Source organism: Somniosus microcephalus, chromosome 16 (assembly GCF_052327205.1).
Source record: "Somniosus microcephalus isolate GS21.2 chromosome 16, FLI_Smic_1.0, whole genome shotgun sequence".
NCBI lineage: Eukaryota > Metazoa > Chordata > Chondrichthyes > Squaliformes > Somniosidae > Somniosus > Somniosus microcephalus.
Genome location: NC_141002.1, coordinates 87,003,043 through 87,139,547, shown reverse-complemented (window position 1 = coordinate 87,139,547; position 136,505 = coordinate 87,003,043). Strand labels below are relative to the sequence as shown.

The 136,505-nt window shown below is 45.6% G+C and overlaps 1 long non-coding RNA gene across 1 annotated transcript; it reads left to right on the top strand.

Annotated features, from left to right (window-relative positions):
- Positions 1-14,883: 14,883 nt before the first annotated feature.
- On the top strand, positions 14,884-62,432 carry LOC147106359 (uncharacterized). The gene is made up of 4 exons (XR_015081434.1): positions 14,884-16,954; positions 21,306-21,383; positions 61,871-62,081; positions 62,329-62,432. It is a non-coding gene; the product is annotated as an uncharacterized LOC147106359 (long non-coding RNA).
- Positions 62,433-136,505: the final 74,073 nt, after the last annotated feature.

The following is a 136,505-nucleotide window of genomic DNA, read 5'->3' as shown; positions in this document are numbered from 1 at the left end:
GGCTGCCAAAGTCACCAGCGCCCCCAACTTCTTTGCCTCAGGCTCCTTCTAGGCATCTGCAGCAGATCTTTGCGGCATCTCACAGTCGGTCGCTCACAGATGCATCACACAGGTCACCAATGCCCTCTTTGACAAGTCAGCCAATTATATCAACTTTGCCACTGATGATGCCAGTGTTACTGAGCAGGCGCTGGCCTTTGTCACTCTGGCTGGCTTCCCATGGGTGCAGGGTGTCATCAACTGCACACACGTGTCCATCAGGGCACCCCATCATCACCCAGGAGTCTTTGTCAACCGCAAGGGCATCCACTCCCTCAATGTGCAGCTCGTCTGCAACCATAGTAAGATCATCATACATGTGTGTGCCAAATTCCCTGGCAGCTATCATGAGTCATCCTGCACCAGTCCACCCTCCCTCTGCTCTTCGCTCCTCCAAACAGACTTTCCGGCTGGCTGCTTGGAGACAAGGGCTATCCACTTAAGACATGGCTCATGACACCCTTGAGGAGGCCACATACTGAGAGATATATTGAAGCCACATTTCCACCAGATGAGTCATAGAGCAGACAATAGGCATGCTGAAAATACGCTTCAGATGCCTTGACAGATCTGGAGGAACCCTTCAGTACGCACCAGCCAGGGCCTCCAGAATCATCGTGGTCTGCACAACATAGCGCAGCAGTGAGGATTAGCGCTGCATGAGGAGGAAGGGTCTGAGCGTACAACCTCTTCAGAGGAGGAGGAGGAGGAGCAGGAGGAGAAGGAGCAGGAGGAGGAGAAGGAGGAGCAGGAGGAGGAGAAGGAGGAGCAGCTGGAAGACGTGGAGGAGGAGGAGCTGGAGGAACCTGCGGCCCAGATCCCACCAGCACCCGAGCACATTGTTGCCAGGGATGGGCTCATCATGGCCAGATTTACTTCACTTGATGCTGTACACCCATATGGCTGCCATATGCTGCGCCAGGTTGGCATCACCCCACAGCAACACCATAAAGCATCCCGACAATGACCAAGCCATTCCTTTCACACTGACCACCAGTGCTGTAGGTAACGTTATGACTCACTATTCACTCCAACTCACTAAGCCACTTCCAAAGTGGCGTACAAATTTGTCCATGACTGGAAACTGGTGAAAATAAATATTTTTATCTGTGACATCACAGTAACGGAAACTTTACACAAATATTTATTAGAACACCCAAGTGGCTATCCTTGTGCATCTACTTGTGTTTCATCTTTTTCTTACACATGCTTCTGCAAGGGGCTACCCCTGTGGTTTCAGCGGAGTTAGAGGCAGCCTGCTCACTTCCCTGCTGCGACTGCATAGACACTTTTGGTGGATGTCCTCTGGGTTTTGAAGCCTGTGATGGCCCTGCCAAAGTCTGCTCCTCCTGCGACTGTGCAGGGGTAAACTTGGCCATCGCGATCCCAGGAGCCATCTGGGGCTCTGACTGAGGCAACGGGGGAGAAGTGTGAATGCTTTGAGAGGAGCCCCACTTCCATGTCACCTCTCATCATCATCCGTCTCATGGGCCACTCGCACTTCCCTGCTAGCAAAGAGCTGGAGAACACGTTGCTGCACAGCAGTGGGGCCATGAGAACCCACGACTACGTTGACATCCCTCCTAGACAGGAGGTCTATGGGCCTCTGCCATCTATTCTCCATAGAGACCATGAGCTCCTGTGAGTGGCACATTAGCTGCTCCATGCAGGTGGGCATCCTATCTATAGAAGAGCCTAAAGTCACCATCGCCTGCGACACGGTGGTGCTCATGTTGGAGATGGGCTCCTCCATTCTCTGCACATTTGCAGACATCGCGGTCGCAAAACCAGTCAGAGCCTCCTGTACTTCTTCTTGTACCTCCAGGATTGCCCTCTTTCGGGATGGCCCCCGAGGCTCAGCGTTTGAATGCAGCTGAGCAGAGCTGGGGGTGTCCTGCGCCCTCCAGCAAGGACTCTCCACTGCTGTCCCTGTCTCCACCATCTGCTCTTGCTCACTTGTGACCTGTGAGACACCAGGTGACAACACTACTCTATGTCACGTGGCACCCAGTGAGGTGTGCGTATCTGCGCTGGTGCTGGGTGCACTTAGGCCTGGTGATGGTGCGCCCTCAGAGGCTGGAGGCTCCTCTGAGTTGTCATCTTCCTCTTCCTCCTGGACAGTGGCTGGGGGGTGGGGGGGCTCTTGATTGACCTGTGGGAGAATAAAGAGATGAGTCAGATATGCCATATTAAGAATAGGTACAGATACCATTATGCACATTGTGGTGTATGTGCCTTTAAGAGCAATTATGGTGTATGTGCCTTTAAGAGCCCCAGGTGTGCGTAATGCCGGTAATTGCCACTTGGGCTATATAAGCCTGTGTATTGTGTATATCCTTTAGAAACCCACCCCAGACTTGCTTAGTAAATACCTATGAACCATCTCCTGTCTTCAGTGTCTTCATCTACACACGGACACTACAGTGGCGACGAAGTGGAAACGGACTTACCTGCAATTCGGCAGCACCTCAAGGACATCGATTCCTCCAGCGTCCAGAAGACTCAAGGAAGTAAGAGAAACTGTGGTTTCACCAGCTGGCCAAGCTGGTGACAGGTACTGCGCTAATCCTTCCTGGGCGTCAGGCTGGAGCTCCAGCGGCGGGCTCTACAGCTGAGACAGGCAGCGAAATCGGAGGCAAGCAATAACGGACTGGGAGGGTGCACTCGAGAGACGGCCGGCGCGGCAAGCAGGTCAGCGTTTAGACCTCCGTCGGGAACGAGTCTCCAACAGTGAATAAACGGAAACCACAGTAAAACAGCGTTGTTATCGGTAGCAGCGGCGGGAAAGCGCGGGAAGCGCCATATCGTTGCTACAGACAGAAAAAAAAAAAGCGCGGGAAGCGCCATATCTTTTCTGAAATGCCTAAATCTGGTAATATTGAGGCTTTTGATGGTGAAATAGAAGATTGGACCACATACGTGGAAAGAGTAGAGGTTTATTGCACTGCAAATGGAATAACAGATGAAAAAAAAGCTTCAGTACTTCTGAACTTAATGGGTGCGAAGACATACGGGCTGTTACGAAATTTAATCACTCCAGCCAAACCAAAGGACAAGACTTTTAAAGAAATTGTTGATACCCTGCAGGAGCATTTAAACCCAACACCGCTGCTGATAGCGGAACGATTCAAGTTCTTCAAGAGAAATCAACACAAGAATGAAAGTAACGCTGATTACCTAACCGAATTAAGAAAGCTATCAAAGTACTGCCAATTCGGAGCAGGACTATCGGATTATCTTCGAGACAAATTTGTTTGCGGTCTCTTAAGTGAAGGAACACAAAAAAGACTGCTTTCTGAAAAAGATTTAACATTGGACAAAGCTTTCAGTATGGCTGTATCATACGAAGCAGCAGCAAAAGGAGCTGCAGAGATACAACAAGAGACACAGGACTTCAGCACCCATAAAATGACACAGGAGTTCGGAAGATGTTATCGCTGCGGCAGATCCACCCATAACCAGAGGGACTGCTGGTTCAAGGGCAAAGCATGCAGGCAATGTGGTAAGATTGGACACATTGCACGGGTATGCCAATCTGGACAAAATAAATCCACTGACAGAAAACAAAAAATCAATAAAGAAAAGTACAGGAAGGTACAAATGATGACGGACAATAGCTCCGAAGACCAGAATAGCGATAGCGACTCCGGAAACAAGAGACTAAGCTGTCTCAAATTACATAATGTACTTGCCAAAGAGGATTACCAAACCATTTGGGTTACCCTCACACTAGCAGGGTCCCCAGTTAAAATGGAGCTAGATACAGGATCAGCTCTAACCGTAATAAATCGACGCGATTACGAGAGGCTATTTTCGCATATACCTCTAAAAGACACATCCATTATCTTAAAAACATATACGGGGCAGAAAGTCTACCCCAAAGGAAAAATAAGGGTGCCTGTGGTATACAACGGCAAAGAAATACAAAAGTTGTATTTATACATTCTACAAGATGGTGGTCCACCGTTGTTGGGACGTGAATGGATAAGGAAGATACGTTTAGACTGGCACTCCATTCAGGCACTGACGGTGACCAGTAAGGAAAAAAACAGTGATGACATCATACCTGAACGATTAAAAGACATCTTGGCCAACGCCAAAGAAGTGTTTCAAGAGAAACTAGGAACCTTGAAAGGCATCACCGCCTCAATAAAAGTGGAAGATACAGCAATTCCAAAAATTTTTAAGGCAAGACCGGTGCCATACGCAATACGTCCGGCAGTCGAGGCAGAGCTGAAGAATTTGGAAAAGGCAGGCGTATTATCCAAAATAGATTGGAGCGAATGGGCAACACCCATCGTTCCAGTCATGAAAAAAACATTGAAAAATAACTCTGAGGAACAGAAAAAAATTCGCATCTGTGGGGACTTTAAGGTGACTGTAAACCCGGTCCTTCACACGGTACAGTATCCTCTTCCGAGGATAGAAGATATTTTCGCCTCACTATCCGGAGGGAAACGTTTCACAAAAATTGACTTGGCACAGGCAAATCTACAGATGGAGGTTGAGGAGACCTCTAAAAGGTATCTCACAATAAACACACACAAAGGCCTGTACCAGTACAATCGACTGGTTTTTGGAATAGCATCAGCTCCAGCTATCTGGCAAAGAGCTATGGAGCAAGTCCTGCAAGGGATTCCGGGGACTCAATGCTACCTAGACGACATCCTTATAACAGGAGAAAATGACAACGAGCAGCTTGCCAATTTGGAGCAAGTGCTCACTAGGCTGAAAGAACGGGGCCTACGAGCAAATCGCCCCAAGTGCGAATTTTTCCAAAATCAGATATCATATTGTGGCCACATAATTAATAAGGAAGGGTTGCATAAGTCACCTGAAAAAATTGAAGCAGTTATAAAAGCCCCAGCACCTGAAAATGTTTCACAATTAAGGTCATTCCTGGGATTAATAAATTACTATCATAAATTTTTACTGAACTTATCAACTATTCTACACCCTCTTAATGATCTTCTACAGACAGGAGTGATTTGGAAATGGAACGAAGACTGTAAACGTGCCTTCCATAAATGTAAAGACTTAATCACATCCGAGAAAATTTTGGCTCATTACAACCCATCACTACCAATCAGACTGGCGTGCGATGCAACCCCTTACGGCATAGGAGCGGTATTGTCCCATAGATTCCCTGATGGCTCGGAACGGCCGATAGCTTTTGCGTCACGCTCATTGAACTCAGCTGAGCGTAACTATGCCCAGATAGACAGGGAAGCACTCAGCCTGGTATGGGGAGCGAAGAAATTCAACCATTACCTACACGGACAAAAATTTACCTTGCTGACTGACCATCAACCCCTCATCTCCATATTCAACCCTAAAAAAGGTGCCCCCATTATGACGGCACAAAGACTACAGAGGTGGTCCCTTTTTCTAGGGGCACACCAATACAACATTGAATACAAAGGGTCAAAACAGCATGGGAATGCTGACGGTTTATCACGCCTACCATTGCCAACGATAGAAGAGGCACCTACAGTAGACCCAGTAGAGATATTCCACTCTACCATAGTGGAATGTCTACCGGTGACAAATTCTGCCATTGAAAGGGAGACAAGAAATGACCCTACTCTCTCACGGGTCTACGATTTAACAGTGAAGGGATGGCCAGCACATGGCGAACCACTGTTGCCAGCATTCTCGCAAAGAAGAGAACAGCTGTCAGTGTGCCGAGGAACCTTGATGTGTGGATCCAGAGTGGTGATTCCACCCAAACTCCAGGATAAAGTGCTAAAGGAGCTTCATGAGGGGCATCTGGGTGGAGTGAAAATGAAGAACCTAGCTAGGGCGTTTGTATGGTGGCCAGGTATCGATGGAGACATCGAAGACATGACCAAGAGCTGCCTAGGATGCCAGAAGGTCCAAAATGCTCCGCCACAGGCCCCTCTACATCCATGGGAGTGGCCCTCACCTCCCTGGCAAAGGGTGCACATCGACTTTGCTGGTCCATTTATGGACTCAATGTTCTTAATCGCAGTTGATGCACACTCCAAGTGGCCGGAGGTAATAAAGATGTCCTCCACCACCACGGAAAAAACCATCACAGTATTAAGGACCATATTTGCCAGGAATGGGCTGCCGGAGCAGATATGTTCTGATAATGGACCGCAATTTGTGTCCGAAGAATTCAGAAAGTTCTTAAAGAACAATGGGGTAAAGCACTACACGTCCGCCCCATACCATCCCGCCACCAATGGATTGGCTGAAAGGTTTGTCCAGACCTTCAAGAAGGCCATCAAGGCCATGGGTAATGAAGACATAAAACTTCAGCACAAGGTGGATAACTTCTTATTTGCATATAGGAATGCAATGCATATGGTTACTAACCAAACTCCCGCCATGATGTTCTACAATAGAAACCTAAGATGCCGGCTGGATTTGGTCAAGCCCAACATCCGAAGGGACGTGGAGAACCGGCAGTTTCAGGGCATGAATGAAAGGCCAACTAGGGCCTTCCAGATAGGCCAACCGGTTTTGGCTCGGGACTACCGTACCGAGAAATGGCAGTCTGGAACTATCTGCACACGATTAGGACCACTGATGTATACCGTGGACATCGGAGACAGCATAATAAGGCGCCATGCTGACCAAATCATCAAGTCATCCGAAAAGGGACAACCTACACCACCACTCTATACATCTAACGATGAAGTAGAGATACCCATATCTACCTCCGATCCAGTGATACTGGAGCCCGATGAACCCGACACTGGCCTTCAAGCCGAATCAGCCTTGCCAGAAGAACCTACTACACCACCAGAAACTACTACAGCCCCGAGGCGTTATCCGGACCGAGTCAGGAAGCCTCCTGAGAGACTAACTTATAATTAATTAATACAGCAATGTATATTATTTTGCATATAACATGTAATTAATAATTACTTAAAATATGATGTACTAGTTAGCTAGAAGGGGAGGAATTGTGGTGTATGTGCCTTTAAGAGCAATTATGGTGTATGTGCCTTTAAGAGCCCCAGGTGTGCGTAATGCCGGTAATTGCCACTGGGGCTATATAAGCCTGTGTATTGTGTATATCCTTTAGAAACCCCCCACCCCAGACTTGCTTAGTAAATACCTATGAACCAACTCCTGTCTTCAGTGTCTTTATCTACACACGGACACTACAGTGATGATTTAGATAGAGAGGGATGGGTGGAGGTGCAAGGTAAGTTGGTGTGAGTAAGGATGTGCAGGAGTAGGGTTGGGTAGGCAGAGTGATGGGGATGTGATGAGAGGCACAGCAGGATGAAGTTGAGTGTGGCTTTGCACTCACCTTTCCTGATCTACTGAGATCATTGAAACTTTCAGGCTCTTCACCCAGGTCCTTCTCACTATATTCCTACTGTTGACCTCCTCTGCTATTTGAAGCCAGGCTCCTTTGCTCCATTGGGGAGGTCATAAGAACATAAGATAAGAAATAGGAGCAGGAGTAGGCCAATCGGCCCCTCGAGCCTGCTCCGCCATTCAATAAGATCATGGCTGATCTGATCCTAACCGCCAATCCACTACCTCAGAACCATCTCCTGCATCTAACAGAATTAGACACACGAAATAGGAGCAGGATCAGGCTACACGGCCCCTGGGCCCGCTCCGCTACCCACAGGGCCATGACCGATCCGAACCTAGACTCATGTCCAAATTCCTGCCCGCTCCCCGTAACCCTTAATTCCCTTTACTTCTAGGAAACTGTCTATTTCTGTTTTAAATTTATGTAATGATGTAGCTTCTACAGTTTTTTGGGGCAGCATATTCCATGGACCTACCACCCTCTGAGTGAAGTAGTTCCTCCTCATCTCAGTTTTGAAAGAGCAGCCCCTTATTCTAAGACTATGCCCCCTAGTTCTAGTTTCACCCATCATCGGGAACATCCTCCCCGCATCCACCCGATCCAACCCCGTCACAATCTTATATGTTTCAATAAGATCGCCTCTCATTCTTCTGAACTCCAATGAGTAGAGTCCCAATCTACTCAACCTCTCCTCATACGTCCATCCCCTCATCCCCAGGATTAACCGAGTGAACCTTCTTTGTACTGACTCGAGAGCAAGTATGTCCTTTCTTTAGTATGGACACCAAAACTGTATGCAGTATTCCAGGTGCGGTCTCACCAATACCTTGTACAACTGAAGCAATACCTCCCTATTTTTATATTCTATCCCCCTAGCAATGAAAGCCAACATTCCATTGGCCTTCTTAATCACTTGCTGCACCTGCATACTAACCTTTTGAGTTTCGTGCACCAGGACCCCCAGATCCCTTTGTACTTCAGTACTTTCCAGTTTCTTGCCATTAAGATAATAACTTGCTCTACGATTTTTCCTGCCAAAGTGCATAACCTCACACTTTCCAGTATTGTATTCCATCTGCCAAATCTCTGCCCACTTACTTAGCCTGTCTATGCCCCCTTGAAGGTTTTTTATGTCCTCCTCACTCACTACTTTCCCCCCCATCTTAGTATCATCTGCAAACTTTGATATGTTACACTCGGTCCCCTCCTCCAAATCGTTAATATAGATTGTAAAGAGTTGGGGACCCAGCACTGACCCCTGCAGAACACCACTAGTTACTGATTGCCAGTCTGAGAATGAACCATTTATCCCAACTCTCTGCCTTCTGTTAGATAGCCAATCCTCTATCCATGCCAGGATATTACCCCCAATCCCGTGATTTTTTATCTTAAGCAATAATCTTTTGTGTGGCACCTTGTCAAATGCCTTTTGGAAGTCTAAATACACTACGTCCACTGGTTCCCCTTTATCCACCCTATATGTTGCTTCCTCAAAGAACTCCAGCAAATTTGTCAAACATGACTTCCCCTTCATAAAACCATGCTGACTTTGTCCTATTAAATTATGATTATCCAAATGTCCTGTTACTGTCTCCTTAATAATGGACTCCAACATTTTACCTACCATAGATGTTAGGCTAACTGGTCTATAGTTTCCAGCCTTCTGTCTACTGCCCTTTTTAAATAAGGGTGTTACATTAGCAGTTTTCCAGTCTGCCGGGACCATTGCCGAGTCCAGGGAGTTTTGGAAAATTATTACCAATGCATCCACAATCCCTACCGCCACTTCCCTCAAGACCCTAGGATGTAAGCCATCAGGTCCAGGTGATTTATCCGCCTTGAGTCCCATTATTTTACTGAGTACCACTTTCTTAGTGATTTTGATCGTGTTTAGCTCCTCCCCCCCTTTAGCCCCCTGTTTGTCCAGTGTTGGGATATTCTTAGTGTCTTCTACTGTAAAGACTGATGTAAAATATTCATTCAGTGTTTTTGCCATCTCCATATTTCCCACCATTAATTTCCCAGTCTCATCCTCTAAGGGGCCAACATTTACTTTAGCCACCCTTTTTCTTTTTATATAAGTATAAAAACTCTTACTCTCTGTTTTTATATTTTTTGCTAATTTACTTTCATAATCTATCTTCCCTTTCTTAATCAATCTTTTTGTTATTTTTTGCTGTCTTTTAAAGTTTTCCCAATCCTCTATCCTCCCACTAGATTTGGCTACCTTATATGCCCTTGTTTTTAGTTGAATACTATCCTTAATTTCTTTACTTAGCCACGGATGGCTGTCTTTTCTTTTACACCCTTTTCTTCTCAGTGGAATATATATTTTTTGGAAGTTGTAAAATAACTCCTTAAATGTACACCACTGATCATGTATCGTCTTACCCTTTAATCTATTTTCCCAATCCACTCTACTCAATTCCGCTCTCATACCTTCATAGTCTCCTTTATTCAAGCTTAGCACGCTTGTTTGAGATCCAACCTTCTCACCCTCCAATTGAATATGGAATTCAACCATGTTATGGTCACTCATTCCAAGGGGATCCTTTACTAGGACATTTTTAATTAATCCTGTCTCGTTACACAGGACCAGATCTAAGGTTGCCTGCCTCCTGGTCGGTTCAGTTATATACTGCTCAAGAAACCCATCCCTAATACACTCAATAAACTCATCCTCAAGGCAGCCCTGCCCAATTTGATTTGTCCAATTAATATGATAGTTAAAATCCCCCATAATTATAGATGTTCCCTTATTACAAGCCTCAACTATTTCCTGATTGATACTCCGTCCAACAGAGTTGCCACAGTTCAGAGGCCTATAGACTACGCCCACTAGTGTTTTTTTTCCCCTTATTATTCCTTACCTCCACCCAAACTGTTTCATTGTCCTGATCTTTTGACCCAATATCATTTCTCTGTATTACAGTGATTCCTTCCTTTATTAACATAGCCACCCCACCTCCCCTTCCTCCCTGCCTGTCCTTCCTGATCATTAAATAACCTGGTATGTTTAATTCCCAGGCATTGTCACCCTGCAGCCATGTTTCTGTAATGGCCACAAGATCATACCCATATGTAGTTATTTGTGCCATTAACTCATCTATTTTGTTACGAATGCTACATGCATTCAGATAGAGAACTTTCAAAGATGTTTTGTGACACTTAGTTCCTGCTTTTGCCCTTTTTATTACTTTACCTTTTACTCCATACCTTCTGCCCCTTCCTGACATGCTCTGGTTTTTAATTTCCCCACTGCTACCTTAGTCTATGACCTTCTCTGTTGTCATTTGTATTATTTGCTCTCTAGGAACCTCCCCCCCATTAGTTAGTTTAAAGCCCTCTCTACAGCCCTAGTTATATGATCCGCCAGGACTCTAGTCCCAGCACTGGCCAAGTGAAGCCCGTCCCAACAGAACAGCTCCCTCCTGCCCCAGTACTGGTGCCAGTGTTCCAGGTCTCTTCCACCCATGGGAAGGGAAGAGGACCTCCCTGCGTGCTCTCACTCCCTCCACAAGGATATGGAGGGAGTCATTGGAGAACCTGGGTGCAGCCCTCTGCCTCAGTGTAGTCATGTTTGCCACTCTTTGCAACACTGCAACGGTGCAGTACAGTGCCTACACTCATAGGTGAACCTTCAAATGCAATGAGGCCATGGCTCCTTTAAATATCCCGGCTGAAGATGTGTCATTGATGACATCATCAGACTCGCACCATTTAATAGGGCTGGGTAACACGCAGGGCTGCCTTAAAAGGCACCATTAATGGAAAGTTGATTTCGGGAATGAACAACGGGGTCACAACTCGCCACAGCAACCGCCTGCACCCGACCCGCCCAGGTACAGGAAATTCCAGCCGAGGTCAGTTTTGCTCACTTTTTTTTCTTGCAGATGGTTCAGAACTGTGGCGGATAAAATGTGAAAGAACCATATATCTTGAAGATGCAGCGTCCATTGTATAGTGTTTCCAAGGTCAGAAATCCTCACCACGTTTGGATTAAGCACCTTGGATCCTAGGGGGCGCATTCGAGGCGGGACTGCTGCTTGTCGGGTCGATGTCCCGCCTCCATCGACTTGTGGCCAACCCATGCTATTTTCCCCTGATTGACCTTGTTAAGCCCGCCCAGCGGGCTCAGAAGGCTAATCAAGAGCAAGCCGGTTGCAGAGCACGTCAACGTATGACATATCATCTGTCAAAGATGATTTGTCATCGTTTGACAGCTCTGTGAAGCTGTCAAACAGTGGCATTCTCTGCAGTTTCATGAGGTCTTGCATACAAGACCTCATCAACCTTCTTTCTTTTACAGAATTGAGATGGTTGTTGTATATGAGAATGCAACGGCCATCTCTCATCTGCAACACAGAGGTCCGAGACTATCCGCATACAAACCGACCGAAGCCTGCAGGAAGAAACAAAGGTGAGTACACTTTTTCTAACACTTTCCACTTACCTCAGATACTCACCTCTCCACTCTTTCACCCATCACTTACCTTCACACCACACTTCTGCACCCCTGCGATCCCCGCAGACCCAGTACTCGCCTCGCTGAGCTGGCGGGTTTTGAAGCCTTCGGGAACCCCACACTTGTGTGGGTAAAAAGGGGATAATCCCATTTCTGCCTGTTAACTGGCAGTTAATAGGCTTTTCGGGTCTGTTCAGCGCCGACAGACCCGACATCTGGGAAAGGCGCATGGCGTCGGGTTGATCCCGACCTGCTGTAAAAAAAAACACATTTTCCCACCCGACCCACCATCGAACGCACCCGCTGACCCCCGAAAAATTCCCTCCATCGTCTTTGGCCCCTGCCACAGATTCCATCCCCTACCCAGCCGTTGCCTCAGGTTGAACCAGGCTGTTTGCATTCTCGGCATTCTATTCGACCCCACGCTGAGCTTACAACCCAATATCCTCTCCATCACAAACACGGGAGGACCACAGTGCAACCTATGAAACCCAGGCAGAGGTGACCTGTGGGAAGGAGGGAGGAGGACAGTAGCAGTATGTTTGTGTGTGTGTGCTAGGCTGTTGTAGCAGAGCCTGGTCTCCAATCGTCTTGGATTCCCTTGCCATTGGACCAAGACCTTGCTCTGTCAAGCCCGTGTGGTAGCTGGTGTGCAACGGCCACCCCACGTTAAAAGAATTCACGCACAGGCATCTTCCACCCTTTAAAATGAAGTTTGGAACCTGGGACGTCGGGACCCTCATGGACAACCCCAACAGTGACAGACCGGAACGCCGTACTGCTATCGTTGCCCGGGAGCTCAGACATTTTGACATTGAGCGCACGTCAACCCAAGCACCCCACCCACCCGCCCCTTCAACCACCATCTGCCCCACTGTCAACCCAAGCACCCCACCCACCCGCCCCTTCAACCACCATCTGCCCCACCTGTGACAGAGACTGTAGGTCCCGCATTGGACTCATCAGTCATCTGAGAACTCATTTTTTAATGTGGAAGCAAGTCATCCTTGGCTCCGAGGGACTGCCTAAGAAGAAGGAGGCTTCAATCCCTTCCTGCCTCCAAGGAGACGGGACCCGGCGCGGGACGGCTACCCACCTCCTGGGAAGATGGCACGGAGGCGGGTTGGGCACCCGCCCCCAAAATCTGCCATTTTCCCGGCTGTCCCGCCTTCATACCCGCCTCCCCAGGGCTGGCAAGGCCGCCCCCCTGCCCCCAGTCTGTCTTTTTGCTCTTTTTGAGGAACTCTAAATGCCACAAGTTGAACAGCAGGTGGCACCAGAGTGTTGTAACAGCTGAAGAACTAAATTGTTACCAGCCTGACAAAGGAGTTTACAATGTGCAATAGACGATGTCGCACACGGCCGGGTGTTCTTGGAGAGGGAGCACATGGTGTCCGCCGGTACGGCTAAGACCTTCTGCGTCCGGTGGGCATCGGAGGGACTGGAGTGCATCGTCAACACCAGGAACAGCGTTATGATTTAATTTGATAAGTTTCCTTTTGCTTTACTTATAATTTGAAGTTTATTGTTTGTGCTGCTTTAGAAAGGGGGCACTTCTGTTAATTTGATTTTGACTGATGACACCTGTGTCATCCTAATCAGCATTTTATAAGAGTTAGAAGATGCTGCACCTCCTCTATTCAAATCCAGCTCTCATCTGCATAATTAACTCTTAAGGTTAAAGTAATGTAACGAGCACTGCCTTACTGGAACACTTGATGGTCAGGTATGAGACTGAAGCAGGCTAGAAAATGAGGTTGAAACTGAAGTCTATATTTCCACCACAGGGTTGAAGGGTGACTAAGAGAAAGATGTGATTTAAAAATAGGAAATGCTGGAAATACTCAGCAGGTCAGGGAGCATCTGAGGAGAGAGAAACAGAGTTAACGTTTCAGCTCAATGACCGTTCGTCAGAACTGGAAAAAATGAGAGATGTAACAGGTTTTAAACAAATGCAGAGGCAGGGAAAGTGGGGAGGGGAGGAAAGAACAAAAGGGAAGGTCTGTGATAGGGTGGAAGGCAGGAGAGATTAAATGGCAAAAGGAGATGGTAATGGGACAAGTAAAGAAACAAAAGATGGGTTTAGAAGAGGTGTAAATGGGAAAAGCAGAATCATCAACAGCTGCCATGTGAAAAATTGGGGCCGAGGTTAAGGTCTGAAATTGTTGAACTCGATGTTGAGTCCAGAAGGCTGTAAAGTGCCTAATCGAAAGATGAGGTGCTGTTCCTTGAGCTTACGTTGAGCTTTGTTGGAACAGTGTAAGAGGCCGAGGATGGAGCAGTCAGAATGGGAGTGGAGCGGAGAGTTAAAGTGACAGGCGACTGGAAGCTCGGGGAGTCCAGAATCAGGGGTCACAGTCTCCGGATAAGGGGTCGGCCATTTAGGACTGAGATGAGGAGAAATTTCTTCACTCAGAGGGTGGAGAATCTTTGGAATTCTCTACCCCAGAGGGCTGTGGAGGCTCAGTCGTTGAGTATATTCAAGGCAGAGATTGATAGATTTTTGAATATTAAGGGAATCAAGGGATATGGGGATAGTGCAGGAAAGTGGAGATGAGGTAGAAGATCAGCCATGATCTTATTGAATGGTGGAGCAGGCTCGAGGGGCCGAATGGCCGACTCCTGCTCCTATATCTTATGTTCTTATGTTCTTACAGACTGAATAGAGGTGTTCAGTAAAGCGGTCACCCAATCTGCATTTGGTCTCCCCAATGTAGAAGAGACCGCATCGTAAGCAGCAAATACAGTATACTAGATTGTAAGAAGTACAAGTAAATCACTGTTTCACCTGGAAGGGGTGTTTGGGGCCCTGGATGATGGGAAGGGAGGAGGTGAAAGGGCAGGTGTTGCATCTCCTGCGCTTGCACGGGAAGGTGCCATGGGAAGGGGACGGGGTGAGTGGAGATTGGGGATGAGTGAGGAATGGACCAGGGTGTCGTGGAGGTAATAGTCCCTTCAGAATGCTGAAAGGGGAGGTGAGGAGAAGATGTGTTTGGTGGTGGGATCACGCTGGAGGTGACGGAAATGGCGGAGGATGATCCGTTGAATGTGGAGGCTGGTGGGGTGAAAGGTGAGGACAAGGGGAACCCTATCGTGGTTCTGGGAGGGAGGGGGAGGGGTGAGAGGAGAAGTGCGGGAAATAGAACGGACTCGGTCGAGGGCCATGTCAACCATGGTAGAGGGGAATCCTCGGTTGAGTATAAAGGAAGAGATATTGGAAACACTAGCATGGAAGGTAGCATCGTCAGAGCAGATGCGACGGAGGCAGAGAAACTGGGAGAATGGAATAGAGTCCTTACAGGAAGCAGGGTGGGAGGAAGTGTAGTTCAGCTAGTTGTGGGAGTCAGTGGGCTTATATTGGATATTGGTCGATAGCCTATCCCCGGAAATGAAGACAGAGAAGTCGAGGAAGGGAAGGGAAGAGTCGGAGATGAACCATGTGAAGGTGAGGGAAGGGTGGAAATTGGAAGCAAAGTGAATGAAATTTTTCAATTCAGGGCAAGAGCAGGACACGGCACCGATACAGTCATCAATGTACCGGAAAAAGAGGTGAGGAGGGGACCTGAGTAGGACTGGAACAGAGAATGTTCCACATATCCCACGAAAAGGCAGGCATATCTAGGACCCATGCAGGTTCCCATAGCAACACCTTTTATTTGGAAGAAGTAAGTGGAGTCAAAGGAGAAGTTGTTCAATGTGAGAACAAGTTCAGCCAGGCGAAGGAGGGTGGTGGTAGATGGGGCCTGGTTGGGCCCCTGTTCAAGGAAGAAGCGGAGAGCCCTCAGGCCATCCTGGTGGGGGATGGAGGTGTAGATGGATTGGATGTCCATAGTGAAAAGGAGACGGTTAAGGTCAGGAAATTGGAAACTTTTAAAGTGGCGGAGGGCGTCGGAAGAGTCACGGATGTAGGTGGGAAGAGACTGGACAAGGGGAGAAAAAATGGATTTGAGATAGGAAGAGATAAGTTCCGTGGGGCAAGAACAGGCAGAAACGATGGGTCTACCAGGGCAGTCCTGTTTGTGGATCTTGGGAAGGAGGTAGAAGTGGGGTTGGGGTTTATGAGGTTGAAGGCTGTGGAGGGAAGATCTCCAGAGGAGATGAGGTCAGTGACAGTCGTGGAAATTATGGCTTGATGTTCGATAGTGGGGTCACGGTCTAGGGGGAGGTAGGAGGAGGTGTCAGAAAGTTTGCGTTCAGCCTCCGCAAGGTAGAGGTCGGTTCGCCAAACAACAACAGCACCACCCTTGTCAGCAGATTTAGTGACAATGTTAGGGTTGGATCGGAGAGAACGGAGCACTGCAAGTTCAGAGTTTGTGATTGAAATATGTGATTGATCTTGAAGCTTGTATTGAGCTTTTGTTAATATAGCGAATGAGATGAAGTCAGTGGGAAGGGCCCAGGTTTTCCATCTCCATCTTCTCTCACACTTTCTCATTTGCCCAGGGCTCCCACTTCCTTGGCATTTAATGCACTTTTGATTTCATTAATGCTTCTGTCCATCACTTAATGATTTTTTGGACCATTGCACTTATGATTGCTTTCTGGGTTTGACATGTTGTCCCCCCTCCCCTGTCTCCGATTGTATTAATATGCCCCATCTGCCGCTTCAGGTTTTGAGTGGGTCGGTAACCAAACAATTAACTAGTCTGTTCTCTCCACAGATGCTGACTGACCCACTGTGTGCTTCCAACATTTTCTGCATCTTTTCATAGACTTCTAGCATCTGCAGCATTTTGCTTTTGACACCATCCAGGTTGGCTTTGGTTCAGGAAATGAAGAGCAATTCATGGTAACTGGTTTTAAAATAGAATAAGCTGCAAATTGACATGACTTCTGCCAGACCCACCTGAGGAATGCATGCAGTCATGATTAGGAAATTGTGATTCACTCGGTGCCTGAGTATTGGCTGTTTAAAATGAGCCATGCATTGTCATTCCCGGCAATCCCTTTGCACGTTCCCTGGTTTTGGTTCACGTAGTAACATTGGACAAAAGAATGCAAGTGGTTTGAGCTGAAATCCCTTTGGACGTGATTTTGGTGCAACAGTTTCCTTATTAATTAAAGCAGTTTGTTCAGATTCCACCCTCCACGAAGGAGCAATTGGGAAACTGGATGTCAATGGACCTGATACAATCACTCTTGGGAAGGTGAGTGTGACTGGAGGGAGCATTGTAATACAAGTGAAACAAGCTATGTGTTTCCTGTTGGGGAGACCAAACGCAGATTGGGTGACCACTTTGCGGAACACCTCCGTTCAGTCCGTAAGGGTGACCCCGAGCTTCCGGTCGCCTGTCATTTTAATTCACCGCCCCATTCCCACTCGGACCTCACCGTCCTCGGCCTCTTGCATTGTTTCACAGAAGCTCACCGTAAACTCGAGGGACAGCACCTCATCTTGTGATTAGGCACTTTACAGCCTTCCGGACTCAATATCGAGTTCAACAATTTCAGATCATAACCTCGGCCCCGATTACATTTTTACTTATATTTTTTATCCACACCTTTGTTTTGGCCTTTCCCCCCCCCGCCTTTCTTTTTTTCTCTCTCTCCCACACGGCAGCTGTCTCCCATTCTGCCAGCGCATTTCACACCTAATCTAGAGCCATCTTTTGTCTCCACTAGTCCTATCACCATCTCGTCTCGTTTTGAATACCTCTTAATGTCTCTTCTTCTCTTTTGTTCTCCCCCAGCCTGGCCTCTTAATCTATTTCATTTCCTGTGCTTCTTTAGTCTTGACAAAGGGGTCACCCGAAACGTTGACTTTATTTTCTCTCCACGGATGTTGCCTGGCCTGCTGAGCTTTTCCAGCATTTTCTGTTGTTATTTCGGATTTCCAGCATCTGCAGTATTTTGCTATTGTATTATGTGTTTCCTAACCTGCTTTGTTGCAGTTCCTATGAAGTAATTACTCAATGCTAGAACTGTCCCATTGCAATGGCGCAGCACACCGACAAAATGAAGGTATAAGCTGCCCCAAAGGCTTCTCGGGTCATTCCACCGAGGACCTGATGCGCAGATCAAGAAGGTGGTCTGTGATGTGTTCGTTGAATGCCAGCTAGGCAGGAGTTGGGATAATGTAACTGGTTTCAGCATGGAGTTAATGAGGGTAAATCAGACTTGTTTCACATTGCTCATGGCTTTTATTGGCCCTCAGAAGTAGACATTGTCTAAAAACTGAATCAGTGTTAGCTATGATTCCCCTATGGTTGGATAAGCTGCCAACAGTGTGCCTGTAAGTTGTCACTTGGATGACTTAATGTAGGGAAATTAGAGCCTGTGTAAGTATCCTACAGCGAGGAGTAGATGACTTGAAGACAAATATATAAAAATAAATGGTAGATTTAGTAATTTGCGCAATTTGTAGTTGGAGTGGCCTTGAAATACTGAGACATGGGATTAGATCCAATGTAGTTATGTTTGGCCAGTCTTTTCCTTCATATCTGAAGGAGAGTTGAGTGTGGGCTAGTTTTGAACCAGTCCTTGTGGGTTGAGTTCCCAGCACCACTTGTGTGGTGGGGCCTGTTTGTATTAAATTGGCATTTGAATTGGAATGTCACAAGGACTGTGTTATAAATCTCATCATCAAGAAACTACTTATGAAATAACGCTTGGACGGCCAGCTGGTGGCGCTGTCCAAGGAGTATAAATACTCGGGCGTGGGCCCCAGCTTTCCAGGGACATTTTGTATGACAAGGAACTAGTGAAATACAACTAGACCTCCATGTTCTGAAACAAGTTGATTAAAGCCTTGCTTTATGCTCAAACCAAGTTCGTAGTGAGTTTTATTACGTCAGACTGGATCTTGCCAAAACCTGCTGTTTGTGATGTGTGATGAAAGGATATGTGTTGAGGTGCTGAAGGGCTGCTGGGACCACTTCAACTATGGGAGGTGGGGTGGGGAGTATTGAGTGTGGAAGGAACCAAGTTGCTTTGATCTATCGTACCATTTTGTTCCTCCTGTGTGCTGGGAGTTCCTGACTCTGAGACTGCATAGGAAGGATGTTAATGTTTGATAAGTTGAACAACAATTCACATTTTGTTCATTTTAAAGCAGGAAAATATCTACATTGTACTTCTAAATCTAACAGTGTGATCCTTTTTTGACATCTGGGTTACAATCCCTCGCTGAAACCTACAGCATGAGGCTTCAAACAATGATGGATAAAATCCAACAGCCTGTCTGTTGGAGGGAGGGTTTTAGTTGTAGCTTCCAGGTACCTGTTCTCGTGGTGAAGGAAACATTCAGGATGGACTTGCTTGTGTGCCTTGGGAGCACAGAATTGCACATCACCCTGGGGCGAGGGAGATGATGGGGCAGATGAAGTTCTGAGTCTCTTAGACTTCTCCAACAGTGTATCTTAACTCTGACTTCAGGTCAAGATCTTTCAATGCATGTGTGAAACCCTTCTATTCCCTGCACCAGTCATCATGATGTTGTCCCTGAAATAAAGGTGCTTATTTAATGTTGGAGCCAGGTTGTATTTGAGGGCACATATTTCCCTGGGAATTTGGTTAGGACATGCAATGTTAATTGACCTTCCCTGGTATCACCTCAGTATAAGTAGAACTCTGAATTATGTGAAATTACTGTACCATCATTGGCCACTTGAAGGTGGCAGCTGATAGCAATGTCTGATAAATTGAGTGATCTTTTGAAGGCAAATTAAGATAGATTAGATACTTCATTGCACCGAAATTAGAAGCAACACAAACTCGGTGCAAATCAGTTTGTAACTGTAGTTGAAATAAATACAGATGAGAGGATTCATTTGACACATCTGGCTTATCTTTCAGTTCTGAACTCTTGTATTATTTTCTGCCTCCTTTTTTTTTACTAATGTCTACCTCTGTCCCATTGTCCTGCCACTGTATTGTAACTAAATAGTACTTGGGATTAAGCTCTCCTATTCCCCTTTCTATCTTGTATCCATCATTGAAGTGCATTGACCGTGTAAGTGTAGAGTCAGTGTGAATTGTCTTGGCTTCACTAACTCTCTGATTGCAGAGGCAGACCCTTTACAGAGGGGATGCAGTCCAGCTGCAAATTCCTTTGTCAGTTCTAAAGTGAAAGTTCCACACGGAGTTTCAGGCTGTGTACATTGGCCTGCTAATGTTCTTTGGCTTCGCTGGAAGTCATCCTCGGTTCCGAGGGACTGCCTAAGAAAGAAGGACAAATTGGGCACTCATTATTAACTAGCTGGCTTGGCTCAGGAATGGAGCACGAAGGGGTGAATACGGTTCATCCATTCAGGATGCAAAAGAACTTTCTACCGCCACCTGCAGGTTGACTGCTTGCTTAAGAATGAGGCCACATTCAATATTGGTGGACAGGAGCCCCACTTAACCAATTACAAATAATTTTAAGTGTGGCTGGCTGATCCCAACACATTGGTTTCTAAACAATGGAACTAGTATGATCAGATGAAGCTTTCCTTCCCTACCTCTTCACTGCCTACACAGGAAAGGGGCGCATTCAGCTTAGGCTAGAGTTGAGGAAACATAGCCTACCCAGTCACTAGTTTCCCTCTACTACCAAGTGAGTGAGGGCAGTGAGTGGAGGAAAATCATTCTTCATTCTTGCTCAGGTCGTCTTCTGTTTTTCTGCAATTCTTCAGCACTATTAGAAAGACATTTTCAAGATATTAAGGGGAACTGATGGGGTAGATAGAGAGAAACTATTTCCGCTGGTTGGGGATTCTAGGACTAGGGGCCACAGTTTAAAAATTAGAGCCAGACCTTTCGGGAGTGAAATTAGAAAACACTTCTACACACAAAGGATGGTAGAAGTTTGGAACTCACTTCCGCAAACGGCAAGTGATGCTAGATCAATTGTTAATTTTAAATCTGAGATTGATAGCTTTTTGTTAACCAGAGGTATTAAGGGATATGGAGCAAAGACAGCTATATGGAGTTAGGTCAAAGATCAGCCACGATCTCATTGAATGGCGGAACAGGCTCAAGGGGCTGAATGGCCTATGACATGTCACAATTATAAATTTTTCGTTGCAATTTCTTCCTGGAGTCAGTTTCAAAGCACAATCTATTACCATAGTCAGCCCCCTTGAGTTTGGATGGTTGGGTAGGTGTTCCATAGCTACTTTATATTAAAATAAAAATACAGCAGTGAAAGAGAAAACCCATTCCTGTGGTAGTGCTGCTACTTACGACTCAAGATAACATTTCTCTGGGGTGCAAACTCTGGATGGCAAAGAAAGGGTTAAACGGCATTAAAGAAAAGTGCTTTGTTTCAAAGGATTGTCTTGATGTTCAGAACCATTGCCTGAGGGGCTAAGGGATGTGGGCATACAACAGGCATTGATTCTTTTTTTGGAGCAATCAAATAAGAGCACTAATCCAAAAAGATAATGGCATCAGTTTTTAAAAGCACAGTTGGATAAATCCAGTCCACATAAACGTAGGGTTGGTGAAAAATGTAATGAAGGTCAGTCAAAAGATACTTGAAATAGTGATTCTAAGACTCTTGTGTTGTTTTCAAAGGGTATTAAAAGCCACCCCAGTGAGGCAGCAGTCAACATGTTGGAGAGAAGAAACTGTGCTCCTGGAAGCTAGCTTTGGGTAAGTACATGTGATGATGGCAAGACAATACACATACGAGCAAAGTTTCACTTAGTCGAAGTTCTGATGAGAAGAATAATTTGTTTAAGAAGTGACATTTATAATGTTGCATTAACAGTACTCCAAACAGTAATATGCTTTGAGAAGCAAACTTTTCTTAGAACTGCTGTGCCATACATTAACATATTTCCAAATACAGGAAACTTTGGTTTATCCGGAGGTTGTATGTCCGGAAACCTCGATCTAACGGCAGAAATCAGCAGCCGTTTTGGTTAGGTTATTTTTCTTCTAGCATTTTTTTAACAGTCAGGCTCTGGAAAGCGTCTCTGTAGCTTAGCAACAGCTTCAGAGACGCTTCCAAGGTACGGGCTGAGTGCTTACAAGCTGTTGCTATGCAACAGTATTTGTAGTCAGATACGGAGATGAAAACCTCCGTATCCTTCAACATTAGCGCTGGTCTATCCGGAAGTTTTGATAGATCGGCAGCAGCTCGGTCCCGTCGGTGCCGGATATCGTGAAGTTTCCTGTATTTTGAATAATGACTTATTGCTGTGTCAGCTGTGGCTCAGTGAGTAGCACCCTCACCTCTGAGTCAGAAGGTTGTGGGTTCAAGTCCCACTCCAGGAGCTTGAGCACAAAAATCTAGGCTGACACTCCAGTGCAGTGCTGAGGGAGTGCTGCACTGTTGGAGGTGCTGTCTTTCGGATGAGACGTTAAACTGCTGCTCTCTCAGGTGGACGTAAAAGATCCCATGGCACTATTTCGAAGAAGAGCAGGGTAGTTATCCCCGGTGTCCTGGCCAATATTTATCCCTCAACCAACATAACAAAAACAGATTATTTGGTCATTATCACATTGCTGTTTGTGGGAGCTTGCTGTATGCAAATTGGCTGCCACGTTTCCCACGTTACAACAGTGACTACACTCCAAAAATACTTAATTGGCTGTAAAGCGCTTTGAGACATCCGGTGGTCGTGAAAGGTGCTATATAAATGCAAGTCTTTCTTTCTTTTCTTTTCTTTTGTTTTAGCTCCTGAATTGGATTTTGTTACAGATAGAAGATGGAATGGTTTACCATTCTAATGCATGCTGTAAGATATGGCTTTTTAAAAGCTTTTCATGCTACAGCATGAGCCACAGATATATTCAAAGTGTTAATAGCTTCATACTTGATATTTTATTAGTATTGCTTCAGGTGTCTGAGGTTTACTGGGGGGTCTTGTGCACTACTGAGTAAAATGATGAGTGACATTTCTGTTTAGTTATGCGGAGTTACAAAATGATAATTAGATAGTAAGTATGTTTCAGGGCTTTAAGAGCACAGTTGTCATCCGATCCATGAAGCTATTTTCAGTAAATGTGAGGCAATTACTATGTACCAACACCGCACACCTTAATTTACTGTTCGGGGGGTAGATGAAGCCATTCAGTGCAATTGTAGATGAAATCCTGCAAATGAGAGTTCAGTAACCAGAAATCAACACCTTTTTGATAATGAGTTTCATCATGCTTCCAGTGGTGATGGTGTTAATTTCTGATTATTGAACTCTCATTTGCAGCTTACGGTTATTAGAGATTTGTTTCAGTGCGGCACCCTCTACAGGGGATCTGCGGCATGTGTGAGCAGGTCAAGAAACAGCGTGTCTCTTCAACCAATCAGATTGAAGAATCCTCACTGCGACACGCATTCTAAACCAGGAAGTATAACTTAGAATGTTTAATTCAATGTAAAATCATGTACAGAAAGCGCAATAAAGAAAGGGATAGAAAGATGGGATTGAGTGAGATAAGAGACAGCAAGAAAGAGTAGTGTTTTTTATTTTAATTTAAAAAAAATCTTCAACAATAATTAAATTCTGAAGGAATGAGACTCCACACTTCTAAAATTAAAATTAAATTTTCAGGGCCAAAGAGGTTGTTTGGCAGTAATAAAGATTTATCACACCGTTAAAAAACCTGAATGCACCAGCCCTAACATCTTCTGGCGTGTTTAGTGGGTAAGTACCGCAATGTCACACCTTTCATGTATTTTAATGCCGCATCTCTCAGTGAGGTCCTGGTGTAGCGAAGCTTGTGGAGGAGCAGTGCAAATTGGACAGCATAAGGATAAGGGGGTCGACCATTTAAGACCGAGATGAGGAGGAATTTCTTCACTCAGAGGGTTGTGTGAATCATTGGCATTCTCTAACCCAAAGGGCAGTGGATGCTGAATTATTGAGTATATTCAAGGCTGAGATTGATAGATTTTTGGACTCTAGGGGAATCAAGGGATATGGAGATCGGGCGGGAAGGTGGAGTTTAGATCGAAGATCAGCCATGATCTTATTGAATGGCGGAGCAGGCTCGAGGGGCCGTATGGCCTACTCCTGCTCCTAATTCTTATGTCAAATGAGTGAGTCTTGTATCCTTAAATATTAAGTTTGAGAAATTAAAATGACTGCACATCTCTTTCAAAATTGGTTTAGATTTGGAATTCCAATTTTTAAATCAAAAGTTTGAATGTAATGAGGCTGGGTGTTAGAACTAGGAAGAGGCTGGATGTGAGAGGGGACCCACCATTGTATTTTCCAGGATTTGCACACAGCCAGCCACTGGGAGTTGCTATCTGTATAATGAAACTTTGGCTCAAGGACCTTTTAGTCTGAAAGTGTTTAATTTGTATTTCTTTGCGCTTTTCAGTTGGATAGATCAAAAGACATGGCCACAATAAAATACGCACCTAAAACTGAGCCATAAGGGGCATAGTGTTTCACCAAGCAGGAATGGCTTTGATAAAGGCATTCCCATTAGAAGTTTTTATATCAAGAAGGAAGGAATGGGCTAGGTGACTTTTCTCATCCCATGTGCACTGGGTGGACTGCCCCTCTTTGACTATGCGTAAGCAGCTCCTCTCAGTCATGGCATTATTGGATTGATTTTCTTGAGTACGAACATCTAGCGGAGAGTGATGCCCGCCAGCTGTACCTGCCCAGAACCCACGAGTTGGTTGCACTGAAGTCAGTGGGCACCAAATTGCAGCGGTGTGCCTATGGTTTCCTGATAGACACAGCTGCCAGGTAAGGCTGGTTGGGCACACCTCAGAAAATCGGCCTTGTAGTTTTTCATACCACAGAATTAATCTAATATTAAACAGTTCTAAATAGTAATTACGAAGAAGGTGGATCATTTTTAAACTATTTTGATTTAAAATATTCAATGAATAAATTATTAGGGTTATATATATATGGAGTGCTTTTTGTCATGCAGCTTCTATAGTTGGGGTGGTGATGCCACAGAGAATTTTGTAGATGTGTTGGGAGACTTCTATGAAGAGAAAAAAAGCACCCTGTGCAAAACATATAGCCCTAATAACTGTGATTAATTGTTTAATGAGCAAATATTTAAGTACAACAAAATAGCTTCCTAGAGGAGATGATTAAGTTGCGCTGCCATCGTTCTTGCATCTATATGGTGTAGCACTCTAATTTACAGTCCCGAACCAATTAAAAAAAGTACAGGAAACTTTCGATTTACCGACACCTAAATAACTGGAAATCTTGGTTAACCGGCAAAATTCAGGAGTAGGTTCAGGTAAGTTTTATTTCATATTCTACTCGCCTTCCTCGATCTGTTGCTGTGCAAGGGTGTGGCTGCAGCTGTTGCTAAGCTACAGAGACGCTTGGAACTTGTGGCCATTGTTCTGAACCTGTTGCTAAGCAACAGGGTTTGTTGCTTTTTTACGGAGCTCTCAGCTCTCCGTATCTTTTACTATAGCTTTCGGTTATCCGGAATTTTTGATGAACCGGCACCACGTCGGTCCCGTCGGTGCCGGATAAAAAAAAGTTTCCTGTGATGAGAAAAAAGATCAAATAAGTTGCATCAAATAAATTAAGCAGCTACACTATAGTTAAAATTTATTGTTGTAAGAAATCACTTGCGTGAGTACAACAGATTGGCGAAGTAATAGTTTGTTTGTAATAAATGTGCTTTAATCTGCCTGAGCTTCATTGTAAGGCTTATGTTTAGAATATAGCCTGGAAATCTAGAGTCCAGTGTGCAAGCTTCACTCTTGGAGAAAAGAGCATTGTTGCTGTAGTGTTTCCACTTGAACAATAGCTTGCCATACTCCCCTCTCTTTGCTGATTGGGAATGATTGGAGGAAAGGAACACTTTTCTTGTCAGTAATATGTTTCCACTCTGTATAACTGGTATGCTCTCCCACTATATTAATCTCCTGAGGGGGGGAAAGTACCACATTTCTCACTGCACTACAAGGTAAATGGACTAAAATTGCTTGATGCCTATCCAACTAATGCATCGTACATTGGTCATCCCTGACTAATTCTATTCCTTGGCTTGATATTTCAAAGGTTCCAGCAGTTCAGAAGCTATGTTCCGCACAGGATGCTTTTCTAAAAAAAAATCCTTCATTGTTCTAACCAAATAATGTTTAGTCTTCCTTGAAGCTTCCGAATTTGGAACTTGTTCTCTAGTACCGTGCTCACAGCTTAATTTAAATCATCTGCACCGACTGAAAAATCGGATTGCATCGTGATGATTTTCTTCCTTTCTCTAATAAAAACCAATTCAACTCTACAAGTCTTTCATCCTAACTTAGCTTCAGTTTATAACCAAATGTCTTAGGGGGGAGAAATTCGGTATCGCCCCTTTTGGGGTGCAAATATTGGCCGGGTGCAATGTTTAGCGCCTGGCGCTAATTATCGCCTCCGATTGCAAACTTGGCTTCTATCGCCCCTGGAGGTGATTGGAGCGCTAAATCAGGTGCTACACACCTCTCTTAAGGCACTAACGCTGAGGAGCGAGGCGCTATCTCAGAGCGCTGGCGAAGCTCATGTGATGTGAGTTAGCAATGGAACATAGACACACTGGCACCAGCCAGTTCTTAAAGGGGAGGGTCGATCTTGCTCTCCATCCACACCCTGCTCATTGCAGCCTTGAATCTCGGTCTGGAGAGACCTGTACATCAATTCTGCTGGAAAGAACAATGGAGAGACCCAGGGAAAGAGCTCAGAGTGCAGCCCCCATAGTCTCTTGACAATCAAAGCAAGGAAGGTCAAATCAAAATGAACCTGCAAAGTGCTGCTCAGTAGCCAAAACTCCTTCACACAGCGTTGAATCTCTCCAGAAGTCTCTCTCTCTCTCTCTCAGAATGCGTGGTGCAAAAATGTCGCTGAAAAAAAAGGCCAGGAAGTGTCCGCCTTTAAACAGCGCTCCCCCAGTCCCTTCCTGACTGCAAAACACTCCCCTCTACCTGTCATTGCTAGCAGCAGGCGGCAACGTGGGGGCGCCACTCAATATCCAGTCCGGGGCGCTACCGGGGCATTGCACACTCGACTGACGTCACGATCTGCGGGCGCAGGAGATCGTGCTGGTAGTGTTTAGTGCTGCCGCAAAATGTCTGGTCGATTTCACGAGCGGCGCAAACATCGCGCCCCGGGCACTAGTTGCTTTGCGCCCCATTAGTGCCCTCTTAGCGCCCTCTTAGGGTGCTAATGGGAGGCGCTAATCAACCAAATTTTTCCCCCTTAGAGTTGCTTCCCACTACATGATTAGCCTTGTTAACAGATTCATATTGACTGGGTACCTTGAGTGAATGGTTATTATTCACACTCAGAATTTTCCGTTGCTAATGCAAGTTTTAAAATAGGACCATTTGTTATGAATAAAGCTCCTGTTTCTTGTTTCAAAATGCATAAAGCTTAAACTTGCCTATATTTGAGATACAGTTGTGTATTTTTGGGAACACTCATGGGAGCACCTGATCAGCACTCCAGTCTATCTCCACCTCCTGCTCCAAAAAATGTAAAATTGTAGTTCACTTTTTTTTGGGGAGGTGGTCTCCAATGGCCAAGTCTTCAATAGGGTCTAAATGCCCCATAAGCTCAACTACAAACAAGGGGTGATGCTGTAAGAGCAGCCAGCAGCCCTTCATTGGATGCTGGCACCTGACATTCCTGTCGCAGGGTTCTTGGACAATGTCCTCTGTTGTGTATGTACCTTTAAGAGAATAACTGGTCTCAGACTGCAATACCGGCAGTGACCACCCCTGTATAAAAGGCGCTAGAGAGCCTCTGTTGGTTAGTTTTGTTTATGCCTTTCACCAGTAAAGACTTGTTTGTTTCTCTCCTGCTAGTCCGTGTCTCAATCATTCACGGACTTAACATCCTTGATATTATTGGCCCCTTAGTTTCAGTGGCAACTGCATCCATTTTCCATTTATTTGGATTTTGATAGTTTGGCATCAAGTCTCCTTGGGGGATTAACATTGAATATTCATACAAGTCCAGGTGCTCTTGTGAGAAGGATATGTGTCTGATGTTGAGTGGTCTAGGTGTCCATTCCATGTTAGTCTGTTGGTGGAAGGAAGCTAAGTCTCTCCTGATCCCGTACAAGTAGAGACATTAAGGGGGAGAAATTCAGTATCGCCCCGTTTGGGGTGCAATTATCGGCCAGGCGCAAACTTTAGCGCCTGGCGCTAATTGTGATGAAATATTCCATTCATCACTGCCTGTGACTGTGGTTGGTTTCAGGTTTCAGTTCCCTTACCTCAGTTCCGTCTCCTCACCATTGTATTGTATATTGTAATGTATTGTGTGTAGGGCTCCGCCCATACCTGGCCCCTATGTAAGCAAGCTCAGTCTGGCCTCATATCCAGTACTGCAGACCTCCAGATGGAAGATACCTCTCTCCACTGCGTGTTACCTTCTAAGTTAATAAAAGCCTTGTTTTGTTTCGCTAACATCGAGTCTCGGAATTATTGAGGCACATCAATTTTATTAACTTATTTTTCAACACGATGGATCAACTCCTAAAACCCGAACATTTGGATTTGGACCAGCATGCTTCGGACGCATCGGCATGCTTCGGACACTGGTTTATGTGTATGGAATTCTTCCTGGACAATTCCGCAGCCGTCAAAGACGCTACGGACGCTGCGAGTATGAAACTTGGAATTCTGCGGAATTGGGTAAGCCACCGGGTTTACCCCCTCATCCAAGACGCCGACACGTACCTGGCCGCCTGCGACATCTTAAAGGTGCATTACCAGCAGCCTACGAATGAGGTGTATGCTAGGCATCTGCTCGCTACTCGCGCACAGCGACCTGGGGAATCGGTGGAGGAGTTCCTAGGCACCCTGAAAATGCTTGGCAAAGACTGCAAGTGCCAAGATGTAAAAGCCGCAGTGTACACTGATGAGCTTGTTCGCGATGCCTTTATCACAGGCCTCAGCTCCACTTACATCCGGCAGAGACTGCTGGAAAAAACGGGATTGGACCTGAAACAGGCTGCGGACACCGCGCGATCCCTGGATGTGGCCCAGAGAAACTCGGACGCCTACTCTTCAGCCCGCGCCGTCCATGCCGCCACGTGTGCACCAAGGGTGCCGCCATCTTGGAAGGCATCTTCCCCGCCCGGCAGCCCGACACCGTCGGGGCCCCGCTCTCCCCCCAGAAGCCCTACGACAGCCGCGACGCGTCGGGGACCCAACTGCTACTTCTGCGGGCAGCCAAAGCACACCAGAAACCTGTGCCCGGCGAAAGGCACCACCTGCTTTAAGTACGGTAAGAAGGGGCACTTCGGGAAGGTGTGCAGAGGGAACCCCGCCGGAAAACCCGCCACCGCCGCGTGTGCGCCGTGGGAGCGGCCATCTTGGACGCCATCTTGCCCGACCTCGTGGGGTCCGCCATCTCATGAGCAGACAGCGTGGACGCCATCTTGTCCCGATCAGGGCCCTACAGTGGCATCGGTCACAGTGGACCAGACCAGGCCGCATCCGCTATCCAAATCAATGGTGGACATCGAGGTAAACGGGTGCCGGGTTAAATGCTTAATTGACAGTGGAAGCACGGAGAGTTTTATCCACCCTGAACTGGCACAACAACTCTCCCTAAAGGTGGTCCCTACTCAGGGTACCATCTCTATGGCTGATAAAACCCAGACATCGACCATTCTGGGTTACTGCACGGTACAATTGTCCGTTAACGGAACTGTATACGATAATTTTAAAGTATTAATCATGAAGAATCTATGTGCGAGCGTGATCTTGGGCCTGGATTTCCAGTGCAACCACCAAAGCATCACGCTCAAGTACGGTGGGTCCCAGCCGCCCCTCACAGTGTGCGGTCTGGCTACCCTGAAGGTAAAGCCGCCTTCGCTATTCGCGAACCTTACCCCTAACTGCCGGCCAATAGCGACCAAAAGCAGGAGGTACAGCTGGGAGGACAGGTGGTTTATCGCGACCGAGGTAGACAGGCTCCTGAAAGAGCGCATTATTGAACGCAGCAACAGCCCGTGGCGCGCCCAAGTGGTAGTGGTAAGGGGTAGCGAGAAGAAACGGATGGTGATCGACTATAGCCAAACGATCAACAGGTACACCCAATTAGACACCTACCCGCTACCCCGCATATCAGAAATGGTGAACCAAATCGCCCAATACCGGGTGTTCTCCACCATCGACCTCAAGTCAGCGTACCACCAGCTCCCTATCAGACCAGAGGACCGCCCGTACACCGCCTTCGAGGCGAACGGACGCCTCTACCAATTCCTCAGAGTCCCCTTTGGGGTGACGAATGGGGTCTCGGTCTTCCAGAGGGAGATGGACCGCATGGTCGATGACCACCACTTGCAGGCAACCTTCCCCTACCTCGACAACGTCACCATCTGCGGTCACAACCAGCAGGATCACGACTCGAACCTCGAGAGGTTCCTGAAAACCGCACAAAAACTCAACCTCACCTACAACGAGGACAAGTGCGTTTTCAACACCACGCGTCTCTGCATACTAGGCAGCGTGGTGGAGAATGGGGAAATCGGACCAGACCCCGACCGATTGCGCCCCCTACGGGAGCTGCCCCTGCCCAACACTCCCAAAGCCCTGAAAAGGTGCCTGGGGTTATTTTCTTATTATTCCCAATGGGTTCCCAACTACTCCGACAAAGCCCGCCCCCTCTTGAAAGCATCCTCTTTTCCGCTCTCTGCTGAGGCCCACGCCGCCTTCAAAAGCATTAAGCAGGATATTGAGCGGGCCACGCTACAGGCAGTGGACGAGAACACTCCCTTTCAAATGGAAAGTGATGCGTCTGACTTTGCCTTGGCGGCCACCCTCAACCAGGCGGGGCGGCCCTTAGCTTTCTTCTCGAGGACCCTCCAAGGGCCCGAGATCAGACACTCCTCCGTAAAAAGGAGGCCCAAGCCATCGTGGAGGCAGTGCGCCACTGGCGCCACTACCTAGCCGGCAAACGCTTCACCCTACTTACCGACCAGCGGTCGGTAGCGTTTATGTTCAATAATAAACAGAGGGGGAAGATTAAAAATGATAAGATTCTTAGGTGGCGGATCGAGCTCTCCACCTTCGAGTACGACATCATTTACCGGCCAGGGGCCCTTAACGAATCCCCTGACGCCCTCTCACGAGGGATGTGTGCCAGCGCCACCGGGGATCGGCTACAGACCCTCCACAACGACCTCTGCCACCCAGGGGTCACGCGGCTGTTCCACTTCATAAAGTCCCGTAACTTACCCTACTCGATTGAGGAAGTTCGGTCTCTGACCAGGAACTGCCGCACTTGCGCTGAGTGCAAGCCTCGGTTCTACCGCCCAGATAGAGCCCACTTAATCAAAGCTACACGGCCCTTTGAGCGGCTCAGCTTAGATTTCAAGGGCCCCCTCCCGTCAGTCGACCGCAATGTTTACTTCCTGAACATTGTGGACGAATACTCCCATTTCCCATTCACCTTCCCCTGCCCAGACATGACCAGCGCCACGGTCATTAAATGCCTCAACAGCCTGTTCAGTATGCCGAGCTACATCCATACGGATAGGGGGGCGTCCTTCATGAGTGAAGAGCTACGCCAGTACATGCTGTCCAGGGGGATCGCCACGAGCCGTACCACCAGCTACAACCCCCAGGGTAACGGTCAAGTGGAGTGAGAGAACGGGACAGTATGGAAAGCAGTCACTCTAGCTCTAAGGACCAAGGGCCTCCCTATCTCCCGCTGGCAGGAAGTCCTCTCAGATGTGCTCCATTCGATACGGTCGCTATTGTGTACTGCCACTAATGCCACGCCTCATGAACGAATGTTTGTCTTTCCCTGGAAATCCACCTCAGGCGTATCCATGCCGTCATGGCTCTCCACCCCAGGTCCGGTATTCGTGCGAAGGCATGTGAGGGGCCACAAGACGGACCCTCTCGTGGAGCCAGTGCACCTACTCCACGCCAACCCCCAATATGCGTATGTCCGGCACGCCGACGGAAGGGAGGACACCGTGTCCATAAAAGACGTCGCCCCAGCCGGTAACGACAACAACCACGGCAATAGCAACAACAACGATAACAGCAATTCTTACCCACCCACTACTCTTTCATCACACCCCGGAAGAACATCGACCAACGGCACCCCCACCAACTACCCCTTCAACAACCCTGGCGGCACCCCCGGCAGAGACCCAGGAGGCCACCAGGGACACCCAGCCGACACCCGCGACACCACAACAGCCACGTCGGTCGCAGAGGACTATCAAACCCCCGAGCAGACTAAATCTATAGAAGGGGTGAATGTGATGAAATATTCCATTCATCACTGCCTGTGACTGTGGTTGGTTTCAGGTTTCAGTTCCCTTACCTCAGTTCCGTCTCCTCACCATTGTATTGTATATTGTAATGTATTGTGTGTAGGGCTCCGCCCATACCTGGCCCCTATGTAAGCAAGCTCAGTCTGGCCTCATATCCAGTACTGCAGACCTCCAGATGGAAGATACCTCTCTCCACTGCGTGTTACCTTCTAAGTTAATAAAAGCCTTGTTTTGTTTCGCTAACATCGAGTCTCGGAATTATTGAGGCACATCACTAATTATCGCCTCCGACTGCAAACTTGGCTTTTATCGCCCCTGGAGTTGATTGGAGCACTAAATCAGGCGCTGCACACTTGTCTTAAGGCGCAAAGGCCGAGGAGCGAGGCACTGCCTCAGAGCGCTGGCAAAGCTCATGTGATATCAGTCAGCAATGGAACACAGACACACTGGCGCCGGCCAGTTCTTAAAGGGGAGGGTCGATCTTGCTCTCCATCCACACCCTGCTCATTGCAGCCTTGAATCGCGGCCTGGAGAGACCTGTACATCAAATCAGCTGGAAAGAACAATGGAGAGGCCCAGGGAAAGAGCTCAGAGTGCAGCCCCCATATTCTCTTCTAAATCGATGCAAGGAAGATCAAATCAAAATGAGCCTGCAAAGTGCTGCTCAGTACCCAAAACTCCTCAACACAGCATTGAATATCCCCAGAAGGCTCTCTCTCTCTCACTCAGAATGCGTGGTGCAAAAACGTCGGCAAAAAAAAAGGCAGGAAGCGGTGACCTTTAAATAGCGCTCCCCCAGTCCCTGCCCAACTGCAAAACGTTACCCTCAACCTGTCGTTGCTAGCGGCAGGTGGTAAGGCAGGGGGCGCCACTCAATATCCGGTCTGGGGCGCTACCGGGGCGTTGCACGCTCGACTGACGTCACAATCTGTGGGCGCAGGAGATCGTGGCGGTAGTGTTTAGCGCCACCGCAAAATGTCTGGTGAATTTCGCAAGCGGCGCAAACATCACCGCGCCCATGCACTAGTTGCTTTGCGACCCATTAGCGCCCTCTTAACTGATATCCACCAATATATTCCTGGATTTTTCCAGCTTGTTGGATTGTTGGGGAAAGAAACAATTTCTGTCCTGCAAAAAGAGAAATTCTGCCTGCTTTTGCTGGAACCAGAGATGCATGCTTGTTGGCGCTAATTATGTCATTATGCACGTTGCATGATGACATCAGCACTGAGATGAACATGCATCCTTGCACCCAATATCAGGAAATATGTGTCTGTGATCTCATTCGCAGAGTGCTCTGTTGGAAAAGTCAGACTTAATTCTGAATCACACATGACAACTTGTGGCTTCAGGATAGTTCTATTAATTGATTAGGCAAGATAAATCATTTATTGAGCTGATTTATTTTGCTATCTTTCAGTGGCGTGGTGAAGACATGTAGGGGGAGAAATTCCCAGAGAGGGCCGTGACGTAAGAAAACTACGAGGCACTTGGTCTGAGTATTAAACAAGGCTTTAATCAACCGTCTTTCAACATGGAGATCTAGTTGTGTCCTTCACTAGTTCCTGTTAAAGAATGTCCTGAGCAAGCTGGGCCCATGCCCGAGTATTTTCACTCTCCCTGGACAGCGCCACCAGCAGGCCGCCCAGTATCATTTCATAAGTCATTTTCACATGAATGACAAGATTCATATCAGGCCGTTTGGGGCGCTAAGTGAAAAATGTTTGGAAAGTTAGCGCCTAACCTTTTCAAACATTTGTTAAATTCACTCTTATTGCTGATGCAATAGTAACTGTCAAAGGGGAATTGAATAAATACTTGAAAATGAAAAAAATTACAGGGCTCTGAGAGAGAGCGAGCAGGAGGGTGCGACTAATGGGACAGTTCTTTCAACGAGCCGGCACAGGCACAATGGGCTAAATGGCCTCCTTCTGTGCTGTATCATTCTATGATTTTATGATTCAATTTATGTGATGAACGCAGAATATATTGCTGCATGAAGAACTAATTCCACTACAATTTTATGACCGCATTATAGTAGAAACAAATGCAATAAATATTCTATAACCTGGACAAATGGCATAACGTTATTTGGCTTTATTCATGATCTGGACCATACCATCCTGTCAGTAGCGGCGATGTGCTTTATGCCCCAGAGCACACCGAAGCCGCAATTTGTTCAGAGAGTGTTAGACTTAATTCTTGAACAAATTTCAAGGTTTAATTAATTTGTACAGCACAGCTGAGTTCTAAATTGGGATTTTCACAGCTAAATATGAGCATCAACTCCCAGGCAATACTGCTACATGTCTTGTTAGAAAACCAAACAACAAGAAAGTCCAAGATTGAATACCTTGGCTGTGCCAATGGCATGGGCTGTGGTGGTGGCACGATGCTTGGTGGCATTAAGAGATCAAAGATTGGCCAGGGCTCTTGCTTCTGATCCTTGCTGCAAAGCAGGTGCACCTGAATAGCATAAGAACATTAGAATTCACAGAACAAGGAAAGACGATTCAGTCCAACTGCTTTTAATCTCCAGATGGAACATATTGTATAAATGCTCCCAGATCTCAGAGGCAATTAAAAATGTCAAATATTCATTCTCATTAAATGAAGGGCATGTTTTGCTCAAAGTCTCTTCCAATGATAATGGAAAGTGAAGTCCATAACTTGACAGATTGTATATGGTTTGACAGGCTGAACTGCACTTTTATTTCAAGTTTTGTTCTCGTGTTAATACCTAATTGACTCTCTGACTGACTAATCAGTAAAGAGTACGTAAAAAGAGGGTTTTTTTTCCTCTCAGAATGCTTGAACTGTATAAAACACTAGTTAGGTCACAGCTAGAGTATTGTGTACAGTTGTGGTCACCACATTACAAGAAGGATGTGATTGCACTAGAGAGGGTGCAGAGAGGATTTACGAGGATGTTGCCAAGACTGGAGAATTTTAGCTACGAGGAAAGATTGGATAGGCTGGGCTTGTTTTCTTTGGAACAGAGGAGGCTGAGGGGAGCTTTAATTAGTAGAAGGATTAGAGGGGAGTTGTGGATATCTTTTTTTATGTGGGGGTCTGTGTAGGTGGTTTGCTTTGGTGGTTCGAATCACCCCTCCTACTTAGTTCTATACGACAGGAATTACGGTGAACAGGATTGGAACACAGACAAGCTTTTCAGGCTCAACCGTACGGTGTTTAATAAGGTTAACACACACACCCGCCTCCGGTATGTAAAATGCCTGGTGGTGTAAAACAAACAGTACAACAATACAACTTGGCCCGTCGAACAGGCTCCTGTCTCGTATTAAGATGCCTAAAATCACACTGCGTTGCAATACAGAGTATAACATAGACTTGTCCCACAAACCCCGGAACATACACTATATAATACACACGGAATCTCCCCACTAAACCCCTCTGGATTGGTTGGGACACACAACACCCCCTCACACAGTACTGGTGGTTTTAAGGATGCGTGAGCTTGGACAATGCTCACCTCGATTGTCCGTTTTCTTGCTCGCTGCTTCCCCATGGAGAACGTGTCTCCTGGTTCCGTATCGCCGATGCAGTGTCCAAGTCCCAGTTTCGAGGTTCGTTCCTACAGTTGAAGAGCAAGGCGAGGCTCTTGTCGCTTGTGGTGGTTTAGAGCAAGCGAGAGAGAGAGAAAATGGCCAAGCTGCCTTCTCTATATCCCAAAAGTTCACTCTCCTCTGTGTAGTTTCAGTGATGTCTTTTTAATCACCCTTCTTTGTCTGGTTTTCCGCCTTTCGGGGCTATCCCATCTAGGTGCTGGTGTTAATGGCAGATGATGGGCCGCACTTCTCACCTGATCCTGGGTTAAGTGGCTTTCCATTAATTTACAATGGCCCTCTTTTGTCCGGTTCCCACCTTTCAGGGCTATCTCATCTAGGTGCTCGTTGCTGTATGAGTCATCTCCCCGGACCCATTGTCTTCCCAGAGAATTCTGTCTGCCCAGAAATTCTCCCATAATTAGTTTGTAGGCCTGGCTGGAATCTCCTGTCCACGAACACCTGGGCCCCTCCCATCTTCTCCAAACAGGCAGTAACAGTCATTCAAAAAGCCTGATACCAAAATTCTTTGGGGCCTGCGTTCGATGCTTACATCTGGAACTCTCTGCCTGAAAGGGTGGTAGAGGCAGAAATCCTCATCGCATTTAAAAAGTGCTTGGATATGCACTTGAAGTGCCGTAACCCACAGGGCTACAGACCAAGAGCTGGTAAGTGGGATTAGGCTGGTTAGCTCTTTTTTGGCACGTCCGACACGATGGGCTGAATGGCAGCCTCCTGTGCCATATATTTCTATGATTCTCTGAATGGGATTCTGGAATCAAGTAAATCATTGTGCAGCCAATCCCTCAATATGTTTATTCTTTTGGTAGATTGTATGCTTTGTTTGGTAAATTACAACTTATGCTGGTAAAACATATGTCAAAGTCTTGTCACCTGACTATGTATTGGACAGCTTTTACAGTGAAGTTGATATCAGACTATTTTGAAATAACTCCAGTAAAAAGTGTAAAAAATCGCTATGATCTACAAACCTGTTGTGGCATCCACTAAATCAATGCAATAGATACAATTTTTCATTCCAACAGGTCATTATTCATACATTCTAACCCAGTTAGTGACCACGTCCCAGGAAGTACAATCCATTTGGTCAGTAGTCAGCCCAAAGCATGAATGGGCAGAAAAAACACAGTAGCAACTTTGCTGTGTCGAACTTCTCAGAGTATGTGAATACTTGAAAAAGAAAGAACCTGCATTTATATAGAGCCTTTCATATTTTCAGGACATCCTAAAGTGCCGTACAGCCAACAAATTACTTTTGAACTTTGGTTGTGGGCCTGGATTTTGTGGTAAGAATGAGGCGAACAATGCTCCCCGTTGTTATGGAGTAAATCGGACAGCAAGTTTTTAGGTGCACCCAAGAGGGTAATTGGGACTTTGGTTTAAAGGCATCATTCAAAGGATGGTGCCCCTAACAACACTGCACCCTCTCATACAGACCTGTCAGCCTAGTTTGTGTGCCCGAGTCCCGGAGTGTGGCTTGAACCCAAGATCACTTGGAGACAAGAGTGCTATCAGAGGCACAGATGCTGTCACTGGGCCAAAGTTGCATCTGGGCAGGTACATCAAATTAAACTTTCTGCAGATTTGCTGTAAATTGATATCCCTTGTGCTGATTGAGGTGAGCATCTAATACCTTGTGGCTAAGACAGGAAGTCACAGTGCTTCACCAAGGGTCGCAGACAACCTGCAGAAATCAAGCTCCTTTTGAGAATTGATTTGTTTATTATGATTTCAGAGGGAAATGTTATCAGGGAAAGCATGAGTTAAAGCATGTGCCAACTGAAGGTAGAGAGTGGACGCTTGAAATAAGATATTCAACTGGAGGGGAATGGATAGGGCAAGAGTGACCATCTGTGCTTCTCAAGCTCAGCTTATCTTGGCAATCAGAAGTTAGATTGGACCTTCAAATGTAGTGCAGATGCTGCAGTCAGTGTTGGAGTTAAACTTGGCTTCATATAAAGCTGCTGCTACTGAGGTTACATACATCGATGGAATCTGGAAGCAGGATAATCTAAGCACTCACATGGCTACTTCTCCTGCCACGTACATGTAGTGCATTATGTAGAGATGCAAAGACATTTCTGGGCCATAAAGCAGAGGTATGGGAACCTGCCCGTATAGATTCATGTGCTCAGACACATTCCTACTCCGCATTTCCCTAATCCCAACCACCACATCTCTCCTCCAGCAAGTACCCACTGTTCTTGCTATTCTTCATCCAGTTTCCTATCTATTTCCTTTTAATCTTGAATCCCCACAAATTTACACTTAAGACGCCCTGGTTAAATATGAACCTGTCTGTTCATGCTGACAGATCTGTTATTTTTTTTTACATTCCCGATTTCCAGCAACTGCTGTGTTTTTCTTGGCTTTGTACAAGCCAATTTCAAAATGGTTTTATTTTGATTACATTTCTCAATCTATATGGGATGAGTTTTTAAATTCCTCTTCAGTTGTGCATTGTGGAGGATGGGGAATCTCCACTTTGTGTTACGAAGAACCATCTGCTATGAAAACAAACAAATGGATTTAGGCTGGTTTTGTCAATGTTTGCCTTGCAATATTAGAAAGTTTCTTCAGCAGACGTTAGCGAATTATTGGACATAGTTTGACCATGAAGAATGGATTGTTTCTTTTCATCTGTGAAATTGTGATTTTTAGCAGGGGTGGATGGAAGAATTGATTTACTTTAGAATTATAGTAAATGCAGGTGAAGACTTTGGAGGAACAGGGACAGACTTAACTTTAAAATTAGAGCTAGGCCGTTTAGGGGTGATGTCAGGAAGCACTTCTTTGCACAAAGGGTAGCGGAACTCTCTCCCTGTTGAGGCTGGGGGGGTCAATTGAAAATGTCAAAGCTGAGATTGATAGATTGTTGTTAGGGAAGGGTATTAAGGGTTATGGAACCATGGCACATAAATGGAGTTAAGATACCGATCTGCCATGATCTAACTGCATGGTGGAACAGGCTCGAGGGGCTGAATGGCCTCCTCCTGTTCCTATGACTGAACTAGAGAAGGTAAAGAATAAAGCTACACAGTAATATTGAGACAAGATTGGAGGCAATTTTAAATTTCTCAGGCCAGGTAAAGTGGAGCAGTTGCATTTCCCACTCTGTTCCCGTCGATTCCCCCCCCCTTTTAATGCTGTTGGTTTTGGTGGTCGATGAGTGTACATGAGACCCCGATGGTATTTTAACCCACTCCTGAGGGGTGTGGGTGCCCGTTGCTTCCGCCCCTCCCCCGCCAGGAACAGCTGTCAGGAAGCCTGCGATTGGGTTACAAGTCGTTCCTTTGTGTGGCTAGGAGGAGCAGCAGTGAATGGAGCAATAATCGCCTCAGGAATAAATGTATTACTTCAGGATTTGTTCGAAGTCTTTACAATTTTTTTTTAATGTGTTGTTTTCTAACCCTTCAGGGAGTTACTATGCTTGAAATCTAAAACATAAAGCTGCCTGTTCACCTCTGGCACCCAAGTATAAATTTAAGCCTGGAGCGTGGAATCCTTTACTTAGACTGGTAAAAATCCTAAATTGAATACATTTGGAATGTCTATATTAACTTGTCAGTTAGAGGAGTGAGGCAAAAGCAGAAATTTTGTCTGTTTAGCAACTTGGTGCAGAACCTGAATACAACAACAACTTGGCACAGGCTCTGAATACAACAACAGCTGGACCCAGAATCTGAATACAACAATAACTGGACCCAGAATCTGAATACAACAACAACTGGGCCCAGAATCTGAATACAACACCAACGTGGCCCAGAATCTGAATACAACAACAACTTGGCACAGAATCTGACTACAAGAACAACTGGAATTTGTATAGTACCCTTTTTAATGTAAGGAAGCATCCCAAGGTGCTTCACGGAGTAGCGTAGGAAATGAGAATGCCAGCTGAGCCAGGAGAGGTGAATGAATACAGGGAGATTCTTTTGATTAAGGATGGATTCAATTATTTCTCTCAAGCTTTCTTTGATCCTGTGATCCTGGAGTGACTGGGAGGAGGGGTGGGGTGGGTGGAAATGCTTAAACTCTCAACTCCAGTAATGTGCATTCATATTATTGGATAGAAATGACTGATTATATTCATCTACAAATGCTTAATGCACACACATCAAATTCCTCTCTCTTCTATTTTGATGGAGGCATCAACCTGTTTAAAATAAATGAATCAACGCCCTCCATTAAAACCGCAGACAAGGAACCTAGCAGAAGTGTGTTGAGCATTTGTATGAAAAAATTGTCGACTATTTTTCTAAACTAAAGGGGTTATTTTACTGACTACACAATGCGGGGAGTGGGGGTGGTGTTGGGATGTGACACAAATACAAATTTGGAACGTGACCCTCAATGTCTCATCTCTGATCACAACTCTACATTTCACTACAGATGAGTCAAAGTAAGTACACATTACTTTAAAAAAATGATAGGGTTGGAGTACTAAGTACAAAAGACAGAGGAGAACATTGCTGATTGATGCTATGCTGTTTGTTGACACCCTCGCTACTTTGGGGATTCAGAATTTATTTAATTTAAACTTGAGTGCCTTCTATTTTTTAGCTCCAGCATTGCACAGCCGTTTCAATTATTTCTCTCAAGCCAGTTATCCTTGTGTGTCTCTATAGTCTGTTCTAAAGAAGGACAATTTTTTTTATTGTTGTCCAAAAAACTGGTGAAGATGAATCTGAGGCTAAATTGCTACTTGCAATTTTTGTCATCATTATCTTTCAATGATCTAGACTTGAATATAGGGGATATGATTAAGAAGTTTGCAGATGATACTAAAATCAGCTGTGTGGTTGATACTGAAGAAGGAAGCTGTAGACTGCAGGAAGATATCAATAAATTAGTCAGGTGGGCAGAACAGTGGCAAATGCAATTCAATCTGGAGAAGTGTGAGGTAATGCATTTGGGGAGGGCTAACAAGGAAGGGAATACATATTAAATGGTGGGACACTGAGTAGCATAGAGGAACAAAGGGACCTTGGAGTGCATGTCCACAGATCCCTGAAGGTAGCAGGCCAGGTAGATAGGGTGGTTAAGAAGGCATATGGAATGCTTGCCCTTATTAGCCGTGGCATAGAATACAAGAGCAGGGGGGTTATGCTTCAACTGTATAAAACACTAGTTAGGCCTCAGCTAGAGTACTGCGTGCAGTTCTGGTCACCACATTACAGGAAAGATGTGATTGCACTAGAGAGGGTACAGAGGAGATTTACAAGGATGTTGCTGGGAGTAGTGAATCTTAGCTATGAGGAAAGACTGGATAGGCTGGGTCTGTTTTCCTTGGAACAGAGGAGGCTGAGGAGAGACCTTATTGAGGTGTATAAAATTACGAGGGGCCTAGATAAAGTGGATAGAAAGGACCTATTTCCTTTAGCAGAGGGGTCAAAAACCAGGGGGCACAGATTTAAAGTAATTGGTGGAAGGTTTAGAGGGGATTTGAGGGGAAATTTCTTCACCCAGAGGGTTGTGGGGGTCTGGAACTCACTGCCTGAAAGGGTGGTAGAGGCAGGAACCCTAACCACATTTAAAAGGTACTTGGATGTGCACTTGGGATGCTCTAACCTGCAGGGCTACGGACCAAGAGCTGGGAAGTGGGATTAGGCTGGATAGCTCTTTGTTGGCCGGCGCGGACACAATGGGCCGAAATGGCCTCCTTCCGTGCTGTAACTTTCTATGATTCTATGATTCATTGTAATTTTGCATCTCCCTTACTTTGCAGTACTTGTTTATTCTGTTTTGCCTTCTGTTCAGATGTAATAGCGCTATTCACCCATTGTAGCTGTAGGAGAATAAATATTGACAGACTTACTGATAGCAATTCTGCTCTTGCCTGCGTATGTGAGGATTTTCCAGCATCTACAGCATTGATGGTAACAGAGGTATTATTCCATATCTTTCAATCAAGGTCTCCAGCTTGTGCTACTGCAATTGTGTGAACAATGGAAATACGATATATGTTGCAACGATATGTGAAGAATTCTTTCCAACTGCTTAGGAATCGCTATCTAAGAAATCTAAGCAATCAATTACAAAGTAAACTGAATAGAAAGAAAGACTTGCATTTGTATAACAACTTTCACAACCTCCGGACGTCCCCAAGCACTTTACAGCCAATGAAGTACTTTTGAAGTGTGGTCACTGTTGTGATGTAGGAAATGTAGCCAATTTGCACACAGCAAGCTCCCACAAACAGCAATGTGATGATGACCAGATAATCTGTTTCAGTGAAGTTGGTTGAGGGATAAATGTTGGCCAAGATACAGAGAGAACGCCCCTTCTCTTGAATAGTGCCATGGGATCTTTCATGCACACCTGAGAGGGTAGACAGGGCCTCAGATTAGCGTCTCATCTGAAAGATGGCATTGGTATACAGTGGTGTTCGCCAGGGGTCAGTTCTAGGACCACTGCTTTTCTTGATATATATTAATGATTTAGACTTGGGTGTACTGGGCACAATTTCAAAATTTGCAGATGACAAAAAACTTGGTAATATAGTAAACAGTGAGGAGGATAGTGATAGACTTCAAGAGGACATAGACAGGCTAGTGGAATGGATGGACACGTGGCAGTTGAAATTTAATGCAGAAAAGTGCAAAGTGATACATTTTGGTAGAAAGAATGAGGAGAGACAATATAAACTAAAGGGTACAATCCTGAAGAGGATGCATGAACAGAGAGACCTGGGGGTATATGTGCACAAATCGTTGAAGGTGGCAGGGCAGGTTGAGGAAGCAGTTAAAAAAGCTTACGGGATCCTGGGCTTCATAAGTAGAGGCATAGAGTATAAAAGCAAGGAAATTATGATGAACCTTTATAAAACACTGGTTCGACCTCAACTGGAGTATTGTGTCCAATTCTGGGTACCGCACTTTAGGAAGGATGTGAAGGCCTTAGAGAGGCTGCAGAAAAGATTTACAAGAATGGTTCCAGGAATGAGGGACTTCAGTTATGTGGATAGACTGGAGAAGCTGGGGTTGTTCTCCTTAGAGCAGAGAAGGTTGAGAGGAGATTTGATAGAGGTGTTCAAAATCATGAGGGGTCTGGACAGAGTAGATAGAGAGAAACTGTTCCAATTGGCAGATGGGTCGAGAACCAGAGGACACAGATTTAAGGTGATTGGCAGAAGAACCAAAGGCGACATGAGGAAAATCTTTTTTACGCAGCGAGTGGTTAGGATCCGGAATGCACGGCCTGAAAGGGTGGTGGAGGCAGACTCAATCACCGCTTTCAACAGGGAATTGGTTAAGTACCTGAAGGAAAAAAAATTGCAGGGCTGCGGGGAAAGGGCGGGGGAGTGGGACTAGCTGACGTGCTCTTGCAGAGTGCCGGCACAGGCTCGATGGGCCGAATGGTCTCTTTCCGTGCTGTAATCATTCTATGATTCCCTCAGTACTGCACTGAAGTGTAACTCTGGATTTTGTGCTCGAGTCTCTGGAGAGGGACTTAAACCCAAAACCTCTGACTCTAAGGCGAGGGCGCTACCACTGAGCCACGGCTGACACACAGAATAGAAGCAAAGGTTCAGAAAGTTATCCTCTTTGTCAAAACCCTTACAAAAATGTTGTTGTCTTTGATTGTGCTTTCAACTGGTTCCAGTAACTTCGAACAGGCTTAACAATTTATCTTTGAGGTGTAACATTCTGATTTAAAAGCTTCATTTCCAGCAATTACAGAAAGCTGAATGCTGCATTAACTAGCGATGTTTCCAAACTTCTATATGGCATTCATAGGACACTGACATCCAACTAACGGGAGACCAAATCTTGGCCGGTTACACCATTGCACCTTCTACTTTTAAATACTGGTTCCTTCCATATTGGATCTTACATCTTACAGAATATGCCTATAGGACTGACAATGATATTAACTTGCTGTAAGAGTACACATTTATATGCATGCAATGATTTACACTTTTAATATAATGTAAACTCTATAGTCTTCTTTTGCTTCCTATAAAATCCCCCTGCAAGACAGTTAGTTTCATTTATAGGGGTCTTTGTGATGACATCATTTTGCTTTTAACGCTTTCTTTGGATCTGATTCATGGTACTTCACTTTTCATTGCTGTTGTAATTTTCCTGTATGCTGGGAATTGTCATAATATCATCAATTATCATTCTTGCTGATGGTAATCTATCGCTCTCCTTTCTTCAAGGCTTCTACTGCCTCTTTTTTTAAACGATTTATACAATTCCATGGTTTTTAATAACCGATTGTGAGGAAGCACTTTGTGGCATGCACAGCTGGGGTAGCCACTTGGCATAGAAAGCAAGTTGGCAACCTCGCCTTGCCAGTTTAATTCAAGTCTACCATTTTCTTGCGAATCTGTCGCCAGGTCATTTGGAGTGCCAGTAACTCATTCGCTCAGTCAGCTATATCTTGCATCAGTCCTTTCTGTGGAGCGCGCTCGCCAGTGCCAACATTTGTCAGAGACACTTGTAATGCAGTGGAAATGCTCGCAATGCATCATTTAGAATCATAGAATGGTTACAGTACAGAAGGAGGCCATTCGGCCCGTCAAGCCCGTGCCAGCTAGAGCACTTCAGCCAGTCCTACTCCCCCGCCCTTTCCCCGTAGACCTGTAAATTGTTTTCCTTCAGGTACTTATCCAACTCCCTTTTGAAAGCCACGATTGAATCTGCCTCCACCACCCTTTCAGATCCTAACCACTCGCTGCGTTAAAAAAGTTTTTCCTTATGTCGCCTTTGGTTCTTTTGCCAATCACCTTAAATCTGTGTCCTCTGGTTCTTGACCCTTGCGCCAATGGGAACGGTTTCTCTCTACCTACTCTGTCTAGATCCCTCATGATTTTAAACACCTCTATCAAATCCCCTCTCAAATCTTCTCTGCTCGAAGGAGAACAACCCCAGCCTCTACAGTCTATCCACTTATCCCCCATTTTGTGTGTGAACTGGAATTTCCAGGCTTTTATCATTTGAAAGGCTGAGTGCACTGGGATCCAATGGGTTGCAACCGGATGGAAGTAATGAAGAAAAATCACATAATTTAGCAACAATAGGTTCTTTCGTGCTGTGGATGCTCTTTCACTATGGGATGGTTTCCCATCTGAAAGCCCTGTGGCTATTGATCATCTCAACAAAGTAAAAGGGCTAAATACAGCAGTATGGTGACAACTTTCTGATCTCTCTTTTTGTCGTATAAACTATGCTTTTACCTGCAGAAAGACCACCCATCTACGTGGAATGGTGTTGGATTGGTTCTGTGATGGGTCTAATATAACACCTGGAGAAACACATTCATCCCAGAAACTAAGGCGTGCTGTGCAAATGCTCATCTCTAAACTGTTTCCATGTTGCTCTTGTCCCAACACGTGCGTCTCTTGCAGCTGTTGGCATCTGAACTGACTGGCTTTGTAAGGTTCAGTTCGGAGAAGGTCCATTTTAACTGGGTTTCCGACTGCCGCCCTTCTTCCTTGGGTCAGTGAACACCCTGATCTGGCGATAATGTCGTCACAGACACATGAGGCGTGGTCACTTCCCGTTGACACCATTGCACGTGTACAATGACCAGGTTGTCACAGTCCATGCAGATGCAAACGACCTATTGGGTGTAGCTGGTTTACAAGATGATTGATTGTATCATCCACAACTAAATGCGGGAGAGCCGTGCACTTAGGCTGCTCCACCGAGACCTGGACCGTGAGGTAAAAGCAGCTTCAAGCACCAGTTTAACAGTCAGCTGTGGCTCAGTTGGTAACACTCTCGCCTCCTGAGGTTGTGGGTTCAAGTCCCACCCCCATAAAGTTAGCACAAAATCTAGGCTGACACCCCAGTGCAGTGCTGAGGGAGTGCTGCACTGTGGAAGGTGCCGTCTTTCAGATGAGATGTCAAACTGAGGCCCCGTCTGCCCCTCGGGTGAATATAAAAGATCCCATAGCGTTGTTTCGAAGAACAGGGGCGTTTTCCCCGGTGTCCTGGGCAATATTTTATCCCTCAACCAACACCTAATAAGAAGTAACTAAAATAATCACATTGCTGTTTGTGGGACCTTGCTGTGCGCAATCTGGCTGCCGCGTTTCCTATATTACAACATCATTAAAAACCTCGGAGGAGGCACTGGCCTAGAAATTGGTTGACGCGGTGCCCGTTTGACAGGTGTAAAATGAGGGCGTAAGCATCCAATATGGCACGGCGGTGTGTGAACGCATTTACACCATCATATTGATGAAGGCAGACAAAGGCATCCAAGGGCAGTGCTTGAAACGGGCATTGGGGCCTTTGCATATGCAAATAAGGGGCTGAAAATCTGTTTCTGGTCCCTTTCTCGAAATTAGTCTCAGCTGATTGGGGTCACCGAGCAGGCAGCGCTGAGGAAGACCAGGTTTACTTGCGGCCTACCAGTCGCAACCATTGAAAACCGCCACGCCTGAAAGGGAAGTTTTGAAAAAAAAAATTGAGTAGCTATTGACAACATGGCCGACCTGCATCATCAATGATGTCACACTAACGATGACAATGCCAGAATGACTATTGACACTACGGCCCACACCATGCTATTGACACCTGCGCGAGTAGGGTTGGTGGTTCGGCTTAGAGATTAGGATTAGAAACCATTTTTAGTAATTTTGACCCCACGTTGTCAATAGCAGACACCATTCTGGTGCTGGGATCGTTCCCTGCGCTTAGTTTGCAGCGGCCTGTTGGAGTGAACCAATTTCGAGGCCTGTGTCTTTGCAACTTAACCGTTCAAGTCTTGAACTAGAGTTGATATTAAAACATTCTTTTTAAAGCTTAAAGCAAAAATCCCTCCTAGGTAAAATAGCCAATCATCTCTCATTGTGACGGGTACTTATTTAAAGGGATTGTTGTTTTGCTGATAGCTGAACATTTTACTGACTATAATATGCACGGTAATGTTATGAAGGGTGAAGATTTACTATATGCCAGTAAGTGTAGGAGTTGAGAGATTCTTTTCCTCGCTGTTCTTCATTAACGAGGAACATACAGTCCTTAAACACCTACGCATTCTTTTCAGAAATGTGAGCTCTGCATTTACTACAGCATCAGTCACTGTAAAATATGACCACGTTAATTTGCCTTGCATCATGGTTCTGCTCAGTGGAATTGGTGTAAAACATCATAACACAGGGACTGCATAATGTAATGGAATAAAACGTTATCCACTCGAGGACTGGATTGGGCTCCAGACTGCTGGGAGAAAACTCTTGCACCGATAGCTATAAAATTTTAATGAAGATTGACTGTAAACCCTGGTGCTATTCAATACGAGCACACAGCGCTGCACAGCTCCTAATTCAGTAATAGCTACATGGGGCCGGATTTTGCCAATGGGGAGCTTTTGGAGGCGGGTCTCCCACTTGTCGGGTTTTAGTCCCGCCTCCATCAACTTCTGGCCAACCCACGCTATTTTCCCTTGATTGACCTTGTTAAGCCCGCCCAGCGGGTTTAGCAGGCCAATTAAGGGAAAGCTGATTACAGAGAATGTCAACGTATGACGTTTCATGTGTCACAAATTTTTGACAGATGAATTGTCATCGTTTGACAGCTCTGTGAAGCTGTCAAACACTGACATTCTCTGTAGTTTGATGAGTTCTTGAATTCAAGACTTCATTAAACCTCTTTCTTTTGCAGAAATTAGATGGTTGTTGCATTGGAGAATGCAACGGCCATCTGTCATCTCTGCCACGGAGATGCGAGACTCTCCGCATCCCCACCGACTGAAGCCTGCAGGAAGAAACAAAGGTAAGTAAACCTTTACTAACACTTTCCACTTACCTCACATACTCACCTCTACACACTTGCACCCATCACTTACCTTCACAGCAGACTTTTGCACCCCCCCCCCCGACCCCTGCAGACCCACTACTCGCCTCGCTGGTGGGTTTTGGAGCCTTCGGGAAGCCTGCACTTGTGTGGGCAAAATGGGGATAATCCTCTTATCTGCCTGTTAACTATCTGTTAACAGGCAGTTAAGTGGCTGTAATCCCTTTTACGCCTCCAAGGAGACGGGACCTGGCGCGGAACGGCTACCCGCCTCCCGGGAAGATGGCATGGAGGCGGGTCGGGGGCGGGATGGGCACACGCCCCCAATTTCTGCCATTATCCCGGCAGTCCCGCCTCCAAACCCGCCTCCCCAGGGCTGGCAAAATCCAGCCCATAGAGTCTACAGCACAGAAACAGGCCATTCGACCCAACTGGTCTATAACGGTGTTTATGCTCCGCACTTGATATAAGTTGAAAATCTCAACCACACAAGTCTCACGGATGGCTGGTGTGAGGAACAGAAATCGCACTAGTGCAACACTGGGTGTACCTACGAGATTAGTTTGATGATATTAAAGGTTGGAAATAAGTAGGGAGATCAGGTGGGGAAAGGCTGTCCAGTAGCTGTTGGATCACACACGGGTGAGAGAGAAAGTGTGGGTGTGCTTGGCAAGTGGGAAGGACTGGGTCAGGACTGAGGCCTCCAATGCATTTATGGAGGGGTGCTGGTTGTAGAATTTGGGGCCTGGGGATTGGGAGCAATAGGAGGAGATGAAGCTGAGGCCTTGGATCACTCAGGAGGGAGGAGCAAGACACCTGAGCTACTGGAAGCAGAAATGGCACATGGGGAGGAAAAGAGAGAGGTCAGGAACAGAGACCGTGCATGAAAGGAAAGTAGGAGGCTAAAGCCCCAAACCTATCGTAATCCAAGGTCCAGTTAATGAACCCAAGTCTTGGAAATGGACTCCCCTAAAGGGCGACACAGGCTTGTGCTCATTCTACAGCCACCCGAGGCCTACAGGAGCCATTTTCTTCTCCCACCCCCTGCCCCCCTTTGCCCTCCTTGAGGTGGGCTCCCAGTGTCGGTGGTAGCTAGGCTGGGGCAGGTGCAAAGCCTTCTATGCTGAATTCCTGCTGGGATTTTGCAGAAGGGGACAAATTCCTGCCTTAGCATTCACCCAACAACTGAAGCAAGATTAATTGTCCCTAATTTCCTGGCTTAACCAGCCTCCTTCGAAGAGGGGAGCTACACTTATCACCCTCCAGTCCTCTGGCACAATTTCTCCTTCCACTAAGTTTGTAAAATTATATTCAGAGCTTCTCCCACTTGTTCTCTATTTTACCTCCAGATCCTTGGTTATGAACCAACAGGTCCTGGTGATTTGTCTATCTTCAATGTGAGTAACTTCTTTTAGTACCATTTTTCTTTGAATAGTAACCTCCAATCGCTGTTCTACACCCACTTCTGGTGGTTCTACGGTTTCAGCATTTACCTTCTGTGTGAAAACGGAGTTAAATTATTTATTCAGCATCTCTGCCATTCCCTCGTGCTCCACTGCAAGCTTCTGCCCTTTAGCTCTAAGTGGTCCTACCCTGTGCAATGTTTCCTCTAAAATGTTGTTGTTGTGCGGGGCCAATTTTTTTTCAATGTGCGGTACCTTTATATTTTTTTGCGTGGCCGCGCTCGAGCGGTATTTGAGAGCTAGTGAGCGGCCTGTGCGTACCTTCAAGATTGCTGCCTGCCTGCGCAAGCACACAGCTTAAAGGGAACATTGCCCCTATGATAACCTTTTACCATTAATGTTTCTTTTTATTGCCCTTAATTTTCTCGCCTACTCCCTCTTAGCCTCTCTGATCTCCCTTTTTTTGTAGCTTTTCTAATTTTTTTAAATCAGCTCTGTAGCGAAATGCTTTTTAAAACATTTCAGATTTGATTTAATCTCTCCGTTCATTATCCTCACTCTTCAACACCCTCCCTTATTGGACTATACTTGCTTTATATCATTCTCCTTTTTAAATACTCCTTATTGCTAATCCATGGTTCTATTTACATTTTTTTTCTTGTCTAATCTGGGCACTGATTCTTTCTATCTTGTTGTTTTCTTTTCTAGACAAGTGCCACACAGACGCAGCATATTTAAAAAAAACACTTCAATTCATTCAGAATAAAACATGTCCTCTGTAGTTTTTCAAAATTATTTGAAGAAAAGCTAGAGTGAAAACTGCTCGAAGCTAAAAAGAACAACACTCTGGCCGACTAATTGGTACTGATCACCGTGACAAATTTAGTTTGCTGCATACACACAAACTGCACAATTAAAATTCAGCTCCCAACATTACAGCTCTGGGCAAAAATATCAAGTCCCTGTTCAGGCTTTTGGGACAGACTGAGGCCTTCAATTAAAACTTTTAGAACATAAGGACATAAGACGTAAGAGCAGGAGTAGGTCATTTGGCTCCTCGAGCCTGCTCCGCCATTCAATGAGATCATGGCTGATCTGATCTTGGGCTCAGCTCCATTTCCCTGCCCGCTCTCCATAACCCTCGACTCCCTTATCGTTCAAAAATCTATCTCCACCTTAAATATATTCAGTGACCCGGCCTCCACAACTCTCTGGGGCAGAGAATTCCAAAGACTCATGACCCTCTGAGAGAAGAAATTCCTCCTCATTTCCAATTTAAAAGGGTGCCCCCTTTATTCTTAAATTAGGCCCCCTACCTCTAGATTCCCCCACGAGGGGAAACATCCTCTCAGCATCTACCCTGTCAAGGCCCTTCAGAATCTTATATGTTTTAATAAGATCCCCTCTCATTCTTCTAAACTCCAATGAGTAAAGGCCCAACCTGCTCAACCTTTCCTCATAAGACAACACCTTCATCTCTGGAATCAACCTCGTGAACCTTCTCTGAACTGCCTCCAATGCAAATATATCCTTCCTTAAATAAGGAGACCAAAACTGTACGCAGTACTCCAGGTGTGGTCTCACTAACGCCCTGTAACTGGACTTCCCTACTTTTATACTCCATTCCCTTTGCAATAAAGGCCAACATTCCATTTGCCTTCCTAATTACTTGCTGTACCTGCATGCTAACTTTTTGTGATTCATGTAGAAGGACCCCCAGATCCCTCTGTACCTCAGCATTTTGTAATCTCGCCCCATTGAAATAATAATTTGCTTTTTTATTTTTCCTACCGAAGTGGATAACCTCGCATTTTCCCACATTAAACTCCATCTGCCAGATTTTTGCCCACTCACTTAGCCTATCAATATCCCTTTGGAGATTCTTTGCGTCCGCCACACAATTTGCTTTCCCACCTATCTTTGTATCATCAGCAAATTTGGCTACATTACACTCAGTCCCTTCATCCAAGTCATTAATATAGATTGTAAATAGTTGAGGCCCCAGCACTGATCCCTGCAGCACCCCACTAGTTACAGTTTGCCAACCTGAAAATGACCCATTTATCCTGACTCTCTGTTTTCTGTTAGTTAGCCAATCCTCTATCCATGCTAATATATTACCTCAAACCCCGTGAGCTCTTATCTTGTGTAGTAACCTTTTATGTGGCACCTTATCGAAAGCCTGCTGGAAATCCAAATACACGACATCTACTGGTTCCATTTATCCACCCTGCTTGTTACATCCTCAAAGAATTCCAGCAAATTTGTCAAACATGATTTCCCTTTCATAAAACCATGCTGACTCTGCTTGACTATATTATGATTTTCTAAATGTTCTGCTACCACTTCCTTAATGATGGACTCCAGCATTTTCCCAATGACAGATGCCAGGCTAACTGGTCGATAGTTGCCTGCTTTCTGTCTCCCTCCTTTCTTAAATAGGCTGCATTACATTTGCTGGGACCTCTCCAGAATCCAGGGAATTTTGGTAGATTACAACCAATGCATCTACTATCTCTGCAGCCACCTCTTTTAAGACTCTAGGTTGCAGGCCATCGGGTCCAGGGGACTGGTCCACCTTTAGTCCCATTAGTTTACCTCGTACTTTCCCTCTAGTGATAGTGGAAGCATTAAAAGACACACAAAACAATGGAAAAATGTAATCAAGTTATTGCAAAATGTGTAATTTTTGTTTAAACCTTTATTTTGGACATTATGGGCTGGATTTTGTCAATGGGGACGTGATGGAGGCGGGACTCCCCTTTTTGGGTTGTAGTCCCGCCTCCATCGATTTGTGGCCAACCCACGCGATTTTCCCTTGATTGACCTTGTTGAGCCTGCCCAGCGGGCTCAGCAGGCCAATTAAGGGACACCCGGTTACAGGTGACATCAGGGATTGACATTTCATCTGTCAAGAGCTTTTGACAGGTGAAATATCAGCGTTTGACAGCTCTGTGAAGTTGTCAAACACTGACAATCTGACTTCTAACTTGAGTCCTTCTCCACAGACTCAGTTAGAAATCTCTCCAGAACAGAAAGCTGAATGCTGCAACTTTTGACAGCTCGTGGCCATTCTGCTTTCTGTGCCGGTGAACTGAGGGACTCCCGAGAACTGAAGGAAGGAAGCCTGCATTAGTAAGTAAAGGTAAGTAAAACTTATTTAAACACTTTACACACCAAACACACTTACCTCTGCACTCATGTACCCATCACTCACCTGAACACCGGACATCTCGAACCCTCCAAGCCCTTCAGCCCAACGTTCCGCCTCGCTAACTTGGCGTGGTTTGGAGCTGTCGGGCAGCCCACACTTCAGGACTAAAAATAGAAATTAGGCCAAAACCTACCTGTTAACAGACAATTAATTGGCACTAATCCCCTTCCCGCCTCGGGGAGGCGGGTCGCAGCACAGGTCGGGTCCCCGCGTCATGGGAAACGGGCATGGAGGCGGGTTGGGGGGCGGGAAGCGTTCGTGCCCTCCGATTCTGCAATTTTCCCCCCACTCCTGCCTCCAAACCCGCCTCCACAAGGCATGGAAATTCGAGCCCTATAAGTTTCAGTTACTGAGGGAAAAATGTGATAGGTCAAAAGTATTCAGGTGAAAGTTTTTCAGAAGACATTTTGAAAAATTTGTGGTGAAAAGCCACCCTAGTGGCTAGATTGTGCACTTACAGGATGGCCAGTTTGCGTGCATGTTTTCCATTGTGAATGTGGATATAGGAATTCATAATTGAAAAAGTTGACATACGAGTGATGAACAGTGACAACAGGAAGTAAGGTTTGCAGACAGGAAGTGCAAGCAGACTTAAATTTTTGTAAGATATATATTTGCACACATAGGCAATGTGATAGTAAATAAGGTTTATCTTGTGTTCTTTTATTTATCATCTGTTACATTATGCGACAAACTTGTTTTTGCAGTATTTTCTATTTGGAAAACAAACTTCAATATGCATTAGAGAAAAGGATCAGGTTTTATTTTTAAATAATTTCAGCAGTACTTTTTCTTATGTCTGCCTAAAACAAGCGGTAGGCCTCTTTCACGTGCAAATTGGGGTCCTTACGACTTAATTAGGACCCCAATTGCAATTCTAGAGGATACTGGCAGACCGCGTGACAAGCTTACTCCTCCCACGTGTACTGGCGCTCCGATCAGGAAACGGCCAGAAAAAAATGTTTTTTGTGGAGCCAGAAGGAGCAGGAGTGCTCCTCCTAGCTCCAGAAACCTACCATGGGGGGGGGGGGGCACTGTCGACCAGGCCCTCGCCCCGCCACGGTGTCCTATCCCCCTCCTCCAAGGACCTTCCTGAGGCCGAAGCGTGGTAAACTGGGTTGCCTGTTTTGTGTCTGCTGGTCACCTGCCAAATGAGGCCGGGGCCTCAAAATCACGGCCACCTCTTCGCCGTCGAAACGGGCGGCTGGCCAGCGCAATCTAAGAACATAAGAAATAGGAGCAGGAGTCAGCCATTTGGCCCTTCAAACCTGCTCCGCCATTCAATAAGATCGTGGCTGATCTTTGACTTCAACTCCTCCTTCCCGCACTATCCCATATCCCTTGATTCCCTTAGTATCCAAAAATCTATCGATCTCTGTTCTTTTGCCAGTTATTTTAAATCTATGACCTCTGGTTACTGACCCACTTGCCAGGTGAAATCAGCTCTTCCTACTTGCCCTTCATCATTTTGAATACCTCTATTAGACTGTCGGCTGCTCAAAAGTCAAAATCCACCTCTTTCAGTGAGGTAAAGTTCCATGGTCATAAGAACATAAGAACATAAGAAATAGGAGCAGGAGTAGGCCATTCGGCCCCTCGAGCCTGCCCCACCATTCAATAAGATCCTGGCTGATCTGATCTTGGCCTCAACTCCACTTTCCCGCCCGCTCCCCATAACCCTTGACTCCCCTGTAGCTCAAATATATGTCTATGGTTGCACAACCTTTCTGCCTTTTAATCCATTGCTGCAGATATGTGCTCGCTCAGACTGCCAACTAGCTCTGCACTGATTGCTCTGAAGATGCTGATCAAGGTCACTTCTGCAGAATCTTCTAGGTAGTCACAAGCCCTTCTGCAACAGTGATTGTGTCTAACTTTAATGTATTGGCACACGTCAAAGTATTAACAAATGTTGCAATGGGTCAATTTGGTAACCTAGCAACATATCTTAGGGAAATAATATTGAACCTGCGTGTTGCAGTGAGTTTGCATGTGTTCTATTTGTGCTGTTTTCACCTTCTGACCAGTTTCCAACTCGACATTGCTTCATAATTGATCTTGTCAAAATCAAACCATGTAGGAGAAAAGTCTTGCAAGACCAGCTGCTGTGTATAAAAAGCGGAAGGCTTGATTAGGAAGAATCCATTACAGTTTGAGCTTTCTCGAACATTTATTCTCCCGTTCATGGATAGACTACCATTCTACAATTTCCTTAAGCAGACCAAGTTCCTTAAATTCCTTACCAGGTTTAATTATTAACCACTAATTGCAGTGAACAACTTACTGAACAATATGTGAGATGTCTGATGTAAGCTACAAGTGGACCAAGTGATATACAAGGTCGACGCTGAGCTATAGTACAGATGACAGACTTCGATCGGAGGTTCAAAACGGTCTTTATTCACAGGCCTGGGGAGAACCTTCCGAGACCGCTCTCGGATCCAACTCCACCGAAAGTTTAGTGAGTTACATTCTTATACATAATCTTATCAGTCATATCCTGCCCTAGGGGCAGGTACAAAGCTATCAATCATAGTCTCTAGTATTCCATTATATCCATTGCTTCTACCGCGTGACATTTTTACGCTTCTCCCCATATTCCACAGTTAATCATGTTTTTTGCTTGTTTGACTTATTCCAACTCCTCTATCATCGTGGCCGCCTTCTTATCTATTCTTGTAGCCTGGAGCCACAGTCGTCTATTGTCCCTGCCAGATGGTCCGGCTCAGTAACATGTTTTCATAAGATAACAGTTCTTGTTCATTCGGCCTACTGGTCCGAACTATCTCTGCAAAGCACAGATTCCGACCTTGTAACCTGCTCATGTTACTTCTGCAAGGCAAGCATATTGTAAGGTAAGCCATTTTGCCTTTTAGACAACCATGTTGTAGCTTCACAAACAAGCGAAGGCCGACTCATCACTTAATTCTTATGTATGTTATCTTGTATGCGTGCTATCCTGCCTGGCTGAATAGGCGTCCTCCCCAATCTTCCCACGAGCCAGACTCTGCAGCTGGCTTTGCAGTTTAATTTCCCATCATCTCAGTACTTGTCTTTAGAGTTTAGCTGGATAAATACAATAAATACAGACCTATCTACCGTTTAACTCAGGGTACGAATTAATTCGCTACCTACACCCTGTACACTGGTGCTACATTATACATATTCTAACATAAACTAAAGTATGACATTAATTTGGTTACTGCAGTCCCCCCTTATGGCCCATTTGTCACCTTGACCCAATATGGCCAATATGCTACAGTTTAAGATTGTTTGCTATGAGTTCCCGTCGCCCTGGTGGTACCAGCCCAGGGTGTCTAGTACTCATACTTCCACAATCCTAAATACATTTTTCATAATTATTCTTCTCACGCCCTACCCCTTGTTTGTTAGTGGTTAGCAACAGTCTTTCTTTCTCTCCTTCTTTCGTTATTTGTTTGGTTACGGCTTGTGCTAGATTTCGCCACCGGCAATATCCACAAAGTAATAACAAAAGGATCATTAATACGGCGCCTTGCACAACTACCAATATGTGTGATATGATCCTTATCCAGGGATGTATACCAACATTTAGCCCCCAGTTCCAGATCTTATTGTACCAAGGAGTTTCTGCTAATGTTTTACTAATGTATTTTTGTTGTTTCTTTAAATCTTCTATTCTATGATAATATTTAAAATTTCCTTTGTTTCCTGTTGTAATTTCTTCCAAGCTTTTTCTTCCTCTAACTTAGGGTGTCCAGCGACGCCTCCCACGTCAGCGCGTTCCATCGTCCTTGGTTATACAGGAAGTAAAGCCTGTATTTTAACCAGGGCCCTTGTGTACGGTGTCTTACAGCCTGTATTTTGAGTACAGGAGTAAAGAAGTCTTACTCCAATTATATAGGGCCTTGGTGAGACCACACCTGGTGTACTGTGTATAATTTTGGTCTCCTTACCTAAGGAAGGATATACTTGCCATAGAGGGAGTGCAGTGAAGGTTCACGAGATTGACTCCTGGGATGGCGGGACTGTCGTATGAGGAGAGATTGGGTAAACTAGGCCTGTATTCTCTTGAATTCAGAAAAATGAGAGGGGATCTCATTTGAAGCATATAACATTATTACAGGGCTTGATAGGGTGGATGCTGGGAGAATATTTCCCTTAGCTGGGGCCACAGCCTCAGGATAAAGGGTAGGCCATTCAGGACTGAGATGAGAAGAAATTTCTTCACTCAGAGGGTGGTGAATCTTTGGAATTCTCTACCCCAGAGGGCTGTGGAGGCTCAGTCTTTGGGTATATTCAAAACAGAAGTCGATAGATTTCTGACTAGTAAGGGCATCAAGGGATATGGCGATAGGGCCAGTGAATGAAGTTGAGGCAGAAGATCAGCCATGATCTTATTGAATGGTGGAACAGGCTCGAAGGGCCGAATGGCCTACTCCTGCTCCTAATTCTTATGTTCTTATGTTCTTATGTTCTTAATTGCCTTGGGCTCTGGTATGACATAAGCTTCAACCTCTTTATTAAGCCCCATATTATTAAGTGACCAGGTTTTCTCTTCCCGTGGTCTTGGTGGATGTATATATTGGTGCCCTATCTGTGTAGATATCTTTGGATAAAAACAAAAGTTTGGTTGGGGAATGCGACAAGTCAGATCTTGATATTCATATTTCTGTTCAGTTGTGGTGACACAAAATGCCCCGTTGTTCTTTGGTGCTACCCTTGTCCAGTGTATCCCCCTTGGGTGTACCTCAAGGGTGCAATTGGTGGATTTTGTGAATCCACACTCAGCTGTATCTCCCTCGCTGGGGGTGGGGGGTGTGTGCACACCCATGTTCTTCCCTTGTGGTGGCACCCGTCCATTACCACCCCCCTAAGGTTCCATTCTTCTGGTTATTATCTTTATCCCTTTCCCACATTGCCTTGGTAGGGACATCATGATATTTAACCCAACTCTCCCTTTGTACCTCTCCTATATTAATCACATCATATAGGGACTGTCCCTCTTCTGGGAGTTGTGGGATGGCCAGTACAAAGCCAATCACCTTAGTCCATGGGGTCAGACAATTGCCTGCCCGGTATACTTGTCCCATTTTACGCCCTTCGCATAGGCTTTTATTTGTGTTCCAGATCCTCATTAGTAATCCAGTCAGGGACCTATCCATTATTTATTTGCTTGATGTATTGCTGATCTGATCAATAATTGTATTAATTGTTTTTGCATGGGGAGCTACTATCCCTTCCACCCCCAACAATTGTGTTGTCATTTGTTTTCCTGCCAGTGCCATTTGCTGGCTAATTCCAGTGGCTTGTTTTAGTAACTTCTCTATTTTTGCTTGTAGTTCTTCTACTCCTTCGTTTACTCCTTCTATGTCCAAGCTATTAACTGTTGCTAACCCGGCCGCATACCCTGCTCCGGCCATTTCCAATATTCCCCGTTTCTTACGTCTTTGTAAGATAGATTTTCCCTGTGGACCCTCTAATTGTTTTACTCACAGGGAGTCCCATAATTGTTTTGTATGATTGTTACACATCGCGGGCATCTCAAAAGTACTCATATTAATAGCAAGCTTAATAACTCTATGTGTCACACTAAAATACACCTCATCTTGTGGTTTTCTTATTATTAAGCCCCCTCGTGATCCTTTATCCATTGACGGGCAAGCTAGTGGGGTTGTGGATGATGGCGGGATGGTTGTTGTACTTGTTAAGTCTTCCACACAGAAGGTGCCATTTAAACACGCGCCCCATTGTCCAGGGATCATCTTAACCACACACGCCAGTGGTAGCCCGCGTGATCCATCACCGTATCTGATCCCCTTACCACTCTCATCGTATGTACAGATTTCATTACTACATACTGTAAATCCTGCTGGACAGCGCCTCTCTCCCTCTTTATTCCCAACAGACTTATACTTAACCATAAAATCCCAAGTTGCTTGCGCCTCCCACTAGACTCAACGCTTATACTTAGCCATATAATCCCGATGAGGGCGCAAATGATGCTCCACTTCACCTTTCTATGAGCTTATCGTTCCTGTAAAGATAGACAAAGGGGCCAGTCATCACCAGCCGATTAGAATTATTCTATTCTTATTTGTTCTATCAGTTCAAGATGTTGTACATCTTGTTCGTTCCTTGATCTGTGGCTCTGTTTCCAGATATACTTGAAGATGCATATCACAACGTATAATAGCATTAATATATGTATAGCATCCTCCTTCCATTTTTCATACTTTTGCTGGGACCTCATTCTGGTTGTCCCGAGTGCTCTGCTCTAGATCCCATATAATCTGTTGGTCTTTGGCCTCATGTCTGAGAGCGTGTAATTGCATACACAATTGTTTAATAAATCTCCTAATCCTATCCTTCAGGGGCCCGACATCCTCACCCCCGGTAACGACTCCTTCTGGTAGTGTCATTGCTCGTCCGGTCATTCGTTCAAAAGGTGTCAGCGAAGTAGTTCTATTCGGAGTTGCTCTAAGTCTCATCAATATACTTGGGAGTAACTCTGCCCATCCCTTCCCTGTGTCTTCTATTGCTTTAGCTAAGGATAATTTCAAAGTCCGGTTCATCTTTTCCACCACCCCTGAACTCTGAGGGTGGTATGGTGTGTGGAACCTTTGTCTGATACCTAATAATGCGCATGTTTCCTTTATAACCTTCCCTGTAAAGTGCGTTCCCTGGTCTGAATCAATCTGCAGCAGGACCACCCATCGTGGTACTACCTCCTCTGCCATTATTCGTGCTACTGTTGTTGCCGTACAATCTCTAGTGGCGAATGCTTCAACCCATCTAGTAAATTGATCTATTATTACCAAACAGTACATTTTTCCCTTTGATTTTGGTAGAGGTCCAGTAAAGTCTATCTGCAACTTCTCCCATGGGCCTCTTGGTCTCGGCTGGTGTCCCCACTTTACCTTGACAGGTTTCCCTATGTTATACTGTGCACATATGGGGCAGTGTCTACAGAATCTGTCCACAGCTTGTTTCATTCTGGGCCACCACCAGCATCGCTGGAGGTTGTTTAACATATTGGATATACCTGTGTGTTGTCTACCATGGTACATTTTCATTAATTCTTGTTGTATACAGCTTGGTGTACATATTTGCTGCTCTTTCCTCCATATTCCCCCCGCCCTTTCTCTTGCACCCCTTCGTTCCCACAGCTGCTTCTCCTTCTGGGAGACTTCCTTATGTAATTTGGATATGTCTATATCCTCTGGTAATGCAATAATAGCAGCTATGTCTATTTGCATTTCTGGTTCTGTTTCGATCTTGTTTACCACTGCAATCTGTTGCTCTACCACCTTTCTGGCTGCATGATCAGCGGCTCTATTTCCCTTTTCCGTGGGAGAATTCCCCCGCTGATGGGCTTTTACCTTTACTACTGCTGTTTCAGTGGGTAACCCTGAGGCGGCTACCAATTTCTTTACTAAGTCCTCATACTGTATCGGTTTGCCCCCTGAGGCGATGTACCCCCTTCTACTCCAGGCTGCCATATAATCATGTACTATGCCAAAAGCATAGCGGCTATCGGTATAGATATTCACCCATTTTCCTTCTGCCAATTTTAATGCTTCTGTCAATGCCGTTAGCTCGGCAACTTGTGCTGAACTATCCCTTGATAATCATCCTTCCCTCTGGATGGTGCCGTCTCCTGTCACCACAGCCCAACCTGTTCGTGGTGTTCCATTAACATATTTATGGGACCCATCCACCTATAGCTCTAAGCCTGCCTCCGTCAAAGGTAATTCCCTGATCCTGTCTACATACTCTAATTCCTCTTCACTGGTGCAACAGTGTTCTTCTCCTTCCATTTCCATCATAGATGCGGGATTTTGGCTCATGTCTCTAACTATCTGTATAGATTTATCTTTGGGTAACAGGACAGCCTCCCAAGCAGCCTTCCGACCATTTGAGACAGTGCTGCAATTAGTTTACAAGATATGTTGTGTTTTTCACTTGAACTAAACACGAACACTTGGGCTTCATTGGTCAGATTCCTTTTCTCAGCTGCCCGCTTGGCTGCCTCATCTGCCCATGCATTGCTCTGTTGGTGTCGGTCAGTAATCTTCTTGTGTGCTTTAATTTATTATGTTATGTATCCTAGGTAGATTACTCTGTCCTTCCCTACCTGTACCTTTCTAGGGTTTAACTTTAGTCCCGCATTCTGTAGGGCTCCCAGTACCGTAGTCAATTAAATATTGTAGAGGGACCTGCCACTATCGGATGTTCTTGCGGACTGGAGTTATCTTATTCAATTCAGACTACACCAATTTATACCAACCAGAATTTCACCATGGCCACAATGAAAGTCTGGATTTAATAGGTTAATTAACCTCATAGCTCCAATTTAATGCAGATCAATTTTTTTAACTAATCAGTATCACTTGGAAAAGAAAGAAGCCATTTTTAGCAAAGAAACAATCACTCATGACTTGTAAATATTCAAATTCATTTTCTTCCAGGCACATTGACAACTGTAACTTCAAGGCTGAAGCTTATCTTTTGTAAAACAGTGAACAGATAAAACAAAACAAAATAGCACATTCTTGCAGAAAACAGTAAATTATTTCATATTTCTTATTGTCCTTTCTTCAGATGTCTTTCCAAAGTACTGTAAAAACATTGAATATAACTGGAGAAAAATTAGTTTTTCACATTTAAACAAATCAAATCACACTGCTTTAGAAGATTTCACCTTAGCAACCGTGACTCCAAGGTTAAATCTCAGACTGAAACCTAATCTTTTGTTGAACAAACTTTTTGTTGTTCTTCTCAGTTTTTTACACACCAGCTTAACTTAAATTAGTAGTTTTTTTTTCTGGGGGTACGATCTTATTCGCACATTCTTAAAACTTCCAAAATCCAAGACAAGACAAAAGAGTCAAACGCTTTTAACACAGAGAAGTGGGTGGAGCTAAAACAAACATGACAGAATCTTTCTTTTCAATATTCATAGTCAGGAAAACTTTCATCCTTTAACACACACTTTCACACAAACTGAAATTCCAGCATTTTTTTCTTTAAGGTTCCTTTCACTCAGCAAATCTTGTGTTTTATTTGCCTCAGCACAGACGTTAATAACTTCCATGTCGGTAAAGCTTTAAATTTCTCTTTTTTTTTGTTTCTCTTTTTAAATCGGTGTCTCAGCAGATGTTCCTGGCTTTCCAAATCCCTGGTTTTTTTTCCTTCCTTTGCTGAGTTTTCAAATTGGTTAGCCTGCAAATTAGATCTTTTTCCTTCTTTATCTCTTCCTTCTGTTTCAATTCCTTACATTGTTTCTGGTAACAAGCTAAGATTACCATTCCCCCTTTTCCCTCTTTATCTTTGTTTTGTCCCCTCCACCAAGCCCTTTGGCTCTCTGCACTGTCTTCGGGATCCCATCCTTTCTTTTTCATAGTTTCAATGAGTTTCTGATTTTTGTCCGCTAAATAGCGGGTGACGGAGTCAAGACCTCCTCAAGGGGATGGTCCGTCCCTCCTTTATTTCTGCATCCTGTTTAGGCATTCTATATAACTTCCGACTTACTTCTCAATGGTTCTTATGTTACTCTATCATTCACCCACACACACTTATTTGCGCACACTCACTCGTCACAGGATCATGATCCTGTGGTGTTTATAGTTCCCTACACCTACTTAATCCTGGCTGTCATGTAGGACTATGTCCTCTTAATTCCGGCTCAGGCTAGGTGTTTGGGATAGTCAACCACCCTTCCGTGTCAATCACCCCGTGACTCCCAACGATCCAATATTCATAGGACTTTATCGCCTATTTAGCTGTCTATCCGACCTAGAGGATTTTGCCGCCTCCCTGGCTTAGAGGATTTGCCGCCTTCCCGGCTTACCAGACTGCACCCCTTTCTCGAGTCTGTCTTCCTATGTCCTTTTAATCGCAGATCTACCGATTCTCACAGGACGTTCTGAGCTTTCTAATTTATAGGTGGTAATTTAAATGTACTCACCTTTTCTAGCTCAACGTTCCCATGGGACCGGCCAGTGTCTACGATCCTGCCGACTACGCCAATTGATGTAAGCTACAAGTGGACCAAGTGATATACGAGGTCGACGCTGAGCTATAGTACAGATGACAGACTTCGATCGGAGGTTCAAAACGGTCTTTATTCACAGGCCTGGGGAGAACCTTCCGAGACCACTCTCGGATTCGATGCCACCGAAAGTTTAGTGAGTTACATTCTTATACATAATCTTATCAGTCATATCCTGCCCTAGCGGCGGGTACAAATTTATCAATCATAGTCTCTAGTATTCCATTATATCCATTGCTTCTACCACGTGACATTTTTATACTTCTCCCCATATTCCGCAGTTAATCATGTTTTTTGCTTGTTTGACTTATTCCAACTCCTCTATCATCGTGGCTTTCTTCTTATCTATTCTTATAGCCTGCTCAGTAACATGTTTTCATCAGATAACAGTTCTTGTTCATTTGGCCTACTGGTCCGAACTATCTCTGCAAAGCACAGATTCTGACCTTGTAAACTGCTCATGTTACTTCTGCAAGGCAAGCATATTGTAAGGTAAGCCATTTTGCCTTTTAGACAACCATGTTGTAGCTTCACAAACAAGCGAAGGCCGACTCATCACTTAAATCTTATGTATGTTATCTTGTATGCGTGCTATCCTGCCTGGCCAAATAGGCGTCCTCCCCAATCTTCCCACGAGCCAGATTCTGCAGCTGGCTTCGCAGTTTAATTTCCCATCATCTCAGTACTTGTCTTTAGAGTTTAGCTGGATAAATACAATAAATACAGACTTATCTACCATTTAACTCAGGGTATGAATTAATTCGCTACCTCCACCCTGTACACTGGTGCTTCATTATACATATTCTAACATAAACTAAAGTATGACATTAATTTGGTTACTGCATGTCCACCACCCTCTCCAATGATCCTTGGTGGACAATAAAGAAACTTGTGGGAATGGTAGTGACGTAAGAAAACTACTAGGCACTTGGTCTAAGCGTTAAACAAAGCTTTAATCAACCATTTTACAACATGGAGGTCTAGTTGTGTCCTTCACTAGTTCCTAGAAACATAGAAACATAGAAGATAGGAGCAGGAGTAGGCCATTCGGCCCCTCGAGCCTGCTCCACCATTTAATGCGATCATGGCTGATCATCCAAATTCAGTACCTGGTCCCTGCTTTCTCCCCATATCCCTTGATCCCTTTAGCCTTAAGAAATATATCCAACTCCTTCTTGAATATATTTAATGAATTGGCCTCTACTGCCTTCTGTGGTAGAGAATTCCACAGGTTCACCACTCTCTGGGTGAAGAAATTCCTCCTCATTTCTGTCCTAAATGGCCTACCCCTTATCCTTAGACTGTGGCCCCTGGTTCTGGACTCCCCGACTATTGGGAACATCCTTCCTGCATCTAGTCTGTCCAGTCCTGTCAGAATTTTATAAGTTTCAATGAGATCCCCTCTCATTCTTCTAAACTCCAGCGAGTACAAGCCCAATCGACCCAATTTCTCCTCATACGTCATTCCTGCCATCCCAGGTATCAGCCTGGTGAATCTTCGCTGAACTCCTTCCATGGCAAGAACATCCTTCCTCAGATAAGGCGACCAAAACTGCACACAATTCCTGTTAAGAATGTCCTGCTCAAGCTGGGCCCGTGCCTGAGTATTTATACTCTCCCTGGACAGCGCTACCCTCAGGCCGCTCAGTATTATTTCATAAGTCTTTCTTTCATGAATGACTGATTTATGTCAGGTAGCATAGTGGTTATGTTACTGGACTAGTAATCCATGAGGCCTGGGCTAATAATTTGGGGACTATGAGTCCCACCACGACAGCTGGGGAATTTAAATTCAGTTAATTAAATAAATCTTGGATATAAAAGCTAGTAATGGTGACCATGAAAACTCATGGATTGTCATTAAAAAGCCATCTGGTTTGCTAATGTCCTTTAGGGAAGGAAATCTTACCCGGTCTGGCCTACATGTGATTCTAGACCCACAGCAATGTGGTTCACTCTTAACTGTCCTTTGAAATGGCCTAGCAAGCCACTCGGGCGTACTATATCACTACAACAAAGTCACTATGGGAATACTTTTATCACACAGATGGCAGCGGTTCAAGAAGGCGGCTCACTACCACCTTCTCGAGGGTAATTAGGGATGGGCAATAAATGCCAGCCTTACCAGCGACACCCACATCCCGTAAATGAATAAAAACAACTAGACCAATGCATACAGGCTTAAATTATATAGTCACATTTATTTACAGGTGAAATAATACCCTTAAGCAAGAAGACACATCAATACTAAAAGGACTCGAATAACAATGTACACAATGGCCCAGAAATTCAGGTCGGGGGCTTCCCACGGGTGTAAGCCCCCGACCTGCACTTAGCTTGCGCGCCGGCAGTTGAGCTCTAGGGCCCCATGGAATTCCGATCCGGGGCCTGGCCCAGCTGTCGGCGTGCTGTGCTTGCGTGTCCCAGGGGCGCAGTTAGTGTGATGCGTCCCCTGGGATCACGTGGGCCATGGGCAGCCAATCGGAGGAGGGAAAAGCCCATTCATAAGATTGACAGGAAGACCTGTCAAAACTTATAAATACTACGGCCCCAAAATAGCAGTAAACCTTTAAATAATTTTTTTTTTTAAATAAACTATAAATTACATTAACTAACTATTTTAAACAATAATTTAAATTTTTGAAAAAAATAATGTTATACAGGTATTTGAACAGGGCTAAAAATAAACTTACCTTGCTTTAAAGTATTTAAAAATAATAAACCTGTGGAAAAAATGTTTTAATTTTAATTCATTTTAATTAATTGACCACTTACGCCTGCTTTTTACATTTCTAAATCCTGCAGGCTTACCCTCGCGTGAAAACCTGCAAAAAAAACGTAAGTTTGATGTGCACGCGCAGCCTCTCCTGTGCGCGTGTTCGACCTCTGAACCCCTTCGTTCAGAGGATCGGAAGTGCCGGTTTCCCGTGCATGCGCAGTGCATGCAGAAAACCGGCACTTCCATTCGGCCTACGGGTGAGTACCCCCGTGCGTACTCACCCGTGGAGACCCGAATTTCTGGGCCCCAAGGTATGAATAATCCTTGCAGTTCTTTTCATTATGTTCTTGAAAACACAAGATCTGATAGTAAGTTTGTCAGGGTAATTCCTCACTAAACCCAATGGCTTGTGTAATGGCTGGTTAATTGGCAACTCGATCTGGAAAAAGTTTAAAAGCTGAAAAGCCATTGTGCTTTTTGAAGGACAAACAATTTCTCCTCAATAGCCAGTGAGTCAAAATATTAATCACTTTTTCTTTTAAATATTTAGGTAAATGAGATGTAAACGAAGGTTTCCATGCAGCCAAATAAATCTGACAGCAATTGGAAAACACAAACCCCATTTCAGATGGTCGAAATGAAATTAGAATATACAATACTTTCAAAAAGCCCATAATTTGATTTAATTTTGAATTAAATAGTTATCGGGTGTTTTGCTCCAGGGACGCCATCTGTGCCAACCATTAGTGTTCCAAGGAAGCACAGAGGCTGCCTTTTGAGGACACCGCCATTTTAAAATGATTGTTGCGGCTTGAAAATACTTATTTACAGCACATGAAACCAATCGTCTTGTTCCATAGTCATGAATTGGCCAACCAAGATCCTATTTTTGCAGGAACACCTTTTTAAAAAGGGGAGTAGATAATGAAAGAATGAAACATAGAAAAAAAACAGGGAAAAAAAAGCATAGAAAAAATAGGAGCAGGAGTAGGCCATTTGGCCCTTCGAGCCTGCTCCACCATTCAATATGATCATGGCTGATCCTCTATCTCAATACCATATTCCCGCTCTCTCCCCATACCCCTTGATGCCTTTTGTGTCTAGAAATCTATCTATCTCTTTCTTAAATGTATTCAGTGACTTGGCCTCCACAGCCTTCTGTGGTAGAGAATTCCACAGGTTCACCACCCTCCGAGTGAAGAAATTTCTCTTCATTTCAGTCCTACATGTCCTACCCCGTATCCTGAGACTGTGACCACTCGTTCTAGACCCCCCCAGCCAGGGGAAACATCCTCCCTGCATCCACTCTCTCTGGCCCTGTTAGAATTTTATAGAATTTAAAGAAAGGCTTGCATTTCTATAGCACCTTTCACGACCACCCAACGTCCCAAAATGCTTTACAGCCAATGAAGTACTTTTTGAAGAGTAGTCACTGTTGTAATGTGGGAAACGTGACTGCCAATTTGCGCACAGCAAGCTCCCACAAGCAGCAATGTGATAATGACCAGAGAACCTGTTTCAGTGATGTTGATTGAGGGATAAATATTGGCCAGGACACTGGGGAGAACTCCCCCACTCTTCTTTGAAATAGTGCCATGGGATTTTTTACGTCCACCTGAGAGAGCGGATGGGGCCTCGGTTTAACATCTCATCCAAAATTCAATAAAATCATTCAGAAGCACAGGTGCACTATACTTGACCGATTTGGCAGTCAGCTTACTATTTTGTGTAACAGCATCCATCTAGTCCCTTGTTAGTTGTAAGATATGCCTAACTGTCTAAATATTGACCTGAGAACATGAAAATGGAAGAAGTTGTTATATAATCCTGAAATCTTTCTTGTGGTGTGTTTAATAAAAGCCCAGAAAATGTTGGAGATAAACAAGAAAGCGAATTTGCTCAGAGCTTCTCCCACTCCATCGCCATAAGTTCACTGAAGTTACGGTGTCTGAGCGGGGAGAAGCCATGAGGAAATTCACCTCCCACCCCCGGTCTATTTACATCTGAAAAGAGAAAAGATGCAACCACAGTGTAGATTCGCTAGAATGATACCAGGAATGGAGAATAATAGGAGAGACTAGGCGCGATCTTGCCAGCCCTGGGGAGGTGGGTATGGAGGCGGGACTGCCGGGAAAATGGCAGAATTTGGGGGCGGGTGCCCAACCCGCCCTCAACCCATTTCCATGCCATCTTCCCAGGAGGCGGGTAGCCGTCCCGCGCCGGGTCCCGTCTCCTTGGAGGCAGGAAGGGATTAAAGCCTATTAATTGCCTGTTAACAGGTAGTTAACAGGCAGAAAATAGGATTATCCCCTTTTTGCCTTCACAAGTGTGGGCTTCCCGAAGGCCCTGAAACCCGCCAGGTCAGTGAGGCGAGTAGTGGGTCTGCGGTGGTCGGGGGGGGGGGGGTCCAAAAGTGTGCTGTGGAGATGAACGATGGGTGCAAGTGTGGAGAGATGAGTATCTGAGTTAAGTGCAAAGTGTTAGTAAAAGTGTATTTACCTTTGTTTCTTCCTGCAGGCTTCAATCGGTGTGTATGCGGAGAGTCACAGACCTCCGCGTTGGAGATGACGGTTGGCCGTTGCATTCTCCAATGCAACAACCATCTAATTTCTGCAAAAGAAAGATGTTTGATGAGGTCTTGAAACTAAAGAGAATGTCAGTGTTTGACAGCTTCACAGAGCTGTCAAACGATGACAATTCATCTGTCAAAAAGTTTTGACAGATGAAACGTCATACGTTGACGTTCTCTGCAACCGGCTTTCCCTTAATTGGCCTGCTAAGCCCGCTGGATGGGCTTAACAAAGTCAATCAAGGGAAAATAGCGTGGGTTGACCAGAAGTTGATGGAGGCGGGACTGAAACCCGACAAGTGGGAGACCCGCCTCCAAAAGCTCCCCATTGGCAAAATCACCCCCTATGATAACAAAACTATCTGAATTGGAGCAGAAAGGTCTAAGGCTTTTAAAATTTGATAATGACTAGGGAAAGACCATTTCCTCTGGTTGGGGTTTCAAGTGACGAATGGGGAGCATCAATTTAAAATTATCACTGAGAGTAAGGAGAGAGATTAGGAGAAATTTCTTTACACAGAGGGTTGTTGGAACATGGAATGCCTTACCACAGGAAGTGACTGAGGCAGCAGTTTCTAAGGGAAAAATTGGATAAATATTTGAAGCAGAGGAAGATACAGGAGTAAAGAGAGAGAGCGTGGGACAGTGTGAGTAGTTTTGGATTGCTCCAGCAAAGAGCCGGCACACATGATGGGTCACATGGCCTCCTTTTGTGCCCTTTCGTACTTAATATCATCGAATCATAGAATAGTACAGCACAGAAGGAGGCCATTCAGCCCATCGAGTCAGCGCCGGCTCTTTACAAGAGCTCTCCAGTTAGTCCCACTCCCCCACTCTTTCCCCATACCCCTGCAATTTTTTCTCCTTCAAGTATTTATCCAATTCCCTTTTGAAGGCTACTATTGAATCTGTTTCCACCACCCTATCAGACAGTGAGTGCATTTCAAATCTTAACTCCTCGTTGCGTAAAGAAGTTTTTCCATGTGTCGATTCTGGTGCTTTTGCCAATCACCTTAAACCTGTGCCCTCTGGTTATCGACCCTTCAGCCATTGGAAACCGTTTCTCTTTATTTAGTCTATCTAAACCCTTCATGATTTTAAACACCTCCATCAAAGCCCCAGCTTTTCCAATCTATCCACGTAACTGGAATCCCTCATTCCTGGAATCCATTCAAGTAAATCTCTTCTGTACCCTCTCCAAAGCCTTCACGTCCTTCCTAAAGTGTGGGGCCCAGAATTGGACACAATGCTCCAGCTGGGCTTACTTACTCCCCTCCAGGAAGGACTGCTAAACTATCATCGCCAATACCACAAGGCTGCTCTTTGCCAGCAGTGTACAGGAAACTCTTTTTTATCCGGCACCAACGGGACCGGCGTGGTGCCGGTTTATCAAAAAGTTCGGATTACAGAGAGTTATAGTTAAAAGGTATGAGAGCTCCGTACACATCAACAAATCCAGGCTTCCCTGTTGCTTAGCAACAGCTGCAAGAGCCCCGGCCACAGACCAAGCGTCCCTGTTGTTTAGCAACAAGTGCAGAAACCCCCGATTACACAGCCAAGAATCAAGAAATGGCCACTAATTTGAAGAAAAACTTAACTGAACCTACTCCTGAATTTTGCCGGTTAACCGAGATTTCCGGTTGTTTGGGTGCCGGTAAATCGAGAGTTTCCTGTATATTCATTCTACTCTAAGATAAAGAAGATGCTTTCAGAGAGCTACTAATAGAATTACATTTAGCCATTATAATACACTGGCCTAAATAAACATGCATAATATAAAGGGCTTTATAATATGAGGGAAAATTGAACTTTACACCTGTCGTAGCCTTTGCATCGAAATTACACTATTATTTTAGTGGAGGCAATATCTCATTTAAAATAAACTAGTTACCTGCTCCAGTAAGTGAGGAATTCAGACACATTGGGCTGGATTTTGATACTGGGGCGGGCTGGGGTCATGTAATCCGCATTTCGTGTTAGCCACCCGATTCTAAATCGATGTGGGAGAATGATGCGATTTTAACTTAATTGGCCAATTGAGTTCCAATGTGTGGCAACCTATGGCAAATGAGTTTTTCCAAAGTCGCCTCCGATGACGTCATCATTGCTGCTGCATTTAAGGTCTGCAACAAGCCTTGCTTCTTCTGCAGACTGCCAACCTTTTGGCCTTTGCAGTGAGAGGGTCCTGGAGGAAGAATGGCCAGCCAGAGACCTAGTTCTGCTCCCAGGCTCGATGATGTTGTCCTGCAGGCTTTAGTAGAGGGAGCAAGAGCACATAAAGAGGTGCTCTTCCCTTCTTCAGGGAGGAAGAAGCCTCCCCAGCAGACCAAGGTTGTGTGGATCCAGGTGGCAGAGGAGGTCAACTCATTGTCAGTAACCCGCAGAACCTGGCTTCAGTGCAGGATGAGGTTTCATGATCTTCTGCGCACTGGAAAAGTGAGTATGAATTTTCCATCACCCTCAATCTGATCCCCATTGCCTCTCCTCACCAGCACTCAGCTTCAGCAATCTCTTCCTCCACATCCCACTTGACACTGACACCCATGCACCCTTACCCATTCCCTCTCTCTCTATGGTCACATTCACCTAACTATTCGACTATGCAGCCCTCACATTCCCTATCACTGTGATGCTATGAAAACAACTGACAACACACAGGGAGGGCCCTTGGTCTTGTCACCTCACTCCATCTTTGTCTCCTTCTAAGTATCTATGCTATGGATACTCTACACTCACTCCTTCATTCTCACTCAACCTCCACTTGTCTCCCTCATTGCAGGAAAAGAGAGCTCACAATAAGAGGGAAAGAGCGAGGACAGGAGGAGGGCCACCCTCAGTAGCCCACCTCACTCCCGGGAGGAGGCGGTCCTGGAGATCATGGGAGTGGAGGAAGATGCGCAAGTGGGGGATGAACAGACGGGTGCATCACAGCAAGCTGGTGACAGAATAGTTTTCCATCTCTCTCATTGATATTGCATGAGTCACTGATAATGATTCTGAAGCTCTAACAGTTGGACTTATGATCATCTGCAATATGCAATGTGCATGTAACCTTGGCATCACATCTCTGACTCTTTCCTTTACATCCCCACAGGACCATCGTAAGCACCCATCCCCACTAGCCAGGAGGAAGAGCCTGAGCATCCAGACTCCTCAGAGGAAGCTGCAACATCTGAGGGCGCAGCGTCAGCAGAATTCAGCGCACCCAGCACCAGCACAGACACTCACACCTCGGTGGGACCATCGCGAGATAGAGTAGTGTTGTCACCTGGTATATCACAGCTCACAAGTGAGCATCAGCAGATTGTGGAGACAGGGACAGCAGTGGAGAGTCCTAGTCAGAGGGCGCAGGATTCAGCCAGCTCAGCTCAGCTGCATGTCGACCCTCTGCCTCTGGGTCCATCCATAAGATCAGCGGGGCTGGAACTCCAGGAACAGATGCAGGAGTCTCTGGCAGGTTTTGTCTCCAGGGTCACTGCGAGTGTGGAGCGAATGGAGGAGGCCATAGTGAACATGAGCAGAGCCTTTGTGGAGTCATTGGCGCATGAACGCATCATCATGGAAAGGATGGCAGCCTCCATGGAGGTGATAAGTCGCCAGAGTGCAGAAAACATGTTGAGTGTTCTGAATAGAATGATATCTCTGGAGAAGCGATGGTCATCTATTGAACAGAGAAACCAGACCTTCATGGAAGCCCTTCTGAGTAGGACTGCCAGTGCCGATACGGGTCCCCATGGCCCCCCTGATATGCAGCAAGGTGCTCTCAAGCCACTTGCAAGCGTGAGGGGGACCTGACCCACGAGAGGGAAGTTGGTGGCAGACATCAAGGCTCCTTGGGCTCCTCTCCAAGCGCTCACACTTCCATGCCACTGCAGAGCCCTTGGTCAGAGCCCCACCAGAGACCACACCCATCTGAGATCGACGTCTCATCCCCTGCACAGCCGCAGGAGCAGCAGACTGTTGACGAGCCCTCACAGGTTCACAACCCCAGAGGATGCCCACCAAAGGTATCGAGGCAGGAGCAGCAAGAAAGTGAGCAAAGGGCCTCCACACCTGCTGAAGCCACAGGGGAAGCACCACGTAGAAGCACGCGTAAGGGAAAGATACTGCACAAATAGTCACAAGGGTAGTCACTTGGGTGAAATTTGATGTTTTATGTTAAAAAGCCATCAGGTGATTACTGTAAATAAAAATTCTGATGGCTACTGCTGTAGTTGTGGCGTGTGTCATTTCGCGAGTGGGACTTCCACATTGAGGGCTTAGGATTACTTGGTATATGCCTCAGTTGAGGAAGCGCTCAGTGATGGTGGCAAGAGGGGTTTCCCAGGAGGTCATTCTCCAAACTTCCAAAGCTGTGGTTATGGCTTCTAAAAGTTCCCCCAGACCTGAGACTACAAAGTCCTGTCACCTGCAAATGATGGCTGATCAAATATCCTATTTAATGGTGGAGCTGCAGCTAATAGTCAGCAATCCAATTGTGCTCCCGCCAGGTTTCACCGTCGTGTTTCAGAACAGGCGTGCTTCATGTCGGAAAAGGGTTAAAATCACCAAGGCCTATCAAAATGGCATTATAGAGGCAATTTAGTGCTTGTTAAGGGCCTTAATGGCCTATCCCGCCTCTTGGAGGTGAGTCGGAGATGGGACCAGTAGACATGATTTAATTAAAATTGCTTGGAGGCGGGATGGAGGCGGGGTTGGGCCCGCCCGCCAGTTTTTGCAATTTTAACACCCCATACGCCTCCAATCCCGCCTCAACGGCCCGATGAAAATCGAGCCCATTGTTTGATGCCATGCTCGTATCCCATGTTGTTATTTCTGGGCAAATGTAAGGTACCGTCTCGTATAAGGATCCATACATGTTGCAGAATATTGCAGCTCTCCTGACTGAGAACCTTGTACCACAACTGGTTTACCAACTATTAATGCACTCTATATAAAAAAATTCTTCTTTCAGAGCTGCTCGTAGTGTTGCAGTGTGGTGTAATGGTTAGTCTCGAGAGTCACACTTTATGATTAGCTGTTGCTGCCTGAACATCTGAAATTGTGCACTAACTTCCCAAGCATCACTACATTCCTGACATTCCGAGATGTAAATCAGATCCTAGTAGAGAAGGGGGAATAAGACTGTTGAATATTCTATATTGCACTTTTTTAATCAACCGGGACTGTTGATCTTCGACACATTCCTTTTCATTCCCCATGATCATTTCTCATACTGAAGACAGAGCAATTAATAAATAATCTTTAATGAGCAGGAGAGGCGATGACAATGTTATAAGTCAAAGGAATTTTATTCATGGCTTTGCTTTCATGGCTTGAATTTTCATTTAATTAATCATGAGTCTGCAGGAGCTGTAGCTGCTTCAGATTCTGATGGTCAATTAATTTTGAAAACCTAATTTCTTGGCATCATGGTCAGTTCTGGAGCGCTGTGTAAATAGCCCAACTCCCACAACATTACGCAACATTTGGTTAAATGAATTATTTGACTCCGAGGGTTCTATTTTTAAAAAATAAATTTAGTAAATGTAAGCACAACATTTAGACTTGGAGAACATTAACATGTCAAAAATAGTACATCACCCAGCTGTGCTGTGTGTAAGTTCATGCAAGACTTGACTGTGCTGCTGTCTTGAGTTGTCCTCATACTGGAAGGATTAATTTGCAGGGAACAGCATGGTGCGATCACAGTGAGAAAGCAAAAGTAACAACTTGGAATAAATTACACCAGCGGTGAGCTGTTTTTATTAAACATGACGCACTCCTAAGGACCAGATAGGAAAGACTAAAAAGTAAATAGCAACAATTGATAAATATTTTCCTTAGTACAGTCTGTGGACTTTTCAGTCAAGATTTGGTCTTTTGATTCCCTGAACCAAATTTACTATCCTATCTGAGATTGTTGGAAAGCAATGAGGCATCACAATTAAACATTTCTGTGTCACTCTTGCACCTTATTGACTCAAATTTCATATTTATAGGACAGCAACGAATAAAGGCGGAATATGTCAGACAGGAGTAACTGGCAGGAATGAAAACTGCTAATCACGATAAATCAAGAATGGGCAGGCAACTAATGTCATTGCTCAAAATAGTTCTTTGGTTGAACTTGATTAAACTTGCCTATACAATCTAATGTTCTGTGCGTGAAATGCTTGTAACAATAGTTCCTGTAACAGGCCTGTACCTACGTGAGAAGCCTGAGTCTTAACTTTGTGTAGGTTTCCAGACCCATTATGGGTAGTAAGGAGGCGGCTCATAGAAAGTTTACTGGAGCGGAGCACCTTGCAGCGTGGCCCATTAGTTATAATATTTTTTGCCCACAACGTTGCTGTACGTGTGAACTGATAATGGTGCAGCGAGGGCATCTGGGACCTTAGCGAACGACGGGACCAACAGTGTATCTCCTTAACCAATGAGGTTTAAGGATTGAGAAATAAACGGAGGAAGAATTGAGAAGCAGGGTGAATTAGAGTGGGTGAATTCAATGTCAAATCAGAAAGAAAAATAAAGAGAGGGAAAGAAAGATTGGAATAAGAGAGAGGAAAAGGGACAAAGGAAAAGTATGAGACATTTTTAAAAGATTGACCTTTTTAAAACCTCCTAAAACAATTCACAACCCGAAGGAATGAGACGCCACACTTATAATTGTTCGCTTTCTGGGCAAGAGGTTGATTGGCAGTCATTAACACTCATCACGTCGTTGAAAGGGTACTTGCGCAGTTAATGACTAGACTAAACTTTCTGTGGCAGGCCTAACGGGCAAATGCAACAACTCCCTGAAACTCATGGGGCGGTTAAGCGCGAGATGCCATTTTCGCAGAGCTAAGCGAGCAGCTCAAATTGGCCAGCGCCTTGTGGTCATTCACAATTCACGGGCTATCCCTCCCTCGCCACAAGCTGCTGGCCGATTCCGTGCATTAATAACGGTGAGCGTCGTTCAGACTCCATTATTTTTTCAGCAAAATCTAGCCCTTTTATGATTATCAACAAGTCTGCCCATTATAAGTTCCTGATCAGATCCCCATTCCCCTGTGTGAATTTAGCTTCCACAGCGGTCCAACTATGCCCATGAATAATTCTCCCCATGCAAGAACTCTGCAGAATTTGCCAGTAGCGTAGAGCCTACAAAGCAGCAAGCACTGTTATTCTGAATTCTATCATGGCCTCAGAGTCTGTAATTTCTTGTACAACTTGATAAAATAAACATTTTGTAGAAAATAAATCACTTGCTCTGACAACTGTTATCCCAGGCATGGTTAATAATGGGAAATTGTCAACATCTTTTCCCTTGATAGGTTGCCACATTCTTATTGCATGACTGGTTAGCTTTCAGTTCTGCATCCCTTAAGATTAATAGCATTGTCATTATCAGACTTTGTGACATCTGCACTGTTTATTTTAGAAAAGAGAAGCAGGCCATTAATCCTAACATTTTTCTTCTAGAATTTTCTCTAGCTTGGAAACAGGTTGAACGACACCCCAAAGGGAAGTAAAATAGATTAACTGTACTTTACTGCTTATAACTGGGACTGACGAAGATGGATTCTGAAGCCTTGCTTAAAATCGTCTACAGACACAAATTTAAATAGATTAATTATTAAAGCCTGGGTTTTGGGGGCTGGTTTGAATTTAGAATTTAGAACATAAGAAATAGGAGCAGGAATAGGCCACTTGGCCCCTCGAGCCTGCTCTGCCATTCAAGTCTGCCAACCTGAAAGAATGAGACGCCACACTTATAATTGTTCACTTTCTGGGCAAGAGGTTGATTGGCAGTCATTAACACTCATCATGTCGTTAAAAGGGTACTTGCGCTGTTAGTGACGGGCAAATGCACAAATAACCTCCCAGAGATGTCGGGGAACATAGGGTCTGATGAAAGGGAGGAACTGAAAGAAATCAGTATTTGTAGGGAAATGGTGTTAGGGAAATTGACGGGATTGAAGGCCAATAAATCCCCAGGGCCTGATAATCTACATCCTAGGGTACTTAAGGAAGTGGCCCTAGAAATAGTAGATGCATTGCTGATCATCTTCCAACATTCGATGGAATCTGGAACAGTACCCATGGATTGGAGGGTAGCTAATGTTACCCCACTATTCAAAAAAGGTGGTAGAGAGAAAACGGGGAATTACAGACCGGTAAGCCTGACATCGGTAGTGGGGAAAATGCTAGAGTCCATTATAAAAGATGTAATAGCAGAGCACTTGGAAAACAGTGACAGGATCGGACAAAGTCAACATAGATTTACAAAGGGTAAATCGTGCTTGACTAATCTACTGGAATTTTTTGAGGATGTAACTGGTAAAATAGATAAGGGAGAACCAGTGGATGTGGTGTATTTGGACTTTCAAAAGGCTTTCGATAAGGTCCCGCATAAGAGATTAGCATGTAAAGTTAAGGCACATGGGATTGGGGGCAAGGTATTGACTTGGATAGAGAACTGGTTGGCAGTCAGAAAGCAAAGAGTTGGAATAAACGGGTCTTTTTCCAAGTGGCAGGCAGTGACTAGTGGGGTACCGCAGGGATCGGTCCTTGGACCCCAGCTATTCACAATATATATTAATGATCTGGACAAGCGAACTAGATGTAATATCTCCAAGTTTGCAGACGACACAAAGCTGGGTGGGCGTGTGTGCTGTGAGGAGGATGCCGAGAAACTCCAGGATGATTTGGACAGGTTGGGTGATTGGGCTGAAGCATGGCAGATGCAATATAACGTGGATAAATGCGAGGTTATCCACTTTGGTGTCAAAAACAGGAAGGCAGATTATTATCTGAATGGCAATAGATTGGGAGAAGGGGAAGTGCAACGAGACCTGGGTGTCCTTGTGCACCAGTCGCTGAAGGTAAGCATGCAGGTGAAGCAGGCGGTTAAGAAGGCAAATGGTATGTTGGCCTTCGTAGCGAGAGGGTTTGAGTACAGGAACAAGGATGCAGTTGTACAGGGCCTTGGTGAGACCACATCTTGAGTATTGTGTGCAGTTTTGGTCGCCTTATCTGAGAAAGGATGTTCTTGCCATGGAGGGAGTTCAGCGAAGATTCACCAGGCTGATACCTGGGATGGCAGGAATGACGTATGAGGAGAGATTGGGTCGATTGGGCTTATACTCGCTGGAGTTTAGAAGAATGAGAGGGGGTCTCATTGAAACGTATAAAATTCTGACAGGACTAGACAGACTAGATGCAGGAAGGATGTTCACGATGGTCGGGGAGTCCAGAACCAGGGGTCACAGTCTAAGGATAAGGGGTAAGCCATTTAGGATAGAAATGAGGAGGAATTTCTTCACCCAGAGAGTGGTGAACCTGTGGAATTCTCTACCACAGAAGGCAGTGAGGCCAATTCATTAAATATATTCAAGAAGGAGTTGGATATATTTCTTAAGGCTAAAGGGATCAAGGGATATGGGGAGAAAGCAGGGACAGGGTAATGAATTTGGATGATCAGCCATGATCGCATTGAATGGCGGAGCAGGCTCGAGGGGCCGAATGGCCTACTCCTGCTCCTATCTTCTATGTTTCTATGTAATAAGATCATGGCTGATCTTGGGCTCAAAGCCACTTACCTGCCCACTCCCCATAACCCTTCACTCCCTTATCTTGCATAGTACCTACATGAGAATCCGGAGCCTTGTCTTTATGCAGGCTTCCAGACCCATTACCGGTGGTTAGAAGAAGTCGGCTTATAGCGCGGTCCTACTCTAACTTTGGCCAGAGTGCTGTGAAAGGACCACACATTAGACTGACCCAGAGGCGTCACATTCTGACCTTCCCCCAAAGTTTTCATCTGGCCTTATGTCAGTGCAGTCTTCCCCAGCCCAAATAAGGCAAGCTTCAGGCGAGGGTAAAGGATGCCTTATTTAAGAATTTTAGGTCTTGCAATCTTTTAAGCTTGAAGCTGATATAATGTAAGAAAATCCATGGTCCTTCTGGCATAACTCCGATGGGTGTGTGTCAGAGGGTCAGCAATCAAGCTGTGTTGGGAATTCTCCAGGGCCTTATAAGGGGTAGAACCTCCACCCGTCCCTTACAAGGCCAGCAATGTAGGAGTGGATGGTGATTCCTGACATTTGGAGTTCCAACATTCCTGGCCTTGTAGGCAAACTAGGCCTTCAAATATGGATCCCATGGATGAGTCCAGGCAAGAATACAGGCAAGTGGAATTTAATATTGTTAAGACAGTCCCTTTACAAAGGGGAACTGAGGGGCAGTAACTTAACTTTTCCAGGGGGGGCCACACCAACTGCTGGCCACTCTTCAGGCGCTGTATGTGGCCTCTTCAGGGGTGTGCCCGCAATATGCCCCTCACGTTGCAAGCACCTGCCATTGCCATGCAAATAACAGCCGCACAACCTGACCCTGTGAACTTTGGCAGGGTCAGTGGCAGAGATCCAGTATGCGTATTGCCCGGCATTTACTCTGGGATCAGCCCTTCCCCTGCAGATCATCAACTTTATTCAAAAAATGGTGAATCTACATACTCTACAAGGGGAAGCGCTTTATCGTGTCTCTCAAACATCCTAAGGTGCGTCATGTGCAATGAGCTACTTTCAAGTCACCGTTAGGTAGGAAAACAATTAACACGGTGCACCTTCCCTGGCCAAATTGATGGACTGGAGATATGGGGGTACGTTTCAGAGCACATGCTGATTGAGTGGACGGTGGGCAAGGCTTCCAGTTAGGAAATTCCCAACATGCGCTGGTTCCCCATCGCTGGTGAGGCCTTGGATAACTATTCCTGTACTCCCCAAAATTCCTCTATATTCTCCTGCTAGAAGGTACACAAGGGTGCCCTGGGACAATTGGCCTCTAATTTTCCCTCTATTTACAGGGAAATGCATAGTCCCTGTGTGTCACCTCCAGGTAGAGGCATCTTTGAGATTAAGAGCTCCTGTATGGGCATAACCCTTCACACAATCACTGGGATGGAGCGTGCTTGAGCTCTATCACATTGTACTGTCCCAGCTTTGGCACCAGTGGATCTTAATTCCTTTGATTCCTGTATTTGCATGCCATGTATTTGAAATATTTTGACTTGGAATGATTTGCTAACATGATTGGACACAACAATGCCTCGAAGTGTTTTTACATGGCCTGTTGTTTTTGGCCTTCATTGAATGTGACATTCTTCATCGGGCTCCCTGCAGGCAGCAGCCTATTTCTGCAACCTGTATCGTTGATGTTTGATTACATTTTTGCAGGGTTATTGGAGCTTTTAATGAGCTTTAATGCATTGTATTTTAATTTTTTAAAGTTAAAAAAAAAAAGCAAATTGTAGAATTTTATAATTTGAAAAGAAACCTGCCCTGGGAAAAGATGAAACGGGTGAACCTTTTCAAATGATTGATCAGATATAATTTAAATCTCCATCTCGGATTGATCGGAAAATAAATTTTGTTTTAAATGATCAAAATTGTTGGAAACTTTCTGGTCCTTAACTGAAGTAAAAACAGAAGTAAGACCTTGCACTTCTTCTAACATCTCCTGGTGACAATTAAAAATTGATGACCCATTAGCACTGACTCCCCAATCACTGACTCCCCAATCACTGACTCCCCTATCACTGACTCCCCAATCACTGACTCCCCTATCACTGACTCCCCAATCACTGACTCCCCAATCACTGACTCCCCAATCACTGACTCCCCAATCACTGACTCCCCTATCACTGACTCCCCAATCACTGACTCCCCAATCACTGACTCCCCAATCACTGACTCCCCTATCACTGACTCCCCAATCACTGACTCCCCAATCACTGACTCCCCAATCACTGACTCCCCAATCACTGACTCCCCAATCACTGACTCCCCAATCACTGACTCCCCAATCACTGACTCCCCTATCACTGACTCCCCAATCACTGACTCCCCAATCACTGACTCCCCAATCACTGACTCCCCTATCACTGACTCCCCAATCACTGACTCCCCAATCACTGACTCCCCAATCACTGACTCCCCTATCACTGACTCCCCAATCACTGACTCCCCAATCACTGACTCCCCAATCACTGACTCCCCAATCACTGACTCCCCAATCACTGACTCCCCAATCACTGACTCCCCAATCACTGACTCCCCAATCACTGACTCCCCTATCACTGACTCCCCAATCACTGACTCCCCAATCACTGACTCCCCTATCACTGACTCCCCAATCACTGACTCCCCAATCACTGACTCCCCTATCACTGACTCCCCAATCACTGACTCCCCAATCACTGACTCCCCAATCACTGACTCCCCAATCACTGACTCCCCAATCACTGACTCCCCAATCACTGACTCCCCAATCACTGACTCCCCTATCACTGACTCCCCAATCACTGACTCCCCAATCACTGACTCCCCAATCACTGACTCCCCAATCACTGACTCCCCAATCACTGACTCCCCAATCACTGAGTCCCCAATCACTGACTCCCCAATCACTGACTCCCCTATCACTGACTCCCCAATCACTGACTCCCCAATCACTGACTCCCCAATCACTGACTCCCCAATCACTGACTCCCCTATCACTGACTCCCCAATCACTGACTCCCCAATCACTGACTCCCCAATCACTGACTCCCCTATCACTGACTCCCCAATCACTGACTCCCCAATCACTGACTCCCCAATCACTGACTCCCCAATCACTGACTCCCCTATCACTGACTCCCCAATCACTGACTCCCCAATCACTGACTCCCCAATCACTGACTCCCCAATCACTGACTCCCCAATCAATCACTGACTCCCCAATCACTGACTCCCCTATCACTGACTCCCCAATCACTGACTCCCCAATCACTGACTCCCCAATCACTGACTCCCCAATCACTGACTCCCCAATCAATCACTGACTCCCCAATCACTGACTCCCCTATCACTGACTCCCCAATCACTGACTCCCCAATCACTGACTCCCCAATCACTGACTCCCCAATCACTGACTCCCCAATCAATCACTGACTCCCCAATCAATCACTGACTCCCCAATCAATCACTGACTCCCCAATCACTGACTCCCCAATCACTGACTCCCCTATCACTGACTCCCCAATCACTGACTCCCCAATCACTGACTCCCCAATCACTGACTCCCCAATCACTGACTCCCCAATCACTGACTCCCCAATCAATCACTGACTCCCCAATCACTGACTCCCCTATCACTGACTCCCCAATCACTGACTCCCCTATCACTGACTCCCCAATCACTGACTCCCCTATCACTGACTCCCCTATCACTGACTCCCCAATCACTGACTCCCCAATCAATCACTGACTCCCCAATCACTGACTCCCCAATCACTGACTCCCCAATCACTGACTCCCCTATCACTGACTCCCCAATCACTGACTCCCCAATCACTGACTCCCCAATCACTGACTCCCCAATCACTGACTCCCCTATCACTGACTCCCCAATCACTGACTCCCCAATCACTGACTCCCCTATCACTGACTCCCCAATCACTGACTCCCCAATCACTGACTCCCCAATCACTGACTCCCCAATCACTGACTCCCCAATCACTGACTCCCCAATCACTGACTCCCCTAATCACTGACTCCCTATCACTGACTCCCCAATCACTGACTCCCCCCACGGGGACTGGAGTGCATAATTGGGCCGGAGAACCAAATTTTAATTTGATTATTAAGGTTTATTTGAAGTTTTATTGGTTTATTACAGTTTTATTGGTTTATTTACAGTTTTAATGGTTTATTTACAGTATTTATCTGTCTAAATTTATGGTTTCACCAAAAGAGGATCACTGACTCCCCAATCACTGACTCCCCAATCACTGACTCCCCAATCACTGACTCCCCTATCACTGACTCCCCAATCACTGACTCCCCAATCACTGACTCCCCAATCACTGACTCCCCAATCACTGACTCCCCAATCACTGACTCCCCAATCACTGACTCCCCAATCACTGACTCCCCTATTCCCTTCATAATTTAAAAAACCGCTAAATCTTTGCATCCTCCTCTGTGCCACTGGAAGTAGTCCCAGTATTTCAAGTCTCTGTTCATTACTAGTTTCCCATCCCTGGCATCATCCTGGTGAATATATGCGATGCGGTCTTTATGGCTCTAATGCCCTTTCTATAATGGGGTGCCCAAAAGAGCACATGGTACTCCAACTGTGGCCTAACCGGTGTTTACTCCATGTGGATTTGACTCGTGCATCTCATAAGGTTTTGGGATGTTTCTGCCTGTGTTGGTTTGTGGCGAGCCGTACCTTTTTACACAACATTAATAAGAACATAAGAAATAGGAGCAGGAATAGGCCACTTGGCCCCTTGAGCCTGCTCCGCCATTCAATAAGATCATGGCTGATCTAGGGCTCAAAGCCACTTCCCCGGCTGCTCCCCATAACCCTTCACTCCCTTATCTTGCAAAAATCTGTCTATCTCCACTTTAAATGTGTTTAATGACCCAGCCTCCATGGCTCTCTGGGGCAGAGAATTCGACAAATTTACAACCCTCTGGGAGAAGAAGTTCCTCCTCATCTCAGTTCTAAAAGGGCGACCCTTTATTCGGAGACTATGCCCCCGAGTTCTAGATTTCCCCACGAGGGGAAACATCCTCTCTGCATCTACCCTGTTGAGCTCCCTCAGTATCTTATATGTTTCAATAAGATCACCTCTCATTCTTCTAAATTCCAATGAGTATAGGCCCAGCCTGCTCAACCTTTCCTCATAAGTCAACCCCCTCATCTCTGGAATTAACCTAGTGAATCGTCTCTGAACTGCCTCCAATGCAAGTATATAAAGGATATTTTTAAGCACCATTTAAATATTGGATGGGAGTCGTTCAATCAGAAACCAAGTGACAACTTTTCGCACTGAGAGGAAAAAAGCAGTAGCATTTGTTGCATTACGCGAGGCACCTTCCTCTCTGGCACAATTCCTGGAGTTAATGAGCACAAAAGCAGTTCATTAAAACTTAGGAATGATTATTTATTTTACACCGTGAAGTGTTGCCAAACAAGGATAGTTGAAATACTGCCTGGAAGCAGTGTGTCGCTGGTGCACTGATGCGGGTAGTAGCAACATGTGACGAGCAGGAATTTGGACTAATGTTTTAGTTCCACTTCCGAACAACAGGAGACAAACCTTTGTTGATGTCCACCTGGGAGGGCAGTTGGGGCTTCAGTTTAACATCTCATTCAAAAGGCAGCACTTCCTCAGCACTGTACTGAAGTATCAGCCTAGATTATGTGTGTTTTTAGTCTCGGGAGTTGGGCTTGAAACCCACAACCTTCAGACTCAGAAGCAAAGCTGTTGCCACTGAGCCAAAGCTGACTGTTAATGACAAATGACAGTAACCAGGGAATTACCGGCCCTTTAGCTTGACATTGGTTGTAGGCAACTTGTTTGACGGAATCATTAGAGATGTCCTACATGACCACCATGAGCGAGAATGGTCTATCAGAGACTCTCAACATGAGCTGTGGCTCAGTGGGTAGCACACTCACGTCAGAATGTTGTGGGTTCAAGTCCCAGTCCAGGGACTTGAGCACATAAAGCTAGGCTGACTCTCCAGTGCAGTGCTAAGGGAGTGCTGCACTGTCAGAGGTGCCGTCTTTCAGATGAGACGTTAAACCGAGGCCCTGTCTGCTTTCTCAGGTGGACGTAAAAAGAAGAGCAGGGGAGTTATCTCTGGTGTCCTGGCCAATACTTATCCCTCAACCAAGATAACAAAACAAAAACAGATTATCTGGTCATTATCACAGTGCTGTTTGTGGGAGCTTGCTGTGCGCAAATTGGCTGCCGCGTTTCCCACATTACAACAGTAACTACACTTCAAATTGAACTTCATTGGCTGTAAAGTGCATTGAGATGTCCGGTGGTTGTGAAAGGCGCTATATAAATGCAAGTCTTTCTTTCTTCCATTAAAAAGTCATGTCCCCAACCAGGAAGTTATTATGTTGGTGGATTTGGGAACCTGCTTGACCTTGTATACCTTGATTTTTCAAAAAAACTTTTGAGACAGTGCCACACAATAGGTTACTTAAGATAGAGACTTGTTGGATTAGCAGGCACATTTTGGGTTGGATAAGGAATTAGATGGATTTTCGTAGGAAGAAGGTTGTTATTAATAGCAGTAGTTCTGTGAGGGGCCAGTGACTACTGGAGTACCACAAGGATCGGTGTTAGGGCTGTTGCTCTTCACCACCTTTATATCAATGACCTGCATGAAGAGGTTGGGGAAGGGTGAGCAAGTTAGCAATGATACAAAGGTTTGTGCTGGTGTTAGTACCTTTTAGATGATAAAAATAGATTGCAAGTTGATCTAGGTGTGATGGAGAAAATGGGCTCGCATCTGAAAGAAAGAAAGACTTGCATTTATATAGCGCCTTTCACGACCACCGAACGTCTCAAAGCGTTTTGCAGCCAATGAAGTACTTTTGAAGTGTAGTCACTGTTGTAATGTAGAAAACGTGGCAGCCAATTTGAGCACAGCAAGCTCCCACCAACAGCAATGTGATAATGGCCAGATAATCTGTTTTAGTGATGTTGATTGAGGGATAAATATTGGCCCAGGACACCAGGGATAACTCCCCTGCTCTTCTTCAAAATAGTGCCATGGGATCTTTTATGTCCACCTGAGAGAGCAGACAGGATCTCAGTTTAACATCTCATCCGAAAGACGGCACCTCCGACAGTGCAGCACTCCCTCAGCACTGCACTGGAGTGTCAGCCTAGACATTTGTGCTCAAGTCTCTGAAGTGGGATTTGAACCCACAACCTTCTGACTCAGAGGCGAGTGTGCTACCAACTTTTTAAAATTTGTTTTATTATTTATTAAACATTAACAACATCATGATCATGCCATTGTATTATACAAATCTATTCTGCCGCTCTGCACAGCCATTCCTCCACCACATATTAACATCAAAACCTGAAGTTTAATTTGTCTCCCATAACATATACTAATCTATTGTACTTTAAAAATTGATCAGTAATCTTGGCTCCGAATAAGGGAAGTGTGCCTGATAATCCCCCCATCATTTAATCTCCAGCCCTTCCCTCCTCTCATGCGCCTTCCCAACTTTTCAGGCAGCTGTTGCTTTCTCCTGCAGCCTCTGGCTCTTTTTCACCTCCTGTTTGAACCTTCCACAGAATACACAGAATCCCCACAGTGCAGATAGAGGCCATTTCGGCCCATCGAGCCTGCACTGACACATATCCCACCCTATCCCCGTAACCCCACGTATTTAATCCCCTAACACACTAAGGGTCAATTTATCATAGCCAAATCAACCTAACCTGCACATCTTTGGACTGTGGGAGGAAACCGGAGCACCTGGAGGAAACCCACGCAGACACAGGGAGAATGTGCAAACTCCACACAGACAGTTGTCTGAGGCTGGATTTGAACCTGGGTCTCTGGTGCTGTGAGGCAACAGTGCTAACCACTATGCCACTGTGCCCCCTGCAGTTTCAGCCTCTTCCTTACATTAGGTTTGGGCCGAGGAGCTGTCCCTTCTCCCTGCTTCTGCCCCTCACTAACCTTTCCCTTTCCACACAATGCCACCCCACCCACCACTTCCATGTCTCTGTCCCCCTCTGACTCCTCACTCTCGAGTTCTTCTGTAACCTCCCGTCCCTGCTCCCCATCAGATACACAGGACTGGATTTTATGAATGGAAACGTGTTGGAGGCGGGACTGCTGCTTGCCAGGTTTCAGCCCCGCCTCCATCAGCGGAATTTCCCCCTGATTGACCTTGTTAAACCCTCCCGGCGGGCTCAGCAGGCCAATTAGGGGGAAGTCAGTGACAGAGCACGTCAACGTATGACGTGTCATCTGTCAAGAATTTTTGAAAGAAGAAATGTCAACGTTTGACTGCTTTGTGACACTGTCAAACACTGACATTCTGTGTAGTTTGATGAGTCCTTGTGTTCAGGACTCATCAAACCTTTCTACTTTGCAGAAATCAGCTGGCTGTTGTATCGGAGAATGCAACAGCCAGTCTGTGATCGCTACAATTGAGTTGTCGGGTCTCCAGCTCAACAGCGGCTGAAGGCTTTAGGTAGAACCAAAGGTAAGCTAACATTTTCTAACACTTTACACTCACCTCACATAATTACCACTCCACAGTTGCACCCATTACTCACCTCTACATCGCACTTTCAGACCCCTCCGACCCCCGCAGACCTCCTACACCCCGGTGGGGTTCCACCAGGTCAGGAAGCCCACTCTTCAGGATGAAGAATGGGGATAATCCTATTTTCTGCCTGTTAAATACCTGTTAACAGGCAGTTAATAGCCTTTAATCCCTTCCAGCCTCCAAGGAGATGGGACCCAGGGCAGGACAGTTTCCCGCCTCCTGGCAAGAGGGCACGGAGGCGGGTTGGGGGCGGGTTTACCACCCACCCCCAAATTCTGCCACTTTCCCGGCAGTCCTGCCTCCATACCCATTTTAGACTGGGTATTGTGCAATGAGAAGGGACTTATCAGCAATCTTCTTGTACGAGGCCCCTTGGGTCAGAGCGATCATAATATGATCGAGCTCTCAGTCGAGATGGAGAGTGAGGAAATTGAATCAGAGACTAAGGTCCAGAACTTAAATAAAGGGAATTACGAGGGTATGAGACGGGAATTGGGTAAGATTGATTGGGTGGTGTTTCTGGGGGGATTGACAGTGGATAGACAATGGCAAGCATTCAAAGATAGAATGGAAGAATTCCAGAACATGTTTATACCGGTTTGGCATAAAAATAAACCTAAAAAGGTGGCTCAACCGTGGATAACGAGGGAAATTAGGGACAGCATAAAATCAAAAAAAGGGCATATCAACTGGCAAAAAAAAGCACCAGACCGGAAGATTGGGGGCAGTACAGGATACAGCAAAAGAGGACAAAGGGATTAATCAGGAAGGGGAAAATAGAATACGAAAGTAAACTTGCAGCAAACATAAAGACAGACTGCAAAAGCTTTTATCGGTATATCAGGAGGAAAAGACTGGTAAAATCCCAAGTCGGTCCCTTGCAGTCCGATTCGGGAGAATATATAATGGAGAATAAGGAAATGGCAGACCAATTAAACTCATACTTTGGTTCTGTATTCACAAAGGAGGACACAAATAACCTCCCAGGAATATCGGCAAACATAGGGACTAATGAGAGGGAGGAGCTGACAGAAATTAGTATCTCTAGGGATATGGTGTTGGGTAAGTTGAGGGGACTGAAGGCCGACAAATCCCCGGGGCCTGATAAACTACATCCTAGGGTACTTAAGGAGGTGGCCCTGGAGATAGCAGATGCTCTAAGGATCATCTTCCGGAACTCCATTGACTCGGGAACAGTACCCGTGGATTGGAGGGTAGCTAATGTTACCCCAATATTTAAAAAGGGGGGTAGAGAGAAAGCAGGGAATTATAGACCAGTAAGCCTTACATCGGTTGTGGGCAAAATGCTAGAGTCCATTATTAAGGATAAAATAGCGGAGCACTTGACAAATGGGGAAAGGATCGGACAGAGTCAACATGGATTTACAAAGGGTAAATCGTGTTTGACTAATCTGCTGGAATTTTTTGAGGAAGTAACTGGTAAAATAGATGGGGGAGAGCCAGTGGATGTGGTGTACCTTGACTTCCAGAAAGCCTTCGATAAGGTTCCACACAAAAGATTATCATGCAAAATTAAGGCTCATGGGATTGGGGGCAAAGTATTAACGTGGATAGAGAACTGGCTGGCGGATAGAAAACAGAGAGTTGGAATAAACGGCTCGTTTTCGGAGTGGCAGGCAGTGACCAGCGGGGTGCCGCAAGGATCTGTCCTGGGACCCCAGCTGTTCACAATATATATAAATGATCTGGATCAGGGAATTGGATGCAATATTTCCAAATTCGCTGACGACACTAAGCTAGGAGGAGGGGTGGGCTCTGATGAGGATGTCAGGAGGCTACAGTGCGATTTGGACAGGTTGGGGGAATGGGCGGATACGTGGCAGATGCACTATAATGTGGATAAATGCGAGGTTATCCACTTTGGGGGTAAAAACAGGAGGGTAGATTATTATCTAAATGGCAATAGATTGGGAGATGGGGAAGTGCAGAGGGACCTGGGTGTTCTTGTGCACCAGTCACTGAAGGAGAGCATGCAGGTGCAACAGGCGATTAAGAAGGCAAATGGTATGTTGGCCTTCATATCAAGGGGGTTCGAGTATAGGAATAGGGATACCTTACTACAGCTGTACAAGGTGCTGGTGAGACCGCATCTGGAGTATTGTGTACAGTTTTGGTCGCCCCATCTGCGGAAGGATGTTCTTGCCATGGAAAGAGTGCAGCGGCGATTCACCAGGCTGATACCTGGAATGGCGGAAATGACCTACGAGGAGAGATTGAATAGTTTGGGCTTGTACTCACTGGAGTTTAGAAGATTGAGAGGGGATCTCGTCGAAACATATAAAATTATGGCAGGCCTGGACAGGCTGAATTCAGAGAGAATGTTTCCAATGGCAGGGGAGCACAGAACCAGGGGCCACAGTCTAAAAATAGCGGGCAAATCATTTAAAACAGAGATGAGGAAGAATTTCTTCACTCAAAGAGTGGTGAGCCTGTGGAATTCCCTGCCACAGAGGGCTGTGAAGGCTAATTCAATAAATATTTTCAAGAGAGAATTGGATATATTTCTGAAGGCTAAGGGGATTAAGGGTTACGGAGAAAAGGCGGGGACGGAGTACTGAACTGGTAAGATCAGCTAAGATCTCAGACGAAGATCAGCCATGATCTCATTGAATGGCGGAGCAGGCTCGAAGGGCCGAATGGCCTACTCCTGTTCCTATCTCTATGTTTCTATGTTTCTATACCCACCTCCTCAGGGCTGGTAAAATCCAGCCCATAATCTCCCTTAGAGAGTCTTCCTGCTATCACTGTTTCTCCAACAATGCCATTCCCTTCGGCCTCATCTCCGCTGCTGGCCCTTGCTCCCCATTTCTTCTCTCTCTGGGACAATGGTGCATCTGCACCTATCTTGCTCCCTTCTGGCTTCTTTGTCTTCCTGCTCCCGTCCTGCTGCCCCTTTAAGGCTCTTGCCTCTTACACCCTTTCCTTGTCTTGTCCCCTGCTGCTCCCCGAGATGTCCAACTGCCCGTCTTTTTTTCGAGTACTTACGCTTGCCCTGCATCCCGTTCCCGCCTCCTCTCCCCCCACGGACACCAGATTCTTTAGGGATGTAAGATCTTAATGATCTCTTAGAGTTCTTGGACAAGACACCAATAGGCAGCAGTCAGTATGTTTGAGCAATAGATCAAGATATATTAAGCTTACAGCGTAATATACTTAACAACAGGCGATAGTTTAACGAGTAGCTCACAGCCCTTGGTCTCTGGAACCTCTCAGACACAGGTAACGTCGTCTTAAGTCTGTTCCTTTGTTCTCGCAGTAAGTCTGTGTAAAGTTGTTCTTTGAGTATCGAGGTTTTAACCCATTTCTTATCAAAAGCTCGTTTGGCCAGTGTCCATATGTGGTCTTCAACAAAATCACCTTTTTTAATTGGTTCTAATGGTCAAAATACCATTGTCACTCAGACTAAGGGTAGCATCTTCGCCCTGCCTTTCCAGTATTTTTCCGACAACTTTACCATGTTCAATGTTATTTTGTTTATAGTTCTTCACCTCATTGGAATTTGCTTTATTTCTCTCATTTCTAGCTTTCCTGGTACAAGCAGTACAAGGCCTGTCTATACCAAGGGGGCCATGTCAGCGCTGTCTCACTAGTCTTGAGGTATTCAAACTATCTCACTTTAATTTACCAGATAAATACCTTATCTCCATGATCTCTCTCATTTTATGTCCTTATACTAATTATCTTTTAAATATCTTTGCAATTAGTTTTGTTAAGCAAACTCTAATTTCTACTTAGCATTAGGATATGTTATTTAACAATTTGACCTTCACTTGCAGCCTGTGGTGGTTTATTATCAGAGCTTAGTCAAAACTGCTTTTGGCTGTCTTTGTAGCTGCATTTTGAACAAGCCTTAGGGGGAAAAATTCAGTTGATTAGCGCCTCCCGTTAGCACCCAAATAGGGTGCTAACGTCACGCAAAGCAACTAGCGCCCGGGCGCGGCGATGTTTGCGCTGCTCGCAAAATTGACCAGACATTTTGCAGTGGCGCTAAACACGACCACCACGATCTCCTGCGCCGGCAGATCGTAACGTCAGTCGAGCGTGCAACGCCCCGGTAGCGCCCTGGACCAGAGATTGAGTGACTCCCCCTGCCTTTCCGCCTGCCGCTAGCAACGACAGGTAGAGGGGAGCGTTTTGGGACGGGGGAGTGCTATTTAAAGGCGGCCGCTTCCTGCCTTTTCTCGTCAGTGACATTTTTGCACCATGCATTCTGAGAGAGAGAGAGAGAGAGACTTCTGGAGAGATTCAATGCTGTGTGAAGGAGTTTTAGGTGCTGAGCAGCACTTTGCAGGTTCATTTTGATTTGATCTTCCTTGCATTAATTTAGAACAGACTATGGGGGCTGCACTCTGAGCTCTTTCCCTGGGTCTCTCCATTGTTCTTTCCAATAGAATTGATGTACAGGTCTCTCCAGGCCGAGATTCAAGGCTGCAATGAGCAGGGTGTGGCTGGAGAGCAAGATTGACTCTCCCCTTTAAGAACTGGCCGGCGCCAGTGTGTCTGTTCCATTGCTGACTGACATCACATGAGCTTCGCCAACGCTCTGAGGTAGCGCCTCGCCCCTCGGCGTTAGCGCCTTAAGAGAGGTGTGTAGCACCTGATTTAGCGCTCAAATCACCTCCAGGGGCGATAAAAGCCAAGTTTGCAGTTGGAGGCGATAATTAGCGGCAGGCGCTAAACTTTGCGCCTGGCCGATAATTGCACCCAAACGGGGCGATACCGAATTTCTCCCCCTTAGCATTTTAGTTACCCGGGAGTAATTATGGGTACTATTAGTTGGTCAATGGCTACACTTGAATTTATACATATATGATTCTCTCCTACTAAATATCTGCCTTTCAGCAATGGACCGACTATGCTCTCGACCCGTGCTGCCCGCTGCTGTCTTTGTCCTTTTCCTCCGTACTTGATGTGTTTTCCACCATTTCCATCCTGTTCTCTGCCCCGCAATTTTCTGCCTCTTCCTGCGCTCTTTTTCCTTCCATTCATCAGCTATGGCCTCTGCCTGCTCCGCTCCTCCGGCCACTCCACTCACACCTCCTGCTCCTCCTCCTTCACTCAGAGGGTAGTAAATCTATGGAATTTGCTACCTCAGAGAGCTGTGGAAGCTGCGACATTAAATAAATATAAACGGAGATAGACAGTTTCCTAGCTGACAAGGGAATTAAGGGTTATGGGGAGCGGGCAGGGAAGTGGACGTGAGTCTAGGTTCAGATCAGCCATGATCCTGTTAATTGGCGGAGCAGGCCCGAGGGGCCGTATGCCCTACTCCTGCTCCTACTTCTTATGTTCTTTATGTTCTCCTCCTTCTCCCATCTCCTCATCACTCAAGGGGCTTCCTTCTGCCACACACTCACAGCGGGTGGGGCCTTTGTGACACACCCCACAGCTCTCCGCTTTGCAGCTCCGAGCGATGTGTCCAGACTCACTGCAGTTATAACAGTACAAGTCTGGACAGCTTCTTACAATATGGTCGTGTCCAAGACAATAATAACAAACCTTCACCTGGTTATCATGCAGCACCCGGAAGTACTGCATTGTCTCGAATTTCATGCTATACGGCAATGATTTCACCCCCTCTGGGAACCGCACTTTACATAACGTGTTCCATCTGCTACCCGCGTTCCTGGATAGAACCTCCTCTTTATTGCTGAGCACATTTTAATGTCCCACGATTCCAACTTCTTTATCTGCACATCGTCCTCAAATCGGCAGGTTTAAGAGTGAGACCATCACCTCTTCTTAATATAGTAGAGTTACCTCCAAGAACTTATCTCAAACCTTCAAACTCAGTAAAAGTCTTTCCACCTCCTCTCGGCCACTGACCGTCACCTCGAATCCAACATTTGGCTTTGAGCAGCAGGCAAAGCAGCTTCCCTTGCCGCAGCCCTCATGCACCACCTGGATAATATCCCAAGCTCATATCTCGTTATCCTCGCACTGAACCACCACCGTGTTTTCTTTTCCAAACCTCCTGGGGTCTCGGCCCAAATCTTTGGGCCTTTTTTTCTCCCTTCCCCCAACATTTTCTCTCCTGATTAAATTCACCTTGGGAACATTGTCCTCTGAGGGGCCCGGCACTCCACCTGGCTGCTGTTTAAGGACCAAAAAGGCCCTAAAACCTGAAAACAAAAACGAAATCCCACCATCAACTTTTTACAAACTCCTTCCAACTCCCTGCAGCAATCAAGCACCCAGTAGCACCTGCTCACTCCTAACCCCTCCCATCTAGAGAGTGCTATCCACTGAGTCACTGGCTGACACATCTGGCAGATGTTACTCAATGTAGTTTTACGCATGGGAGTAGGGCTAACACCAAGCATGTGTACACCATGCAGGCTTGTGAACTTAAGCCTGTTGAGTGGGATAAAGACATAGGTGTCATCGTATATGAATCTCTGAAGGTTCATGACCAGTGCTGCGATGCTATTGCAAAAGCAAATAGGATGTATTGTCAGGATAATTAAATACAAAACACTGTACTTGTATAAGACTTTGGTCAGGTTTCATCTTGAATATGGTGTCCAGTTTTGATCCCATCACATGGTGGGTGATCGAGGTCCTGAAAAAGCTTTTTTAAAAATTTATTCAATGGATGTTGGCATCACTGGCAAGGTCAGCATTTATTGCCCATCCCTAATTGCCCTTCAGAAGGTGGTGGTGAGCTGCCTTCTTGAACTGCTGCAGTCCGTGTGGTGGAGGTACTCCCACAGTGCTGTTAGGGAGGGAGTTCCAGGATTTTGATCCAGTGACAATGAAGGAATGGCGATATATTTCCAAGTCAGGATGGTGTGCGACTTGGAGGGGTACTTGGAGGTGGTGGTGCTCCCATGTGCCTGCTGCCCTTGTCCTTCTGGGTGGAAGAGGTCGCGGGTTTGGGAGGTGTTGCCTTAGAAGTCTTGGCGAGTTGCTGCAGTGAATCTTCAAGATGGTACACACTGCAGCCACGGTACGCCGGTGGTGGAGGGAGTGAATATTTCAGGTGGGCTTCGAATAGGTCTTTAAAATATTGAAAGGATTAGATTCGGTCCATGTGGATAGGCTGTTTGAGTTAGATAGGTCAGGAGTTTTTCCTGTCACAAGCGAATCATCAAGCTATGGGACAAGTTGCCGGATTGTGCAGTGAGTGCTGATTTGCTGCCATCATTTGAATAGGAGCTGGAAGAATTCTCAACTGCAACCGACGTCACAGTATATAAAAAAAAGTAGTGCGATGTATTGGGGGCTCTGGTATCCTGGAACTTGTTAAATTGCCTTCGAGGTTCAGACAGCAATTTCCCAGCGTTTTTATCCCCCTAAATTGGCATCGTTTTTTAGTCTGTGTTTCACCTTTCCCAGGAGTTGGCATGGCTGGCTGGTTGGCGGGTGGGGGTCATGGTGTGCATAAGTTGCACCATGACTGGATGGGACAGGCTTGATGGACCAACTGGCCTTTTCCTATCTGTCATTTTCACATGAAAGTATGCTGATGGAGGGATAGCAACATAGGAACAGGAGGAGGCCATTCAGCCCCTCGAGCCTGTTCCGCCATTCAATGAGATCATGGTTGATCTGCCACCTAACTCCATATACCCACCTTTGCCCCCATATCCCTTAATACCTTTGGTTAACATAAATCTATCAATCTCCGATTTAAAATTAACAATTGATCCAGCATCAATTGGCGTTTGCGGGAGAGAGTTCCAAACTTCTACCACCCTTTGTGTGTAGAAGTGTTTCCTAATTTCACTCTTGAAAGGTCTGGCTCTAATTTTTAAACTATGCCCCCTAGTCCTAGGCTCCCCAACCAGCGGAAATAGTTTCTGATGTAATAAAACTCACTACACACTTGGTTTGAGTATAAAGCAAGGCTTTAATCAACTTGTTTCAGAACATGGAGGTCTAGTTGTGCTTCACTAGTTCCTTGTCTTACAAAATGTCCCCGGCAAGCTGGGGTCAACGCCCGAGTATTTATACTCCTTGGACGGCGCCACCAGCTGGCCATCCAGCGTTATTTCATGAATAGTTTCTTGAATGATGAGATTTATAACATTCTTCCTGCCTAAAAGATTTGGAAGTCCGACGACTTCCTCTTAGCGGATCAGGCGGACCACGAATAGCTGCAGTCTCTTAGATTTTTGTTTATGGCTAGAAGGCACGTCTCCCCAGATGGTGTCTTGGTCCCTGGGCCGCTTGATCCATACCGGTGGATCAACAGGGCCCGTGTTGCTCTGATCAACCCAAAGGAGGCTGGGGAGATCGTGACTATGCTCCCTGATGTGTTGCATTCCATCAGGTCTCTCCTTTCTACATCTACCAATGTCACACCTCACAAGCGATTCTTCAGCGAGTCCCCACAGGCGCAGAACTGGCTTCATCCTGTTGGATAGCTGGGGATTGACCGGCGTCCTGGCCTCGGGTGGCCATCCCACAGGGAGAGCTCGGCTCCCCGAGTGGATCCAGTGGGGCAGCTGGCAGATCTCTCGATGCCCCAGGTAGGGCGTCATCTTCGGGGGAGCGCAGAGTGTCGGCATCATCCCCGTGGGTCCCTCTATCGGTTGGGTCCGTGGAACCGGTCGGACAGGGAGCCAGGTCCCGGAGCGAAACGGTGGACTCCCGGCCATCTGGATACCGCATGTGTGCGTATGTGGGGTTGACGTCTGTGAGTTCTACCTCGTCGACGAGAGGATCGGTTTTAGATGATCGGATGAATCTTCGGAGTAGCACGGGGCCGGGAGCCGGCAACCATGATGGTAGAGTCGTCCCATGCGTGGAGCGACGCTGGAAGCTGAAGAATCGCTCAAGAGGTGTGACATTGGTAGACATAGAAAGGAGAGACCTGATGGAATGCAACACGTCATGGAGCATAGTTTCCCACTACTGGTTTGGTAGGTTGCGTGACCTCAGCACAAGATGAACAGTGTTCCAAATGATAGCGTTGTATCTCTCAACCTGTCCATTACCGATGGGATGGTATGGTGTTGTTTTACTTGTGGCAATTCCCCGTTGGGAGAGATAACTTTTGAGTTCGCTTGACATGAAGGAGGGACCCCGATCAGAGTGGATGAAATTGGCCGTACCGCAAAGGGAAAAGACTTGATCAAGGCATTTGATCACTGTGGAAGTAAGCATATTGGGACAGTGGAAAGCTAAGGGAAAGTGTGAATATTCGTCCACCATAGTCAGTAAGTAGGTGCTTCGCATTGAGGAGGGCAATGGCCTTTTAAAGTCAATGCTGAGTCGCTGCATAGGCTGCATAGCGTGTATGAGCGAGCTATCCGATGGATGGAAGAATTGCGGTTTTAATTCCGCACAAATTCTACAGGAGGAGCACGTTATTTTCACATCTTCCGTAGAAAATGGGAGATTTTTAGATCGCACAATGTGCAACATACGGGTAATGCCAGGATAGCATAAGTCAGTATGAAGATCCGCCAGAGTCGAAGTTGACATAGAAGAGCAGAATGCCGGCGTGAGGGTATCCGGGGCCACATTCTCTTTGCCGGGTCGATAATGTATGGTGTATCCAAAGGAGGCCAATTCCATCCCCCAGAGTTGTATTTTGTTATTCTTGATCTTAGTGCGTTTCCGGTTATCCAGCATAAAGGCCACGGAGCGCTGATCGGTTATAAGTGTGAAATGGCGACGAGCGAGAAAATGACTCCATTTACGTACTGCTTCAATGATAGCCGTAGCCTCCTTCTCGACAGGAGGATAATGGAGCTCGCTACCCTGCAAAGTTCTGGACAGAAATGCAATGGGTCGACCACCTTGATTCAAGGTAGCAGAGATCGCCACATCCGATTCATCGCACTCGACCACGAAAGGAAGATTTTCATCAATGGAACGAAGCGTGGCTTTTTCCAGTTGTCGCTTGAGGAGGTTGAAAGCTGAAATAGCTGTTGCCTCTAATGGAAATGACTTTGCGTGAAGCAGGGGCTGGATCTTGTCGGAGAAGTGGGGTATCCATTTCGCATAATAGGCGAACATGCTGAGTGCCCGACGAAGAGAGCCGAGATTCGTAGGGGGAGGGAGCTCCTGAAGCGGAAGAAGTCGCTCCGGATCCGGTTTGATGACACCGTTGCCCACCCAGTAGCCAAGGATATTGACTGATGGTACTGATTTCACAGATTTGGACTCATTTAAGGTTAAGTTGCGATGACGGAGAACGTCAAAAAATTTCTGGAGGTTGGCATCATGCTCCTTTTGGTCATGACGAGCAATGGTGATATTATCCAGATATGGAAAAGTGTCCGTTAAGTTCTCCTGTTTGACTAGGCTATCCATTGCCCGTTGAAAGATGGCCACCCCATTGGTGACCCCAAATGGAAGGCGACAAAACTGGTAAAGCCGACCATTGGCCTCAAAGGCCGTATACTTCTTGTCAGAGTCCTTTAACGGCACTTGATGATATGTGCTCTTTAAATCAAAAGTTGAAAATACCTTGTAGTTGGCAAGGTTATTGACCATGTCATTGATGCGTGGTAGTGGGTAGGCATCCAGGTCGGTATACTGGTTAATAGTGTGCGAGCAATCAATGCAAAGATGTTTCTTGTGTTGCTTCAGAGGATTTTTAACAACGACGACTTGAGCCTGCCAGGAAGATGAACATGGCTCAATGATACCGTCAGCTAGAAGGCGAGAGATTTCTGTCTCGATAAAGGATCGATCATCTTTACTGAAACATCGTGATTTAGAGACTATGGGCTTATATCGGGGGGAAAGATTGGCAAACAAGGAGGGCTCGTCGAGCAAAGCCGCCGAAAGCGCACAAAACGGTACTTTGGAAATAGTAAGCTCCGGCTTTGACCCTCCAAACTCGAAAGTGAGTCTTTTGTGTTGTTTCTCGAAATCCTGTCCCAGGAGCACATCACTGCATGGGTTCTTGAGCACCCCAAGCTGGGTGGAGAAATAAGTGCGGCTATTGAGAATAAGGTCGACAAGACAAAAGCCGGAAGAATTGATGGTCAGTGTCGTCAGAGCCATTGCAATTTCCCTGTCCGAGGGGTAAATACGCAATTTTAACTTACTGACAGCCCGCTCACTAATGAAGCTGTCAGAGCTGCATGAGTCGATTAGAGCACTCAAAATGTGTCCATTTACCAAAACCTTTGTGGCTGCATGGGACAGACTTTGGGGAAAAACAGCTGTGACGGGAGGAGGGGCAGTTTTATCCTTGACAGCTGTAACCTTAGTAGTGGTTCTTGGGGGAGGAACAGTTTTATAGATTGCAGCTGTAATCTTAGTAGTGGCTCTTGGGGGAGGAGCAGTTTTATAGCTAATAGCTGCAAAACTAACAGGAGCTCTCGACTGGCATACCTTAGAAAAGTGACCTTTCTTGCTGCAATGATTGCAGGTCGCGTTACGAGCAGGACAAAATTTCCTATAATGGAACGCACCTCCACAGAAGAAACACTTCCTTCCAGATTGCCAAGATGCCGCTAGGGCGGGGTTGTCATCAGTCTAGGTTTCTAGGGTAGGGTTGTTATCAGCCGGGTTGGAGTCGTCATCCGTGAGGGCTTCCGCCCGAGGCCTATCGAAAGAGTCACTAAAAGTGATAGCAGCAGCCCGTGCACGTGGTGAAAGATAGGTGTCTGCATTCCTCTTTGCTAAGTCCAGAGACATGCCTCATCATAGGCAGCCTGTATCTTGAGGGTTTTATTCTCCAACAGACGCTGACGTATGAAGGGAGACGCAATCCCATTAATAAAGGAATCACGAATTAACTCCTCCTGGTACTGCTCAGCTGTAACAGCTTTAAGATTACAATCCTTGCTGAGCCTGCGAAGTTTCTGAAGGAATTCGTCAAGTGATTCCCCAGGTTGTTGTCGAGTTGTGGCCAGTAGATGCCGAGCAAAAATTTCATTTGGGGACTTGACATATAGCTGCTGTAGTATTTGGATAGCGGCGTCATAGTCTACACAGTCTTCGATATAATCAAACACATGAGGGGATACAGAATTAGCAAGCATCTCTAATTTATCAGGAACATTTTCACCACACACCCTGAGGAATTTGCTAAAGGTACGATACCATTGTTTGCATACCTTAGCGGCTGTAAGTGAATTCGGGTCCAGGTCGATACAGGCGGGTCTGAGTAGTTTCTCCATGATGGATCGATTACTTGTCTGAGTTCCCTTCTACGGTTTGAGTCGTAGCTGGCTGTTCCCGAAATCACCCAAAGCGTGGAGTCGATATCAAGTTGATTAAATTGACGTAATAAAACTCACTACACAGTTGGTTTGAGTATAAAGCAAGGCTTTAATCAACTTGTTTCAGAACATGGAGGTCTAGTTGTACTTCACTAGTTCCTGTCTTACAAAATGTCCCTGGAAAGCTGGGGCCAACACCCGAGTATTTATACTCCTTGGACAGCGCCACCAGCTGGCCATCCAGTGTTATTTCACGAGTAGTTTCTTGATGTATGATGAGATTTATAACCGTTTCTCTCTATCTACCCTATCTGTTCCCCTTAATACCTTGAAAACTTCGATCAGATCTCCCCTTAACCTTTTCAATTCTAGGGAATACAACCCTAATTTGTGTAATCTCTCCCCGTAATTTAACCCTTGAAGTCCAGGTACCATTCTGGTAAATCTACGCTGCACTCCCTCCAAGGCCAATATATCCTTCCTGAGGTGTGGTGCCCAGAACTGCTCTCAGTACTCCAGGTGTGGTTTTGTACAGCTGCAGCATAACTTCTACCCCCTTGTATTCTAGTCCTCTAGATATAAAGGCCAGCATTCCATTAGTCTTTTTGATTATTTTCTGTACCTGTTCATGACATTTTAATAATCTTTGTACCTGGGCCCCCAAGTCTCTTTGGACCTCCACTGTTTTCACTGGATCTGAGATGTTGGGTGATTGGTATGATTCTGTGAGTAGCACTCTGTCAAACTGTTGCTTGACCAGTTTATGGGATGGCTCTCCCAATGGTCTCACCAGTCCCCAGATATAAGGACTTACACGTTCAACTGTGCTGGGATTGCCGGAGGCTTGTCCTGATCCAATGCCTGAGTCATTGCCAAGAAGTCCATTAAACAACTAACAGGAGGAGGAGGCTCCATGAATATCCCCATCCTCAATGATGGTGGAGCCCAGCACGAGTGCAAAAGACAAGGCTGAAGCGTTTGCAACCATCTTCAGCCAGAAGTGCCAAGTGGATGATCCTCCTGAGGTCCCCACCATCACAGAAGCCAGTCTTCAGCCAATTCGATTCACTCCACGTGATATCAAGAAATGGCTGAGCGCACTGGATACAGCAGAGGTTTGGGCCCCGACAACATCCCGGCTATTGTGCTGAAGGCTTGTGCTCCAGAACTAGCCGCGCCTCTAGCCAAGCTGTTCCAGTACAGCTACAACACTGGTATCTATCCGGCAATGTGGAAAACTGCCCAGGTATGTCCTGTGCGCAAAAAGCAGGACAAATCCAACCCGGCCAGTTGCCGCCCCATCAGTCTACTCTCAATCATCAGCAAAGTGATGGAAGGTGTCATTGACAGTGCTATCAAGCAGCACTTACTCACCAATAACCTGCTCACTGATGCCCAGTTTGGGTTCCACCAAGACCACTCTGTTCCTGACCTCATTACGGCCTTGGTCCAAATATGGACAAAGGAGCTGAATTCCAGAGGTGAGGTGAGAGTGACTGTCCTTGACATCAAGGCAGCATTTGACAGAGTGTGGCATCAAGGAGCCCTAGTAAAACTGAAATCAATGGGAATCAGGGGGAAAACTCTCCACTGGCTGGAGTCATATCTAGCACAAAGGAAGATGGTTGTGGTGATTGAAGGTCAATCATCACAGCCCCAGGACATCGCTGCAGGAGTTCCTTAGGGCAGTGTCCTAGGCCCAACCATCTTCAACTGCTTCATCAATGACCTTCCCTCCAACATAAGGTCAGAAATGGGGATGTTTGCTGATGACTGCACAGTGTTCAGTGCCATTCACAACTCCCCAGATAATGAAGCAGTCCATGCCCGCATGCAACAAGACCTGGACGACGTTCAGGCTTGGGCTGATAAGTGGCAGGTAACATTCGCGCCACAGAAGTGCCAAGCAATGACTATCTTGTTTAAAAAGGGAGAAAAGGATAGACCAAGTAATTACAGGTCAGTCAGCCTAACCTCGGTGGTGGGAAAATTATTGGAACGAATTCTGAAGGACAGGATAAATCTTCATTTAGAAAGACACGGATTCATCAAGGACAGTCAGCACGGATTTGTTAAGGGAAGGTTGTGTCTGACAAACTTGATTGAATTTTTGAGGGGGTAACAAGGAGGGTAGATGAGGGTAGTGCATTTGATGTAGTGTATATGGACTTTAGCAAGGCCTTAGATAAGGTTCCACATGGCAGACTGGTCACGAAGTTAAAAGCCCATGGGATCCAGGGCAAAGTGTCAAGTTGGATTCAAAACTGGCTCAGAGACAGGAAGCAGAGGGTAATGGTTGATGGGTGTTTTTGTGACTGGAAGGTTATTTCCAGTGGGGTTCCACAGGGCTCAGTACTAGGTCCCTTGCTTTTTGTGGTATATATCAACGATCTTGACTTGAGTATAGGGGGTATGATTAAGAAGTTTGCAGATGATACTAAAATCGGCTGTGTGGTTGATACTGAAGAAGGAAGCTGTAGACTGCAGGAAGATATCAATAAATTGGTCAGGTGGGCAGAACAATGGCAAATGGAATTCAATCCGGAAAAGTGTGAGGTAATGCATTTGGGGAGGGCTAACAAAGAAAGGGAATACACATTAAATGGTAGGACACTGAGTAGTGTAGAGGAACAAAGGGACCTTGGAGTGCATATCCACAGATCCCTGAAGGTAGCAGGCCAAGTAGATAAGGTGGTTTAGAAGGCATACAGAATGCTTGCCTTTATTAGCCGTGGCATAGAATGCAAGAGCAGGGGGGTTAAGATTCAACTGTATAAAACATTAATTAGGCCTCAGCTAGAGTACTGTGTGCAGTTCTGGTCACCACATTACAGGAAAGATGTGATTGCACTAGAGAGGGTGCAGAGGAGATTTACAAGGATGTTGCTGGGAGTAGAGAATCTTAGCTATGAGGAAAGACTGGATAGGCTGTGATGTAAGAAAACTACTAGGCACTTGGTCTAAGCATTAAACAAAGCTTTAATCAACTGTTTTACAACATGGAGGTCTAGTTGTGTCCTTCACTAATTCCTGTTAAGAATGTCCTGCGCAAGCTGGGCCCGTGCCCGAGTATTTATACTCTCCCTGGACTTCCACCATTGAGAAAGCATAACATTGGCGAGATCCTGAAAGGAATCAAAAACCTACCAGATAGAGCAGGTGAAATTAGAATTTTCAATTTCAAGATAATTCAGAATTGGCCTGTTTTGGAAAGAGGTGTTTAGAAAGTCTGCTGAAGAAAATGAAGTTTCCTGACAAGTTTTCGAATACGTTATAGCAGCAAGTTAAAAGTGGAATATTACTTTAAATTAAATTGCAAGAGTAGAACAAATGGACTTGGTCCAAACTAGCAGAATGTAATTCTAGACCAATAGTAGGAAATTCTTCACATAAAAAGTGATCATATTGGATGCTGATGGCAACTGGGGAAATACTGACCTAAATTCCTTTTCATTCTCAGAAATGTGATGAATTTTGTGTTGATGATGTCCTCTCTGATGTCAAATGGCTCAGGATGACAGCAGATTTAAAGGTTCTGTTAAGGGGGTGCATTCATTACAGGAAGACGGTCAATAGTTCAACAAACTTGTGCAGATCCTGAGCACCAACCTAGTATTTCACTGATGCCGAGTGTGGGTGTGGTTTTCTTCCCCCCTCTGTGCTAGAAGGCTTCTGAGGAACCCAGTCAACGTTGAATAAAATATGATTTGTACTTTGGTTAAACAAGCAGAAAAGGAAGAACATGACAACTGACTTCATTTTATTTGAATTCCATTTACTACAAACATTCACGACAGATAATGAGAGTGTCTCTACACATCCTCTGTGAACATTTTTGATTGCCTGCAAGTCTCAGCATGACCGTTGGAAGTGTGATGGGCATTACACTGTAGTAACCCACACATACGACCTAATACATTCTGGGGGAAAAATTCACTATCGCCCTGTTTGGGATGCCAATATCGGCCATGCATAAAGTTTAGCGCCTGGCGCTAATTATCGCCTCTGACGGCAAACTTGGCTTTTATCGCCCCTGGAGGTGAGTGGAGCGCTAAATCAGGCGCTTCACACCTGTCTTAAGGCGCAAAGGCCGAGGAGCGAGGCGCTACCTCAGAGCGCTGGCGAAGCAAGGAAGGGCAAATCAAAACAAACCTGCAAAGTGCTGCTCAGTACTCAAAACTCCTTCACACAGCGTTGAATCTCTCCAGAAGTCTCTCTCTCTCTCAGACTGTGTGGTGCAAAAATGTCACCGACAAAAAAAGGCAGGAAGCGGTCGCCTTTAAATAGCGCTCCCCCAGTCCCTTCCTGACTGCAAAACGCTCCCCTCTACCTGTCGTTGCTAGCGGCAGGCGGTAAGGCAGGGAGCACCACTCAATATCCAGTCCGGGGCGCTACCGGGGCGTTGCACACTCGACTGACATCACATTCTGCCGGCGCAGGAGATCGTGGCGGTAGTGTTTAGCACCACCACAAAATGTCTAGTTAATTTTGCGAGTGGCGCAAACATCGCCGCGCCCGGGCGCTAGATGCTTTGCGCCCCATTAACGCCCTCTTAAGGCGCTAACGGGAGGCGCAAACAACTGAATTTTCTCCCCTCTGAATTCTTCTGACAGTGCGATGGAACTAGGCCCTTCAGTGGTCCCCTGGGCTGTTGTTAAAGTTCTGAAGTAGGCAAGTGAGTTTGAAAAGTTGTTTTTATTGGCTGTAGCTGTTAAAAATATAAGCAGATACTTGACTCAAATTACAGAACATTCCAAGATTCATAACCCGTAAGAGTGAATCCTCAGTGGTTTATAATCATCATCTGAGTGCCCAGAATTGGATTGCAACATCAAAATCAATCCCTGGTACTCAAAAGTGTCAGCCGTGGCTCAGTGGGTAGCACTCTCACCTCTGAGTCAGAAGGTTGTGGGTTCAAAGTCCCACTTCAGAGACTTGAGCACAAAAATCTAGGCTGACACACCAGTGGAGTGCTGAGGGAGTGCTGCACTGTCGGAGGTGCCGTCTTTCAGATGCAACATTAAACCAAGGCCCCGCCTGCTCTCTCAAGTGGACATGAAAGATCTTATGGTACTATTTCGAAGAAGAGCAGGGGAGTTATCCCTGGTGTCCTGGCCAATATTTATCCCTCAATCAACATAACAAAAACAGATTATCTGGTCATTATTGCATTGCTGTTTCTGGGAGCTTGCCGTGTGCAAATTGGCTGCCGCGTTTCCTACATTACAACAGTGACTCCACTTCAAAAAGTACTTCATTGGCTGTAAAGCGCTTTGAGATGTCCGGTGGTCGTGAAAGGCGCTATAGAAATGCAAGTCTTTCTTTCTTTAATCTCTAATATTACATATATATATATATAATATTGACTGATAACTTGCTGAAATTTTCAGTGAGACCCACATGGCCTAGAAATTGGATCACACTAATCCTAAGGGTCCAATATGGTGGGCGGCATGCGCCTGCTCATTGTGCGCCACCCGCCATATTGGTAAAGGCTCCTCTATAAGCAGGGTGAGTGCTTGAACCAGGCATTGGGGCATTTTACATTTGCAAATAGGGGGACTAATACCTGTTTGAGGCTCCCTTTGCGCTCGTGACCGCAGCATGCGCCTTGCATGCTACAGTCAGTTTCTTCAGGTGCTTGGCAGCGAAACCAGTCGTCTCCAAAGGCACCGCTGGAGGCTGCCACCAGAAAGACCAGTTTGAATTTTTTTTTTAATTTACCTTATTGAAATGCCGGGAGGAGTAGGAGAGAACGGGGAGATCAGGAGACTGGGTGGGGTGGCAGGAGGGATTGGGAGGGTGGCTTCGCAGGGCTGGCAGTGGTCTTCAGGGTTGCACTGGAGCTGGGAGGAGCGCTCCTGCTCCTCTGATGGGATGAAGGTCTTTGTCTGTTGGCTATAAGGTTCCTATAAGTTTTGGCAGTCCAAAGAATGGCTGCTATTAGAACTGGAAAAATAGTGCAATAGGATTGGTGCTTGGATTGAACCATACTGTTGGGGCATGGTAAAGATAGCATTAATGTGTAGCTAAATGTACTATACCTGACCTTGATGCTAGCACTGGGTGCCTGATGGGGAAGGTATTCCATTTCCTGGGACCAATAACCTTCACCTTGATGAAGCATAAAATTGATAATACAGCAACTAGAAAAGAATAAATACAGAAATATTGATTTTCCTTTATTTTTGGTAGTTGTTACTTATTTCATGAAAATCCACAGTAGCCCCAGTCTCATTGATGCAGGGATTCTTTATTTTATGAGATTTCAGGCCCAGCTACAAATATATAGGCAAGAATTTCAATTTCTATTCCCAAAGATTTCAAACTAATGCAGCTTGCGTTGTGCTTTGTATACCCCGGAGAATGCAGGGAATCTGAAGAGTCCTCTAGCTGTGGGGAGAGCGAAATTGCGTTGCAAAAATTGAGATTGCATTGTTAGCAACAGCTTGGTGCAGGCTAAAATCAAACTTTGAAGAAGGCAGCTGCGATGTGCACGCTGCGCGCACATCCAGGAATCCTAATAGCCTGGGGTTCAACTCCCACACCTGTTTAATATTCATTTTATATCTTGTGGAGCACATTTTGCTGCAACTGATGCTTACAAACTTTTCTGCTCTGACTGGTTCAAACTAGATACAAGACATACTGGGAGTGAGTTTGGTCTTCAGCAGTATTGCAAAAAGCGCAATAGTGAATCGGCAACTCAATTTTTCTCTTCTATTAACTTCAATGGAAGAGAAAAATCGAGTATGGTGTAAATCAAGTGCCCAATTTGTTATTGCCTGTTTGACACTCCCACTGAAGACCAATTTCACCCCCATTGAAAAGATAATATGCTGATAACACTAATAACAATTCACCAATTTTACCAATTCATAAATTCAAACCATATTTTCTACTTTCCTTAGATATAGCACATGCTGTGACAACAGAACTAAAAACAATGCCTATGCAGTGAGATTGGTGTAGGACTCACTCCTTTGCATATTTAGTCAAATCACAAATCATGTTTTGTGTTTTTCTTTACATTGTGAACTCCTTGTGCTAGCTAACACCAGGTTATGACTTATCATAAGTCAGGCTTGCCGTACGGTGTACTAGGAAATATCCATTTAAATAAAGCAAAGTTCAACTAAACTGCATAAGCTACGTGTATACGTCACAATCACAAGAATAAATGTCCTAATCAAATGTGTAATGCAAAATGTAGAATTACTAGGAACCAGTATTTTTTTTAATTTAAGGAGCAGCAGAATACTTTCAGTGCTCGGCACACTATTAAGCATAGCCACCATCATGGCTGTTTAGACTGTGTTGATATATAGGATCAAAATAGCTTAAAGATGCATAATTTGACTCCTGAATTAACGAAGTATACACAGAATCTTAGAAATTTACCGCACAGAGGGAGGCCATTCGGCCAATTGTGTCTGCGCTGGTCAAAAAAGAGCCATCCAGCCTAATCCCACTTTCCAGCTCTTGGTCCGTAGCCTTGCAGGTTACAGCACTTCAAGTGCATATCCAAGTACTTTTTAAATGTGATGAGGGTTTCTTTCAGGCAGTGAGTTCCAGACCCCACTGCCCTCGGTGAAAAAAATTCTCATCAACTCCCCTCTAATCCTTCTACCAATTACTTTAAATCTCTGCCTCCTGGTTACCGACCTCTCCGCTAAGGGAACTAGGTCCTTCCTATCCACTCTATCTAGGCCCCTCATAATTTTATTCACCTCAATTAAGTCTCCCCTCAGCCTCCTCTGTTCCAAAGAAAACAACCCCAGCCTATCCAATCTCTCTTCACAGCTAAAATTCTCCAGTCCTGGCAACATCCTCGTAAATCGCCTCTGTACCCTCTCTAGTGCAATCACATCTTTCCTGTAGTATGGTGTCCAGAACTGTCCAGAACTGTATGCAGCTGTGGCCTAACTAGTGTTTTATACAGTTTTAGTATAACCTCTCTGCCCTTATATTCTATGCCTCAGCTAATAAAGTAAAGAATCCTGTCTGTCTTCTTAACCACCTTATCTACCTGGCCTGCTACCTTCAGGGATCTGGGGACAAGCACTCCAAGCTCCCTCTGTTCCTCTACACTTCTCAGTGTCCTACCATTTATTGTGCATACCCTTGCCTTGTTAGCCCTCCCCAAATGCATTACCTCACACTTCTCTGGATTTGCCACCTTTCTGCCCACCTGACCAGTCCATTGATATCTTCCTGCAGTCTACAGCTTTCTTCCTCAGTATCAACCACATGGCCAATTTTTGTATCATCTGCAAACTTCTTAATCATGCCCCCGACATTGAAGTCTAAATCATTGATATATACCACAAAAAGCAGGGGACCTAGTACTGAGCTCTGTGGAACTCCACTGGAAACATAGAAACATAGAAGATAGGAGCAGGAGTAGGCCATTCGGCCCTTCGAGCCTGCTCCGCCATTCAATGAGATCATGGCTGATCATCCAAATTCAGTACCCTGTCCCTGCCTTCTCCCCATATCCCTTGATCCCTTTAGCCTCAAGAAATATATCCAACTCTTTTTTGAATATATTTAATGAACTAGCCTCCACCGCCCTCTGTGGCAGAGAATTCCACAGGTTCACCACTCTCTGGGTGAAGAAATTCCTCCTCATTTCAGTCCTAAATGGCTTACCCCTTATCCTTAGACTATGACCCCTGGTTCTGGACTCCCCGGCCATCAGAAACATCCTTCCTGCATCTAGTCTGTCCAGACCTGACAGAATTTTATAGGTTTCGATGAGATCCCCTCTCAATCTTCTAAACTCCAGTGAGTATAAGCCTAATCGACCCAATCTCTCCTCATACGTCATTCCTGCCATCCCAGGTATCAGCCTGGTGAATCTTCGCTGCACTCCCTCCATGGCAAGAATGTCCTTCCTCAAGTAAGGTGACCAAAACTGCACACAATACTCAAGGTGCGGTCTCACCAAGGCCCTGTACAACTGTAGCAAGACATCCTTGTTCCTGTACTCGAACCCTCTTGCTACGAAGGCCAACATACCATTTGCCTTCTTAACCGCCTGCTGCACCTGCATGCTTACCTTCAGCATCCTTCCAGTCACAAAAACAAAAACACTCATCGACCATTACCCTTTGCTCCCTGCCACTGAGCCAATTTTGGATCCAACTTGCCACTTTCCCTTGGATCCCATGGGCTTTTACTTTTTTGACAAACCTCCCATAGAGTCATAGAGTCATAGGGTCATAGAGTTATACAGCACGGATAGAGGCCCTTCGGCCCATCGTGTCCGCGCCGGCCATCAAGCCCTGTCTAATCTAATCCCATATTCCAGCATTTGGTCCGCAGCCTTGTGTGCTGTGGCATTTCAAGTGCTCATCCAAATGCTTCTTGAATGTTGTGAGGGTTCCAGCCTCCACAACCCTTTCAGGCAGTGAGTTCCAGACTCCAACCACCCTCTGGGTGAAAAAGTTCTTTCTCAAATCCCCTCTAAACCTCCCGCCCTTTACCTTGAATCTATGCCCCCTAGTTATTGACCCCTCTACTAAGGGAAAAAGTTCCTCAGCATCCATCCTATCTATGCCCCTCATAATTTTGTACACCTCAATCATGTCCCCCCTCAGCCTCCTCTGCTCCAAGGAAAACAAACCCAATCTGCCCAGTCTCTCTTCATAGCTGAAGCGCTCCAGCCCTGGTAACATCCTGGTGAACCTCCTCTGCACCCTCTCCAACGCGATCACATCCTTCCTGTAGTGTGGCGACCAGAACTGCACACAGTATTCCAGCTGTGGCCTAACCAGTGTTTTATACAGCTCCATCATAACCTCCTTGCTCTTATATTCAATGCCTCGGCTAATGAAGGCAAGTATCCCATATGCCTTTTTTACCACCTTATCCACCTGTTCCGCCGCCTTCAGGGATCTGTGTACTTGCACACCCAGATCCCTCTGACCCTCCGTCTTGCCTAGGGTCTTACCATTCATTGTGTATTCCCTTGCCTTGTTAGTCCCCCCAAAGTGTATCACCTCGCACTTTTCCGGGTTAAATTCCATTTGCCACTGTTCCGCCCATCTGACCAACCCATCTATATCGTCCTGCAGACTGAGGCTACCCTCCTCGCTATTTACCACCCTACCAATTTTTGTATCATCCGCGAACTTACTGATCATACCTTTTACATTCATATCCAAGTCATTAATGTAGACCACAAACAGCAAGGGACCCAGCACCGATCCCTGTGGTACCCCACCGGCCACAGGCTTCCAGTCACAAAAACAACCTTCGACCATCACCCTCTGCCTTCTGCCACTAAGCCAGTTTTGTACCCAATGTGCCAAGGCACCCTGGATTCCATGGGCTCTTACCTTCTTGACCAGTCTCCTGTGCGGGACTTTATCAAAGGCCTTACTGAAATCCATGTATACCACATCCACTGCGTTACCCTCATCCACACACCTAGTCACCCCCTCAAAAAATTCAATCAAATTAGTCAGACATGATCTTCCCTTGACAAAGCCATGTTGACTATCCCTGATTAATCCTTGCCTCTCCAAGTGGAGACAAATTTTGTCCCTCAGAATTTTTTCCAATAACTTTCCTACCACTGATGCTAGGCTCACTGGCCTGTAGTTCCCCGGTTTTTCCCTACTTCCCTTCTTGAATAATGGTACTACATTAGCGGTTCTCCAGTCCTCTGGCACATCCCCTGTGGCCAGAGAGGTCCTGAATATATGTGCCAGAGCCCCCGCAATCTCTTCCTTTGCCTCACACAGCAGCCTGGGATACATTTCATCTGGGCCTGGGGATTTATCCATTTTTAGGCCAGCTAAAACCGCCAATACCTCCTCCCTCTCGATGTTAATATGTTCGAGCATATCACAGTCCCCCCGCCCTATTTCTATGTCTACATCGTCCTTCTCCATAGTGAAAACAGATGCAAAAAATTCATTTAGAACCCCTCCTACATCTTCCGGCTCCACACACAGATTGCCACTTTTGTCCCTAATGGGCCCTATTTTTTCCCTAGTTATCCTCTTACCCTTAATATACTTATAAAACATCTTAGGATTTTCCTTTATTTTGCTCGCCAGTGTTATTTCATGGCCCCTCCTTGATCTCCTAATTTCTTTTTTAAGTATCCCCCTGCACTTTTTGTACTCCTCTAGGGCTTCCTCCGTCTTTAGCCTTTTGTATCTGCCAAAAGCCCTCCTTTTTTTCCTAATCCATTCTCGTATATCCCCTGACATCCAAGGTTCCCTGTGGTTTTTGGAACCACCCTTGACCTTTACGGGAACATGTTGCCATTGTATGATCTCAATCTCCCTTCTGAAAGCCTCCCATTGCTCCGATGCGGATTTTCCTACAAGTAGCTGATCACAGTCCATTTTGGCCAGATCCTGCCTTATCCTATTAAAATCGGCCTTCCCCCAATTTAGAACCTTTATTTCCGGCCCATCCATGTCCTTTTCCATGACCACCTTAAATCTTACCATATTATGGTCACTGTCACCAAAGTGCTCACCTACTAGCACTTTTTCCACTTGGCCAGCCACATTCCCTAGAATTAGGTCCAGTACCACCCCCTCTCTTGTAGGACTTTCTACATGCTGGCTCAAAAAGCTCTCCTGGATGCACTTTAAGAATTCTACACCCTCTGAGCCTTTCACACTCTGACTATCCCAGTTAATATTGGGGAAGTTGAAATCCCCCATTATTATTACCCTATTATTTGCACATTTCTCTGAGATTTGCCTACATATCTGTTCCTCTATCTCCCCCTGACTGTTTGGAGGCCTATAGTACACTCCCAGCAAAGTGCTTGCCCCCTTTTTGTTTTTAAGCTCCACCCATATGGCCTCATTAGAGGAACCTGCTAATATATCATCCCTCCTTACTGCAGTAATTGACTCCTTAATTAATATTGCGACACCCCCTCCTCTTATACCTCCCCCTCTGTCTCGCCTGAAGATTCTGTACCCCGGAATATTGAGCTGCCAGCCTTGCCCCTCCCTCAACCATGTCTCCGTGATAGCAACAATATCATACTCCCATGTGTTTATCAACACCTTCAGTTCACCCACCTTATTTGCAAGACTCCTTGCATTAAAATAGATGCCATCCAGCCTTGCCCTTATATGTTTGCCCTGTCTGCCAAGCTGACTTGTTTTTTCTCTATAATTGGCAGCACATCACCCCCTATTTCAGCTCCCCTCTGTATCCCATCCCCCTGCCACATGGGACCTTTTCAAAAGCCTTGCTAAAATCCATGTAGACTACATCAAACGCAGTACCCTCATCGACCCTCCTCGTTACCTCCTCAAAAAATTCAGTCAATTTAGTCAGACATGACCTTCCCTTAACAAATCCGTGCTGACTCTCCTTGATTAATCCATGCCTTTCTAAATGAAGATTTATCCTGTCCCTCAGAACTTTTTCCATTAATTTTCCCACCACCGAGGTTAGGCTGATTGGCCTGTAATTATTCCGTCTGTCCCTTTCTCCATTTTTAAACAATGGCACAATGTTAGCAGTTCTCCAGTCCTCTGGCACCACACCTGTAGCCAGAGAGGATTGAATAATGATGGTCAGAGCCTCCGCTATTTCCTCCCTTGATTCTCTTAACAGCCTGGGATACATTTCATCTGGGCCTGGCGATTTATCTACTTATACAAAACACTCTGTGGAAAAATAAAGAACTTGCATTTGTGTAGTCACTTTTGTAATGTAGGGAAACATGGCTGCCAATTTGTGCCCACAAAAAGAAATGAGAGCTATGACCCAGATAATCTGTTTTAGTGACGTTGGTTGAGGGGTAAGTACTGGTCAGGACACCAGGAGGAACTCCCCTGCTCTTCTTCTCCCCTTCCAATAGTGCTGTGGAAGTTTTATGTCCTCAGTTTAACGTCTCATCCGAAAGGCAGCACCTCCGACAGTGCAGCACTTCATGCAGTGAATTATGCGCTCAAATCGCTGGAGTGGGGCTTGAACCCACAGTCTTCTGACTCAGAGGCGAGAGGGCTATCAATGAACCAAGACTGACCTGTAATCTTCATCGTTTCTGTGTGGATCACAGATATTCAGAAGGATTACTGCACAAATAATTCTTGTAAATGGAATGGCCACAGAACTATATTCAGTAACTGTGTTCACCCCCGCCCTGTCCCAGGTGTGAATGTGACTTGCATTCTCTCCAGGTCCAGGAATTTCAGGGTCAGTATTCGCAAATCAAAACTTAGTGGTTTAAAGTGCCATGAAATTTCTGGAGGAGGGGGGCAGCTGCTGAGAAATGTACTGTAAACAATTAAATAGTGGCACAAAGAATATATTTCACAAAATTAATTGCAATGAGAAGCATTTGTGGTGAACATGTTGAATCCAAAGTGCACAGTCTCGATGTCCTGTTTGACCCTGCACTCAGCTTCAAACCCCATATCCTATCCATCAAAAAGACCACTAGGTCCAGCTCTGAAACATCATCTGTTTCTGCCCTCCTGGTGTTGAAATCCTCATCCATGCCTTAACTCACCTCCGCGTTCAACGTTTCCAATGTTCTCCTCAGTGGCTCCTAGGTTCTATACTATATAGCCTCCAACTTGTTCAAATCTCTGCTGCATGCGCGCTGGCTCACCCTTGAGTCCTACTCCCTATCACCCTGTCCTTATTAATCTCTCATCCTCCAACACATTGAATTAAAAGTCGTCACCCTTGGTTACAAATCCTTCCATGGGCTCGATCCTCCAGCCTCCTTTGATCCCACACCCACCGCTCTACCCTTGTTGGCAGAGCTTTTAGCTCCACATAGTCACCCTGATCACCCACTCCTTGCTACTTCTGTCTCCAACTCCCATAGCCTCCATACCACCCATCTTCGACCTCCCCTAATTCTTCTCCTGTTGCTTAGCATCCACTTTTACTCCTATGAAACACCTTGGGGGTGAACTTGGGTCTTTCATGGTAGCACATAACAGGCGACAGGGAATCAGCAGCCCATTTTACAATCCTGTGCGAATTTCAGAAAATCGGGCGTGTTGTAAGACAGATTGTCGATTTCACTATCGCCCATTTTGCGTGGCCGCCAAGGATCAATTTCACCCCCTTGTTTTACTACGTTAAAGACTCCTTCTTGTTTCAGTAGAAAATTTTAAATATGTGAACGTAATAACATTTTGGCAGCAAAAATCTTATGATTCACAATAGCTGTTGCTATAACGCCAGCAAAATCCCAACATGTTGCTAGACTGAGAGTCCGCTGTGATAGTTCCAATAGTCCCATATTTGAAGAGGTTAATTGCAGTTTTCATTATGTGAAGATAATTATTCAAAAAGATTACTATTGAAAAGGTCACATCAGGCTTGCAATCTCATTTGTGTTGGACACTGAAGATGGTTATTTACAACACCCATTCAGCTAACCACAACTTTATTAAAAAGAAACATCAGCTGCTGTCATCCCTCTGTTCCAGCAGCTGCTCCTCCTGGTCATTTGCCAAAACTGTTTATTATAACTTCTGTGAATTCTCCTTTTCCCCTTTCGGTGATACAGTTGCCAACTCTTCTAAAGAGAAATACCTTGTTTTGCCTCCTCCCACTGGAGTCTTCACCTTGGTCAAGAACCTTCTTTTGTTGCTCCATTCTATTCAACCATTGTAACCGACATCAAGTTTGATCTCCGCTAAGTTTTCAACCTCTGGACTCCAGAAAGACCTCTGGTCCTGATGGTATCCCCCCCATTGTCCTCGAGATCTCTTCCTTGTAGGGGGTTTTGGCGTGTGGGCCCAGTCAGCTCTGCCCCTGACTGTCTCTGAGCGGTTCGAATCGCCCCACACCCCCTGGGTTCTAGACACCGGACTTAGGTACAGGCGGCGATACAGAAAATTTGAGTAGACAAGTGGTTTGGTGCAAGAAAACCAAATTTTATTAAAAGGCTTAATAAAACACAATACTACTGAGAATTACTGGTATAGTTACAGGCATAAACAGTTACACTTATATGGGAATGGGGAACACACGGCACATCGAGGGAAACAAATATATTAAAAATCCCCTTTTCCTTATCCCACCCCCTATACCTAACTAGATTAAGCTATGAGGGGCCAGGAATTCATGCTCACCAATTCAAAACCTGTTGCTTTAGATGGTAAGGTTTGGGGTCCGCTCTTCCTGTCCTTTGGGGTATCCCGTCGCCACGTGGTCACAGGGCGCGGCGCTGAAGTTGTTTGTGCAAAGGCACCCTCCTTTTTCTCCGTTAACGTCTTCGTCGAGTACTTCATCGCGATGGGCCTTCTTCTCCTTCGGGCGGTTGCCGACGGTATTGCTGCGGTTGGGGGTCGGTTGGCGGTCTTTACCGTTTGATGATTTTGGTACCCAAGCTTCGAACACCAGCTTATTCTTCAACTGGGCTATTACTGTCCATGTGACAAACGCCAGCTTATAACTAGGCCGTTTGTCTCGATTTTGCTACCCATTCTTTGAACGCCAGCATATTCTTAAAAATGGGGTTTTACTCTCCGTGCACGTAACACCAACTTATTCACCAAACACCAGCTTATAACTGAGCATTTGTCCCCCAACGCGTCTTTTCGCTGCCCTTCTCTGCCTTTACCGGTTTACCTTCTTCTTTGTCTCGGCTCGTCTCGTCTGCCTGTTTGTGGCCTATGTGTCCTGTGCGGTTTTCAACTCGGGTCTCGTTCTCCTCCTGCATTTGGCCCCGGTGGAATGGGTGTCCTTGGTTGTTGAGCGGCGCGGGGAGCAAGAAGAGAGCCCGCCACGAGGCCAGGGCACGAGACCGAGAGGCAGCAGGCCAAAAGCCAAACGATAAGAGGCCAGAGCAAGAGAGCGAGATCACTACTGATGGGCCTACAATTATACCCGATTCTTCATTCTTTATCTGCGCGCCAAATCAGGTCAGTCCTTTGTCTAACTTTTGGCGGGTTCGTTTAAACTGATTACAGCCATTTACTTTAACGACTCCTGAAATGGCTGTCTCTGTGTTATAATGGCTTCGATGTCCTGGTTGTTGGTTACGTATGAGACTTACGGGCTTTCCTGACTTGATGGCTTCTGTGAGCTGTTACCGATTAAATATGCAGAAACCTTAATGGCCTCGATTTTAGGCCCATTCTAGCTTGATCTGTTTCAAGGCGAATGAATGTATATATTCTGTGTTTGCTTTGTCTGGCCCCACAGAGTCTATTCACAGGTCTATGCATTTTAAGTTTCGTCTCCGGGCCTGCCTGTCTGCAGGGCCTTGCTTTAAAAATCCTGTCAGTTTTGGTCACGAGGTTGCAGAAGCCATTTTGGGCACCCTGTCTTTTTCATAACTTGTCCAATACAGGGTCCCTTTATCCATCACTTTAGGGAATGTAGGAATTTTGGGAACCCTACATCCTCTAAACGTTCCAATGTTGTCTCTTTAATCTCTCTCACTCGAAATCTACCTTTCCTTTTGTTTGGAAATTTGCTCACTTTATTCTATCTTTAAGAAAGGCAATCCCTCTTAGGACATAAGAAATAGGAGCAGAAGTAGGACATTTGGCCCTTTGAGCCTGCTCTGCCATTCAATAAGATCATGGCTGATCTTCTACCTCATCTCCACTTTCTGCACTATCCCCATATCCCTTGATTCCATTAGTATCCAAAAATCTATCGATCTCTGTCTTGAATATACTCAACAACTGAGCATTCACAGCCCCCTGGGGTAGAGAATTCCAAAGATTCACCACCCTCTGAGTGAAGAAATTTCTCCTTATCTCAGTCCTAAATGGCTGACCCCTTATTCTGAGACTGTGACCCCTAGTTCTAGACTCCCCAGCCAGGGTAAACATCCTCCCAGCATCTACCAGGTCAAGCCCTGTCAATGAGATCACCTCTTATTCGTCTAAATTCTAGGAAATATAGGCTTAGTCCCCTCAATCCCTCCTCATAGGAAAATACCCCATCCCAGGAATCAGTCTGGTGAACCTTCGTTGCACTCACTCTAAGGCAAGTATATCCTTCTTTAGGAAATTATCCTTAAAATACTTCCCTATTACTCTTGGGTCTCTACTTTCTAAAGATTTGAAAGCTGCTGTTAACTCTGAAATTATCCAGCAACTTGAAAGACCTGGGGTGAAAAATTCAGTTGGTTTGTGCCTCCCGTTAGCACCTTAAGAGGGCGCTAATGGGGTGCAAAGCAACTAGCGCCCATGCGCGGCGATCTTTGCGGCGCTCACGAAATTAACTAGACATTTTGCGGCGGCGCTAAACACTACCACCACGATCTCCTGCACCGGCAGATCGTGATGTCAGTCGAGTGTGCAACGCCCCGGTAGCACCCCGGACTGGATATTGAGTGGTGCCCCCTGCCTTACCGCCTGCCACGAGCAACGACAGGTTGAGGGGAGCGTTTTGCAGTCGGGAAGGGACAGGGGGAGCGCTATTTAAAGGCGACCGCTTCCTGCCTTTTTTTGTCGGCGAAATTTTTGCACCATGCATTCTGAGTGAGAGAGAGAGACTGCAGGAGATATTCAAAGCTGTGTTGAGGAGTTTTGGGTACTGAGCAGCACTTTGCTGGTTCTTTCTGATTTGATCTTCCTTGCATCGATTTAGAAGAGAATATGCGGGCTGCACTCTGAGCTCTTTCCCTGGGCCTCTCCATTGTTCTTTCCAACAGATTTGATGTACAGGTCTCTCCAGGCCGAGATTCAAGGCTGCAATGAGCAGGGTGTGGATGGAGAGCAAGATTGACCCTCCCCTTTAAGAATTGGCCGGCGCCAGTGTGTATGTGTTCCATTGCTGACTGACATCACATGAGCTTCGCCAGCGCTCTGAGGTAACGCCTCGCTCCTCGGCCTTTGCACCTTAAGACAGGTGTGCAGCGCCTGATTTAGCGCTCCAATCACCTCCAGGGGCGATAAAAGCCAAGTTTGCAGTTGGAGGCGATAATTAGCGCCAGGCCCTAATCTTTGCGCCCAGCCGATAATTGCGCCCCAAGCAGGGCGATACCGAATTTCTGCCCCCTGGTCTATTTCATGATTGCCACTATGGTTTTCAGCATGGCTAATCTTATTGTCAATGTTGCACACCTCTTGAACTCTGCTGTCAATCATGATGGTGAATGATCTGTCAATGCTTTAGGCATCTCCAAAACCTTTGACTGATCAGGCACTATGTACTTCCAAATACCAAACACCTGCCCATGTACTGCTACTCATTGTTGTCTACCAACTAACCATTTGCCAATCCATTTTAATGCATTCCTTTCAACCCCATTGGCTTGGACCTGGCATAGTAGCATATTATGTGGGGCCATGTTAAATGCCTTCCTGAAATCCAGGTAGAAAATATCCAATGGACTAAAAATTGAGTCGCGCCCCCTTTGGGGCACTAACTTTGCCAGGACGCTACTTTTAGCGCCCCGGAAAACTTAGCGCCCCCGCGAACGAAATTGAGTGGTTGCGCCCCAAGAGGGAAGCGGGACACGACTGGAAGCGCCCCGCCTCCCTTTTGGGGTGCTCCGAGGGAATATCGCGGTGCTACGTGCCGCGGTATTGCAGGCCTTCCCCCCCCTCTTAAAGGGGAGGGGCCTTGCGCAGCTCAACTCGAGGCCCAGCTGTGCCCCCGGGGATCGGGAGTGCCAGCAAAAAAGCCCGGCACTCAAGAGAAGTGCCGGGCTCATGGAGCGCAGCCGGCACTCCGCGGGGGGGGGGCAGATAAGGACCCCAGGGACAGGAACGGAGGCAGGTGCTGGCAGGTGGCCAGCAACAAAAATGGCTGCCCGGCACCTCGCCTTTAAATAGCACCGCCTTGGCCGCAGGTAGGCCCCCCTGACCCCATCGGACATAGTGTCCGACGGTAAGTCAGGGGGCGCTCCCGAAGATTGCGGCCGGGGCGCAGGTGGGGGGCTGTGCACGGCGATGATGTCATCGCCAGCGGTGCAGCGCCGCGGGGCACTAACGGTTAGTGCCGCTGCTAACCTCCCGCTGAATTTCGTGGGGGGCATTGGTGGCACCCCGCCCAGGCGCTAGTTGCTTTGCACCCCGTCAGCGCCCAAGTTTTCCCCCACTGTCTTTTCCTTATATCTACTAAGCCTGTCATCTCCTCAAAGAAATCCAATAAATTGTCAACCACAACCTCTCATTCCTAACAATGTCTCAAAATACTTTCACACGCTTTCTCAACAGCGGAAGTAAGGCTTACAGCTCTATAATTTGAAGATTTGTCCCTGGCTCCTTTTTATTGAAGATGGGAGTCACATTTGCTTTCTTTTATTTCTCTGGGATTTGGCTCATTTTGCCTCCAGTGGACTGTGAAAAATATCCGCAAGAGGACTTGCAATCATTTGAGTCAATTCCTTCAGAACCCCAGGTTGAAAGCTGTCAGCTGCCGGTTTCCCCATTGCTACATGCTAAAAAATAGCATCGGCACTTCAGCATGGCAAAATTCCATACTAATCATCATGTTAACATTAAAACACCGCAGAAAATTGCTGCATCAAATGTTTGTCCACCCCATCACCAGTACTTGTGATTAGCCTCTCAACTGCTGCCAACACGAATAGCTAGCCAGCCTAAAATTGCGAACACAAAACAAAATTAATAAAACATTTTTTAAGAAAAATATTAATCTTCCACTGACATTTTGTGCAGTCTCCTCCTTTTAAATTTGCAGTAGCTTAATTTGAATTATCAGTTAATTGCAACTGAAATCATGCAAACACAGGCTTCTGTGCTGCTTTATTAGAATTCCTTAATTCAAACTACTGCATAATTCAAAATGTTCTTTTGAGCAAAAATACTTTCGAATTAATAGAAGTAGCCTGACCTATGAAATTAAAATGTTATCCTGTCAGTAATTTCTTTTTGATTACCGTCTAAGGTTGAGTATTTTTTGGTGGAATTGTTACATTAATAGACTTAATAGTGCTACACTGTCAGAGGTGCCGTCTTTCGGATGAGACTTTAAACCGAGGCCCCGTCTGCTCTCAGGTGGACGTAAAAGATCCCGCGGCACTATTTCGAAGAAGAGCAGGGTTGTTATCCCCGGTGTCCTGGCCAATATTTATCCCTCAATCAACATCACAAAAACAGATTATCTGGTCATTATCACATTGCTGCTTGTGGGAGCTTGCTGTGCGCAAATTGGCTGCCGCGTTTCCCACATTACAACAGTGACCACACTTCAAAAAGTACTTCATTGGCTGTAGAGCACTTTGAGACGGCCGGTGGTCGTGAAAGGCGCTATAGAAATGCAAGTCTTTCTTTCTTTAATAAATATTACAACCCTATTTTTGAATAAAAATGTACCCTCAGCCGATTTTGAGAAATATGCTGTTGAATAAAATCTTGAGGCTCTGAAAACCCATTACGCTGGACATGCACCATTGAACCTTTTCTCTATCAATTCAAAAGTGATGTATACATCATTCATTAGTTCCTCACCAGGACAGCTATACTTCAGAAAATGAGAGGTGTGTTTCACTGGCACTGGTTCAGCAGTTTACTGAATGTGCTGGCCCTAGCTCTATGTATTAAGGTGGCACAGTTTTCATTAGAGACTATTTAACGTGTGTTTCTAGCTATGCAACATAATTGTGTGAATTGCATTGAAACACGCCATTGTGTCAATCACACATAACTAAAATGACACTTATTAACATGTGACTTTTTTTCATTAAGACCAGATTGGTGGGGGTTAGAGTTAAACAGAGGCCAGAACGGGCAAGGACGGTAGGTTCCCTTCCCTAAAGGACATTAGTGAACCAGTTTGGCCATATTTATTTTGCGACAGTTCGACAACTTCATGGTCACTTTTACTGATGCCAGTCCAGATATTTTAAACTGAATTCGAGTTGGCATTTATTGCCCACCCACCACTATCCCTTGCACAGTTGACTCAGGACTCCTCAGAAAGTTATGTTCAGTGGTTGCACTGTGCTACGATAAGATCTGTGGATCAACTAAATCCCTCATCAAGCGGACGTTTTGTAGTCCTTAAGCAACAATTCAGATGCTTGGACAGGCCTGGTGTTATCCTGCAATTCAACCTTCAAAGCATCCCACATGATAGTGGCTTGATGTATGCCGCAAAACTTAGCCCTGCAAAGGGGCCAGTGCCTGGAGCTACAATTAGATAGACACTACAGCATGATGGGGAAGAAGATACTATGGCATAGAGATGGAGATTGAGAGCTCCAACAGTTGCCTGCAGCTAGAGCTCTTTGGCAGCAGCTCATTGAAAAACACTTGAGCTGAACATCCCCTGCCTTTCCTGCATTAACAGTCATGTCTAACATCTCTCCCAGTCCTTCCTTCAGCAATCAACTATATCCTCTAAAGACCAACATTGATATTCATGTCAACTAACATGGTCGGTTACCAACTGCTAGAGGAGCATGCTCTGCACACAAAGATTTCAAGAAGGATTATCATTTTACTGGCTTTACACAATGCCTACGCACTAATTATCACTCTGACGTGAGCTTGTAGAACCTGTCTAAAGTATTCCCTTACCTACTCTAGTGCTTCTATGAGGTGCACCCTCAGTGGCTTCACAATGGGAGGTGAAGGGCTGCCGTGGCTCAGTCAAGGGCTCATGAGATGCTCATCATCAGAGGCCTCTAGGAGCTTAGGCCCCGAGAGGTCCTGGCTGCAGACTGCAGCAACTTGGCAGCTAGCCGAGCAGTCAGGTCCTGCTGGCTTTCTGGGTTGATGTGGGTCATGTGGGTTCATTCCCATTGTACAACAGCTCCCGTTATCTGGCTGTGGCTCAGCAACCCGACTGATCTGTGGGAGAGTCCACTTTAGGACATCTGTGGTCCGACTGACCGCACCTAAGCTATGCGGTCTCCCAGTCTGTCTAAGTTGGGGGAGATGCTGGAGCCCAGAGCCTGCCTGGACCCAGTATGAACATCTCTAAAATGTGCTGATGTCTCTGTGAAACTTGGCAGTGAACCAGGTACTTGAAAGTTTTAAAAAATTCAGAAATGTAGCACAATTTATATCTGTAATTAAATGTTATGACTGGATCAGAAATACAATGGGAGTGAATTGGAAGTAATCTGGTCGACGAACATACTGTGTGTGGATCCAACCTATGTTTACCCAACTGTTTATCTGACATCATCCGTATTAAATGTGATGTTTCCCAGGGTACTGGAGCAATAATTAGAATGATTCCCTGGTACCAATTGTGGCAATAGCACACGACTGGGGGTGTAAAAAGATTTGAGGAAAATGTATAATGAACATCGTCCAGAGCTAACCTTCTTGATGTAAGTGATTGCACTTACAGTGCCCCAAGGTGCTGGTATTGAGTTTTACCAATTACTGCAAAGGAAGAGTCCAGTTCCCTTGGTCTAGTCTAGTTGACACATCTTCAGCTGACACCAGCTTTTGAAAAGTAACCGCGGACATTAGCTGAGCACAGGGAAACAAAGCTGTGTGAAGAGACAAGAAAAAAATTAAAGAGAGGTTTGAGGCTGTTGGGTCAGCTAATCTCCTGTGGCCAGATAGAGCTGTGAAGTGATTTAGACTCGATTGGGTTTGACAGAAGGAACACAATTTTTTTTAAAAACTGAGATGACAGGTGTTTGCATCTGGCTCTGATTCCGCCCCAGGCCAATTAAATTGGCCGGTTGACTAGCTGGAGATTATTTCCGTTCTATACAACAGATAATTAAAATTTGAGTCCTGTGGCTTGGCAGGGAAGAGGAGAGGAGGGGAGTGGAGAAGGAACGTCTTGCAGTTGAAAATATGAATTCTACAACTCTGAGAAGAAAGGACCTGTGAACTGGTAGTACAGAGCAGTATGTAATGTGGGGACAAAACTCGTGTATATACTCACGAATGTTAAAAATGAATTGCACTGTGGTTTAAATCCCATCTTCTAGTTTGGTAGAACAGCATGTTGGCATCCCACTTGCTAGCAAGCTGTCCTCCCCCCATCATCACACTGTTCCATTACTGACCACTTACAGGGCCTCCTTGCTAAGTGGCTTTTCCTTCACTAGCAGCCAGGTTTTCAATGTTTTTTTTTGATGTTCATATAGGTTAAGTGGTTTATTTAACTGCTAGACGGCTGTGGTCGGAGCATTATTGCAGTGGCATTGTGACTGGCTGCTGATATTTGTTCGCTGTTGAGGAAATCAAAGGCCTTGTTGGTTGGAAAGCCACGTGCTTTCGCAATTTTGTTAGCAAGTTGGTAATGTTAGAGAAAAACTTGAAAGGGAAATTTCATGCCTAGAGAGAACTAAAGACAGGAAAATATGGGATAATTTCAAAAGAAAAGCACTATTGTGGTGTTTTAACCTTTAGATTCATCCTGATCTCTGGGATTATTCTAATTCATACTCCAGTATCCCGATGGAGTTTTTTTCTTGTCTTGTGAACATTCATTTCTGGAATTTTCTCCCATAAAATTAAGACCGCAGAATATTTTAGAAAGTGTCATTTAACAAATCCACATTGCCGATGGGAAGCTTCATCCGACAGTAGTGCAAATCAGAAATTCAAGCGGTACTTTGGCCATCCAGGACAAAGCAGCCCGATTGATTGGCACCCCATCCACCACCTTAAACATTCACTCCCTCCACCGCCGGCGCACCGTGGCTGCAGTGTGTACCATCTACCAGATGCACTGCAGCAACTCGCCAAGGCTTCTTCGGCAGCACTTCCCAAACCCGTGACTTCTACCACCTAGAAGGACAAGGGCAGCCGGCGCATGGGAACACCACCACCTCCAAGTTCCCCTCCAAGTCACACACCACCCTGACTTGGAAATATATCGCCGTTCCTTCATCGTCGCTGGTTCAAAATCCTGGAACTCCCTCCCTAACAGCACTGTGGGAGAACCTTCACCACAAGGACTGCAGCGGTTCAAGAAGGCGGATCACCACCACCTTCTCAAGGGCAACTAGGGATGGGCAATAAATGCTGGCATTGCCAGCGACGCCCACATCCCTTGAACAAATAAAAACAAAACTTCCCACGATTATAAAATTACCTCCTACATTTCGCCTTAAAGTCTGAATCCTTTCCAGGTTTTGATGTTGCAGTTCAGGAAAACTCATACATTAGCTCACTTCAGTAAGTTTTGAGATTTAGCCTTGTCAAACTGCAAGCCAGCACAGATAGCTGGGCTGAAAACCTCCTCCCTCTTTATTGTAAGTCAAAATGATTTTGATCAAATACAACACAGTTCCTAGTGGCTGCAAATCTGCAGTACTGTAGACAATTGAGTAAGACTGCCAAGCTAGTGGCAGTAAGTGCAAAATCATTTATGGAGAGATCACGAGAGTGGCCAGTGTTGTAAACTAAAAATTCACAATTGTACTGTAGGGGGCACTCCTTTACAAATGTTGTAGTGCAACAGAAGCTGGGTTAGCTTGCTTGTGTGAATGTGCAACACTTATCCTTCCTTTACAATCACCAGCTGGAGTCATGTTTTCTGCTTCCCATTTCCTGGCTCCTCCTTCATGACTCAGCCCTGAATTTGCAGGGGACGCTCCTCAAATGGGGTCAGATCACGACTGCAACTCTTTCAGGTGTGTCTCCTCCGTACTTCTTAATTGAGCACCATGCCCAAAAGCTTAGTTGCTTGTTGACAGAGTCTATTGTCAGGGACCTCCAAGGTGTGTGAAAGGCCGTGTTCAGACTCCTTTTTTGAGGATAACAACTTAAAAATCAAATAAATATACCCAGACAGAAAACTAGGGATATAGATCTCTATATACCTATCTACCTGTGTACATGTAATATATTCTATAATATCGCTCTCTCCCTATATGTACCATCTCTCTTTCTGTCTATTCATTACCTATAGTGTTCTCACTCAGGCCAACATCCCCAGCATCGAAGCTTTGACCACGCTCGATCAGCTCCGATGGGCGGGTCACATCGTCCGCATGCCCGATACGAGACTCCCAAAACAAGCGCTCTACTCGGAGCTCCGGCACGGCAAGAGAGCCCCAGGTGGGCAGAGGAAACGTTTCAAGGACACCCTCAAAGCCTCCTTGAAAAAGTGTAACATCCCCACCGACACCTGGGAATCCCTGGCCCAAGACCACACAAAGTGGAGGAGAAGCATCCGGGAAGGCGCCGAACAACTCAAGTCTCTTCGCCGGGAGCAAGCGCAAGCCAAGTGCAAACAGCGGAAGGAGCGCACATCAACCCAAGCACCCCACCCACCCGCCCCTTCAACCACCGTCTGCCCCACCTGTGACAGAGACTGTAGGTCCCGCATTGGACTCATCAGTCACCTGCAAACTCATTTTTAGTGTGGAAGCAAGTCATCCTCGGTTCCGAGGAGCTGCCTAAGAAGAGAAGAGTGTTGCTCACTGTAAGTCAGATGCTACTGTTTTGCAAGGAGAGGAATGTTATGTAATACACACTGTCTTATTTTGCTGCTAAGGTGAAGCTATATCCTTGAACTGCAGAATGTTCTGGAGCAGCCATTTTCTCTCCTTTTGTTACCTTTGTGTAGGACAGTGGCTTGAGAAAAATGTGAACAATATCTGCTCTGCCACCCTGCAATAAAGTTATCATTGAGCATGGTCTTTCAAACTCTTGCTCATGTGGAAGGATTTTTTATGAGCTGGTGGTATGGTAGGAACAGCTTTAAAATAAATCTCCTTTTGAATTGCAAGTTATAATCTTTAAATTGGGCGCCTCAGTGAATTATTGTTTTGGAACATCTAGCTGAAATAAAATTGGAGAAGTATTAATGTTTTAGACATTCATCATTTTTGCACGTTGGAATACTGTGTTCACAGACACAAAATTGAGTCTGCCTGCTATACCTTAATTGTTAGCCATATAACAGAGTGTCGCTATTGAACTGTCTGAAAGGACAATTGTGCTTAAAAGACACTCAAAGAAAGACTTGGTAGTGTTGTTTGCTTGTGTGTATCGCTGTCACTATGACAACCGTAATGAAAGTTGGCACATGTGCAGAAGACTGGGAATGTAAGCAACAGAATGAAAAGTGGTGATGACTGTGGAGCTGTAGAGTAATCATTCACATTTATGAAATGTTTTATAAGCTGGTTAGAATGTCCTTGCTACCTTTCGAAGGTAATGTTTCATACGCTCAACATAACTGCGAGCCTTGCACTGTGAGCAAGGAAGTCTCAAGAAATGAATCATTTGAGCACAACTTTCCCAGTGGTTTATTTGGTAATTGTACTGCAGAGTGTGCTGTTCCCAGGCTTTGTCCCTAGCCTGCACTGTGTTAGCTGATCGCAGCTGGAGCTGCACTGAGAAGGCTGCAGTTGACCTCAGTGTCTTCTCCTGCGTTATTGAGGGGGGGGGGGGAGGGAAATCAACTTGCACTCCTCCTCCTGATTGCTACCTAGTGACTCCTGCTGGAAATTGTGTGTGTGTGTGTACACCAGGTGTAATCAGGATTGGTCTAGTTGTGAAGTCCCACCTAGTTGAATAGCATCTGACATTCGCTATTTGGGCTATATATTTTTTTTAAACTGCTTTTTGAGCTATTAGAGGGCAACTGGTGCCTAAGGAGCTGTGCCTGAGTACGAGTTGCTACTTTAAGATAGAATGGGAGAAAGGGGAATCTGTTCAAATATATTTCTAAACTGTAAAGAGCCTATCCTCTACAACATGAAGGAAAGCTGGCCCTAATGCCTATCCGCTAAAACCTTTTGAACTCTTTAACAAAGAGGCTGAAGTATCACTCCTTCAATAGAGTTCTCTACCAGATGTTACAGTTCCCTAAAATTCTGTCCATTCTAGGTAGAAGTATGAATATTTTTGTGCCCTTTTTGGAATAAGGGAAGTTGCATGGGATTTTTCACCAAAGGGTGAGTGTTGTGGAATAAGTGACCAGATAAAGCTATTGAAGCAAACCGTATAAAGCTGATTGAGGCAATTGGATGCATTCTGGAGAGAGAATGGATTGTTAGATATGATGGCATTGTGGGGTTGAGCTACGACACGGAATAAGGTTGTTTTTGTTCTGAAAATTCCTGATTAGTCGAAATGCATTGTTAAGACTCACTTTAAACATCAGTTACTGAAAAATGCATTCGGTTTTTGGCAGCGGGGGAATAATTTCTCCAAATCTTTCTGTGCTTTAGGCGGCCAGGGGAGTCATTTTCTGAGACTCCTGTCATCATTACAGTTGATTTTGCACTTTCTCTTTATGCAACCAAAAACAAGCAGAAATACTGCCCATAATTTGGCATAATTTAATACCTAATGAGCAATCTGATCCCCTAAGAGAAGTCAATGCTTGTGTAGTAAGGGCCCTCTGCTGAGCTATAGACATTTACAGTGCAGAAGGAGGCCATTTAGTCCAGTCTTTCTGTTGATGTCACTACCTTAAGGCTCTCCTTATATAAATATATACCGTCTCATTCCTAGGTTGGGAGAGGGTCAAAGAATCTTAATGGGATAGTCCAGCAGAGGGAGAGTTAACCTGTATATAACTGTATTTATTTTAGATGCGTTTGATGTTAGAATTGGTGGAAAAAGAAGGAAATATTCTCTTCCTCAGTACTCACTTCCGTCATCTTGACGAATGTGCTCCAAAAAAGCTATATGTGGGTATAATTGAAACACTCCAATTAATTCCAGGAGCCAGGAACCAAGTTAATTCACATGCTGTCATTACACTGAGTGTGTCGTAGATGTGTAATGAAACATAAAAAGGGCTCACTGCATGACTGCAGGCTAGTATTGGCACAAAAATATATGACTCAGGTGAAAGACCTTTGCACAGTCAACCCCTGTGATACATCTCTATAATGCTCAATAATGTGTAAACCATTTTGAGGCTTTATTAATGACACTGATCTATAATGACCCAAATATTTTAGTTAGGAATGATTTCTATGGGGTCAAATCTCTCCGTGGCCTTGCCCTTCCCTATTTCTAATCTCCTCCGGCCCCAAAACCCTCCAAGAACTCCGCGTTCCTCCAACCCTGGCCTCTGGCGCATCCCCCACTCCTTTCACCCTACCATTGGCATCCATGCCTCAGCCAATTAGGCACTAAGCCCTGGAATTCCCTCCCTGAACCTCTGAAACATTAAACCAATTTTTGTCTGATGGACCTGCTGTGTACTTTAAGCATTTTTACTTGGCCACATCCAAGTCTTGAAATTCGATTCTTGACGATTTAACCCCAATTGGTTTGGAATTCTATTGAAGACTCAGCCCGACTGTCCATAACTCACGAATATAAATAAACAAAAATGGACCTCCAACAATGTCTTTTGATTAATTCAATAAATATCTTGATACAAGATAATTCTGCACTGGTGTAGGATTATCTTCACAGTTTTCGATGTTAGAACCACAACAACTTATAGTTCAGAAGGTCACTTGGCCCATCATGTCTATGCTGGCTCTTTCCTAGAGCAATCCAAAACGAATCCCACTACTCTGCTTCCCCCACCCCCCCTCCACCCTCCCCTCCCATGGCCCTGTGTCTCTCTCTGCTTCAGCTAGTTATCCACCATTCAACTATTCCGTGTCAAAGCATTCTACGCTCCAACTGTTTGCAGAAAATGTCTTCTAACCTGAGTGATAATTTTAACTTCGTGACTCCCTCATGACTGATTCCTGAACCCAAGGAAATAGTCTTCCCCTATTCAAAAACCCTCCATTTCTTAGCCCTCTCTGCCCCAGTAGGTATAGTCCTAGTATTTCAAATATCTCCACATAACTGCAGTTTTTTTCCCATCTTTGGCATCCTCCTGGTGAATCTGCACTGTACAACCTCCAAAACTCTCATATCCTTCTTGTAAAGAGGTACAAAAACGGTACACAGTACTCTAACCATGGCCTAACCATGGCCTTGCACAAATGCAGCCTCTCGCTAGTTTGTACCCACACTTTATCACTGGTTTGTCAGCTGTTACCAACATAGACAGCACATTTTTGATTTGTATCAATAATGCAGGGACAAAGTAAGAAAATCGCATTCCTTCATTTACTCTGTGGCGTAAAGCCTTTTATGTTGTTTTTTCTTTACAAAACCAGAGCAGTTGTAAATAACGATACACACAATTCAAATTGCGTGCTTTAATTGAACATGAACTAAACACTACGGATGTTGGAAATCTGAAATAAAAGCAGAAAATGCTGGAAACACTCAGCAGGTCAGGCAGCATCTATGGAGAGAGAAACACTTAGGAGGAAAACTTTGGTTGCAACCAGCGCCCGGGCGCGGTGCCACCAATGCCTCCCGCAAAATTCAGCGGGAGGTTAGCGGCGGCCGTAACCATTAGTGCCCCGCGGTGCTGCACCACCGATGATGACATCATCGCCATGCGCAGCGCCCCACTTGCATCCTGGCCGCGATCTTCGGTATCGCCCCCTGACTTACCGCCGGACGCTATGTCTGACAGGGTCAGGGGGGCCTACCTGCGGCCGGGGCGGTGCTAATTAAATGCGAGTTGCCGGGTGGCCATTTTTGTTGCTGGCCACCTGCCAGCACCTGCCCCCGTTGCCGTCCCCGGCCTCCTCTGCAGCCCCCCTGCGGAGTGCCGGCTGTGCTTGGTGAGCCCGGCACTTCTCTTCAGTGCCGGGCTCTTTTGCCGGCACTCCGATCCCTGTTGGCCCAGCTGGGCCCCGGGTCATGCTGCGCCAGGCTCCTCCCCTTTAAGAAGGGGAGTGTAGTGTCCGAGGATCAATAATACTCAGACTGCAGGAGAACAATAAAACAGGTACTTACTGAACAGAGAGTAATTTAAGACTGAAGTACAGAAGCCTGCTATGGCTTTATATACAGGGGTGGTCACTGCCGGTACTGCAGTATAGAATCAGTTCTTCTCTTAAAGGTACATACACAACAATTCCTCCCCTTTTAGATAAACAGTACATAACATTAATTTAACAACTAAATAATAACTAATTACAATTACAATTTTCTCTGTACTATATACATCAACTGAAATAATCATTTATGAGTTCAGTCTTTGAGGAGGCTTCCTGATCCTGACTGGATAGCGCCTTTCTCGAGTATCCTGTTCTTGCGGCGGAGCTGATTCTGGCTCATTGTCATTGGTTGGTTCGTCAGCTTCCAATACCACTGCTTCTGAGGTAGACGCAATCTGTACTTCAGGTTGATCACCAGGTGCACCTGCTCGTGGTATGGGTTTGGCTTGTTCCTGTGACTCTAGAACCTGGTCAGCATGGCGTCTCACGATGCTCTCTCCAACGTCCACTATGTACATTAGTGGTCCCTGCTGTGTGCATATCGTTCCTGGCTGCCATTTTTCTGTTCGGTAGTCGCGGGCCAAGACTGGTGGCCCTATCTTGAAGCTCCTGGTTGGCTTCTCATTTATGTGCTGGAATTGCTTATCCTCAACATCTCGTCTTATGTTTGGTTTGAGCAAACCCAGGCGACATCTTAGCCTTCAGTTGAAGAACATTATGGCTGGAGTTTGGTTGGTGACTGCATGTGTCGCATTCCGGTAAGCAAACAAGAAATTATCCACCTTGTGTTGTAGTGGTATGTCATCATTATGCATTGCCTTTATTGCCTTTTTAAAGGTCTGAACAAACCTCTCAGCCAATCCATTTGTGGCTGGATGATATGGGGCAGATGTTTCACCCCATTATTCATCAGAAACCTCCGGAAATCCTCGGACACAAACTGTGGCCCATTGTCGGAGCAAATCTGTTCTGGCAAGCCATTCCTGGCGAAGATGGTCCGTAGGACTGCAATAGTTTTCTCCGTGGTGGTGGAGGACATTTTGATGACCTCTGGCCATTTTGAATGGGCGTCCACAGCGATTAGGAACATTGAGTCCATAAATGGACCAGCAAAATCAATGTGTACCCGTTGCCATGGAGATGAGGGCCACTCCCATGGATGTAGCGGGGCCTGTGGTGGAGCGTTTTGGACCTTCTGGCATCCTGTGCATCTCTTGGTCATATCCTCGATTTCTTTATCGATTCCCGGCCACCACACAAACGCCCTGGCTAGGCTCTTCATTTTTACCCCTCCCAGATGACCCTCATGAAGCTCATTGAGCTCTATCTCTCAACTTGGGTGGAATTACCACTCGGGATCCACACATCAAGGTCCCCCGGCACACTGACAGCTGCTCTCTCCTTGGCGAGAATGCTGGCAGCAGTGAGTCGCCATGTGCTGGCCATCCCTTCACCGTCAAATCATAGACCCGAGAGAGTGTCGGGTCATTTCGGGATTCCTTCTCTATACTTGAGTTTGTAACAGGTAGATATTCTACTATGGTCGCATGGAATATCTCAACAGGGTCCACTGCAGGTGCTTCCTCTACCGTAGGCAACGGTAGGTGTGACAGCCCATCAGCGTTTCCATGCTGTTTCGTACCCTTGTACTCTATGTCGTACTGATGGGCCCCTAGAAAAAGTGACCATCTTTGCAGCCGTTGCGCCATCATCATCGGAATGCCCTTCTTTGGGTTAAAAATGGAGACCAGGGACTGATGATCAGTCAGTAGGGTGAATTTCTGCCTGTGCAGACAGTGATTGAACTTCTTCACCCCCCACACCGGGCTGAGGGCCTCCCTGTCAATCTGGGCGTAGTTACGCTCGGCTGAGGTTAACGAGCGCGACGCAAAGGCTATTGGCCTCTCTGAACCATCAAGGAATTTGTGTGACAGCACCGCTCCGATGCCGTAGGGAGACGCATCACATGCTAACCGAATCGGTAGTGTTGGATTGTAGTGGGCCAATACTTCCTTTGAAGTGATTAGGCATTTACATTTCTGAAAGGCACGCTTACACTCATCACTCCATTTCCATGTTACTCCAGTTTGCAGTAGGGCGTTCAGTGGGTGCAGAATTGTAGATAAATTCAGCAAGAACTTATGGTAGTTCACCAACCCGAGGAACGACCTCAGTTGCGACACATTTTCCGGTGCTGGAGCCTTGACTACAGCCTCAATCTTGTCCGGTGACTTATGCAACCCTTCCTCATCAATCATGTGGCCACAATACGAGATTTGTCTCCTGAAGAACTTGCATTTGGGGCGGTTGGCTCGTAGCCCATATTCCTGTAATCTCGTGAGCACCTGCTCCAGGTTGGCAAGGTGTTCACTGTCATTTTCGCCCGTAACCAGAATGTCGTCCAAATAACACTGGGTCCCCGGGATCCCTTGCAGGACTTGTTCCATCGCCCTCTGCCAAATAGCCGGGGCTGATGCTACCCCGAATACCAGTCGATTGTACTGGTAAAGGCCTTTGTGAGTGTTTATCGTGAGGTATTTCCTAGATGCTTCTTCCACCTCCATTTGTAGATACGCTTGGGCCAGATCAATCTTTGTAAAGTGTTTCCCTCCAGATAGTGAGGCGAAAATATCTTCTATCCGTGGAAGTGGATATTGTACTGTGTGCAGGACTGGGTTCACAGTTACCTTGAAGTCCCCACAGATGCGAACCTTCTTCAGTTCCCCAGGTGTGCTGGTCAATGATTTCTTCATTACAGGAACGATGGGTGTGGACAACTCGCTCCAGTCCTCCTTGGACAGCACACCCGAGCGCTCCTGACTCTCCAGCTCTGCTTCAACGGCTGGGCGGATCGCGTAAGGTACCGGTCTGGCCTTAAAAAATTTTGGGTTTGCGTTATCTTCGATTTTTATCGTTGCCATTACTCCTTTTAGAGTCCCAAGTCCTTGTTGGAACACCTCTTTCGCGTCAGTTAGAATTTTTGACAGTCGTCCAGGTGTGACGTCATCATCCTTTTTATCAGTCACAGTTAGCGCCTGAATGGAATGCCAATCCAATTGTATTTTTTGAATACATTCACGTCCCAATAGTGGTGGTCCTCCATCCGGTAGTATATATAGATACAGTTTCTGTGTTTCCTTGCTGTTGTATTCAACTGGCACCCTTATTTTTCCTCTGGGGTAGACTTTTTGCCCCGTGTATGTCTTCAATACAATAGACGTGTCCTTCAAGGGTATGTGTGAGAATAGCCGCTCATAGTCTCGTCGATTCATGACAGTTAGGGCTGATCCTGTATCCAATTCCGTCTTTACTTGGGACCCTGCTATCATGAGGGTGACCCAAATGGTTCAGTGATCCTCCTTTGCGATCACGTTGTGTAACTTTAGACAACTTAGTCTCCTGCTCCCGGAGTCATTATCACTCTCCTGATCTTCCGAACTACTGTCTGTCATTTTTTTTACTTTCTTGTACTTTTCCTTAGTAGTTCTTGTAGTGTTGGTTTTCTTTCCCGACCTGCAGACTCTTGCTATATGTCCCATTTTCCCGCATTGCCTGCATACTTTGTCCTTAAACCAGCAGTCCTTCTGATCATGGGTTGTTCTGCCACAGCGATAGCACTTTTCTGCTCCATATGCCATTTCGTTAGCGCTGTATTCTCGTGGTTTGTGTTGTATTTCCGCAGCTCCCCGTGCTGCTGCTTTGTAGGATACTGCCACGCTGAAAGCCTGTTCTAGCGTCAGGTCCTTTTCCGAAAGTAGTCGTTTCTGGGTTCCTTCACTCTGGAGCCCGCAGACAAACTTATCCCGTAAGGTGTCTGCCAGTCCTGCTCTGAACTGGCAGTGCTTCGATAACTTGTGTAGTTCCGTAAGATAGTCAGCATTGTTCTCATCTTTGTGCTGGTTTCTTTTATGGAACTTGAATCTTTCTGCTATCAGCAGCGGTGTAGGGTTTAGGTGTTCCTGTAAGATATTAACAATCTCTTCAAAACTTTTCTCCATTGGTTTAGCTGGGGTAATTAAATTCCGCAATAGGCCTTACGTTCTCGCGCCCATCAAATTTAATAATACCGACGCCTTCTTTCCATTGGCCACCTCATTGGCATTGCAGTACACTTCAATTCTTTCCACATACGTGGTCTCGTCTTCTACCTCGTTGTCGAAAGCAGTGATACTACCACTCTTCGGCATCTTGGGTGATTTAAAATGGCGCCTCCTGCGCTTTTTCTTCTTCCCCAATGTAATAAAATGACACCTCCCGCGTTTTTCCTTCTTCCCCAATGGAATAAAATGGCGCCTCCCGTGCTTTTCCTTCTTCCCCTTGCTGCCACGCTGCTCCTAGCGTTCTACAGGGTAATGGCGGCGACCCGCCGCTTCGGCGCGTCTCACTTTTCCTTCCCCGCGTTCTATCCTCTCCACGCTGCCCTGTTCTTGAGCACCGACCGCGCCCTGTGCGCTCCACCCTCTCGCTCTCTCTTCCTCCTGACGACGCTGCACGGCCCCTTTGCAGAGCCGCTCGATCGAGCCCGAGCCTGCCGCAGTCCGGAAGGGTCAGCGCACTACCTGCTACCAGCACGACTTGCTGGAACACCTCGACTGAGGAGCCAGGCCCAGCTCTCCACAGCCTCCCCTGCAACTCTCCGATGGATCCCTGGGCGGTTGCCCGCGGTCGACGCCCGCCGTTCTGACTTCGGCCTCCAAGAAGCTTCTCTTCAGGGAAAAGATCCCCGTGAGGTGATGCAGTACTGCAGGTGAGTTCAAACCTGCCCGTCGCCAGTGTAGTGTCCGAGGATCAATAATACTCAGACTGCAGGAGAACAATAAAACAGGTATTTACTGAACAGAGAGTAATTTAAGACTGAAGTACAGAAGCCTGCTATGGCTTTATATACAGGGGTGGTCACTGCCGGTACTGCAGTATAGAATCAGTTCTTCTCTTAAAGGTACATACACAACAGGGAGGGCAGCCTGCAGTACCGCGGATCGTAGCGCCGTGATATTCCCTCGCAGCTCCCCAAGAGGGAGGCGGGGCGCTACCGATGAATTTCGGCCACGGGGGCGCAAATTTTTTGAGGGTGCTAAAAAGAGCGCCCTGGCAAAGTTAGCGTCCCAAAGGGGGCGTGACTCCATTTTTCCTCTTTTGTGTTTCAGGTTGAGGACCTTTCATCAACCTTTTATTGGAGATTTTTTTTAGTCTGACTGAATTCAAGTACAACTATTGCTGGGTTTTAACTGCAATAGAATTGCCTACTTAATTTAAGTTGGTGTATCTTTATCAGATCTAAAATCGCACATGGATGTTTTTCATCTATGTTTGGGCATTCATTCAACTGTTTACAATTGGGTATGTTGAATATAGATTGTCAACTTAATACATGTACATAAAAGACCAAATTCAGTGAACTTAGATTACCGTACCCTTACTCTACAGTAGACTGGCAATAGTAGACCGTGCTTTAACAGTCAGCTGCTAAACTCAAGGATTAGTGGTGAATAAGCAATGTTCAATAAGTAATATTTAAATACTGGTAAAGTTTAAGTAGGCTAAATTGTGAATGTTGTAAAATGTAATTCAAACAATCCTTTTATATCTGTCATATGAATACAACACATTCAAAGGCTGTGCAGTGGCTTGAATTACATAACCTTGAAATCATGTGTATATGAATTTATAAAACCGTGAACCAGGAAATATACACTTTTTAAAACAAAAACGACTCAATTTTTGTGTCAGGAAGGGAACTAGTGAGGGCTTCATGTGTGATATTTTGTTTGTAAGTGTCTCAAGAATTGGCATGTAACATGAACAACAAAAACTAAGCAATACCTCACTCCCAAATCTAGCGATGCGGGAAGACTTATCCCGAGCTATCGATCTGCCTGCACTCCTTACAGACACCGAGCCATGACCAACAATTTGCCCCAACCTAATAATGGCATTGAAGACTGACAAACTCCCAGGACCTGATGGTTATAACTCAGGGTTTTAAAGGAACTAGGTGAGGAAATTGCAGATGCTTTAGCCATAATCTTCCAAAGCACTTTCAATTCAGGGATTGTCCCTTTAAATTGGAAAATTGCAAATGTAACTCCATTATTTAAAAACGGTGAGAGAGAGAGAGAAACCAGGAAATTATAGACTTGTTAGTCTAATCTATAATTAAGGAGAGAGTAACTGAGCACTTGGAGAAATATGAGCTGACTAGAGAGACCCGACATGGATTTGTAAAGGGTAGGTCATGTCTAACGAACTTAATTGAATTTTTTGAGGAAGTAACTGATATAGTAGTCAGGGGGACCCCGAGCTTCCGGTCGCCTGTCACTTTAATTCTCCGCTCCTCTCCCACTCAGACCTCACCCTCCTGCATTGTTCCACTGAAGCTCAGCGCAAGCCCGAGGAACAGCGCCTCATCTTTTGATTAGGCACTTTACAGCCTTCTGGACTCAACATAGAGTTCAACAATTTCAGATCATAACCTCGGCCCCTATCATATATATTTTTTATCCACACTTTATGTTTGTGCCTTCTGTTCTTCTCTCCCACATGGCAGCTGTCTTTCATTCTGCCAGTGCAATTTACACTTCATCTAGAGCCATCCTTTGTTTTTTAACTTGTCTCATTACCATCTCCTTTAGCCTTGAATCTCTCTTAATGTCTCTTAACCTCTCCTGCCTTCTATCCTATCACAGACCTTCCCTTTTGTTCTTTCATCCCCTCCCCCCTTTCCCAGCCCCTACACTTGCTTAAAAATCTGTTCCATTTCCTGCTTTTTTCCAGTTCTGACGAAAGGTCATCAACCTGAAACGTTAACTCTGTTTCTCTCTTCACAGATGCTGCCTGACCTGCTGAGTATCTCCAGCATTTTCTGTTTTTATTATAGTAGTCAGGGGAATGTCTATGGATGTAGTTTATATGGACTTCCAGAAGGCATTCAATAAAGGTTCCACATAAGAGACTGTTAGGTAAAATTAAAGCTCATGGAATTGAAGGCAAATTATTGACCTGGTTAGGAGATTGGTTGGGCGGTAGAAGACAGAGAGTAGGAGAATGGGTATGTACTCGAACTGGAAGGAAGTGACTAGTGGTGTCCCACAAGGATCTGTGTTGGGGCCTCAACTATTCACTATGGCCCAGAATTTGCTGTTGTAATGATGGCAAAACTGTCAGCGTTTACTGTCATTACAATTGTGAATCTGACAGCAACTTCTGGAGTACACACGAGTGCAATTAAATGCAGAAATCCAGATGTTGCTGTCATTCCCTGCTCCTCCACATGATGTGCTGTTGAATTCCCCGGAGCCGGTAATCAATTGAAATCACTGAACTGACAAAAACTTCCCCTTTTACGCTGGACTGTTAAAACCCCCCGAAAAAGTTAATCCTTGTTGAATGAGGTGTAACTGGGTTTTTAATGGTGTACTGAGTCATAATTGATGTACAAAGGGACCTGGGTGTCCTTGTACACCAGTCACTGAAAGCAAACATGCAGGTGCAGCAAGCAGTTAGGAAGGCAAATGGCATGTTGTCCTTATTTGCAAGAGGATTTGAGTACAGGAGCAAGGATGTCTTACTACAGTTATACAGGGCCTTGGTGAGACCACACTTGGAGTACTGTGTGCAGTTTTGGTCTCCTTACCTAAGAAAGGATATACTTGCCATAGAGGGAGTGCAGCGAAGGTTCACCAGACTGATTCCTGGGATGGCAGGACTGTCGTATGAGGAGAGATTGGGTCGACTAGGCCTGTATTCACCAGAGTTTAGAAGAATGAGAGGGGATCTCATGGAAAGGTATAAAATTCTGACAGGGCTAGACAGACTGAATGCAGGGAGGATGTTTCCCCCTGGCTGGGGGGTCTAGAACGAGGGGTCACAGTCTCAGGATACGGGGTAGGACATTTAGGACTGAGATGAGGAGAAATTTCTTCACTCAGAGGGTGGTGAACCTGTGGAATTCTCTACCGCAGAAGGCTGAGGTGGCCAAATCACTGAATATAGTTAAGAAGGAGATAGATTTCTAGACGCAAAAGGCGTCAAGGGGTATGGGGAGAGAGCGGGAATATGGTATTGAGATAGAGGATCAGCCATGATCATATTGAATGGCGGAGCAGGCTCGAATGGCCGAATGGCCTACTCCTGCTCCTATTTTTCTATGTTTCTATGTTTTTATAATGAATGCTGATCTCCATTCTGGCCCTGAAAAACTAATTTTATATTTGTGGAATGTCAAATTTTTCCATTATGATAAAAATTCCATGGTTTTTAATATAATATTTTTAAAGCTTGTTTATGCTATTTCAGCTTCTACCTTAATCCCATGTGTATGTCCCAATCGTTATTTCGCTCTCTGTAAAATGATTAAAAAGTGAAGGAACATCAGAGCATTTTGCTTCCTGGTTTGCTGGCTGTGCAAAATTCTTCAATGTGATTGGCTGCTTAGCCAGCTTGATGATGTCACTGTTGCTGGACACTGGAGATCCCCTAGACTTGGCATCAGATTCAAATTAACATCGGGAGAGGTGAAACCGATGCCACAGAAATCATTAGGTCTTTGTAGACAGCTTTCTTCGAGGTGAGCGGTGAGCACTTTGCCCCTGGCCCTAAAATCTGGGCCTATATTTTTAATGACTTGGCTAACACGATAGAGAGCCATAAATCCGAGTTTACTGATAATTACAAAGATTGGTGGCATAGTAAGTAGTGTAGCCAGGAGCATGAAACGACGGCGATATTTATAGATTAAGTGAATGTGCAAAACTGTGGCAGATGGATTTCAATGCAGGTAATTGCGAGGTCATCCATTTTAGACCAAAAAAGGATAAATCCGAGTTTTTTAAATGGTGAAAAGCAAGGAACAGTGGAGGTCCAAAGAGATTTAGGGGTCCATGTACACAGATCACTAAAATGTAGTAGTCAGTTACAAATATAATCAAAAAGATTAAAGGAATGTTAGCCTTTATAACTAGAAGGCTAGAATACTAAGGGAGGAAGTTTGCTACAGCTATATGAGTCTGAGGAACTAATAATGGAAAAGAAGGAGATGGCAGTTGAATTGAACAGGTATTTTGCATCAGTCTTCACTATAGAGGATACAAGTAACATCCCAGAAACAGCTGTAAATCAGGAAATGGAAGGGAGGGAGGAACTCAAGAAAATTGCAATCACCAGGGAAGTGGTACTGAGCAAACTGTTGGAGCTGCAGGCTGACAAGTCCCCGGGTCTTGATGGACTTCATCCTAGGGTCTTAAAAGAAGTGGCCAGATAGTTGATGCGTTGGTTTTAATTTTCCAAAATTCCCTAGATTTGGGGAAGGTTCCATTAGATTGGAAAATAGCGAATGTAACTCCTTTATTCAAAAAGGGAGGGAGACAGAA